At 39.9% G+C, this 139,333-nt stretch overlaps 8 protein-coding genes across 10 annotated transcripts; 1 reads left to right on the top strand and 7 right to left on the bottom strand.

Annotated features, from left to right (window-relative positions):
- Nucleotides 1-21,663: 21,663 nt before the first annotated feature.
- On the bottom strand, nt 21,664-22,944 carry LOC148104375 (eotaxin-like). The gene is made up of 3 exons (XM_006802579.2): nt 22,815-22,944; nt 22,624-22,735; nt 21,664-21,982 (listed from the first exon to the last, which is right to left on the bottom strand). Exons 1-3 carry the CDS (start codon nt 22,882-22,884, stop codon nt 21,889-21,891), a joined length of 276 nt encoding a protein of 91 aa, XP_006802642.2. The 5' UTR covers nt 22,885-22,944; the 3' UTR covers nt 21,664-21,888.
- Nucleotides 22,945-30,028: 7,084 nt separating this feature from the next.
- Nucleotides 30,029-31,027, bottom strand: ccl36.1 (chemokine (C-C motif) ligand 36, duplicate 1). The gene is made up of 3 exons (XM_006802578.3): nt 30,833-31,027; nt 30,637-30,748; nt 30,029-30,328 (listed from the first exon to the last, which is right to left on the bottom strand). Exons 1-3 carry the CDS (start codon nt 30,900-30,902, stop codon nt 30,235-30,237), a joined length of 276 nt encoding a protein of 91 aa, XP_006802641.1. The 5' UTR covers nt 30,903-31,027; the 3' UTR covers nt 30,029-30,234.
- Nucleotides 31,028-32,644: 1,617 nt separating this feature from the next.
- Nucleotides 32,645-81,430, bottom strand: tbc1d14 (TBC1 domain family, member 14). Of its 2 annotated transcripts, none has more exons than XM_006802580.3 (14): nt 80,905-81,430; nt 74,696-75,458; nt 63,489-63,612; nt 50,107-50,231; nt 47,306-47,388; nt 47,021-47,138; nt 44,770-44,876; nt 43,286-43,366; nt 43,105-43,193; nt 42,797-42,868; nt 39,396-39,524; nt 38,829-38,938; nt 36,696-36,954; nt 32,645-36,590 (listed from the first exon to the last, which is right to left on the bottom strand). In XM_006802580.3, the coding sequence occupies exons 1-14, from the start codon at nt 80,951-80,953 to the stop codon at nt 36,522-36,524; spliced, it is 2,178 nt and encodes a 725-aa protein (XP_006802643.3). In that variant the 5' UTR covers nt 80,954-81,430; the 3' UTR covers nt 32,645-36,521. The 2 variants fall into 2 exon arrangements, with proteins under 2 accessions (XP_006802643.3, XP_087693877.1); XM_087837751.1 differs by having other exon boundaries at nt 81,385-81,411.
- Nucleotides 81,431-83,758: 2,328 nt separating this feature from the next.
- On the bottom strand, nt 83,759-97,965 carry kiaa0232 (KIAA0232 ortholog). The gene is given in 9 exon segments (XM_087837749.1): nt 83,759-86,869; nt 86,871-86,915; nt 87,351-87,440; nt 87,594-90,945; nt 91,074-91,158; nt 91,256-91,325; nt 94,764-94,904; nt 95,287-95,849; nt 97,658-97,965. Coding segments are annotated over 8 exon segments (4,092 nt in total). The 5' UTR covers nt 95,524-95,849; nt 97,658-97,965; the 3' UTR covers nt 83,759-86,797.
- Nucleotides 97,966-109,862: 11,897 nt separating this feature from the next.
- LOC148104374 (uncharacterized) lies at nt 109,863-112,994 on the top strand. Of its 2 annotated transcripts, XM_087839420.1 has the most exons (3): nt 109,863-110,141; nt 111,885-112,590; nt 112,750-112,994. In XM_087839420.1, exons 1-3 carry the CDS (start codon nt 109,863-109,865, stop codon nt 112,992-112,994), a joined length of 1,230 nt encoding a protein of 409 aa, XP_087695546.1. The 2 variants fall into 2 exon arrangements, with proteins under 2 accessions (XP_087695546.1, XP_087695545.1); XM_087839419.1 differs by having other exon boundaries at nt 111,885-112,994.
- Nucleotides 112,995-119,751: 6,757 nt separating this feature from the next.
- On the bottom strand, nt 119,752-120,580 carry LOC102776718 (protein S100-P-like). The gene is made up of 2 exons (XM_006802584.3): nt 120,343-120,580; nt 119,752-120,001 (listed from the first exon to the last, which is right to left on the bottom strand). The coding sequence occupies exons 1-2, from the start codon at nt 120,478-120,480 to the stop codon at nt 119,855-119,857; spliced, it is 285 nt and encodes a 94-aa protein (XP_006802647.2). The 5' UTR covers nt 120,481-120,580; the 3' UTR covers nt 119,752-119,854.
- A 476-nt stretch (nt 120,581-121,056) lies between these two features.
- On the bottom strand, nt 121,057-121,946 carry LOC102777015 (protein S100-P-like). The gene is made up of 2 exons (XM_035912905.2): nt 121,744-121,946; nt 121,057-121,243 (listed from the first exon to the last, which is right to left on the bottom strand). Exons 1-2 carry the CDS (start codon nt 121,879-121,881, stop codon nt 121,103-121,105), a joined length of 279 nt encoding a protein of 92 aa, XP_035768798.2. The 5' UTR covers nt 121,882-121,946; the 3' UTR covers nt 121,057-121,102.
- Nucleotides 121,947-131,877: 9,931 nt separating this feature from the next.
- LOC118455086 (uncharacterized) lies at nt 131,878-137,542 on the bottom strand. The gene is made up of 5 exons (XM_087839418.1): nt 137,467-137,542; nt 136,258-136,605; nt 135,882-135,980; nt 132,563-132,663; nt 131,878-132,255 (listed from the first exon to the last, which is right to left on the bottom strand). Exons 1-5 carry the CDS (start codon nt 137,540-137,542, stop codon nt 132,193-132,195), a joined length of 687 nt encoding a protein of 228 aa, XP_087695544.1. The 3' UTR covers nt 131,878-132,192.
- Between the last annotated feature and the right edge of the window lie 1,791 nt (nt 137,543-139,333).

Genomic DNA, 139,333 nt, shown 5'->3' with positions numbered 1-139,333 from the left:
GGAGATGTGCAAATTAATTATGCACAAAGATTCAGTTAGCTTTGGCTAGTGTTTTATTTCCTTTAATAAATTATTATTATTTTAACACTGCATTTTAAACAGCACTGTTTAACTGTATGGACTTACAAATGTCCCCAAGTAACAAGTAACACTTTAAGTTTCCTTTAAACTTCTTTCCAGGAACACAAAACCTCTCAAAACACTATAGGCCCTCCTACAATGTACAATGACTGATTAGTGCTGGTACAAAATGTTTGGCAAGTTGCTCATCCACATTTTAAAATACAAATAATAAAAGCAGCATCACACTAACTCACTGTTACCAGGAAGACATTCTGCTTGGTAAGGAGCATTTGGTTGTTGTGTCACCCTAACATCAGGAGCTGCTGTGAGAAACTATCTCTGACAGTATGGTGACTCCTGGAACCTTCAGCTCCACTGTAGGAGAAGTAGTTGCTGTTCCTTAAGGCAGAGGTTCCCAAAGTGTGGACGGGGGGCGCTGAGCCATTGAAGGTATGAAAAGAAAACAAAAAGAACACTTGGACACTGCTAGCATAATGGACAGGTTTTTGACAAGTCCACTGCATGTTTCTGTGTGCTGCACCTGCACATGCACCTGGCACTGTGAGCACAGCAGCAGATGGTGTGCGATAAAGACATACTGTAGGATACATCAGCAGCCCTCAGATATTTTAAAATAACTTCACTCTCTCTGCGGGTGTTTGTGGGTTTCTGATTGAGCAATTTCTCATTTAACCACAAAGAACCAACAGCACATGATCTTCAGAGTGTCTGGTCTCCAGAGCACAAAATGTACCATCAGTGCTATTCACCAGAGCTGCACTTGTATACAAATACACTCAATTCTTGAACATCACAGTGAGTTCACTGTTCTCAAGCTGCCTGAACACTCATTTGATCTGTTGATATTGTTTAATCCATGCTTCCCCCTTCATAATGCGATGCCTTTTATCACAGGTGATAATTTTTTTCACTTATTGTATCTTATATGAAAAAAGTGTGATCCTCTGCTCTCTCATTACATTTAAATAAAGTTCTTACAAAATCATGTAACGAGACGTGATGATCATTTAACTCACAAAATAATAGATGTATATGTACTGATGAGAATCGAATGAAACTGAAAACAATATGAAGCTCATTAATACCCTCGAAAGTTCCCCAGTATGACAAACTTTGGCCTTTGTTTTCGTTGGAGTTCCGGTAAATACGCTGCTAATGCTTCTAGAAAGCCTTCCTGGAAGATTTGAGTCTGGCCTCTGACTGCTATCGTCAGGCCAAACCACGGTCGCACTGCCATCTCTTGGTACGAAGATGTTACGACAGCTACAGTCCCGTTTAGAAACCAGATCTCCAGTTGAGATTAGTTATTTAGGACATTTTTAAATGAAAACATCTACATTAACAGTAAAACAATAAAGCTATAAATGAATTGTGATCACATATTAATATAGATGACAGTAAAAGTCGAAAAGGGGGGGTTGAAAAAAATCCTAATGTGAAAATTTTTTTTTGCACTAAACACTGATAGTTTGCAAGCAGATGGCATATGGCAGGACTTTTGAAGATTTATGATTATTATTTATTTAGTATTTTCTAAACGTATTAAAAAGCACTTAAAGTGGTTAAGAAACATTCATAGAGTTCCTCATCTATCACACGAACTTTGGTCAGTACTTTTGGTCAACAGCTGTTATTTTTACATGTGCTATAGAAATACATTTGACTTTGAATATTTGATGACCTGCTCTACTTTCAAGGAAATAAAGAATCCATAATGTATATAAAAAAGTAATAATATCCATTTTCTTAACAACATATTCAGCCATGGTGGGAGTGGACCATAACCCAGCAAGAACAAGGATAGCTGCAGTGGACAGTTGCCATCACAAAGCTTCAATAACAATTTGCAGAGTAAAATTTGTAGAGAGTAATTATGAAATTTCAAGTTTGGCCTGATGATGGCAGTGTTTTTTCACTTCCACACTGCCAAAAGCCAGTCACTGTTACACAGAAGTGTGTGTTAGTCTTATTGTCACATGAATAACACATTTAGCACAGAACAGCTCTTTAGCTGTTGTACAAGTGTAGTGTCAAGGTCAAGCTCACAGCACATGTGCTAATCATTAAAACCTTTGTATTACCCACAATTGTTTATGGATCAACTTCAGACTTCACAACAACAAAATAGTTTGCCTTGTGGGAAATGTGTAACTAGGATGACTAAGCACTGACCTTGACTGTCATTGTTAGAACGCAAGGTAAAAGTTGATTTTGGAAAAATATAAAAATATATCAAGAAACCATATTGTTGTGCTTTCTGAGTGCACTTGTTAATTTTAAAGTGGTCCTGAGCAGGACCAGTTCTCCAGGCTTTTTTTTTTTAAGTTTTCCTTTCACTTTTTTCATTTATTTCAGTCCAGTCATTGTACTTTCCATTTTCAGAAAAATGTTTTCATGTTTGTTAAGTTACCTGATGCCCACTGATTCCCAAGGAGCTTTTTGTCAAATCTTAGCATTTCTTTATATGGTGAATAGTGTGTTCCCCCCAAAAACAATAAAGAAACTGGACGGCAAGCATAGAAAATCAGTCTACAGAAGATAAACAGAATCTGAAAGTGTTGTACTTAAGAAATAGAAAAAAATCCAGTAAAAACTTGGCACAGAAGATCTGAGTGCTGCATCTGCACCTTCGATTCGTCTAGCTGTGAGTGGCTCACTCACATCCTGGGCCATCTGACCTCAGGAAATCCCATGATAGGGTGGGGCTAGGTATCATGATAAGCTCAACTGAAACCTTGGCTGATTGTAAGCTACACCCGTTTTCACACCTTGGCTCGTGTGATTAGGTAGAGGATCATTAGGGGGTTGATTTTCCCTCTCGAGGGGACACTCCCACAGGGCTTAAATCTGGGACTGTTCACCATTTGACCCTAGAACTGAAGAAGCTTCTTGGATGAGGGTGAAACATCTTCAAGGAAACTTACAGAAGTCCAGATGCTTTTCTTTCCAAGCTCCTTAGACTACGATGACCTGAGAACCTTTACAGACAGATATAGGTCAAAGGTCAGGCACTGGTATAAAAGCAGGCTGATGTCAGCATGTTGTAATAAAAAACATTTAAAAATATCAAAATGTCTGTGTAGCTCTTCCCTTCAAGGAGAGTTGTGCATTCTGAGTGCTCTTGTTATTTTTAAAGTGGTCTTGAGGTTCAGTTCTCCAGGCTTTCTCAAGAGATGAACCACTTTTGTGTACAAATAACAGACGACTTAGCAAAGAACATATTTTAAATTGTATCTTTGTTATTAGAAACCTGTCACAAAACAAACGTTTGTTCTTATTATTTTAATTACTTATTTTAATTACTTTAATTACTTAATTTTAGCTACAACAATGCAAATTGTGTTGCAAATGCAACACAATTTGACAGGGAAAAAAAATCTGCATTTTATGCCCACTGATTCCCGAGGAGCTAATAGTCAAAGCTTAGCATTTCTTGATATGGTGAGTAGTGTGTTCTGAAAAAAAATGAATGAAAATGGACAAGAACAAAACAAAAATCGAAAAGCATAAAAAAAAAAACTTGATACAGAAGATCTGAGTGCTGCATCTGCACCTTCGATTCATCTACTGCATCTTCAGAAATAATCTCAATGGAAGTGAAGCAATCAAGAAGCCATTCTTAAGAAAAGGAAAGTAGGAGAAAAGCTGAGGTATGACAAATTACACAAGAGCTAGAGTATCAGTATTAAAAGGCCTCATGGAGTTATGAATGCAAATCGGAAATGTTTTATTTAAATTAAGTCAGTATGTACAGAGGCAGGTCAGGAGAGAGGTACAATAATGTGCTTTTACAGACATCTGTGAAACATGGTGGGGGTTCTGTCAGCTGAATCAGCTGAGGGTAACTCCATCTATACAATACCATGTGGAAAATGTTTAATTGGCAAGTGGCTTCAATTTTCACAATGATCCTAGACACACTGCCAATGCAGTATAAGTGCACATGGATACAAAAACACACAATAAAACACCACGAGTCATGGATTGGCCTCCTCAGAGTTCAGACCCGGTAATATAGATCAAGCAAGTCAGTTTAGGCTCAGTGTAAATCAGGAAAAACTGTTTATATTTAGATACTGGATGCCACTGTCATGGTCCTCCAGTCCTCTCTGGTGCTGTGTTTTCGTTGTTCCTCCTTCCTCTTCACTCCTCGCCAGGGCGGCTCATGGTCCCCGCCTTGATCCTCCGCTCCTGGTCGCAATTACTCACCTGCCTTTCATCACTTGTGATTGGTCCTGGCACTTTAGGAGGAACACCCTTAAATTGGTGCAGGAGTATGAAAAGGAATCAAGCAAACTAGTGGATTAGAGTAACCATCTCTGTTTCAACCAAAGATGCAGACAAAGCAGACTTGTTCCCAAGAGTTTGCACTATGGAAAGCACAAAATCAACTTCTAAATGAAAGAATGAGACAGGTCAGTTTTACTATAGATGCACTCTGGAACAAGATTAGTCAGACTGCAGGTACTCAAAGCACTTTGCACACTCCTGCCACTAAGTAAGCCAACGGCGAGGTGATGTTTTTCACTGCATTGTTGCATTTACCTCAGTTAGTGTAGCCCTGGTGCTCTTTTTGAATCTGTTCATGTTTTTCTAACGGACCTTTCCTAACCTTTCTCTGTACAGATCTTCCTGGACCCCTTCTTGTTTCTGGTGGACCCTGTTGGATGAACGTGAGTGGATTTCAGTGTTGAGTGGGTTTGAGTGTTACCCTTACCCTGGATCCCCCACCTCCACAGGCCCCGATCCTTCATCACTGTATATATTACTGCTAAATATTCCATCAGAACATTTTATAAAATGTGTTATTTATTTAGAAAACCTTATTTTAAACTGTATCAAAGGAAAATTAGACTTGACAAGTCTTAAAGCTTCAAAGAAACAAAGAAGAGACAAAGTTTCAGACTCTTTGTCGTATTTGTGAGGTGTTTATTTTGGAGCATAATATATATAACACACAGCATCCACGAGACATTACACAATCAAAGGGCGTGACTGTTCAGTGGATTATTTCAGGCTTATAATCGCTTGAAGGATAAACTTTGGACCAACTGTCATTATAAAAATCAAGTTTGCATGCGTTTTATATGACATTATCTGATAAAACAGAACAATGTGTAAGGATGAGCAGGCAGCTGGTTCAGAAAGACCTCTGGTTCAGTCTTTTTATGATGCTTTGGGTCCAGGAGGCAGACGCATCCACACATACTGAACGAGACGTTTTGGTAATGAAGCTGAAACAAAGAGGTGAAAAATAATAATAATAATGTATACTTTATTTATCCCTGTAGGGAAATTACTCTCTGCATTTAACCCATTCACTCTAGTGAAGCAGTGGGCAGCCACACATCATTCGTCCGGGGAGCAGTGTGAAGAGACGTTACCTTGCTCAGGGGTACCTCAGGGTAGCCGTTCAGTGGTTTCGAATGCCCGGATATGTACTTACTTTTTTAAATTACCAGTAGACAAAATGTCATAATATAAACACTTAAATGTGTATTTCAAACAATCCACGTAAAATTGATCAAATTATGAAAACAAGTTTGTGCATTTTTTTTGAACATTTACAAGATAAAATTAAAAGACAATAGTAGGAGAACAAATACAAGTTCAAATAAAAAGTATCAAACTTATACTATGTCCTGAGCATCATGTGTAAAATGACAATTTTTAATTGTCCAGAAACTCTCCAGTTACAATGATCATACTGCATAATTTTCATTACAGTAATTTCAGTATTTGTGTTAAACATTATGAAAATAAAATAAACCCAGTTTTCTTCACTTACATGACGACAGGCTTTGGGCATCGGTGATCAGTCAGTCGATACGACTTGATGAGGTCTGCTTGAATTCTTCCCGGGTACAGCTTGAAACAGCAGTTGTCGGGACCATTTGCATCTGAGGAAAAAGACGTTTTGTTTTTTGAGTAAGTCTAATGAAACATCTCTTTTAATGATGACATTTAAGGTAATCTTACTGTTGCAGTTAACTGCAGACAACAAAGCAGCTCCAAGGATGCACAGCAAAAGGAACTGAGTGGTTTTCATTATGATTCCTCAGGAGTTGATGATGATGATGATGATAAAGACAACAGCTGCTCTTCAGACGCAAGCAAGGGCTTCTAAATATTAGGTGGTGTGCTGTTACATTTATCAAGATCAATATTTTATTTTTTTTAAAGGTACATATGGTGTCATTGGTGTGAAAGAGGGAAGATGGATGTGGTTTCAAAAATTGCTGAAAATGCCTCTGACAGGACTTTCCATTCGGTTACATTGAGAGGAAATGAAGCTGTGGTTTAGCTCAGAGATGCAGCTCAAAGCATGACACTGTTAACAAAACCACCGCCCAAAAGTTAAAATATATATATATATATATGTCACAAAATATAATGACCACAACTGAAATAGGAAAGAAATGATCACACTGTCAGAAAAGAAGGAAATTGCTATCATCTGGCCAAACCATGGTCACACTGCCACCTGCTGGGACAAAGATTTTATGACAGCTACAGGATTGTTTAGAAACTAGATAGGCCTATTTAGTTGAAATTAATTATTTTAAGGCATGTTCAAATGAAAGTATTTCATTATGTAGTAAAATGATGTATAAATAATTTTTTTAAAGTTTAAATTATTTCACACAAACTTGATCACATATTAATATAAATGAAAGTCAAATCTAAAAAAAAAAAAAACGGTGAACCCCAAATCAACTGTGTGTATTCATTTCATTCATTTCATTTCATTTTTTTAGCACTAACCCATGATATTTTACAAGGACATGGTTTCTTTATATATATTCTAATCTTAAGCACTTAAAGTGTTCTTGACACATTCATTCAATGCTTCAAACACTTCCTAGTGCTTAGGGGGCTAGGTGGCGTATACTGCCTTACCCATGGGCACTTTATCATGCAGAATGGAGGAACCTGGGACTGATCCACTGATTTTCTGAATATTGGATACGTGCCCCTCTTTCAGAGCCATAAACATTACAGGGTGTATAACCCACTTAATAAATAATTAAATAATAATAATATTAATTTTCTTAGCAACATATTCAGTCATGGTTGTAGGTGCACCCAGGAGAGCACGCCATGTCATCACAGAGCCTCGGTTTATGTGAACATAAATGTAGCAATTTCAAATTTGACCTGATGATGGCAGTGGTTTTTCACACCTACACTGCCAAAAGCCAGTCAGTTAAACAGAAGTGTGTGTGTGTTTGCCTTATTTTCACACTTACTGTCAAATTTGGTAGAGAATGACTCTGTTGACCTGCAGCCCTGATCATAGGCTCTGAAAATGGATTTGTACGAACTCTCAGTCATTCCAATATATTTCTCAGTTCCACCAAAACAAGATGTAAGTCTGCACTATCAGTGGCGGTCCTAGCCTGTTTGGCGCCCTGGGCGAACACTCTGGGCACCGTGGATCAGTAATGTAATATGAGCTGATTAAACCTGGTTTAATTCTTCCACGATAGAACCTGAGGCAACATTCTGGACAAAGAACATTAAGAAATGTATTAAACTGTTTTAAAATGTAAGACAGTAAGAAATCTTTATAAACCAAGAGTCACAGTAAGAATAATGAATGTTTTTGTATATTACATTTTTTTAAAAGTGTAATATTTAATTTTATATAAAAATATGTCCTAGTTTGCACACCTTTTCTTTCAGAAGAAACACTGTTTGAATAAACAGTATTTACAGTAAATACACATTGAATAAAACCAGCTTCAAAATGATATCTCAATAAATATATATTGCATAAATGACAAATAGGCTGTCATATATATAATACCTAAATGTGTATTTTAAACCCTTTCCTTGCAGTAGTGTTGTGTAGTAACATATTAGGGAAGCAAAGTAGTGAAACATGTCAAAATTCATCAAACCATGAAAACAAATGAGTTTGTTCATTTTGTTGATCACTTCCAGACCAGGTGTATTAGAGGTGGTGTCAACTGATTGTTCGTTTAATCTATGACTAATGCTAAAAGTAATTAAAATACTACTGATATGAGGATTCTGAGCAATGTAAAATGAATTAGTGCTGGTACGAAAGGATTCTCAAAATATTCATCCATGTTTTTTGATACAGAAAGGGAAAGCAGCAGCACACAAACTTACTGTTACTAGAAGGATATCGCATATGTTGATCTCCTTGGAAAGGAGCATTCGGTTGTTGTGTCACTCTAACATCAGGAGCTGCAGAGCTTCTGTGAGAGACCAACTCTGACAGTGTAGTGACTCCTGGGACCTTCAGCTTCAGTACAAGAGAAGTAGATGCTGTTGTCTCATCCAGGTCTCCTAAGGGTTGAAATACAAGACAAAACTATTTAGCTGTATACAAAGAAAATAATGCAGGAAAAAAATATGTACACAAAAATCTGAAACTTTTGATTTAATTAGATAATTAAATTAGAGTGTCCGTAAGTGCACATGGCACCAGGACACTCTCGGCCGCAGGTCGATGATCAATTTTGTAATCATACGACCAGACCTGCAGCCACATGTTCTAGACACTTGGGTAAAGAGAGGGGCTGAGCTATAAACTGATCACCACCTGGTAGTAAGTTGGATCAGGTGGCGGAGGAGGACGCTGGACATACAGGACGCTGTACCTATACATATAGTGAGGGTGCACTGGGAACGCCTGACAGAGCCCCCAGTCCGTGAGATCTTCAACGCACACCTCCAGCAGAGCTTCAACAGCATTTCAAGGTAGTTGGATGAGGTCTGCCCCGAGTTCCTGAATGCTCTGGATGTTGTAGGGCTGTCCTGGTTGACACACTTCTACAATGTTGCGTGGAGATCAGTGGTAGTACCTCTTGATTGGCAGATCGGCGTGGAGGTTCCCCTCTTTAAGAAAGAGGACCGGAGGGTGTATTCCAACTGCGGGGGGATCACACTCCTCAGCCTCCCTGGGAAAGTCTATGCCAGGGTGCTGGAAAGGAGAGTCCATCCATTAGTTGAACTTCAGATACAGGAGGAACAATGCGGTTTCTTCCTGGTTATGGAACACTTGACCAGCTCTTTATCCTCTCAATGATACTTGAGGGTGCATGGGAGTTTGCCCAACACGTGTTTTGGGGACTTGGAGAAGGCATTTGAAAATGTCCCTAGGAGTGTCCCATGGGGGTGCTCTGGGATTAATGGGGTGTTTGGCCCATTGTTACAGGCCATTCGATCCCTATACAACTGTTGCAAGAGCTTGGTCCACATAGCCAGCAATAAGTCGGACTCGTTCCCGCTGGGTGATGGACTCTGCCAAGGCTGACCTTAGTCACCAATTCTGTTCATAATTTTTATGGAAAGAATTTTTAGGCGTAGCCAAGTGGCCCTGGCGGATTGTGTGAATCTCTTCTTTTTGCAGATGATGTGGTTCTGAGGTGATAGCCTCCAGCTCACACTGGAACAGTTCGCAGCTGAGTGTGAAGCGGTGGGAATGAGAATCATCACACCTCCCACCACCACCTGAGGCCATGGTCCTCAGCCAGAAAAGGGTGGAGTGCCCACTCGGGGTCAGGGAGTTCATGCCCCAAGTGGAGGAGATCAAGTATCTCGGGGTCCTGATCACGAGTTACGGGAGAAGTGAGCCGGAGATCAGCAGATGGATTGGTGCTGTGGCTGCAGTGATGTGGACGCTGTACCGGTCCGTCGTGGTGAAGAGAGAGCTTAGTGTAATCTACCTTTCATCTCTAAAATACTTGAAAAAGTAGTTGCAGCTCAACTTCATTCACACCTGGTTGATAACAATATCTACGAGAGATTTCAATCTGGTTTTCGTTAATGTCACAGTACAGAAACTGCTTTACTTAAAGTCAATAATGATCTTCTAATCCAGAGCTTCCCAAAGTGTGGGGCCCACTTGGACACTGCTAGCATAATGGACAGGTTTTTAACAGAGCGCCCACACAAACGCAAAGCAGGAGATGAAGCATCGCTGAATGTTTCCAAACCAACTTCATTCTAAGACGAAGACTAGAAAATATGGTGAAGCATATCTTCCCTTTGGTTTCACCTGCCCAGGTAGGTCTCCCATGCAGAATTAGTTTCCCCTGAGTCGGGAGCAGCGCTGGGCTCTCCAAATCACGGACAAACAGTATCCCACATTCTTGATTTTTAGTTCACAAACACTTGTTGTAATAAATAACTACTCCTGACATTTTGGAGATCTTAGCTCTTCATACAGTAAAGTTACAGTGGAACACAAATAACATCAGGCTGATCCTGCTACAATTTGTTCCCCTGGTTCAAATGGTAAATGGCCTGCATTTACCATTTGTATAGCTTTTACTCAGTCCCTAAGGACCCCAAAGCGCTTTACACTACATTCAGTCATTCACCCATTCACACACTGGCAATGGCAAGCTACATTGCGGCCACAGCTGCCCCGGACACTGGCGCCACCAGGCCCTCTGACCACCACCAGTAGGCAAACATGGGGTTAATATCTTGCCCAAGGATATTTGGCATGCAGCCAGGAGGCAGCTGGGATTGAACCACCGACCTTCTGATTAGTGGCTGACCTGCTCTGCCACCTGAGCTACAGCCACCCGCTCGGACAAACAGTATCCCACAACTGTTTATGTTTTTAAACCTATTTTGCACAGAGAGGCATTTTTTGAGAAATGTATTGATAACAACGTTGAATATTATTACACAAGAAAAAAACAACTACACATAGAATTATCACACTGTGACACTTCTGCCTTTCTAAATGGAGGGACAGTAACTGCATGTGTATATGTAAGCGTGTAAAAGCTGAAGATAGTCAGATTAACACTAATAGTATTTTGTCTCTATCTGCCATTCTGCAATTCATCTCATGTAAACAATAACGTGGCGCACAGCATGACGTGAAAAAAGGCACATACCTTTGACGTTGCGTGACGAACTCTGTATTCCTTGTCCACACGTGAACGCAAAAAAGGAGTTTTAAAAAATCTCAGTTTTTGGTGATTCGAAACGCTGTTTACGTGTGGACAAAAGGTCCAAACGCATAGAAACAGAAACAAACATTTTCCTAGCAAAAAAAAGTTTGGGAACCACTGACTCTGGTCTTCTCAACATTCTCGTCCTTCTGGATCGAAGCTCAGCCTTTGACACCATCTCTCACTCATATCTCCTTGACCGCTTCCAGTTTATTCAACTGAAAACATTCCGCTATCATCTATTCCCAGTCACTTCTGGTGTACCCGAAGGCTCGGTCTTAGGCCCTCTTCTCTTCATAATATAAATCCTCCCTTTAGGTGCCATTTTCTGCAAATTTGATCTTCACTTTCACTCTTTTGCTGATGACACCCAGTTATATCTCTCCTGCAGACCTGATTCCTCCCTCCTACCTTCTTTCCGTACAGAATGTCTATTCGAATTAAAATCCTGTTTTAGCTCTAATTTTCTAAAGCTAAATGAGGACAAAACTGAAATCCTCCTTATTTGCACCAAATCCAACCAAATCATTTCTCACTCACTATCGATAACTCCACAGTTTTCCTTTATCCTCAGATTAGAAGCTCTGGTGTCATCCTAGACAGTTCACTTTCCTATAAATCTCACATCAATAAACTCACCCGTTCTGCCTATTTCCATCTACGTAACATTAACAGATTACGTTCTTCTCTTTCCACCCAGTCTACAACCATTCTTGTCCACAGTCTTGTTACCTCCCGTACTGACTACTGCAATTCTCTCTTGCATGGTCTCCTCCAATAATCACTCCATAAGCTTCAACTGGTTCAGAACTCTGCTGCTTGCATTATTACTAGAACCCCCTCCTACCAGCACATCACCCCTGTTCTTCAGGAATTTCACTGCTCCCTGTGAAATTCCAGATAATATACAAACTTCTTCTGCTCACCTTCAAGGCCATTCATAACTTCGCACCTTCTTACCTTTCTGACTTGTTAAGCACTACCTTTTCTGCCCGCTCACTTCGATCTTCTTCTTCTATCCAGCTTGTTGTGCCTACCTTCCGCCTCACCACCATGGGAAGCAGAGTTTTTAGCTGCTCATCTGTTCAAATCTGCATATTCACTGTGAACCCACTGTTTGTTAATTTTATCTTGTGCTTTTGTTTTAGTGTTCTTCATTTTGTCATTTTTCCATTATGTGATTTATTCTATTGTAAAGTGTCCTTGGGTGTCTTGAAAGGCGCTTTATAAATTAAATGTATTATTATTATTATTATTATTATTATTATTAATTTACCGGTCGATCTACGTCCCTACCCTCACCTATGGCCACAAGCTGTGGGTAGTGACCTAAAGAACGAGATTGCAGATACAAGCGGCAGAAATGAGCTTCCTCCGAAGGGTGGCTGGCCTCTCCCTTAGTGATAGGGGGAGAAGTTCATCCATCTGGGAGTCGCTCAGAGTAGAGCTTCTGCTCCTCCACATCGAAAGGAGCCAGTTGAAGTGGTTCGGGCATCTGACAAGGATGCCTCTTGGGTAAGGTGTTCTGGGCACGTCCCACCAGGAGGAGGCCCTGGGACAGACCCAGGACATGCTGGAGAGATTATGGCTACGTTCACACTGCAGGTCTTATTGCTCAATTCGGATTTTTTTGATCAAATACCATTTTTTTGTTTGCTTGTTCACACTACAAATAAATGTGAAAGCAAACGCGCTCTAGTGTGAACCCTCAAAGCGGCCCACATGCGCAAAAGAAGATGTCACACACAACGTGCTCTGATTAGACCCAGAGCAAACAGTATTGTTTGACTGATGGCCGTTAATACAAAGACTTGTTTCGGACTTTACGTTTCCCAATTTTGCTTTAAGTTATTTTGTTATTTACATATGGCCTAATAATTATCCTTATTGCTGTTTTAGGGAGGAGCGGTGCTTAAAAGGATAGTTGCGGATTTCTATCAGAATCTGCAGATTATAAAGAACAAATAAAATTTACAACTTTATCTAACCTCTAATCTCTTTGTGGGGATAGGTTAATTGAAAAATCTAAATTGACCATGAGTGCGAATGGTTGTCTGTCCCTGTGTGTTAGCCTTGCGACAGACTGGCGACCTTTTCAGGGTGTACCCCGCCTCTCGCCCTATGACAGCTGGGATAGGTTCCAGCACCCCCTGCGACCCTGAAAAGGGTAAGCGGAAGCGAATGGATGGATGGCAGTTTATCTAACATTGTCTTTCCAACAGTTTCACTGGATGGCCACGAAGCGCTTACGATGTCTTCTCCGGCGCTGCTAATTGGCGTCTGTCTTTTGTCAGTGACGTAAAAGACAGATTTAATGTGACATGACCATTCAAACAGCAGTCACTTTCAGATATGTATCGGATTCAGTACCACATATGAAAGTGACCCAGATCGGATTTGAAAATATTGGATTTGTGCTGTTCACACTGTCATACCATGATCGGATATGGGTCGCATAGGGTCCAAAAAGTCGGATTTGATGCATTTTTGCCTGCAATGTAAACATAGCCTAAATCTCTCAGCTGCCCGGGGCCTGGGCAGACCCAGGAGGAGGTGGTTGGGGAGAGAAAGGTCTCCTCTGCTTAGGCTGCTGCCCCGCAGCCCGGTCCCAGATAAGTGAAAAAGATTCCAATTCAATTCAATTTTATTGATGGATGGATGGATAATTACCTAACTACATAATTTAACAAGAGGGTATGCAAATTATTTATCATCAATTATGATGTTCATCCACATATTAGAATAAAAACAATGAAAACAGCAGCACACTAACTTACCATTACCAGAAGGATATTCTGCTTGGAAAGGTTCATTCACCCTAACACGTTGTTGTTTCACTCTAACACGAGGAGCTGCAGAGCTGCTGTAAGAAACTGTCTCTGAGGGTGTGGTGACGCCTGAGACCTTCAGCTCCACTACAGGAGAAGTAGTTGCTGTTGTCTCATCCAGGTCTCCTAAGGGTTGAAATACAGGACACCACTGTTTAACTCTATGGATTTGCAAACATCAAGTAGGAACAAGTTACTCTTTAAGCTTACTTTAAACTTCTTTCCAGGAACATTAAACCTCTCAAAACACTATAGGCCCTCTTACACCATTTTCTATAGAACTAAATAGTCAGTGGTTTGGTACATATTGATCTCCAGAGCATTCAAGACCCTAGCCTCTAGTGTCTTGAATGCTTCTTCTGTAGAGTCTTGATTCTGATTTGAGCAGGGATAAAAGCAGAAAGGAGGCTTACTTTTTAAGGTTGTGTTGGTGGAGTTGGTTTTATTATCAGGGATGTAGACTGGTGGTACACTTGATATCCAGTTTATGTCAGGTGGAGGCTGAATACAAAACTCTCTCAACAGGATTTCTTCATCAGAGATGCTCGTGCTTCTTCTCTGCACAAACACTGCAAATAAAACAAAACAACACCTCAAAATGATGAATCTACACTGAGTCATTATATTTGAAACATGAGATATTATTGGCGGTATAATTTTACATGTACATTTTCTATTTAAAACACCAAAAGCAAAGCTCTTACCTGGGACAAGATGTGGAGGTAAAAAGAAAGCAATCCACATGATGTTCAGTAGAGCTACGATAACATGAGTCCACTGCATGTTTCTGTGTGCTGCACCTGCACATGCACCTGGCACTGTGAGCACAGTAACAGATTGTGTGCAATAAAGACATGCTGAAGGATACATCAGCAGCCCTCAGATATTAATAACTTCATCTTTCTCTGCGGGTGTTTGTGGGTTTCTGATCGAGCAATTTCTCATTAAACCAGAAAACCAACAGCACATGATCTTCAGAGTGTCTGGTCTCCAGAGCACAAAATGTACCATCAGTGCAATTAACCAGAGCTACGTTTGGACACAAACACACTCAATTCTTGAACATCACAGTGAGTTCACTGTTCTCAAGCTGCCTGAATATTCATTTGATCTATTGATATTGTTTATATTCATGCTTCCCCCTCCACAATGCGGTGCCTTTCATCACAGGTGATAATTTATTTTCACTTATTGTATCTCAGATGAAAAAGTGTGATGATCCTCTGCTCTCTCATTACATTTAAATACAGTTCTTACAAAATTATGTAAGAACACATGATGATCATTTAATTCACAAAATAATAGATGTATATACCAAGGGCGTAGATTTGGCATGGATGGAAGGGACATGTCCCCACCAATATCTAGCGATTATTGAATTGTCCCCACCAATAATTTGATCTCTTCGAGTAAAGAAAAACAAACCCGATGGAAAGAAAAAAAACGATCTGTCAGCGTCTCATTCACCCAGCGGAGCAGAAAGAGTTAAATTACGTTCTCTACTGGAGTCCTACGTCATGTGACAAATATGGCCAATGTGATTGGCTGTGCCTCTCAGGGAGCTCTGTTTAGTTTTAGCAGCGGCAAGCCTGCTCTGCGAGGAGGACGGCAGCAAAGAGGAAGAACCTGGATATAAGAAAGTATTTTTCAAAGAAACCTGTAAGTCACTTAAACTCAAGTTCACTCATAAAATGTGTCCGTCAAAATAACGTTACAGGCTATGCTAGGCTTTGGCCCACATCAGTCTAAAATTGTATGTAACCATGAATAACGTGTTTTGGAAACTAACTGCACAACATGCAGCACTATTAGTTATCTCAGTCTCAGAGCAGCATTTCTAATTTTGATTGAAATTGTCAGAGAAAACGGCAGCCTCGAGCGAGCCAGGGTATTAGTTTACAGAGGCTGTTAAAATTATATGTCTAACGTTAAAATGTTGGTGACACAATAATTTCATCCTAATGGCACTGACATATTCATAGGGTTAATTTTTGAGACAAAATATCATGAGGTAGTCACGATTTTGCAAATATTCCACCTTGTAGTGCAGTTAGCACAACTTGTTTTAAAAATACACTCACCCTACAAACATTACTGACGAGTCAAGATCTGCACAAACTGACAGAAACACTGAAGCAGCTACACATTTTATTCTTATTGTCATGTATGTCCTATTTGTCAGCTGACAGAAGAACCAACACAAAGCTCAGAGAGCAATGGTGACACAAGATCACAGGTGAAATTGGATGATGACTTGTTGGTTCATGACTGTATTTGAAGCACATGTGTGACTGCAAGTATTTGGAATGTCTCACTGTTATTTATCAGGTGACAGAGGCAGCTCTGCCATGTTGTAGCTCGGACAGAGGTGAAGAGGCGAGGTCACAGGTGACTGACTGATGATTTGGTGCTATAGATTAACTAGTTTTTATTATCATGACAATTGTTAGGGTGCTGATGTAAATTGATTCATTCGTGTATATTTGACAAAGAATCTGAATTGACATGTCTCACTTTTTATATGGTACAAATCCATCTGTTATTTTATAAGGTAGGAATATGTCCTAGTGCAGTCAGAGGGGAAGAGCCAGGGCCAAAGGTGAGGCACATCAAGCACATAATAATCATTTTAATCTGAGGATAAAACGCAGGTACTGAGGCTGAAAGAGGCTTCAGTGCTCTCAGAAGACTAAAAAGATGGATAAGGTCAACAATGACTCAAATGAGATTAAACAATGCTGCTGTATGTCCACCAGGAGAAACTGGACAGTATAGATGTAAAACAAATATGCCAGCAGTTTATCTCAGTTAACGAGAGGAGCAGGCATGTGTTTGGCTGCTTCACATAGTAATGTTGTTAAGACCTTAAAGTCATATTCTTTTACTGTCATGACTGTATTTTTATTTTTGTATGATACCTGATTTATATGGAATATGGCTGAAGTAAACTAAAGCCTAAAATACTTAAGTAATTTAACATTATATAATTCACATATAAAACTATGAATTGTAATTTTAAATGGTTTAAAAGCATGTAGAATAACATATGTAGGCAAGTATATCTCTCCTTTTTTTTTTTTTTTTATCAAGAAGCAAAGACAAAAAAAAAAAAAGGGGGGGGGGGGGGAGAGAGAGAGAGAGAGAGAAACAGGGCAGGGTTTGGTGGTTGAATCATCCGTCCCCGCCAATGCCAAAACCAAATCTACGCCCTTGGTATATACATTGATGAGAATGGAATGAGATTGAAAACAATATTGCTCATTAATGTCCTGGAAAGTTCCCCAATCTGACAAACTTTGGCCTTTCTGTCAGGTAGTCTGTGGTCCACGAAACAAAGGAGGAATCTTCTTCCATCTCTGTGAGCTTGTCTTTGAGTATATTTGGCTGGATGTTATTAATATTGTTGTAAATAATGCACAATTAAGGATTTTTGGTTTCACTTATTAATAAGTTAAACACATAATTTAAACATGTTAAAATTCAACAAAATATGACAACAAAGAAAGTAATTACATCTCAAACCAACACAGACCTTCTGCTTGATTGGCTCCAATTTGCTTAAAAACTTTATGGTACATATTGAACATATGACATGATTGCAGTGGAATCCTTCCTCCCGTGTCAGTTCCCTTGTATTTAGTCTATTCAAGTCTATGTTGTCTTTTCATTTAGTTCTTTCACTTCCTGTTCCTTTTGTCATTTTCCTATTTTTTTGTCCTTTTGTGTTTTTGTTTTGGTTGGAGTTCCGGTAAATACGCTGCTAACGCTTCTAGAAAGCCTTCCTGGAAGAGTTGAGTTGGACTGCTATCGTCAGGCCAAACCATGGTCACACTGACACCTATTGGTACAAAGAAGTTATGACAGCTACAGTCCCGTTTAGAAACCAGATCTCCAGTTGAGATTATTTATATAGGACATTTTTAGGTGAAACCACTACAAATATAAATGAAATGTGATCACATATTAATATAGGTGACAGTAAAAGTCCAAAAAGTGGGTTGAAAAAAATCCAAATGGACTCTTTCTCTGTAGAACATTCATATGTTGATTTTTAAGCACTAACCTCTGTTAGTTTGCAAGCAGATGGCATATGGCAGAACTTTTGAAGATTTATTATTATTATTTATTTAGTCTTTTCTAAACTTATTAAAAGCACTGAAAGCGATTAAGAAACATTCATAGAGTCCTTTATCTCTCACACAAACAATGTATAGCACAAGAGTGTCTTATATTCTTTTAGATGTACAGCACTTTGGTCAACAGCTGTTGTTTTTAAATGTGCTGTAGAAATAAATTTGACTTTGACTTTGAATATTTGATTATTTTCTCCACTTTCAAGGGAATAAACATTCCATAATGCATATTAAAAAAAACCTAATAAAATCCATGTTCTTAACCCAGCAAGAAGAAGCGTATAGCTACAATGTACAGTTGCCTTCACAAAGCCTCAACGACAATTTGCAGAATAAAATTTGTAGAGGCTAATTGTGAAATTTCAAGTTTGGCCTGATGATGGCAGTGTTTTTTGCACAATCTGATATCGTCGTGTTGGTGTTGTTCCCAGATCATCGTACTAAATGTTGTTCCAGGATCAACATTGCAAGTGACCAATCACAATGTTGTGACGTCATACTTTTGCGACTTTGGGAAAAACCGCCTTAAAACAAAAAAACTGCACTTAAGCTTCGAGAAACCGCCTCTGTCCGCTGATCAACGGACCCTGACCCTTTAATAAACGGTAAGCAGAACTGATATTGTCCTTGCAACATTGGAATTTCATAAATGCACGAATGGCTCAGCGCACAAAAGAATAACGTCACAACAATGTGATTGGTCACTTGCAATGTTGAACCTGGAACAACATTTTCATGATGATCTGGGAACAACACCAACACGAGGATATCAGATCATCCATGTTTTTTCCCTTCTAAACTGCCGAAAGCCAGTCACTGTTACACAGAAGTGTTAGTCTTATTGTCACATGATGTTGCATCATGAATAACACATTTAGCACAGAACAACTCTTTAACGGTTGTACAAGTGTAGTGTCAAGGTCACACCACATGTGCTAATCATTAAAACCTTTGTACTACCCACAATTGTTTATGGATCGACTTCAGACTTCACAACAACATACAAGGCCTTGTGGGACATGTGTAACTAGGATGTCTAAGCATTTGACCCTGATCTTCATTGTTAGAGCCCAAGGTCAAAGTTAAATTTGAAAAAATGTTTCAAGAAACCATGTCGAGGAATATTTCATATGAAAGGGCATGAAGAGAGCTGTACAACACACTTTTTATTTTTTTAGTATGATGCCGTACAATGACACCATAATTTTTCACAAAATTACATATCTCAAGTTTTTACAGGTTATAGAATCAAACGATTTCAGCCAATTCTGCAACAATTATATAGGAAAAGAAAAGAAAATAGACTTTAGTATGTATGTACAGGGTGGGCCATTTATATTGATACACCGTAATAACATGGGAATGGTTGGTGATATTAAAGTCCTGTTTGTGCCACATTAGTATATGTGAGGGGGCAAACTTCTCAAGATGGGTGGTGACCATGGAGGCCATTTAGAAGTCGGCCATCTTGGATACAACTTTTGTTTTTTCAATAGGAAGAGGGCTATGTGACACATCAAACTTATTGGTAATGTCACAAGAAAAACAATGGTGTGAGCACTAGTTTGATTCCTTTCAAACTAGTGCTTGAAAGGAATCAAGCACTAGTTTGCTTGAGTCCTTTCATACTCCTGAACCAATTTAAGGGTGTTCCTCCTAAAGTGCCAGCACCAATCACAAATGATGAAAGGCAGGTGAGTAATTGCGACCAGGAGCGGAGGATCAAGGCGGGGACCATGGCTGTATCCCAATTCAGGGTCTGCAGCCTTAAAGTACGCAGCCTCAACAATCCTCAAGGGCCGCGTACTTAAAGACCGCTAGGCCGGAAGTGCGAGGCTTGTGAAATGGGACGGTGTAGCCTCCGTTGCGCTGCCCAGGTTGCCTAGCAACCATGATACTAACAGCTGGAAACGTTTCATACAGCTTTGTTTGACAGAAATGAAGGAGAAAATCTTTTGTTCATTTGTTTGTTTGTTTCTACATGAGCTTTGATCATTCTCTGATTAAGGTCAGCTATTGAACGGCGTATATTTTAAAGTAAAGGCTGTAAAACAAAGTTAGTACAAACGTCACTAATGTCACATAACTTTGCCGACATGTGGCCAACAGTAATGTTTTAATGTTCTTCGTTATTAAACATTTGCACATAAATAAGTGACATAATATTCAGTACTTTTAAAAGTTTACTCTTCGGGCGCCCCTCATCCGCCGTTTTTTTTTGGCAAAATTATCCACACCCACCGCCGCGCTATGCATTCTGGGATATGTTGGGCCACGAAGTCTACACCGCCATGTCCTTAAAATTCAGGGAAATTAAGGATGCGTTTGAGGGCCGCATTTCGAACAGCCTTCGAATTAGGACAGCCTTCGTCGCGTCGCGGTGACGTAATCGGCCTTAAAATGCGGCCTTTAAGGCTGCAGACCCTGAATTGGGATACAGCCCATGAGTTGCCCTGGCAAGAAGGAGTGAAGAAGAAGGAGAAACAACGAAAACACAGCACCAGAGAGGACTGGAGGACCATGACAGTGGCACCCAGTATCTAAATATAAACAGTTTTTCCTGGTTTACACTGAGCCTAAACTGACTTGCTTGATCTATATTACCGGGTCTGAACTCTGAGGAGGCCAATCCATGCCTCATGGTGTTTTATTGTGTAATTTTGTATCCATGTGCACTTATACTGCATTGGCAGTGTGTCTGGGATCATTGTGAAAATTGAAGCCACTTGCCAATTAAACACTTTCCATGGTAATGTATAGATGGAGTTACTCTCAGCTGCTCCTTTATTCATGAGTGGCCACCACAGCAGGTAGCTCTGCATATTTGGTTTGAGTTTTTACAACAGATCTCCTTCCTGACACAACCCTAAAGCAATTCATGTCTCCTTCTGGGATTGAACCAGACGTCGGTTTCTTGTGCCGTTCAGTGGTGCATTTGGGTAATCTCAGCACTGAGGTTGCATAGAGGACGGCACTGGCCGCAATATAAAGCGCCTCAAGGTGCTTTATATTGCAGCTTAGGTTGAAAGCATCTCAGTTTCAACCTAAGCTGCAGCCAAAAGCAGACTTGTTCCCAAGAGTTTGCACCTTGGATCTATAGTCAGGGGATACAGAGCAGAGCTGATTCTATAGAAAGTACAAAATCAACTTCTAAATGAAAGAATGAGACAGGTCAGTTTTACTATAGATGCACTCTGGAACAAGATTGTTCAGACTGCAGGAACTCAAAGCACTTTGCACGCTCCTGCCACCAAGTAAGCCAATGGCGAGGTGACGTTTTTCACTGCATTGTTGCATTTACCTCAGTTAGTGTAGCCCCGGTGCTCTTTTTGAATCTGTTCATGTTTTTCTAACGAACCTTTCCTAACCTTTCTCTGTACAGATCTTCCTGGACCCCTTCTTGTTTCTGGTGGACCCTGTTGGATGAACGGCAGTGGATTTCAGTGTTGAGTGGGTTTGAGTGTTACCCTTACCCTGGATCCCCCACCTCCACAGGCCCCGATCCTTCATCACTGTATATATTACTGCTAAATATTCCATCAGAACATTTTATAAAATGTGTTATTTATTTAGAAAACCTTATTTTAAACTGTATCAAAGGAAAATTAGACTTGACAAGTCTTAAAGCTTCAAAGAAACGAAGAACAGAAAAAAGTTTCAGACTCTCTGTCGTATTTGTGAGGTGTTTATTTTGGAGCATAATATATAAAACACAAAGCATCCACGAGACATTACACAATCAAAGGGCGTGACTGTTCAGTGGATTATTTCAGGCTTATAATCGCTTGAAAGATAAAATTTGGACCAACTGTCATTATAAAAATCAAGTTTGCATGCGTTTTATATGATATTATCTGATAAAGCAGAACAATGTGTAAGGATGAGCAGGCAGCTGGTTCAGAAAGAGCTCTGGTCCAGTCTTTTCATGATGCTTTGGGTCCAGGAGGCAGACGCATCCACACATACTGAACGAGACTTTTTGGTAATGAAGCTGAAACAAAGAGGTGGAAATTCAGAAATCTGAATTTTAAATAAGCTTCAAAATTCTCTCCGTAAATATGTTGTAAAAATAACAATAATAATAATAATGATGTATACTTTATTTATCCCAGTAGGGAAATTACTCTCTGCATTTAACCCATTCACTCTAGTGAAGCAGTGGGCAGCCACCAATCAGGCGTCCGGGGAGCAGTGTGAAGAGACGTTACCTTGCTCAGGGGTACCTCAGGGTAGCCGTTCAGTGGTTTCGAATGCCCGAATATGTACTTACTTTTTTAAATGACCAGTAGACAAAATGTCATAATATAAACACTTAAATGTGTATTTCAAACAATTTACAAGCAAAGTAGCCAAACATCCACGTAAAATTGATCAAATTATGAAAACAAGTTTGTGCATTTTTCTTGAACATTTACAGGATAAAATTAAAAGACAATAGTAGGAGAACAAATACAAGTTCAAATAAAAAGTATCAAACTTTTATGTCCTGAGCATCATGTGTAAAATGACAATTTTTAATTGTCCAGAAACTCTCCAGTTACAATGATCATACTGCATAATTTTCATTACAGTAATTTCAGTATTTGTGTTAAACATTATGAAAATAAAATAAACCCAGTTTTCTTCACTTACATGACAGCAGACTTTGGGCATCGGTGATCAGTCAGTCGATACGACTTGATGAGGTTTGGTTGAATTCTTCCCGGGTACAGCTTGAAACAGCAGTTGTCGGGACCATTTGCATCTGAGGAAAAAGACGTTTCATTAGACTTACTCAAAAAACAAAACCTCTCTTTTAATGATGACATTTAAGGTAATCTTACTGTTGCAGTTAACTGCAGACAACAAAGCAGCTCCAAGGATGCACAGCAAAAGGAACTGAGTGGTTTTCATTATGATTCCTCAGGAGTTGATGATGATGATGATGATGATAAAGACAACAGCTGCTCTTCAGACGCAAGCAAGGGCTTCTAAATATTAGGTGGTGTGCTGTTACATTTATCAAGATCAATACTTCTTTTTTTAAGGTACATAGGGTGTCATTGGTGTGAAAGAGGGAGGGTGGATGTGGTTTCAAAAATTGCTGAAAATGCCTCTGACAGAACTTTCCACTCCGTTACATTGACAGGAAATGAAGCTGTGGTTTAGCCCAGCGATGCAGCTCAAAGCATGACACTGTTAACAAAACCAACTTCTACAACCCCCTCGCCCAAAAGTTAAAAAAAATATATGTCACAAAATATTATGACCACAAAAGAAACGCTAAAACAATCGTTGAGCAGTCCATATGACTCCATGAGTTTTGCTTTAATTCTTCTTGGTACAACTTTCAGCAGCAGTTGTTGGGACTATTTCCATCTGAGTAAAGAGGATTAAGATCAAACTGTTTAAAAAGTATAACAATAAAAAAATATTGATGACCACCAAAGCTAGTCCTCCTTGTAGATAATCAAATGGTATAAATTTCTAAATTCTTGTTCTCAAATTATCGCATTCCCAAGACTTACAATTCAATTCAATTTTGTTTATATAGCACCAAATCACAACAAAAGTCGCCTCAAGGTGCTTTATATTGTACAGTAGATACTGAGAAAAACCCAACAATCATATGACCCCCTATGAGCAAGCACTTTGGCAACAGTGGGAAGGAAAAACTCCCTTTTAACAGGAAGAAACCTCCGGCAGAACCAGGCTCAGGGAGGGGCGGCCATCTGCTGCGACCGGTTGGGGTGAGAGAAGGAAGACAGGATAAAAGACATGCTGTGGAAGAGAGACAGAGATTAATAACAGATATGATTCAACACAGAGAGGTCTGTTAATACATAGTGAGCGAGAAAGGTGACTGGAAAGGAAAAACTACTACTACTAAAAGTAGAGATAGTGTCTGTCTCCCGAATCCAAACTGGAAGCTGGTTCCACAGAAGAGGGGCCTGAAAACTGAAGGCTCTCCCTCTCATTCTACTTTTAAATACTCTAGGAACAACAAGTAGGCCTGCAGTGTGAGAGCAAAGTGCTCTAATAGGGTGATATGGTACTACAAGGTCATTAAGATAAGATGGGGCCTGATTATTTAAGACCTTGTATGTGAGGAGCAGGATTTTGAATTCAATTCTGGATTTAACAGGAAGCCAATGAAGGGAAGCCAAAACAGGAGAAATATGCGCTCTCTTTCTAGTCCCTGTCAGGACTCTTGCTGCAGCATTTTGGATTAGCTGAAGGCTTTTCAGCGAGTTTTTTGGACATCCTGATAATAATGAATTGCAGTAGTCCAGCCTGGAAGTAATAAATGCATGAACTAGTTTTTCAGCGTCACTCTGAGACAGGATATTTCTAACTTTAGAGATGTTGCGCAAATGGAAGAAAGCAGTCTTACATCAGTCAACAGTATCGAATGCTGCACTAAGGTCAAGAAGGACAAGCACAGAGATGAGTCCACTGTCAGAGGCCATAAGAAGATCATTTGTAACCTTCACTAAAGCTGTTTCTGTGCTGTGATGAACTCTGAAACCTGACTGAAACTCTTCAAATAAACCATTCCTCTGCAGATGATCTGTTAGCTGTTTGACAACTACTCTTTCAAGGATTTTTGATGTGAAAGGAAGGTTGGAGATTGGCCTATAATTAGCTAAGACTGCTGGGTCTAGAGATGGCTTTTTGAGTAAAGGTTTAACTGCAGCCACCTTGAAGGCCTGTGGTACATAGCTGATTATTAGAGATAGGTTGATCATATTTAAGATCAAAGAATTAATCAATGGCAGGATTTCTTTGAGCAGTTTTGTAGGAATGGGGTCTAAAAGACACGTTGATGGTTTGGAGGAAGTAATTATTGAAGTTAACTCAGAAAGATCAATTGGAGAAAAAGAGTCTAACTTGACATCAATGGTAGTAAGAGTAGCTGTAGATAATATTACATCTGTGGGATGATTATTGGTAATTTTTTCTCTAATGATAAAGTTGTTATTTGTGAAGAAGTTCATGAAGTCATTACTAGTTAACGTTAAAGGGATGGTTGGCTCAACAGAGCTCTGGCTTTTTGTCAGCCTGGCTACAGTGCTGAAGAGAAACCTGGGGTTGTTCTTTTTTTACAGAAAACCTGACCTCTGACCTTGAGATCACCTTGACTTGAGAAGGTCACAGGACTCCAGTTTTTCCCAGAATCCTACACAAGTTATCTGATTCACAAACTTGGGTGTTGATGCTGCCCGCCCATCTGGCAGCGTAGCCCCAAAATGATGAGGAAGATAAGGAACATTTCTTTGAATTAAAATTTTTCTAAAGTGTTATATTTTATAGGGAAATTGGTGAATTTAACATGGAAAAAGGTCTTTATTTGCATAATTTTCCGTTTAGAAAGCTGAACTTTGAGGCACCAGACAAAGAGCGATTCAGAACCCTGCCCGGGATAGGGTCACTGGGGCCCTGCCCTGGAGCCAGGCTTGGGGAGGGTGCCCGCAGGAAAGCATCTGCCTTGCCAGGCCTTAGTCCACTGGGCCCGTCCGGTCACAGCCCGAAAAAGTGACATGGGCCCATCATCCTGTAGACCAACCAACCCCACGGCTTGGGCTCTGGAACCAGTCCCCTGGAGAGGGCTTGGAATCTGTCTCAGTCGAGTTGTCCCTGGGGAGAGGCGGGCTGGAGTGGGTATCCTAGTATCCCCTCAGCTTGCTGCCTGTACGTGGTGAAGAGAGAGCTGAGTGTAAAAGCAAAGCTTTCAATTTACCGGTCGATTTACGTCCCTACCCTCACCTATGGGTATGAGATGTGGGTAGGGACTAAATCCTTGGCTCCTAGGTGAGGTGTACCGGGCACATCCCACCAGAGGAGGCCCCGGGAGAGACCAAGACCACTGGAGGGATTACTCTTGGCTGGCCTGGGAACGCCTTGGTGTTCCCCTGATCAAGCTGGAGGAGATGGCAGTAAATGGACTGGTTCTTAACAGTGCTTTTCTACTCTTCTGAGCACTCAAAGCGCTTTACACAACTTGTGCATTCACCCATTCACACCCATTCACACAAACACATTTCCTTAGTGCTTTCTAACTAACATTCACACAATTCAATTCAATTTTATTTATATAGTGCCAAATCACAACAAAAGTCACCTCAAGGTGCTTTATATTGTACAGTATATCCTATAATAATAGATACAGAGAAAAACCCAATAATCATATGACCCCCTATGAGCAAGCACTTTGGAGTATGAATGTGTGTGTGGAGTTTTTCCTTACCACTGTTGCCAATGGATGCATCGGAGAGCAGTTTGTATGTTGCCCAAGGACATTTGGCATGCAGACTAGGGGAAGCCAGGAATCAAACCACCAACCTTCCAATCAGTAGATGACCTGCTCTACCGCCTGAGCAACAGCCATCCCAGTTCTGGGCTTCTCTGCTTAGGCTACTGCCCCGCAACCCAGCCATGGATAAGCAAAAGAAGATGGATGGATGTTCACTTATTGAAAATTTTCAGATCAGACAGCGGTGTAGACGTGATGCACTTGACCTTTTTTTTTTTAAATTTAGAACTAGCACTAAAGTAATGCAAATACTAATCGTGTGAGGATTCTGAGCACTGTAAAATGACTAATTAGTGGTGGTACAAAAGAATTCACAAAATATTCATCTATGTTTTTAGATACAAATAGTGAAACCAGCATTACCAGAAGGATATCTCATATGTTGATCTCGTCAGTAAGGAGTGTTTGGTTGTTGTGTTACTGTAACATCACGAGCTGCAGAGCTGCTGCGAGAAACTGAATGACTTGAATGACCTTATGTCCATAAGTTTACAACCCAACTATATCTTCTGTGGGTATTTAAATATTTCAGGAGAAAATAAGAATTAATTTCTTTCGGGTTCCAATGTAAAATAAGTAATCTATATATCAGGCATTACCCCTTTTTGCTTCTGTTTTGGTTTAAAAAAAACTGAAATAGGAAAGAAATGATCAGACTATCAGAAAAGAAGAAGCATGTGCCTCTGTCTGCTATCATCTGGCCAAACCATGGTCACACTGCCACCTGCTGGGACAAAGATGTTATGACAGCTACAGGATTGTTTAGAAAATAGATAGGCCTATTTAGTTGAAATTAATTATTTTAGGGCATTTTCAAATGAAAGTATTTCAATATGTAGTAAAATGATGTATAAATTATTTTTTAAATTATAAATTATTTTACACAAACTTGATCACATATAAATGAAAGTCAAATCTCCAAAAACCGGGGAACCCCAAATCAACTGTGTAGTATATTCATTTCATAATTTTTCAGCACTAACCCATGATATTTTACAAGGACATGGTTTCTTTATATATATTCTAATCTTAAGCACTTAAAGTGTTCATGACACATTCATTCAATGCTTCAAACATGGGGGCTAGGTGGCGTGTACTGTCTTACCCACGGGCACTTTATCATGCAGAATGGAGGAACCTGGGACTGATCCACTGATTTTCTGAATATTGGATATGTGCCCCTCTTTCAGAGCCATAAACATTACAGGGTGTATAACCCACTTAATAAATAATTAAATAATAATAATATTAATTTTCTTAGCAACATATTCAGTCATGGTTGTAGGTGCACCCAGGACAGCACGCCATGTCATCACAGAGCCTCAGTTTATTTTAACATAAATGTAGCAATTTCAAGTTTGACCTGATGATGGCAGTGGTTTTTCACACCTACACAGTTAGTTAGACAGAAGTGTGTGTGCGCGCGCGTGTGTGTGTGTGTTTGCCTTGTTTTCACACTTACTGTCAAATTTGGTAGAGAACGACTCTGTTTACCTGCAGCCCTGATCATAGGCCCTGAAAATGGATTTGTATGAACTCTCAGTCATTCCAATATTTTTCTCAGCTCCACTAAAACAAGATGAAAGTCTGCACTATAATCACATCTTGGCAAACATCTTGACAAAAAGGAACGAGGACGAAAAGATAATGTTCTCGCAATGGTCAACACACAGTACTGTGTAAAAGCCTTAAGCCAGCCTAAAAGGCTTTATTCCCTTATTTCCTAGGACTCAAAGTTTTAGTCTAGCCTTTGACCTTTGTGAGGAGTTGTGCTTTCTGAGTGCTCTTCTTATTTTTAAAGTGTTATTGACCTCCAGGGTTAGGGTTAGGGTTAGATCTCAGATCTCCAGGCTTTCTGAAGGTCTTTCAGAATTTACCTTTGGCTGCTTTTTCACTTACTTCAGTCCAGTCCTTGTGCCTGAGCATTTTCTTGTTTGTTAAATCACCTAACACTGACCTCTGTATCATTTAAGCATTAAAAATGTGCTTAACTCAAAGGATGAATCATCATTGTGGAGGACAAAAGAAAATTCCAGATTACATAAGAAGTGGGTCAGATCATTTCATGTATCAGTGTGGAGGATGTCAGGAGAGAGGTGCAGCGTCTACAGACATCCGTGAAACACAGTGGATCCTTGATTATGGTCTGAGGCTTAATTTAAGCCAGTGCTGTTGGAATCTTGTCAAAATTGATGGCATTATCAGTGCAGAATACCATTGGATTGTGATGCATCATGCAATAACATCCGGGGTTGTTCTATAGTGTAGTGGTTTATACATTTACCTAACAAGCAAAATATTGCTGGTTCAATCCCTTAAGGCAGGGGTGTCCAACTCCAGGCCTCAAGGGCCGGTGTCCTGCAGGTTTTAGATATCACCCTGGGTCAACACACCTGAATCAAATGATTAGTTCATTACCAGGCCTCTAGAGGACTTTAAGACATGTTGAGGAGGTCATTTAGCCATTTAAATGAGCTGTGTTGGATCAAGGACATATCTAAAATCTGCAGGACACCGGTCCTCGAGGCCTGGAGTTCGACACCTGTGCTTTAAGGAGTCATGAATCCCTTTATGGCAGGGGTGGGCAACTCCAGGCCTCGAGGGCCAGTGTCCTGCAGGTTTTAGATGTGTCGTTGATCCAACACAGCTGATTCAAACGGCAAAATGACCTCCTCAATATATCTTTATTATTGTGAATCCAATTAATGGCTGCAAGAGAAATTAGGAACAGGAAAAGGAAAGAGTTGTATGGATGTATTTTGATCACTGATGAATGTTCTAATCTTCGGCCATAACATAATTTAGCAATTTGCAACACCAAGCACAAGACTGTGCCTAATTACTCTGCTGGTTAATGTGTTTAAAAAAAAAAAAAAAACACCAAACCAAAAAACAACTTTTACTTTTAGATACTGGATGCTACATTGTTTTCTGTATGTCCATGGAAATATTTATACTGATATAAAAGAAATGACAGTTTCTAAACATCTGTAGCATCTTTTACCTTCCAAAAAAGATCTATTGTGCAAGAGTTATAGGTCTAACACAGAGTGCTGGGCTATTTCCTTTAATATAACTTCTCTAATATCTCTGACAAACTACATAAAGACTCAAAACAGAACTCACAGAAGGAAGTAGTTGTTCTTTGTTTGGGTTTTTTGTTGTTGTTTTTTACTTAAAGTGAGAGTTACTTGATATGTTGTCAGTAGCGAGTTCATCAACAGGCAAGCATTCAATAAAGCTCCACAAGTTCAAATGGCAGAGACCAGCAGACAGAGTAGCATTAAGTAAGGTGTCCTCTAGCCAGTAGCTCAGGTCTGTCCCAGCTGACAGTGGGCAACAGCAGAGGTGAAGTCTGGACAGGCAACCAGTTAATCACGAGCAATTTGTAAAAGCAGTGGTAGTTAAGAAGAAAAAGACAGAACTGGGCCAGAAAATTATTATTATTAAAGAGTCAATTATTTATTTTTAATTCCAAATGAAATTCCAATGATAGCTCAACCATAAGACTCTTTTAGTTGGTGCATCGAGGGAAAGCCAAACATTTATATACAGTTACAAATCAGTTGCATATATAACTCATAGATTGTGTTTAAATTAATTGTACTTTCAGAATCGACCATATTATGTTATTTATTTTAAAAGTGTTATTTCACACAGTATGTAAGGAAGACTTGGCAACTTGTAAAGCTTAGAAGAAATGAAGAAGAGACAAGAAAAAGTTTCACACTCTTGTATTTTTGTGGTGTTTATTTTGGAGGATAACACATAACACAAAGCAAAGAGACATTACACAATCAAAGGACTTTTCAGATGGTTGTTTCAGGCTAATAACGAGCTTTGGATCAGTTGAGACAGAGTTGCACTAATTACAAAAATCATAAAGGTACATTGGATATGATATTATCAGATAAAGCAGAACAAAATGAAATGATGAGCAGGCAGCTGGTTTAAAAGGAGCTCTCGTCCAGCGTTTTCATGATGCTATCGACCCAGGAGAGAGACGGATCCATACAGACTGAACGAGCCTTTTTGGTAATGAAGCTGAAACAAAGAGGTGGAAATGCTGCTGTCATTGTGTGTTGTTGTTTTTTTAAACAAAAAAGTAAAAATAACTAATAGCTACAAAACAAACACAGCTACTGGGTAATATTAGGAGACAAAACTAAAAGAACAAATATGAGTTCAAATAAAAAGTAAACGTAGAAGATGTCCTGTGTAAAATAGAAAAAATGAAAATGTCCAAAAACTGTCCAGTTACAATGGTCATACTGGATATTTTTCATTACAGTAATTTCAGTTATTGTGTTAAACATTATGAAAACAAAATAAACCCAGATTTCTTCACTTACATGGCGGCAGGCTTTGGGCATCGGGGATCAGTCATGTAATACGACTCCACGAGGTTTGGTCTAATCCTTCTTGGGTAAAACTTGAAGCAGCAGTTGTCGGGGCCATTTCCAGCTGAGGAAAAAAGCATTAGAACATGTTTCATTAGACTTACTCAAAAAACCTCTCCAATAATGATGACATTAAAGGTAATCTTACTGTTGCAGTTAACTGCAGACAACAAAGCAGCTCCAAGGATGCACAGCAAAAGGATGTGAGTGGTCTTCATTATGATTCCTCAGGAGTTGATGGTGATGAAGAAGAAGATTAAGACAACAGCTGTTCTTGAGATGCAAGCAAAGACTTCTAAATAATAGGTGGTGTGCTGTTACATTTATCAAGATCAATATTTTGAAGAAAAAAAAAAAAGGTGCATATGGTGTCATTGGTGTGAAAGAGGGAGGGTGGTTGTGGTTTCAAAAGGTACTGAAAATGCCTCAGACAGAACTTTCCACTCGGTTACATTGAGAGGAAATGAAGCAGTGGTCTAGCCCAGAGATGCAGCTCAAAGCATGACACTGTTAACAAAACCAACTTCTACAACACCCCCCCCAAAAGTTTTAAAAAATATATGTCACAAAATATAATGACCACAAAAACATTAGAAATAGCCAACAGTGATGTTCGGGGGGGTTGTTTTTCTAATGTAATGAGACATGTTCTGCTGGCCAGAGTAACATTTCAAAATCAACAAATCTATTTGAACAATGTGTGTTATCATTTTTTTTCCTGCTACATATAATCATGTGCTGTACCACAACAGTCCTTGCGATTGCTTTGGTTGCGGGTTGCTGCAGTCATCTGTTGTTTTCATGAAAGACACAACTTAACCAACTTAACTGTTAAACTAACTTAACTGTCTTAATAACTGAGCACTATTAAAACTTGAAAGTGTGACACAAACCAGAATGTTAACATTCACACTATATGTTGTGCTTCAGCAATGCAGCACATTGCATTTTTTACTTTGCAAAGCGATCGAGGATTTTGCTAACCAGTCGGAAATACACATTTATTCCTGAATATTCTCGGGCTTTAACAAGCACTTAAACAGTGATTGGCATCAGCCTCCACTAACCACCAGCCAACTGGTTGGGAAATATTCTTTTTTTTTTTGTGTTGCCAAAAGGTGATCAATCTCTAGACCTGTTCATACGATTGTCAAATCATTTAAACGTCACATGGTCAGTGTGTGGTCATATGACCCTATCGTGGTCATAGTGTTTATAGGAAAATGGCCGCGGATCTGATCTTAGCAAGAACCTTTTTGATTCATGCATTTTTGTTTTTGTTTTGTTTTATATATCAGCTGTAAAACAAATCAGTGATTGTTTGTAGCAGCTGTACTTCCTGAGGCACGAGCCATAATATGGAAATGATTAAATTACAAAACCATAGTCTTAGAAATAGTCACGAAATATTCACATAGAAACAAATATAACAAAAAAAATGCCATGGGGTTTAAATTATATACATATATATGTTGGAGAATTAAGCTGACTAATAGATGCAGATTTTAGATGAAGACACAAAACTTCACTCTCTGCTCATATGACGATCAGATCTGTGATTAAAGGCTTTTGTGGACTCCAGGAGATTTTCACATTTAAAACTGGGCCACTGTTGTCTGACGTAGGAGGTCTGCTTTGGAGAACCCCATTTGATATTTATGTAATATGTTCACTAATCAGTGGTTTATCACCACTCATCGAGAATCAAAGCAGAAGTGCGGATCACTCAATACTAACATATAGATTTTATCTCAGGTAAAAGTGTGGCAACCTTTTCACAAGAAAGTGTAAATACACCACAACGCTTTGCTGCAGCAATGACTGTTGCACTAACCACATAAGCCATCGTGTTCTCACTCCGGTTAGGCTCAAAGGCACTCTGGGAAATTCACTTCCACATGTTGATCTATACAAGGCAGGAGGAGAGTTGTAATCCAGTAAGAAACAAACTAGCTCCAGGTTGAATATGTACATCTTTTTATTATAATAAAACCATCATTTATATACATTTCAAGTGAGAAACAGTTGCGCGGTGACCTTCTGCTGTCTCCATGTATATCTATCAGTCCTCTACAGTACACAGGTCTCTTGGAAAAAAAGGAATACAAGTCAGACAATGCAAAACAACTGAGAACACCCAGCAAATCAACATGATTATCAAGCAATGGTACATCGTCTAAAATATCTTTCAACCCAATTTAGTTTGAATGTTCTTTTTGACCACAAAGGATCAAAAGGTAGTGTTGACAGGTAGAGCTGATACCCAGGCCAGCTTTAAATGTAACAATTAACTGGTAACTAACAGGTCTAATTGTGAAGATACCACTTAACCACACAAACAAGACGTACACATACAGACACACACTACAGTTTGCAAACAGCTACCTAAAAAGGTGGAGGAATAACACGAAAATCAACAACCCGTTTTAAACCACGAGACGATCAGAGGCACAACTCAAAGGCTTGCACGTATGGCTTGCAAAAAGCTTTAACTGCAGTCCTGCAGTGTTTCACCACAGTGGGGGAGGGGGTGCATTTAGAAGAATGATCAGACATAGTATTGCACGGTGCTGAGTCAAAAACACAGCAGGCGCCCTTTTAGCGGCCATGTGGCTGAGACGATGATGAATCACAAAATGAAAGGAGTCTTCCTGTTTTTAAAGCCCAGACTGAACGTTCTACTTCAGCTAATGTCCAGAGATTTAAGAAAGCACAGCCTCAGCTGAGGGTTAAGAGATTGAGAGTTCACTAATATTACAGGAAAGACAGACTGGAACTCCATCACACGCAAATTCAGCAGAACAACAGCACGTGAAGCAGTTTCACAAGGAACGACGAGACATTTCCTCATACATCTGCCTTTTATTCCTCTGATGAGGCTTGTGCACAATTGTCTTGTAAAGTCATCACTGTCACAAAACAGATCAGATTATCAAGAAATGCAGTGTGTTGACTTTGCACAGTGTATCCAATCAACGTAGCGCTGGCTCCGCCCACTACTGGTGAGGATGGAGTGACACAATAACCACACTGTGAATGCAGTGACAAGGCCTCAACACTCAGTGACAACCTCAACTTTAAGCAGCCACAATACCCTGACACACGCAGCAGTTAGCATATATAGGCCAGATCTCTCTCCACTATGCAACTGTGACACAAAAGACAACACAATCTGTGCCATCTCATGATCAAAAACTAAAAGTAGAGATTTGCAGGCTGTGTAACGCTCAATATCCAACAATCAGATTCCTTCTTCCAACTTTGTGTAGGGCTCTAACTGAATATTGCTTCTATTATCAAATAATCAGATCTGCTACCCTAATAAAAACTCTATAAAACAAGCAGTTTAAAGCCCCCACAAAACAAGAAAGCAGCAAATCTTTAAACCAAAGTAAGAAATCTCTGTTATACTGCACTTTGCTCCAGAACGGAGGATTTCAAACTGTGAGGGGCACCACAACATGACGGGTAAGATGGTTACAGTGATGCTGCAGGCTAGTAATCTGACCAACAGTCAATAACTACAGCTGCAACACAGCTAATGCAATTAATTAAAGGCTATCTATGCAGGATTTTAAACTTGAAATAATCTCTCTGATCATTAAATAGACTCTTTGTTATCTGCATGTGGAGGTCTGAGGGATCTTCCAGGAACGGTGAGGACATTTTCCAGAGAGCTGATTGTGTACATTTTTTTTTTTTGCACCGTATGTTGCGGTGTAGCTATTTAAACTTTATGCCCAAACCATTCATCCTTAATTTGTCATAAATTACCTGGAACCAAACCTGGGTTGTCCTGCTCTTTGACGAAAAGCCAAATTTGTACCTCGAGATGGTGCAGCGAGTCCAACAGGCACGTCACTACGAATGTACAACGACAGCCGGGGAAAAAGCCCAGCCACTTGATTAAAAAAAAGTGAAAGTTTTGGTTAAATTTCACAGATGGCAATTGAAAAAAATACTTTTAAGCCAAGGACGACAGACCCACGATGCAAACAGCAACAACAAAACTCCTGCATAGTGAGCCTCGAAAGTAAAAACCATCAACAGCTGACTGCACACTCCTCAGAGTCTCCACATCTTAATGCTTCAAAGTTAATTTCATTGGCCAGTGTGGTTAGTACTTTTGGATTGCTCCCTGGAAATCCTGCTTTGACCACACGCTGTGCACAGACCTCAAACCTGTGCATAGAGCAAAGATTAATTCAGCTTCAAACTGACCCAAATTTCTGTGGTTTGGATGGTTGGCTAAGCATGAGACTGTCAAAATGGAAGTTGCACTATATTCTGCTCTGATCTTGTACCGCTCAGAGCACACTGAATACACAGGTGTCTTCTGCCAAAACAAACACAATCATCAGTTATTTAGCTTTAAAGAGATCCTATCACAGATGTTTGTGGACAAGTAGAAACAGCCTTCTAGCTCTATAGTTTGTTTTTAATAAACTGGACTAGTACCTCACTAAGCCTGAGAACTCAGGGTCAAGACTCTGAAGCGCTCTGCTGCCAGGAATAACTAAAAAAAACATCAGGGAAACTGCCGGTGGGGACAGTGTACCAGGATGGATGCAAAGTCAAATAACTACAGTGGAAAGTTCTGAACCGTTCAGAGTATTTGAACTTTGTCGTTATCAGTGAAGTGATTGCTATATTCACGCAAATTATGCAGCCAAATGCGTGCAATGCCCCTCAAGTTACAGCCTGCTATCTAGAATGTGTTTAAAAAGAGATTAAAAGTGCTCCAAATGTGCAGAAGCTCAATGACAACCCTTCATTTGTCTGGACCAAATCCATCCTTTTCTTAAATATACTAAATAAATGAACAAAAGACTTCACACTCACACCAAGACGTCTGGAATCATAACAAAAACAAGCTAATTAATTAATTAATGCAAATTAATGTACCACAAATATATTAAATACAGGGGAAATCCACATCTAACACTTTACCTCCTTATTTATTCCAGTCTCGCTGACACAGGCAGCTTCTGACCTCTTTAATGAACGAAAACATTTCATTAACTGTAACGCGGTGCTCTCAAACGCACCACATGTTTTCTTATGTGCATTTGTGTCATACCTTCATGGATTGTAACCTACAAAACTCCCCCTGTTCAGACGAGTTGTCTTCATGGAACAGCTAAGGTGACAATTTGGCCCTGATTACAAGCTAATGAAAAGCAAACTCAGATCAAAAGGAAATAAAAACATGGAGGACACAAAGGAATGTGAGAAAAATTAAAGTGAGTGGAAAAAAGGTGCCGCTACGCAGAAGGAGACGCACAGAGACAGCTAGGAACCCCCTCACATATTTATGTCGTTTACAGATTTGACTACAGAGATGAACATTGCTGTAGACACATTTAAGCTTCATTTGCCAAATCAAACAAAGGATCTGAGAGCTGACAGCAGTGAAGGAGTTGATGTAGTATCTGATATCTCTGTGGTTTCCTTCAGTCTGTGGGGAGCTGAGTCAGTCGGGTAGGTTCATATATGTGGGAGTGTGTGTTACATTCTTCAGCCTTTCCCAGCTACAAGTTTCCAGTTTGCTGCTGGGCCTCTGAGCAGAGGAGGGGTGCTGGAAGTTAAATAAGGCCTCATATTCCTTTTTCACACCCCTGCTCAGTCACTGAGACCCCCTCCAGTGTTCTGGTTCCAGTCGGAGGAGTGGCATGCCTCTGGAGAAGAGCTTGATCACTGCAGCCTCAACTGGACGTGTCCCCAACCTGACAGAAGCTCTCTCTCAGGTCCATCAGCTTGGGCAAGAGTGTAGGCTTTTCCAAAGGCTGGAGGGGGTCTGATTGAGTACTTTAGCTTGAGCTGGTTATGTTCTGATCTCAGCTCAACGCTTCAGCACCGGGCAACCTCGCTCCCGATCTCTTCTGCTCTGTCAGCGCCTGCAAGACCTGAGGGGAGGAAGCAGGAGTGAAAAAAAAAAAGGTTTTCAAAACAAAGATGCAGTGATGGGCGTAAACAATGTTTTCAGGCACATATCTAGAAAAACATCCCACCTGTGCCCACTTCCTGTTGCGGCTGGTCATGTGAATAGCAGCAATGTGCTGGAAGAGCTGGTCAGCAGGGATGAGGTCAGGCAGGCGGGTGAGGAACTGAGCCATGTGGATGAAGTCCATGCTGGTCAGGACATCCTGGTAGAGGCGAAGCAATCCCAGAGCCGTGCGGAACAGGAACTCTTCACCATCTCTGCAGAACACATCCCACACTCGACACGCCAGGTCCAACGGCAGCGACTTGCTATACAGAGTGAAGATCCTGAAGGGACAAACCGATGGGAAGGAAAAGTTATTATCAGCAAGCACTATATAAAACAAAGTCACTAATAGCAACGGAAATTTGAAATGACCTTTGTTAACATATTAAAGAAACACATGTACTGAGAGTTACAGTTTCTTTGCTGAAATTTGACTTCATGTACCAACTTCTAAGATCTACCCTCATGTCCTGATAGATAAACAAAAGAAAGATACAGTATATAGTAACAACTACTCATCCGTCTTCCTTCAAACGCATATTCTTAAGTGACATCCCATTTTTATTCCATAAGATTTAATTTGATGTCTAAACCTTAGCAGATTTAACAGATTCAACTCTTCTTTTACATAAAGTTTAGGAAAGCATTTATTTTTGACCATTCTTCCAGAGGTGCACTGGGACATCCCCAAACTGTTCCCACAAAGCTGGAAGCATGAAATTATCCAAAATGTCTTGGTATCCTGAAACATCAATAGTTCCTTTCACTGGAACAAAGGGGGCCCAACTTCTGTAAAACAACCCCACACCAAACTTTACACTTGACGTATAGCGCAGTAACACAAGTACCGTTCTCCTGGGAACCACCAAACCCAGACTCATCGTTTGGATTGCCAGACAGAACGTGATTGGTCACTCCAGAGAACACACTGCTCTAGAGTCCAGTGGCAGTGTGCTTTACACCAGCGGTCCCCAACCTTTTTTGCGCCATGGACCGGTTTATGCCTGACCTTATTTTCACGGACCAGCCTTTAAGGTGTCGCGGATAAATACAACAAAATAAAACTAGTACCGGTACCGAAAAAAAGAAGATATATTAATAACACACGTGAAAAGACCCAGGAAAACAGAGTAAACGATAAAAACGCTAACAAAATAACGCTGAAAACCAATAAAAACCCTGAAAACCATAAATTTCACAACTGAGCCTCAACTCTCACAGTACTGGACCAGTACCGGTCTGAGGCCCGGGGGTTGGGGACCGCTGCTTTACACCACTGCATCCCACGCTTTGCACTGTGCCTGGTGATGTAAGGATTCAGCTGCTCAGCCATGGAAACCCAGTCCATGAAGCTGAAGTTGTTGACGTTTGCACAAAATGCACCTCAGCATCCACTGTGATTTTACAAGGCCTACCACTTCTGTCAGTTCCCAGTTGCTTTGTTATAATTCCACTAACAGCTGACTGGAATATGTAGTAGTGAGGAAATGTCTGGACTGGTAGCACAGGTGCATCCTAGCTTGAATTCACTGAGCTCCTGAGAGCGACCCATCCTTTCACAAATATTTGCAGAATTACTCCGCATGCAAATAAAATGCTAATAAAACAAAACAAAACAAAACACTTTTTAAAAGAAAAAAGGCTCCTTTCTACGTTGTTACAAGCTTCAAGAGATTTAGAAGCGAGCTGACTACCACCTGCTCTCTTAATAAAACTAAATGGCTGTTTTAGGTGTAATTACAAACAAACAAAAAAACAACACAATAATTCACAATATTAAAGTCAGAAGTCTGTGAATAAAAATAAATGATTGATATTATTGCCCTAGTTATGTGGCATATATGTGGTTAAAGTGAGGATACGAACACAAATTTCTACCTCAAATGGGCAGTGACCACTCATACAACCCCTTTCCTGTTTTCTCAGAAACACACCTGACACTGAAAGTATGACAAACTGAATGTGAGGCAAGTGTCATGTTTCGAGATGAAGGCATGTAGCGTGTTTTCAGCAAGACGGGGTACAAAGTGCACTGTGCATGTGGGTGGAGAACGAATCGGTAGAGCTTTGCTGCATCTGTGAAAGTTCACTGTTAAAACAAAACAGGAGATATAAAATAAAACGAGGCAACAGCACAACACAGGGAAGCACTCACCAGTCAATTAAATAAATATCAGGTGTCAAGTTGTTTTTCTTGAAATGTGCAAATAGCTTTGGTAGATTTTCTTCAAAGAACACTTCAAATGCTGCAAAGTACGTCAACATCTGCGGAGAGGAGAGGAGGTGGTCTTAGAGAGAATTAAACCCAAACCACAGTTTGCTGAGTGAGTCAGAAACAAATGACAGACACTTTGGTTTGAATGGAGACAAGTGTGTAAACACAGTAGAGATGATGATGGGACAGTAACATTACCAAGTTTATAAATGTGGTTAGAAATAACAGCACTAGCACTGCTAAATTCAGTAAAACAGGTGATGGAATTTACTGACGTATTAGGTATTACTGATAAATGTTTTAAATCAAACAGATTTTTTTTTAAACCGTTAAGTTCTCAACTTTACAGCTGAACAAAGAGCTTGGCGGAAAAAGGTGATTTGCAGTCAACACATATGTATACATATATGTTTATTTAAAAAAAAGCTCAGAGTCATGTGTATTTATAGGTATTGCGTGAGAAATAAGTGGGCGCGCACGTGTTTGCTATGCTCTTTGTTTACTTACAAGGCTGTGGTCAACCCTGAAAAAGGCCATCTGACAGGGCTTGTTGAGCAGGTTGGCAAAAGCTATGAAGGCATCGGCTGTGTCCAGGTTCAGGATGAGCACAGCGGCGATGAAGGACATTCCCTGCACCTTAAAAACACACAAACACACAGAGTCAGTACAAGCGAATACTTACAGCAACCCTAAAACAGGTGACAGTGTGAGCTTGTACATGCCAAATGTTTTAATATTTAGACAGAAACACTGGCAGGAAGTCATTAACGGCTAACGTTGCATTTGAGTCAGACACTATTAATCGGTGCAGGCGCTTTGACAGTGATGCGCAAGTATTACAAGTAGTGTGGACAATAAATCTGGGGAGAGAGATAAAATGCTGATGTAGAAATGGAAAGAATTAAACCTGCGTACAGCTTACACAGACTCTGAGAGTGTGTGTGTGTAGCTGTTCATGGGTTGGGGTCAAATGCAGGAAGTCACAGTCATTTCTACCTGTCTATAGACAAAAGCATGGGGCTGCGGGTAGGAGCAGCAAGGCAAACCACAGCATCTACAAGCACTGCTCATTAGTGCAAATGCAGCAATTTTGCTGTAAGAGCACACAGTGAAGATACTGAGACACAGTTGGTCTGGTCCATTACAACTGACAACATAAACAAAATGTAGCGGGTGACTTTTTAAAAATACTGCTTTGCGACCAGCGATCATTGCTTCTTTAGCCCAAATATTCACTGGGTTCACACTTGTACTGTATATGTGCAGATTGTTTGCTAATGCTCCTGCGCACGTCCTGTAAATTCAATGTTTGGAGGTTTGGATGATTTAATGAATAAAGTAATCAATCTGAATACATCCCCCTATAGGTTTTTGGTTTGTTTGTTTGATATTTTAACAGGCCAACAGTGAATGAACAAAAACATACATTTTATTAAATAATACTTAAAAAAAAATTCAGTTTGATTTCTAGGAATCAAGTAAACCATGGTGAGAAACTAGAGTCAGAAATCCAGGGTGTCACTGAGGCTCAATACAAAGTCTCCTTGAAAGGAAGAAAAGAGTGAATGGAAGGAAAATATTTGAGGTCTTCTAACTTTAAAATGGAACCTACATGCTGCAGAAACCCCCTGACCAATCTCCTGGGCACGGTATTTTAGGGTTAGTGAACGTCACACAGAAATGATCTTTTGACTGGTTGCTGGTGATGAGGCACAAAAAACCCCCCAAAAAACAAAACACCGCAAACAAATGTGAATCTGTTGCTTAGAGAATTCTAGAAATTACTCTGAGCACATCACCTGTTAAACACACTAATGCCAATCATAAATCTCTTTTCTACAGTTGGCTAGCCCCACATTCTGTAAATAGCATCCTACATTTTACTCATCATAGTTTGCAAAAAGGAACACAAGTGAGTCAAGCAGAAATATGAAACTTAAAAAGAAATGCATACATATGGATGTATCCCAACTAGGGCTGTGCGATATGACCAAAATCTCATATCTCATAATTCTATCGTCCGATAACGATATAAATCACAAAAATTTAACATTTTCTGTAAATTCTGTGAATCTCGGGCAGCTCGACCTGCGTGAAGTGTTTCCAGCTGTGCGTCCTTTACCTGGAGTCGAGCGTTTTAACCGATGCATGAAACTATACATTTTTAGACATGAATTGTAACAGCCGCCGTTTTCTTTGTATTTATTACACGGCGTGCTGTGGGGAAAAGCCTTAAATATAAGAGAAAAAGAGAACTTTAAGAAATTAATATAGCCACTACAGCGACCATCAAAACGATGAAAAAAATATTGCCGTAAACAGTTTATTTTGCGACACCACGAAACAAACGATAGCGTAAAATGAAACAGATGTTTTTATATCGTCATCCGATATATATCGTTATATTGAACAACCCTAACCCCAACTGAAACCCAAAAAAGATCGCAAACAGAAAACCAGATCAAAGGAGACTTAACTACATTTGTCCTTCATATGATTAATACCAAACACGCAGAGTTATCCTTTTAGATCAGCTCTCAGCATCAGTAACAAATGTATCTACTGGAAATCCGAAGCACCTTTATTTACACTAAAAACAAACCTATGGCATAATGTAATAAATTTGAAAATGCATCATTTTCCTCATACAGAGCTTTAGTTGGGTGGAAACGCTCACACAGATTGCTAACAGGACCAGCCTCTATATGAATCTGATGATTTCATTAAAATAAAAGCCTGTGTATGTGTCGTGTTTTATAATGTTAGACCACATCTATTAATATTCCATTGAGGGGAGTGACTATTCATGTGGTACTACTACCACACCAAAGCTTATATAACTGTAATTCATGTGCAATATATTCCTTACTTAAAATCAATTAGCAGTTTTTGGAAGGTTTTTGAGGAAAAAATACTGGAGAATATGATGGAGCTAAAGAAGGTTATGCACAACTGTTTTATAATTGATATGAAAAAGACAAAATGCATGAAATCAAGCCAATGAGTATGAAGTGTTTTAATATCAGGACACCTAGTGAAATATCAGTGCTTGAAAGAAATACTAAGTGCCAAGGGTAAGAAGATAAAGATGGCACAGCAGGTAAAGCATTTATTTACTTAATGAGAAGGAATCAGGCGTAAATATTCTATTATTTCTGGGAGGATTTTGTTTTTCAGACTGATGAAATATTTGAGAACTGTACTCACAGACAGTCATACCATCTGTCTGTCTTCTTATTCATTTGGTGACTTTGAGGTAAATTACCGTGCTTTCCCCTTTTTGCTGCACTTACATTGAGCCCAGGTATCGAACTGTATCACACACCGGCATAGAAAATGTTGCTGACTTCATATTCAGTACCCACTCAGCTCCTCGCATGTGGCAGCAACCTCCCACTTGGTGCAAATCGAATCGTCTCATTTTAATCTAATATTAGGCTACTGTAGGTGTTGTGTGGGAGATCAAAGTCTGTTTAACCTTCATAATACACAATGAGCTGCAAGGTGCAATATCACTTAAAATTTCCAAGAACAGTCACTTTAGTTTCAAGAAGACAAAGCCGTGGAGCGACTCCAAGGGAACAAGACTTAAATTTGTGGTGTAAAAATGACCCGTTTTATCTACTACCTGAACAAATGTATTAAACAGAAATTGTTTTATTTGTTCATTTGTTAAATAAGAGCATATAGATGAATAAACAAACTCTTTATGGTCTTTAATCTAAAAATCAATCTAAATTTCAGCACCAGTAGATGCAAGAATCTCATGACTAAACAATGTTTTCTATACTTGAGATATTCATGTGGTACTTTGTGTTTTTGTCCTAAACAAGAAGCTGTAACATGCACCTGTCACAGGTGTGAGTATCACAACATGATGTAATATTGGTTAAGCATGTGTGACTTACATAGCCAACATCAGGCCTGTAACAAGTGTATGCTCCCAGAATGCTGTGCAGCACATCGTGATAGGGTCCACCCTGATGACGTACAAAGAAAAACAAAACAATGGAACAATGAGTCCAAAAACGCACAATGTACACACACCTTTTTAAATTTACAAGCTTTCAAAACCTGTTTCAATCATACAAATATTGTTTTACAAAAATAAGCAAGACGTTCCTTTCACGTCTTGCTCAGTTTAGTCATGTTTTGCTTCGGTGCATCCTATTACCCACATCCCGCTGAAACTTTATTCTAATTCTCTCTCACTGACCTTCTGGAAGATGCACAGTTGTGGGAAAGTTCTTGAGATGTCCAGCTTGATGAGCTCGAGACTTGACTCTCTGTCTGAGGAACCAACAACTGCAAGACATTTCAGCACATTAAAAAACAAACTGGAAAAATATGAGTATGAACTTATTATAAAATTAAAGCAGTTTCTTTAGAAACTCCACCTTCACTTTCAGTCTCGGTGAAGAGTGCCGCTGTGCTCTTCCACTTCTCCTTGGCCCGGGACAGACAGATGTTATACAACTCTGCACAGACACACAAACAGCAGCACAGTGAAGTTAATGTGAGAGATTGGAGGGACGCACAAGTTTGAAGACGGTGAAATGTGAACGTGATAAATGGACAGAAAGCACTCAGCTTTAAGGTGCTCTGCATCAGCAAACAGTGAAGGTGACTGAAGAAAACATGTCCCCCAATTACAGAAGACTACGACTGCACTGCTGTGCAGCCTGTTACAGCCTTTCCTTTGAACTGCTGCTGCCCTCTGGTGCTCAGATGCTGGATTTAATATTGAGCGTTCAGACAGGAGACGTGGAGATTCACACTAGTGCTCGAGTCAAATCTGAACTACAACAAGCTGCTTGTAGGATGAAGAGGTTAAGCTGATGATCAGTTAGCCTGTGGTATGCAGATCGTTAAAGACAGATTGAAGCATTGATTGATGCTAGGACTTTAAGCAGCCTGTCGGGTGATTGGGCTAATAGAGATGGGAACCGATTAGTGAAGTTAACTCAGAGTTTTAAAACAGCTGATATTTATTTAAATTTGCTGTAAATAATGGCACGTTATGACAAGTGAACAATTTCTCTAATCATTAAAGACAGATTATTACTCTGCTATATTACTCATCTGCAAGCCAGTCAGACATATTAGTAGTAGCATTAGTATCAATAATAAAAATGCTTCTGTGAAAGTGAGGGAGTGCTGTTACTGAGCTGCCCATGAAATGACGCACTACTTTAAAGGGACTGAAAACTCCCCGAGTGTGTGTGTGTGACTGCAGTGTGTGTTTTGGTGTGTAGGATAGTGTAGCTCCAGTTAAAACGATGAATAGCACAAAGTGGAGCAGACCAGCTCAGCATTCAGAGAGAGTGCTTATCTGCAAGCAGCCTTGAGGGTGCTGAGGAGCACGCACGCACACATTTGAGCATGCATGCACACAAACACACAGTCTAAGGAATGGAAATTTCAGTTTGCACTCCATTCTCAAGAGGAAGATGAGTGTAGTGTGTGTGTGACGTCTGTGCAGGATGAGCGAAGTCATTGAAATGCTGCACATTCTCTCGTGTACTGGGGAAATTATTGGACCGTGCTCCTTAATGGACACGCTCTTCCTTCCTCTTCCACCCATCTCACTGCCACACATTCAACTACAAACACTGAGACAAATTGGTGCACCCATCTGCGTGTGTGTGTGTGTGCTTTTATTACTTATTTTGTGGGGATGTGTGTTTTTGCAATCACCCAATGAGAAGAACACCAACTTTTGAGGATCAAAACACTCGCATTAAAGAAACTGTTACATTCTAAGTTTCAGACATAATTCAGGGCTAGTTTAAGTTAACCCAGCTGGCAGTTTTTAGGTTAAGGTTTGGCCTGCTAACAGACCTTTTAACTTGAGAAAACACACACACTCATTCCCACGTACCGTGTGTTATGTTGAGATCGTTGCCCACAGCCAGGCTCCACACTTTCCCTCTGACACTGGGGGGGATGCCCTGCCACCAGAGGTCCCTCACTCGTCGAGATGTACACCTGTAGCAGTGGGGAATTAGAGGGGAAAAAATGTTAAGCACATCAGAGTCTATGATAAAAATGTTTTATAGAACGGGCCATGGGTTAACAATAACCTAATTGGAAAACCACTGATTCGAAAGCAAGAAAAACACTTTCCTTCAGTCTAACACGATCTATACTGTCTTCTGTTTGTATTGTTGTAGTAATAAAGATACAATAGACTAAAGGAACGATCTGGCAGCAGTACTGTAGCGATGTTTGGTAGTGTGAAGTGAATTAGTCACATATTAATCCAAGGAGTACACCTGCAGCAGGAGCCTGGTACTATTATGAAGATTACCTGAGATGACCACACTGGTTTGAACGCGTTTTGCCAGCTTAACCGCCACAACAAGTTATGTCTTGTTATATTCTTATGTCTGCATACTGCATTTCCGCCCTGCAGTGCTGGCCAACAGCAGCAGTGCACTAAATGCTCCCAAGAAGGATCAAATATTGAAGATTCAGTAAACCTTTAAGCAGGCAGAGAAGTAAAACTGTCTATGTGGTAATAAAGGTGAATAGTGAGTTGAATTTGTTGGTCATTATTTTCTCTGACTTGTACTTCTTTGTTTTTTATTAAAAATTCAAGTCCAAAGTCAACAACACTATTGCGTGTTCTTCCAACATGTACACTCCTATAGTCAGGCTTTTTTCAGGGTCAAATTCAAGCATTTAAGCACCTGTACAAACTCTGAATACTGTACATGTTGACCAAGAAATACTGCACATTGAGCATGTTGCACATTTTATGGCCAGGGCAAGTTCTGCATTAAACTGAGAATAAAACGGCAGTAAGGCTCCATGTAATCCCCCCAGTGTAACATGCAGTGAGGACCAACATCAGGCTTAACCTTCATAGCCAGCTAAACACAAATGCTAAACACTAGGGCTGCACGATTTTGCATAAAATGAGAATCACAATTTTTTTGACTTAGAATTGAGATCACGATTCTCTCACGATTTTCTTTTCCAATATAAATATTTATTGCACTTATTAACTGCACATCAACTTCGTAACAGTTGAGACTGAACATAAAAACAATAAATAAACATAAAAACAACAAATGTCTCACATTTTGTCGTTGCCGCAAAATGTTGTATTGCTTGAAATTCCGTCTCCACCGTCGCTCAACACTGCGTGTATAGAGCAGGTAGTGCAACAATAGAAAAATAGTTGCGGCACTGTGTAGCGTTTGTCTAGGGCAGGGGTGTCAAACTCAAATACACAGTGGGCCAAAATTCAAAACTGGAACAAAGTCGCGGGCTAACGTTAATATTTATTGAAATATATTTATTCCTCCAGATATAAGAATCAATCTTTTCTTATGGACACGTTTTGCTGAAAAACTGAATATGGAACAAGCAAAGCTTAATACTAAACAATATATATATTAGCTGTATAATACCAGTAGGCCAGCTCTAATAGTAATTTGGTATGGCTTCGCTCTGGCCCGCAGCCTAATTACATTTGGCCCGCGGGCCAGAGTTTGACACCTATGGTCTAGGGTGTTGATCATTTTCCTAAATCCCTAGTTTTGCACAGTGTTGATGGAGCCATATCTTTGGTCAGGTGATAAGTAATAGCCTCCGTAATATCTTTGTGCCTGCGGGAGTTCGACGTGTATAGGGAAGCGCTGTATAAGGTTCCCGTTATTGATGTTTGGGTGGTTGACCAGGACGGATTTTCTCCTGTCACTTCCTCGTCATCCCTGACGTGCTCTCCGTTGTTTTTTCCCTGCTAACTTTAGCAGCCAGCTTCTGTATCATGTGGTATAAGGCTCCGCCCTTGTCATTTGTTGAGCAGGAAGAGTGAGCGCTTGTTTTCATGCGGATTACGTCCCGGATCAAAATGCCGTACAATCGTCGTCGTCTTTTTCTTTCTTTTTTTTTTTAAAATTGTTGTCATTTGGAAATGAGATCGCACATAAGTATGAATCGAGATCTCGATTTTCTAACGATTAATCGTGCAGCCCTACTAAACACTGATACGGCATTTTTGTTGTTGTGACTCTAGCTGTTGGGATGGAAGCTAACTGCACAACTGAATATACCGAAGCAAAGCAATGAGCTTTGTTATTGTTAAATGTTATAATTCAAACCAGAGTATTTTTTGTACTCACACTGTACTCCAATTAGGCAGGATCTCTTGGTTCCAGGTCTGAGCTGCTGTGCCAATGCTCTCTTCAAGCTTGCATCGATCCTCCAGCTGCTTCTTCCTCCTCTGAGCTTCTTTTAACTCTGCAGAAATCATTAAACATAAAATTACACGGGAAAGAGAGGAGCGGACAACAGACTGGACAGAAATAGAGTCTGAACTATTGTGTAGTGTGCCAGGCTGGAGGAAAAAAAAAAGAAAGCAACATTGATGCTGAATCTGCAGCCTCAGTTCACTCCACTGAACTCACCCCTCTTCTTAACCTGGGCCACCATCTCTTCATACTGCTGCCTGTGTTTCTGTGCCTCCTCAGCTGGCTTGGCAGGCAGGTTACTGCACATGCAAACACACACACACGGTTAGCAACTATGTGCTCTTGCATTACTCATGCTGAGCAATCTTGGAGTGTATAAAAAGAACATCAGGACAGGAAGCTGCATGTGTTTATGGAGTGAACACAACTGCTTATATTCCAGTAAATTCAACTTACTGCCTCTTTAACATGCTACAAACATTAGATGACCCCTTTTTCTATTTTTCATCTTTTCCAGTCTTTCTAAATCACTTGGCTGATGTCCTAGTTGCTGGTTAAAATCAATAAGCATTTAAATTTTCTCAACACCTTTGACTTTATATATCAGCCCCTGGCAACAAATTCAAATTCAAATTCTATTTGTCACATACACAGTCATACACAGTACGATATGCAGTGAAATGCTTAGACAACTGCTCGTGACCTAAAGAAAAAAAGAAAATGCTATGAATAAGATAGGAAATAAATATGAAAATTAAAAAGGGTAAATTTAACTAGGAAGGAATAAGATAAAATATATAAATTATAGTTGAAAGTAAAATAACTGTACAACAAAATACACAATACACAGTATAGAAATATATAAGAATGTATGAAGAAATATAAATATATATACTTATACTTATATAAACTTTGTTACTCATAACAAAGTTTATTCTTGGGATAAGGACTCGGAATAGGCTCGGGGAAAGAACATAAAGGAGGAACATAAACAGCTATATTCCAAGACAACAGTCAAACTGATAAAGAAAACACTCCACAGCACGTACTACAACGGACCTTGAGAAAAGAAAAACCCAATGAACTAAAGGAACATTTACAATCATTACAGTGCAGATTGTTTTCCTTTCCACTATCTTGCTTTGAGTCTTCTGCATGGCAAAAAAAACATATCAAAACTTTGTGTATATGGTTAACAATGTGTAATACAACTTTCATTATTTGGACGGCTTTCACGAAGTTCAAGCAGATCAATTCACTGTTACTCATATAACACAAAATCACAACAACAGTCGCGTCAACGTGCTTTATAATGTATGATAGAGGCTACAATCATACAGAAAAGCCCCCAACTTGGCGATAGTGGGAAAGAAAAACTCCCTTTTAACAGGAAGAAACCTCCAGCAGAACCAGGCTCAGGGAGAGACGACCAGCACAGCTGAAAGTGACATGATCCTATACTCCGATTAAAAAGTGTTCCTTTAATTTTTTTTCAACAGCGTATAAAATGCTATATACATATGCGCCAAAGTCATCAGACTATATTTGTTATACTCTTATCAACTGTGACAATAAACACGGAGGGGCACGGATGCCCCTCCGGTGGTCCTCCTTGGGCTCTTGCACTCTGGGACCTCTGGATGTCTGGGGCCTGGATCTCCTCCATGCCTGCTTCATGCCCTGAGGGACGGGGCTATGGCTCTCTACATCCTCTTGCAGACCATTACATGGGGAAACCATTTGAATACAAGCGCGCCGACCCACACAGGTGTGCACACAGGTGTTCACTGTTTGTAGACTTAAATCACACCTTTCTTGGCTGCTACTTCAAAGCACATTGTGCGCTGTCTGTCCTGCGTGCTGCACAACAACATTCAATATTTAGTATTTACTGCTGTTTACACTTAGCTAGATTAATGCGATGGTGTTGTGTATAGTATGTTGCTTTGTTTTGTTTTTTTGTTTTTTTTGCTTGTTTTCTATTCTTTTTCTCTCAACAGGTGATCCCGGAGATATTTTTTTTCCCCCCTTTCTCACTGTCCCTCTCCCCTTCTGTTTTTCTTTTCCTTCCTCTTTCTTTCTCCCTTTCCTATCCCTCACTCATGTCTGTCCCGTCTGTAACAACTGAAAATAAAATAAAATAAATAATAAAAACAAAGGTCGATCAAATGGACCAATACGGCAATGCCATGATGATCCATTTGGCAAAATAAATCCATTGGGTATCCTTGTTGGTCTTCAGACAACAATTCTGATACTAAAGAACCAAATGGGACAGGCAAAAAAAAAAACAAAAACAAAAACAAAAAAAACAAAAAAAACAAACAAACTGTGACAATAAACATAAATACAAACGGCATTAAATTTAAACGTATTAAATTGCAATGTGAAAAACAACATTAGTAACAATGCTAAAATAAATAATCTTTGTTAACAGCAAAATAAATGTTAAAATATATATGCTATGGTTAGTCACATTTGTTATAAAACACATCATGTGCACTTTTCTTGCAGGTTCAGAGCTTGTGTGCAGACACATGAGAGGCTGCATGCCACAAAGGGAGCAGCAGCTGAATGCAGTTCTGCCATTCATGGTGTCAAAATAAACTTCCTGGTGTTCACAGAGGAAATGTGTCTGAATATGTTTTCATACAGTTAGCTCACGGCTAAGCAGCAGTACTCAAAGATGTCGCCCGGCATACGTCTGTCTGGCTGAATGCAAAAACATTAGAACATGCTAAAAAAAATTAAAGAAATTACAAAAGGGAGGGTAATGAAACCAAGCTCAGCGAGGGCCATTAAACTTTCAGCAGCACGTCTCTTTTACCATCTGCGATACAAGCGGGGAAACAGTGAGAGCTGAAACAATGCAGAACAGAGCCTAACGACCTGGCAGGGGAAGGAGAACTGATAAGAAATGAGAGGAAGAAGGAGATTGGCTTTTATGTCTGATAAGCAAACTCAGCTGACAGTGAGAGGGAAAGAAAAATGTGACTGCGCCGTTTGTGTTTACATACGCAGGTCTGTCTTCTAGTATCAGCGCAGTGGTGGAGAGAGGCTCAAAATCCAGGTTTTTCCTCACACTCTGCCTCGGAGATGTTGGGTTGCCAGATCCAGCTCTGCCACTCTTTGTTTCATATTCCTGACAACAACAAAAAAACAGAAAATTTAGACATAGAAACATGAAAGTAACAGTGTAACTGTGTCACAGGGAAACTTGCTTTTGAGGTCAGTTTCATTTGGTCTATATTTAGTTTCACACTCGTGCACATTAAGATCTGCAGCATCTAAACTGAAGTGAAGAACAGAACAAGGTAGAGCACTTACAAAGGTCACAGGAGGCCTCAGTTCATGCTGTAGCTTGATGCAGACCGATTAATAATGGAGGGAAAAAAGTTGATAAAAGAAGAGATGACTTCTATTCTGTATTTGTATGACGTTAACTTGACATGGCCTCTGAACATTTGTCAGCTGCTGTTTAACGAGTCTGTTGCTTCTGCTTCACTACTGGGAATGTGATACAGGACTTTTGGGAAGAGAGCACCATGTGACGGGCAGTCATTACAGCTAAGACCACACTACACACAAGACCAACCGTCAGCTGACTCACAGGGTGTGTGTGTGTGTTTTGGCATTCAGAGAAGGCCTGTCATAGATCTTATGTCGTGCTGCTAATCAATTAGGAAGCTATAAATGGGGTGAGTGCAATATGAGTGCAGAAACACCCCAAGTGTGACCAAAATGGCCTCCAGTGTGCAGTGTTGGTTAATAATGCAGGCTGAGATCTGCAAGCAATCAACAACACTATACCACCAATGGGACACACACACACACACACACACACACACACACACACAGAGTCGGAAAATCTATTCCCTCAACAGGACTGTGTGTGCACAAGTGCATTCATGACTTTTGTAATGCAGCCAGTGTCATTAATTTCTTTGTGTTTGTGTCTGTTGCACCTGCTCTCAATTGGTGTTGGGGGTGGGGTGAGTAAATAAAGGTAATTGGACCTAATTTTTCCTTGAGGTGGGGGGTGGGGCACCAATATACTTGTCATACTCTGCACCACAAGCCTAAAATGTCACATCCCTTGATGTAAGCGGGCTTTGGTGTCAGGCAGTCTCACACCTTTCTGTCTTTTGGGAGGTCCCCCCCTGCCCTCACACAGGTGATGCAGCAGCCAGCGCCATCACAGCCAGGTGGAAGACATACCATGTAGGATCACGCCAATTTTTAGCTACAATTTTAATGATATGGGAGATGCCGCAACAGACTGTAAAGCTGAGACTTTCTGAAGAAAACTTTGAAACAACAAAACTACTACTACTCCTACACCATCACTGAGTGAGCCGCTTTGTGTGAATGGTGACACCTGTTGTTCAGGAGGATAATGCAGCAGCAGCTACCAGCACCCCCAGTCCTATTGTGACAGAACTGTGGTAATGCAACCGTTTACAAGTGACAGTACAAATAAGGCAACCATAACAGAACCTAACGAGAAACCTGAGCAGTGTACAAAAAATTCACTATGTAATACTAAATGTGATGTTCACCGAATATTTACAAAAACCTTTAAGAAAAAAGGGTGAAATTAGTGTGCACTTCCTGTGTTAAATGTTTCTCAGTTTTGAGGCACATGATTGAAGTAACTACCTGTTAAGTGTAGGGTACCTAAATGGTAAATGGCTTGTATTTGTATGGCGCTTTACTAAGGACCCCAAAGTGCTTCACACTACATTCAGTCATTCACCCATTCACACACTGGTGATGGCAGCTACATTGTAGCCACAGCCGCCCTGGGGCGCACTGACAGAGGTGAGGCTGCCGGACACTGGCGCCACTGGGCCCTCTGACCACCACCAGTAGGCAACGGGTGAAGTGTCTTGCCTAAGGACACAACGACCGAGACTGTCCAAGCCGGGGCTCGAACTGGCAACCTTCTGATTACAAGACGAACTGCCAACTCTTGAGCCACAATCGCCCTAACATGACTTTTAAAAAAAAACAAACAAAAAACACTGCAAGACTGTTTAAATCCTCCAATATCCTATATCTAAAAAAAAGGTAGCTTAACATAAAGGTCAAGTGTAAACTAGTGAGTTATCAAGTGGAATAAAGCTGAAATAGATCAGATATGCTTGTCTTTTAAGATTCAGGTGAATGAATGACCCAATATTGGATCAGGAGCCAGTGCTGGATGGAGTGCAGACGAAAGTAGTAAAGTACACAACAAAGCAGTCACAGAAATTGTGTTTTTCCCAGTCACAAAGAAAGAAGTACTGTTAAGGTGGGGAAAAAAGTGGTAACAAACACATGAGGAAAGATACTTCTGTGAAAATAAATGGAAGAGAACTAACAAACCAATAAAACACAACACTAGTTTTAGAGTTTTAGGTATCATGTGAAGGTGACTGAAACAGAAACATGCACATGGAGGAAGATAAGATGATGAGCTAAGCTTGTATTGTGGAAGAGGAAAATTCTGCTACTGTAAGTGACTGAGGAAAGTTAGAGAGGAGAGTACTACACAGAAGGTTATCCAGCAGTGCCATTTGTGTGTGCTTCTGTCTGTTTTGCCTGTAGTTGCTGTCCATATCCTCTTTCATCTGCTTTGCAACTGTCTGTCTTTCACTTACTCTGTGCTTGACTGTTCTTTAACTGCACCATACTGAAGATCACTGATCTCCCAAACTGGCTAATTTAGCTTCAATCTTCTGGTTCATTGTTTTGGTTTCTTGACTCACAGATTTATATTCAGTCATATTAATCCACCCACCTTTGATTCCAACAGCTATTTAAAGTATTTAGCTGTCAGTCAGATATTTCTCCTCGTCAGATATGTCTTCCCAAACATGCTTCCAATGAAATCCTGAGGTTGTTCACTGAACTTAGAATAGTAAAATGTATCTTGTGACTTGTTAACCAGGTTTTTCTGGTCAACCATAGCAGTCATGTGCTGCTGCATGGCTTATTAAACATGATGTGTACTCAAGCAGCTGCAGGTCAAAGAAAAAGGTTAGAGATGTGCTGCCTGAAAATCAATGGATACTGCAGAGAGGGGGAGGAAGAGCAGATTTTGAAGAGGAGTAGGCATCTGTTCAACCTGGCATCTGTTCAGCAGCAGGGCAGGTACACGCACCAACATGAAACTAAAGAAGAAAGGATGTGTGAGTGGCAGTGCTGAGGTGCTGATGAGAAGGTGTAATAGTTGGTGCAGTATTAAAGTGTCCGAGGTAGAAAAATATCTAAACTTAATGAGGTTATTAAAAAAAAAGAAAAAGGATGAGACATGGCTCCAATCCTGGATTCTCTTCATAGGCTCCCTGTTAAATCCTGTTAAATCCAAGGGAGTTTTTATGTGCTGCTGTCACCAAGCGCTTTCTCAAAGGAAATGATGTGAATGTTGGGATTTTCTCCCTATTATTGTAAACTTATTGCAAAATTATTCTTTACCTCATAATAAAAAGTACCTTGGGGTGACTGTTGTGTGTTGGCGCTATATAAATAAAACTTTATTTGAACTTAAAAGCTGAAGTGAATTGAAGTGATCATCTGGGAGGTGAGGCCGAAGAGCTATTGTGCCATTGTGACAATGAAACAAATGCTCAATCATCCAGATAAGGAAATGCCAGAAAGTTTATTCTGTTCATATGGGAGAAATACTTCACTCATCCAAGCGATGTTGAGATAATTACCATCAACTTTTTGTGGCACACTACTCCACATTCCTCTGTTACCTCACAGGTAGTGCTACAAGTTAATCAACACTTAAGCTGACGAAGCATGAGCAGAAAGGATGAAACATTACTTTACCAACTCTTCCTCCTGTGGTTCTGTCACTATTATAAATGCAACACATTTGTTTTCTTGTTTTGCAACACAAAAAGCTTCTGCTTTACAAAAACTACACCCTGATGTTTATTGCCCTTGTTTTGGATAATGAAAGCTTGATGCATACAGCTTGATTTCAAACTGCTCATATGGAAAGGTGATCAAAGATCTCTTCCCCAGTTTCCCTCTACTTACCACTGATCAAATAACAGAGCTTTATCGGACTGTGCCACGCCTCCTGATGTTTCATACCGTTTTATGTGGAAACATAGTAAAATACAATTCATTTGTCATCCTGGTACAGGAACAAAGCCGTAAATAACACTTGTAAAACGTGCTATATTTCTTAGAGACTCAGCACTGGGAATAAAGGCAATCTGTCATCTGTTACACCCGTTAGCTGCAATAGCAATTGGATCCCATGATAACCTACAGCCAAGGCAACCTGCTTTGTCACTATGGCTTTCAGTAAAGTTCTCCAATTTCCTGGTAGTGATGTAAGAGCTCTCTGGGTGCCTGGCTGGCACCGTCTTTCCGATTTAAAGCTATAGACGTGAGGAAGCTGCTCTGTGATGATGACCTCAGGATATTTTCTTTAATGATTCGCATTTGGTCAGTCAGTAATATGTGTTCCAAGTCAAATGAAATTCTGCTTGAGAAGAGGTTAATTTCACTCCTGGTTGTAAAACTGTCGTCCACAGTGCCAAAGAGCATAGCCTCTGCATCAAATCCTCAGAAAAACACCACAGGGTTTTCTAATAATGCAAGCTGCGAGCTGAGAGGCGACAGCAGTCTGCTTATCCTTGTCGCCAAACTCAGCTTTTCACCAGATGCTGCTTAAGGCATCAACAAGCATACAACAGAGTAAAATACTAATTGATTCTCTATCATTTGTTATATAGGAAGGTAGGGGTGTGTGTCAATTTACAGATTATCTAATCAGGTCTCTTCCTGGTAAAATTCTTTCCAAATGTTGCCTTTTCACAGAGGATTTAACAGCTATTGGGGTTGTCTCTCCAATAGTGTATGTCTGTGAAGGTTCTCACTCATCCAGGTCATCATAATCTAAGGAGGTTGGAAATAAAGGAATCTGGACTTCTGCAAGTTTCCTGGAAGACGTTTCACCCCTCATCCGAGAAGCTTCTTCAGTTCTAAGAGCAACCGTGGGGCGACCATGGTTCAGGGGGTTGGGAAGCTCATCTGTAACTGGAAGGTTGCCGGTTCGATCCCCAGCTCTCTCTGTCCTGGTCGTTGTTTCCTTGGGCAAGACACTTTAACCTACCGCCTACTGGTGTTGGCCAGAGGGGCCGATGGCACGATATGGCAGCCTTGCTTCTGTAGGTCTGCCCCAGGGCAGCTGTGGCTACAACTGTGGTTCGCCTGCACCAGTGTGTGAGATTGAATGAATAGTGGAATTGTAAAGTGCTTTGGGTGCCTAGAAAAGCGCTATATAAATGCAATCCATTATTATTATTATTATTATTATTATTATTAACAACAACTGGCGGAGACTCCCAGATTTTAAGCCCTATGGGAGTGCCCCCCTACAGTGTCATGTGAAAAACGGTGTCGGTCACAATCCACCAATGTTTCATGTAACTCATTGTGAAACATAGCCCAACCCTATTATGTGATTTCAAATGGTCACATGGCCCAGGATATGAGTGAGTGTTAAGGCCTCGGGAAGGGATCTCAAAACTGGATTATAGACGGCAGACAGTTGGTGTCGTAAGCCCCCACCTCTGTTCAAAGATGGTTGTTCACAGTGGACATAGATGGCTTCTTTCACTCCATTTTAAACCATCTGTCTTCTGTGTCAAAAATGTGAACATTGGTATCCTCCAAAGAGTGAATGTCCTTTAGCTGCAGATGGACAGCTGAGTCTTGTCCCGTGGAGGTGGCTCTTCTATGTTGTGCCATGCACTTATGAAGTGGCTGTTTGGTCTTGGGGACACCCCCATAGGGCTTAAAATCTGGGACTCTCCACCAATTACTCTTAGAACTGATGAAGTTTCTCAGATGATAGGGGAACGTCTTCAAGGAAACTTAAAGAAAGTCCAGATGCTTTTCTTTCCAAGCTCCTTAGACTGTACGTTCTGTACTTAACACTTAAAAGGTACTTTTTGACAATGTTTGCTATGGACTCCTATTATTACTTTGGTCTGCTGGTGTGACCAACGTCTGGCATATGAGAACACCATGATGTAAATAGTAGACACACAAGCAACATGAAATTCTGCCTGTTAAGTTTGGTTGCGTAACAAAAACAAACTTGACCTAACAAAAAAAACAAACGTTTTGCTCCTTTTTCTTAATCCTTTTTCATCTTCTGTCAGTAGAAGTTTGTCAATAGGATGATTCTGCCTGAGTACCAGATCGAGTTTTTATTAACCAACAGATTAAAAGGTTTGTGGTGGTGAAAAAAAAAAATCAAGGTTAAATCAGGAACAATCAAGAACCACAATGTCACTTTGTTTTTAATGCCAACCATCATGTCATTATCCCATTTGCTTATTTATATCATCTATGACACTTGACCTTACTCGTGTTGGAGTAATTAAATGTTTCTGAATTGCTTTCAAACAAGGACTCCAACTGCATGTAGTGTCTTTGGCACAGGACGGCTGACACATTAACAGTTGAATAACAGTTCTCACAGGGGAGCTGAGGAGGAGTCTGTAATGATCTGGCAGAAAGTGAACAATATCTAGACAAAAACATAGAACTGAATACTGGCATCAAACACTCCAATGAGACGTCTCAGATGAGCTGTTTCTTTTTAACTGCATCAGTGGTGACAGCAGGAGGAAATCCCTTGGATGTCCCTACAATTAAAAAAAAAAAGACAATGCTACTTCCACACTGATACACATACTTTGGTAATACTTGGTAAAGGTCTACAGGTCAGGTTCCATGCAGTGGAGATGCTTTGTCCCCTAGCTGGCCAACCAACCATCAACACATCCAAAAACCAGACATTATCTTTTTAGAGACATTCCAGCAATCATCACCCTGCTCCCCAACACAAAGCACAAAGCTACGGCTATTATGGAAGAGCCTGAAAGAGGCTATTACTGGATACCCGAGACGTCCTTTTCCTGTGCTGCTTCTCTTTCAACCTCTGACTACCAGTGTCCTCTGATTCTGCCAGACAAGGCGAGAGACAGTGGGTCATCACGCTCACAGTGCAGCTGCTCACTCACCATGAACGCTGCGGTTCTGTACAGACAGCCAGTCCTCCGGTGGGGGTTCGTCTTGAAAACCCTAGCCTAGCATCATTGCTGCTCCACAGGGCTCACTCCTGGCAACAGGAAACCCAGGAGGTGAAAAAGAAGGGCTGCTGACAGAGCAACACACCCCGCATTACAAGATGATGCAGCACCATGATACCCTGTTTCCTCCCCCCCACTCTCTCAGTGTCCCTCACTTGGAGCGGTGACGCTACACTGATCCACTCTAGTCTGTCAGTGCCGCTGCTGCGTGTGTGTCAGCAAATCAGCACCACCGTGTCGCTGCGCTCGAAGGAGCTGTGCACTCTGCTGTGCTCTGGCAGGCGCTCTAATCAAACCCCGAGTAATAGATTAGTTCACAGCCACTCTGGCCTCCACTCTCTTAATCCAGTCAGGACAGAATGAGCAGCTGCGACTTAAGAACTGATAGATCTTTTAAAGGCAGCATAACAACACATGAAGAGATCTAAAATTGAATGAAAGCTGTGATTCCATTTCTAAACATTCAGTTGCCTTTCAAAGACGCAAGTATCCAGAAAGCTTTTGTTGTTAAGGCTGAAACACAAAGTTCAACTAATGAAGGCTTCAGGTGCTGTGGCAACATTGTATCTGTACTCTGGGCAGATGGAGGGGTGGAAGACTTGCCGGAGGGTGGGTGGGTGGGTGTGTGTGTGTGTGTGTGTGTGTGTGTGTGTGTGTGTGTGTCTGAAAATGTTATTCTATTCATTTTATTTCTATGTTGAAACTGGTTAGATCCATTAGCAGCATCTAACCAGTTGTTAGAGGAAGCTAACATATCATAGAGGAAAGCAAAGGCTAGGCAGTTAAGAGGATTTTAGGCTGATATGACCAATTTTAAAAAAAAAAATAAAGTCAAATTATTGCAACCATGCAAAATGTGAAAAAATTATTTATTACTACTAAGTTTAGACAACATATGTTTGTCTGTGAAGGTTCTCAGTCATCCAGGTCATCGTAGTCAAAGGAGCTTGCAAAGAAAAGCGTCTGGACTTCTTTAAGTTACTTGAAGACGTTTCACCTCTCATCCGAGAAGCTTCTTCAGTTCTAAGGTCAAATGGTGGGGAGTCCCAGATATAAACCTAGTGGGAGTGTCCCCCCACAGAGGGACAAAAGGACCCCCTGATGATCCTCTAATCGCCTGAGCCAAGGTGTGGAACTGGGGGTGGGTCCAAATCAGCCAGGGTTTCGGGTGAGCTCGTTGTGAAACCTGGCCCCACCTTTTCGCATGATAAGGTAGGGCCAGGTTTCACAAAACGTCTTGAAACGTCTTCAAGCAACTTAAAGAGGTCCAGACGCTTTTCTTTGCAAGCTCCTTTGACAACATATGTTTGGCTATCAGCTTCTATGTGAACATTTGTTGAGAATCTTTTATTTTTTTATTTATTTATGGTGACAAGAGGTAACTTGATTCCAATTATTATATTGTTCACACACGTGAGCAAGGTGCTGGACACACGCGGGGGACTGGCTATAAATAACTGGATTATACAGTAAAAACAAATCACATTGAGACTAGATTAAATAAATAAGTGAGTAATCTAATCCTCTTTCCTTCATTGAATTTATCTTTGTCTCTTTTTATGCATTATTAATGTGAAATCAGACTCGAAGTCACAACAAGGCCTTTAAACACAGTGGAGCACAGTGATGTTTTACTCTCAGCAATGCAGAATTGGTTTACATGACAGAATAATGATTCACAGCTTTGGGAAAAACTGTTAGTGGAAACAGCACAGTGAGTCTCATAATAGCTCAACAATAACAGAGTCAAATAGGAGTCCAGTAACCCCTCCTTGAAACAGCAGCAGCACTGGCTTAACAAAGCCTTGAAATCTGAGCCTTGTTAACTGATTCCTCAGGTCCAATATAGAGTTACAGCCACAGACAGACTTGTGTGTGTTCATGAGCACTTGTATATCAACATGCAATTTAAAACCAATACAAATACACAGTCAACAGTGCATTTACGATTTAAAGCCAACTTGTTAAAAGGTTACACATTAACAGAACCTTTAACTGGGCTTCCCATGCACAGATATCACTGAAAGAGTGCTTTTTCCTTTGTTTCAGAAACGGGGCAAATGGAAACACAATAACAGGTTTCTGATGGCTCTAATTACATGTTAGCATCTGGTTCTTTAGTTTGTTTTATCAGCACAGAGCGACCCTCTGCTTTTATTGAGCCTTGGGCACTTTTCTGTGGAAGTGGGAAAATAATAAGTATTCAGGCACCAGCTGGCTATCTGGCAGTGTTGTCAAAGACCTTGACATTTTGAATACTGCATAACAAACACGTTATGCTTGCTCTCCACTAAACCCAGTCACATAGAGAGAAACAGAAAAATAAGTATATATAATATTTTAGCCGGTTCTACTTATATACATGCAACTGTTTCTTCTATTTTGGCCATTTTATATCAAAAGACAAAAAATATTTTAGGCAGCCATAAAAAGAATTGATGATTCATTATAACCGAAAAGCTGGAGCTCAAAGCAAATGGGTGTCCATAAAGGAAGCAACTACCAGCAACCACAGAAAGTCAATGAGATTGAGCAACTTCAAGAAAAGATGGAAAAAATAACCACTGACCATATGAAGTTAAAATATACAGATCGTTTTCATCTTTGAGGTGAGCAACTGCAGCTTGGAACGTCTGATAGCGACCAAACATCGCTGCCTGTCAGGGATAATACATGTAGCATGCTTACATCCCCAAAGGAGCATATTATCAACTAGAGCTGGGCGATATAAGATTTTTTCATATCACGATATGTTTTTTTCATTTCAGGCGATAACGATATATATCACGATATAAGCCAAATAACTATATTTGTAAGATTTAAATGTGCCGTTGCTCACAAGCAAAATGTGAAATAATCAACAACTTGTTTTGATTTAAATATTTATTTCCCATAATAAGTTCAACAGGGTAGATGTACTTAAGGAACATGAGACTTTTTCAGATAAATAAAGGCAAATATTGCAAACTACACAAAAGGCAGCCGCTAAAGCATTTAAGTTTCAAAATAGAACAAACGAAACAGACTAAATTGTCAATTCCACTTAGAAACAAAATATTAATTCTAAAAATAAATCTTAGTTTGTTTTACAGAAGAACAGACAAAATTGACTAACTTTTGTCAATATCAAATAAACTGAGAACTAAAAGGAAATTCTCAATCTCTCCTTGTTGTATAGCTTAGCTTTTCAAACAGTTTTAACAGTTACTTTAGTCTGACAAAAGCCGAATGACGAATTAGCGCTTCCAGTCAGAGATTGAGCATGCACCGGTTTATTGTATTTCCAGACTTGCTTTCGACACAATTTACAGTGCGTGCTACTCTGTTTTTGTCAGACTTGAAATAGCCGAAATACCTTCACACTACGCGACTTCTTTGGCTCTTCCGTTCGACAATCTCTCCGGCATTGGAACCATCATCGGGTTTTTTTTTCACGCTCTCGGTTAATTTTTCTCTAGTCGGCACACTCATTTCCTCCATTACCCGGGCGGCACGGCGGCTGGCTGCTTCCCAAACAAATACACATGTGCGGTTTGGCACTTGTGCTGTACGTAACAAGTCATGTGACGTGACGCTGCAGCTGTGATTGGTTCGGCTCTGCGCTACTTAATTTGGATTGGCTGGTTTTTTTTTTTGGTTTTTTTTAAGAGGACAAGAGAGATGAGGTCTATCGCAATGGTTTAATTTTTCTATCGAAAAAAAGTTATTTCGCAATACATATCGTTATCGTTCTATCGCCCAGCTCTATTATCAACTACTTGAGCTATCTGTCTTCCTGAAGTCCACTGTATTGTAATAACATGCTCCTACTATAGTGACCATGCAAATAAAATTCCCCTTGTCATGTAAAACCCAAACCAGTTTGAATAAACGAATAAATAGCTCAAGTCAAGTCAAACATTTGCTGGGCCATGTACTATACTTCTAAGAGCTGCTGAAGCCAAACAGAGGGGCCTCTTCAATTTCTGCAAGTGGTATTTTTAAATATAGCAGCTGAACCTGCATGTCATTTTTCAGCTTAGTACTCCTATTGTTCGAGAATACAGCAGCTTGTATGCATGATCTTAGTGTTTTGAACTTGCTTATGATGAGAGCCATTATGAACCAACTACTGACGAAGGCTTCTTTATCAGTCTTAAGAAGTAGTTATGATGTTACTGTAATTGGCCTTTACCTCATGGTACAACATTAAGGCTCTGCTTAAAACTGAATCTAAGCTATCTGTCTGACCTTTGAACAACAGATGCACACTGTGCAGAAACACCAATTCAAAACTGCACTTTCTGAATTGAACTGATCACATTTTGGGTCAGAGCTGGACCCTGGATCATTGAGCCAATGCCTACTTGTATTAGCGTCAGTTAACTTATGAATATAATACCAATGGTTTGTGCATCAGACAGCTGGCTGTACAGTTTGACTGGGGCTGTGATGGCAGCACCTTCTGCAGTCACATAAACCGCTCCTGATGGTCTATGCCAAGGCCAGATCAACCCCATTCATAGCACACATGCGGAAGGCTGGTTTTCAAGGACAGTGACCAACTGGAGTAGGATGTTGATACCTTATCAGCTTTATCAAACTCCAGACTAAAAATGTAATTATTCATAAGTTAACTGACGCTAATACAAGTAGGCATTCGTGGCTCAAGAGTTGGGAGTTCGCCTTGTAATCGGAAGGTTGCCGGTTCGAGCCCCGGCTTGGACAGTCTCGGTCGTTGTGTCCTTGGGCAAGACACTTCACCCGTTGCCTACTGGTGGTGGTCAGAGGGCCCGGTGGTGCCAGTGTCCGGCAGCCTCGCCTCTGTCAGTGCGCCCCAGGGTGGCTGTGGCTACAATGTAGCTTGCCATCACCAGTGTGTGAATGTGTGTGTGAATGGGTGGATGACTGGATATGTAAAGCGCTTTGGGGTCCGTAGGGACTAGTAAAGCGCTATATAAATACAGGCCATTTACCATTTTACTTTTCATGGTTATTTTCCTGTTGGAGTCTTCATAATTTTATTTGATGGTTTTTCTGCATGGTCACCACAAACAGAAGATCAGCTGCTCTGGGAAGAAAAATCCTTTGTTCTACTGAAGTACGCAAGGCCATGTTCTCTGTGTCAACCAAGCAAAGCACACACAGAGCTGAACAAATGGGCTACAAACAGACAAAACTCTCCTTGGTTTATAAACAGGACAGAGAAACGTCATGTAAAGGAGAAACGGTTCCTTTTCTGATTAGTTTTCTCTCAAACGAGCAGTGACCTCCACCTCACACTGGGGCGGTTCCCAGCTGAGCAACAGGAATGAAATTTGGCACATCCCAAGTCTGAGAGAACAGTTCTCACCTGGAAAAGAGTTAAAGGCACATACCAGGGAAGGCAGAGGTTCATCTGCAGTGGTGCAGACACTGTACTGGTGTGCTTTGGAAATAAGAGCTGAGTGTACAGCAGAGCTGTAAATTCATTGGTCGGTCTATCTTCTTACCCTCGCCTATGGCCACAGGCTGTAGGCGGGGACTGAAACAATAGGATAGCAGATGGCTGAAAGCTAATATACCTGCTGCAACAGTCGGTCGCTTCGCTCAGCATGGCAACTGTGTTTCATAGACATTTGTTTTATACCTGCTGTTACAGGAGGCTGCTGCAGTATTCTCCTGAACTATAGATATGGCCACTTAGACAATACATCCACATAAGCGTTGAGATAGGAGGAAAAGAAGCCAAAACTGGAAGCCAAGATGTTGTCAAAGGTTTTTTGCAAAGTTTTTTTCCACAAATTGTCAAGTTTTCTGCATCTGTGCATCCCTGATCATGTGCTACAATATCATTAAAATGGCAGTAAAAAACAATACAGCTGTGTCTTCAACCCAGCTCTAGCGACCGCAGCGTGCCAAGTTACAAAAATCGAGAGGTGCATAAGCAGCCGACCGGCATCAAAATTGATGTGCAACACTACAAACACAAACTATGCATCATGCCACATGAGATTAAGCTCAGCCAGTACATTGAAAGAAGCCTGGTTCAGGAATCTTTTCTAGAATGGCGTCAGGATGCCTCCTTGTTTTGGAGTTTTAGGCATGTCCTACCAGGGAGGTGAAGAAATGATTTGGAGAATGGAAAGTATGGTGGGGAAATAGAGATCTGCACATCACTGATTGGACTGCTGTTCGTCTGACCCAGACGCAACTACTGCCCACGTCTCCATCCTTTCTGGCAATTCAATAGGTATGCTCGTGCCACAAGCCACACACAAAATAAAGCCCCTTAAGTTCTGTTGAACCCCTGGTCTGATTACAGATTCTACCTTTTGTATTTTCTTAGGGTCTTTGAGGGGGCTTTCCCGAAGTGGGACTTTCCCAAACAGCTTCCACCCAGGATCCTTCTGCTCCACAGGCTGATTTTCCTTCACTCTCCTGGCAAACAGGCTCCTGAGAGAGGAGAATGACACAGAATTAGAATGGACAATAATTAGCTCATTATAACAGCAACACAAAGATTGTCTATTTGACTTAAAGAACAAGGGGATATAGGTCGCAAGCCATTTAACCTCCTACCTTATGAGGGATATTCAATTAAAATTTAAGGTCTAGTTAGAGAAAATTTCCTCAAACCAAGGTCCAAAATATCAAAGTTCCAAATGCATTATAATTTAATGCAATATATAATAAAGTAGCCCAATTTTTGAATCAGTAGTAGTTTGAAGTTATATAAGAACATTAAATCTACATTTATGGTAATTTCATTTTAATGGAGAAAGAGACAATTCAACCAAAAATCCAGAAAGAAAATATTACATGAAAGTAATAAATAACAAATAGATTTGCATGTCAAAATAAATATTTGATTCCCCCACAGATTGACTATAATCATGGGACATAGCCAATCAATTCCAGATACTACTGATCTTAACTTGTTGTGTGTATAAAGTACACCTTTTCACAGAATCAATTTGCTTTTATTCCAACCTATCCACGACCACATGTAAGACCAAAGATCGATCAAAGAACGTGACAAGACTGCAGATCTGCACAACGCTGGGCTACACAAGGATGAGTTACAAGAACATCAGCAAGAAGCTTGGTGAGAATATGACAACTGTCCGTGCAATTATTCAGAAGAAACTGTCACCCTTGAAGGAATTCTTCCCTCACAGGGTGAGGATGATCACAAAAAAAGATGGTGGATCAGCCTAGAGCTACACTTGTTAATGACGTAAAGGCAAATAGGACCACAGTCACCAAGAACACCACTGTTAACACACTACACATTGAAACCTTGCAGCGTTCCAAGTTCCCCCCTTGGTTATGTGGCCGATCTTACAAACTCGGAAAGAGAACATTTCCCCCACTGTACATCGACTATTGTAGACAAAGGAAAAGGCTGACCATACTAAAATAAGTGTGTGAATGTGTGTGTGTGAATGGGTGGATGACTGGATGTGTAAAGTGCTTTGGGGTCCTTAGGGACTAGTAAAGTGCCATATAAATACAGGCCATTTACCATAAGAACAATAAGATAAATGTGAGAAATGTTGCACTAACGTAAAATAGAAATGGTGCATCAAAATCTAGTAATAGGTCTGGGTTCAGATCCAGATTGTAGTTTGCCTATTCATGACCTAGGCACAATATGGAAGAAAGCATTGGGAAATGGTTGCATTTAGGTGTTTTTTGTCCCACTTCCACAGGTGTATAAAACTCAAGCATTTGTAAAAGAATGGGTCATCTAAAGAGCTTACTGAATTTGAGTATGGTAGTAAAATAGATGCCACTGTTGCAACAAGTCACATTGTGAAATTTCGTAGCGGCAAGTGGTATTATTGCAAAACTAAAGTGTATAAAAACCACATCAACATCATGTAAAGTTACAGAGCAGGGTTGCCATGAGTTCCAAATTTCCCCTCATTATTGCCGCTTTGACTGAAGAATACTACCTTCCTCCAATGAATTTTGTGAATTCCCATTTGAAATGAATTGTATCCAGTCTCCTCTGCACTGCATTGAAAGTGCAGTGGTTCCAACCCATCTGGGGTTTAAATACTACATGCTAAACCGTTGAAAAGCTTTCCTTTGTTCTACAACATTCACTAAGCCATTTAGCCAGCTATTCGGTTTTATTTTTATTCATTTATCACTGCGTTGATGTCACTGAGCTGTTAGAGGTGGCTTTAATTAAAAGCCCGAATAGAGGCAAGCTGTGAAAAGACACATTTAAATTGGTCAAATAAAAAGCCTCTTCTGACGAAGCAGGGCAAGAACAGGCACAACTGAAGGCTGTAACATCAAAGAGCCCACACACTGCTGTTTGTCTAAGGCTGAATTTCATCAAGGGGTTTTCTATAATGATTTTCACACGTCAGCTAAATATTACATTTTCAAGCTTTGGCTCTCAGCAAGTTGTACAGACATGTGGAAAGAGCCAGGAAGGGTCAAATAGGACTAAATGCACAAGTTGTCTCAGTTGAATCAGTGACCCCTGACCTCTTAAGTGCTGCACAGCTTGACCTGTGCCCGTGGGTTGGTCTCGAGAGTAGTGATGACAGGAAACATGCTGCCAAACTCATTCAATGACTGTCACCACATGTGCTACGGGCTTCTGTTTTTGCTTCGGAAATTGCTTCATTCAAGATGTTCTACTGTGCTCAGTAAAAACATAAAGTTCCTGTCATCTGGACAACAAAATTACATTGGCTCTTATCTTGCTTAATAACAGTAGTTATAAAGTTATTATAAAGTGCAATTAATACTAATCAAGAAGCTGCATCATATCAAAAACAAGCAATGCTTTCCTGCTAGTAGTTACTTATGTTCAATTACTAAAATCTTGCAGCTGCTCTAAAATTAGTTTGTAATTTTCATTTTTTTATGATTTGGTAATATTTCAGTTTTCTAGTTACAGTAAAACAGCCCAAGTTGCAAATATGACCTATATTCCACAAGAAAACTAACATACACAGAGACCAAACTACTATAATAAAGCTCACCACCTCTGAGCAGCTAACTCAGCTGAACTTCCCTTGTTCTAACCAAGTCAGATCTCTTCAGGAGCTTCTAATTATCTAAAGAAGCCAATTAAAAAGCTCTATTTTAAATTCAGAAAAGAAATAAATCCGTGAGCTATGAGCCCTAAAATGCAGAGGCCTGAACAACTTATTCAGCAATATTAGCTGAGAATTAATAGGGAAGAAGTATTATTTATGTATAACCTGCAGGTTTTCCAGTATTCAGAAAGCAACGCGTTTTATGAGTTACAAAGCAGTCTGAGGAGCAAATATCAGGAAAAAATTATTTCTTGTAGACCATTAATACTGTTAGGAATCAGAAGGTGACGCAAGACAGAAAGATGACAATACCATCACACTGCAACTCTGGACGACATTTCAAACAGCCAAGCTTTACAGCCAACCAGCTGTAATTGCTTATGAAACACAACAAAGATATTAACAACAATTTTGCTAATGATTTACCATGGTGACATTTCAGTTTCCAGTGACAACCTGAAAACAAAATAACTTGATCTTAACAAGGAAATCCATTATGTTCACAGTCAGGCTGAAGCTGGGCGAGTCGCCACTCTATTTACCCTCTAATGCCAACGCCTCATTCCTGCCTCGTTGTAGCTGCACGTTTCAACCCTGCATATTTTCCGCTCTGCTTGCTGATAACTATAGTACACAAAGATAATCAAAGTAATGGAATGTAACTCCCAAGGTGAAAAAAAGAAAGCCATTAAAAGCCAACACTTAATATTTTACAAACTGTAAATGCACAGTGACATTTAAGCTGAACTTCTGCTATTTTCACAACTGCACAGACAAACCAGTGAACAAAAAACCCCCCCACCATTTTCCATACTATCGCTATTTTCTTACAATTTTGACAAAGAAGTACTTGAACGCATAAGACATCGGTAAATTGTACAGCACCATTTCACACTCAAATATAGAGGAAATGGTCAATTTAAGGATGTAATATCTACTGACATCAAAGCCATCTAACTCCACCCACAGCAAACAGAGGAAGGAAACGTTAGCCTTCAGATTACAAAGAAACAAAAGATGGGGAGGATAACTGAGGAGCGCATGGGGTGACGGAGGAAAGAGTCATTTAGCCACAAAAACCAGGGGAAAGACAAGGACTATTTAACAGATTTCTTTTGAAGCTTGGAAAACTCAAAACAATTCAAGGAAAACTGCTTCACAGACTTTGCACAGGCTGTACTGAATGCTACACTTAAGAATCCCATTATTATCATTGCTCATTCCCTGTCATATATTTACCTTTAGAAACATGAGTACTGGCAAACATGGCAAAGTTTCATATATTGAATCCAGCTTTACTACTTTTGGTTCTGAATGATGTTAATCTGAACATGTCGTTAGAATCTGATCTCTCTGGTTATGAGAACCTACCTCCTGTTTAATTCTTCTGGCTTAAAATGAATAAGGATTATTTATAAGTGTTAATCATACAAAACTACTAAGAGTTTAAATTTAACACTTCTCTTTGGTGAAGAGGACAGACGAGCTGACCCACGCAGCAGGGCTCTCCAACACCATTATAGGCAATCCATCCCTCCATCGCAATTCCAAAGACTTAGAAAAGTAATACCAAGAAGCAGGGTGTGGAACAATATCTTAAAACACTGTAGAGCCGTGAAAAACACAAATTCACAGCTTAAAAAACCCAATTACACCCTTATGGCTTCCAAAGAAATTAACAACAATAACAATCTTGGCAAAATTGGACGTTCTAGCAAATTCACCACAAAAATGAGAATGCTTAGAGAACCTGCTAAATGCAACAAACCCCAAGAACTGCATCTCAGACTCAACATTTAACATGCTGACATTTATAAACGTTCATGAGAGCACATTCAGAAAAAGACTTTTAAAGTATGGCTTGTTTGGAAGGGTTGTCAGCAGGAAGCCTATTCTCTGTAGAAAGAAAATGGCAGCATGACAAAGGTTTTTACATTTGCATCTGAATAAAAAAAAAACAACAACTTTGGATTTGTCTTTATTTCCAAAGGACATTGTTCCAAAGTAGAGATGTTTTACCATAATGCAGTGTTGTAGTTGAAAAACAAACAAACAACGTGAGCACAAGCAGTGGTTTTGTATCACAGACTCTGGGAATCTAGCAGTTGTTGAGTTGACCACGAACCCTTCTGTATACCAATTTATTCTAGTTAGATGTGAGGCCATCAGTGGATGAGCCCTGCGAAAGCTGATGAAGACCCAGAGGGAACATCACGAGTGTAGTATTAGATGATTCACAAAAACAGGGCTAAACTCAAACTTCTCAAACCACAATGTTTCAGTGACTTGTTTTTCAAGCAAATAAAGATGACAAGTAGAAAAGTAGAGGAATTTCATAGTTTGTGAAAGTTATTGAACTGATTCCTGGTCCACGGTTATCAGTTTGGTAATGTGGATAGCAAACTGATAGCTTGCTATCCATACTAGCTTTGGCTGGCCTAAAATTAAAACGGAAAGCATCTCTTGACCCTTTGCAATTTACTTGAATACCAAATCTGAGTGTGGATGATGCAATCATGCCGCAGAGACCATACTCCCATTTTAACAGTAACAGCTGCACATTAAAGAACCTTTAAGAAATCTTGGTAAACATGCCCACCATCACAGGGATTACTAGAATATATTATTGTCATCTCAACCTAAAAAATAAACCCACTAATAAATCTTAAAATGTGGTTCAAAGCTTGGGAAAACATTATTTGGTCAATAATCAACTTTTGGACTCAACCAACTAATTATTTATTATTTAAACACGAATCTGTACATCTGTAACACAAAAGCAATACTGAAAATATGTGATATGCCAGAAAAAGTAAACTGTCAGCAGGGAGTAGTGAACACGAGTAACCCCAGAAAGCCTCTATAAAAGAACGCAACACAGATCAAAGTGCAGAGGCCAACACGGTGCCACCTTTAAGAAGCAAACTTTGACTTCAACTCCTGGATTACTCAACACCTCGTGTGGATGCCACGTGTTTTGTTTTTGCTTGTTTTTGGCTTTCGTGTCTGCAGGAACATGATTTGCATTCAGTCAGGGCCAAAGTTGCTTCAACGTGACATCTGAATTGGTGAAGCTATGGTCGAGTACTCAAACGGAACAGCTAGAAAGAACCAAAGAACTGACTGTCAGAAATGCTTATTTATATATGGTCAGTGTGAGCTAAGACATAGCACTAGATTATTTTCTCCAAAGGATTTTAAGATTTTTAGCATTTCACAAATCTGGTTTTTAGCCTTGATGTCTGCAAATAAGGTGATAAAGTGTCTCAGCATGGTTACAGGCCTGAATTTACAATAAAGAGACTCAAAAATATAAACACAAGCCATCTCAAGTAGAAAAGCAGACTCAAGTCATAGAAAGCATAAAATAACCAGGACAAAGAACTGCTCAAAGCTGCCAAGCAGAAAAAAAAAATCCAACAGGAAACAGTAGCCATGACATGTCAATCAAGACACAAACTTATGCCACCAAGTACTGTTCATTGTCCTACCTGTCAGTGTACAGCATGAGCGATGGAGTTGCCATCCTGCTCTGTTAATGCAATTACAAAACAGAGAAACAAGAGCCTGGAGTCTAAGCTTCAAAAGACAATAAGAGGAACAGAAAAATAGCAAAAACCCTGTGGTTAAACTCAAAGGTCAGCAAGTCCCACTGCATTTACGCCTTTTACTACAGGGTGTAAAAAAAAAAGCCCTACACAGCCACTTTGTTCAGGCAGAGTGGAAAGGAGGGAGCTGCTCTCTCCTCTGTGTCCCCACCTCCTCAGTCACAAGGCTGACTTCTAAACAAATGGGATGTAAGGAACAGGAGGAGAAGCAGGAATCTGAAGGGCAATCAGTAAATGAGTAACTTTTACTTGTGACGAATGAATAAAAACAGGGATGACGAGTTGAGTTTGAGGGAGTGCCAATTTAACACCTGATGTTACCTCATTAACTGATTAATTCAGTCAGTAAACATTTTGAGTGTGTTTGGAACTTTGATTCAATTTGAGCAAAACCAGAGCAGGCAGTGGATCATTTCATTCCCGTCATCCTACCCATCTAATAACTACAACCAAAACAAAATGTAAACTCGTGGTTTTGACTCAAATGCATCTTTCCTGAAATGTATATCGGGAAAGATGCATTCAGCAGAGAGGAATAGTACATTTCTTGCAAGTCAAACAGAATACGGAAATTCCAGGTTTGGCTTCAGTTCCTAAAAGAAATAAAGCGTCTGAAAATTAAAATAGAGTCTCTGCTCCACTGATCAGAGCATCTCTTCTTACATTCAAGTAAAACCTCCAGGCACCGATGAAAAGAGGATTTAAACCAAGGTCATCTCAAATCATCACATTTTTGGCAGCTTTCATTACAGAAACAAAAAACGGGCTACTTTCAGCTGCTCTATTACAACAGCGGGCAGCTCCACATGTTTGATTTGGCAGAGTCTTGCACCAGATGCCAAATATGAAATGATTCACACACTAAATCGATGAAATGTTACATGTCGGTAGCAGAGTAGATCTGGGTTAGAGGAAGAAAGAATGAGACCATGCGATCTGACACACGTGGCAATGGCACCAGCAGCCTCAAGCTAAAAGCGGTCTCGGTTGAGATTACACTTTTTCAAAACTCAATGCACACAACAATCTCTGCAGCATCTGTAGTGCTAAATGCAAAGCTATCCATGACAACACAATTGATCTGAAATAAAAGCCTGGTCAAATACAAAAAGAAATCTTGGTAGACTAAAAGCCCAAAAGCGTTCCTCAGAACGTGTGCAAAAACCTGAAAGTCAAATGAAAGTAACTTTAGCATGTCTGTTGCCAGCTTATAAGAAGTTGAACCCGAGTATGATGATGAAACTTTTAGTGAGAGAATTAAAAACCTCATTAGCATTTTCTTCAGGTAATTAAGTCGTTGGATATGTTCTTGTTGGCTGGCGTTTTTTAACTTCGTTACTTACTACGAGGACTACGGTCACCATTCTGCTGCCTTTTCTGTGCACTTAACCCTCTAACTTCATCTTAAATAGTCTTAGTAAACTGCTGTTCCCCTAAGGTGCTTTATCTGTAACATGCACGAGGAGGAGGAAGAGGAAGGAACACCACACCTTTAGCTGCACACATTCAGAAATGGGAAGTAGCCCATTAGATGCAATGTCATGACAGTATCGTCTTCACAAACAGAGAAGCAGTGCACACTCTCTCAGGACAAGTTATGCTTTTAAGGACTTTCCCTGCCAGAAAACAGAAAATTCCTCAGGATCTGAGATACTGGGTTGGGATGCACATATCTGATAGTCGTATATAAGGGGAGAGAGTGCTTTGAATTAACACAAATATGCTGCGCTGCAGGCCTCTAAAAATTCCAACTGCACATTTGGGTCATGCTGTGCATTTGTTGAATATTGAAGCAAACCCCCCCTAAAAAAAGAAAACCCCAAAGATCCAAAAACACAGTATGAAGAGTACAAATAGGAGTCGCTAACATCAGCACAAACAACAGTGGTCAACAGACCAGTTGTATGTAACACATCTTTTTGACACTGGCCCCATCTGAAAGCAGCAACGTGCTACCACCACTGAAACTTCATAACTTCTACATGAAACAGCACAGAGGAAGCTGTGGGTCAGTCGTTTGAAGGCATTTCACAGTCTCTTTGCAGTAATTCATGTAATTAATAGCAAACTATAGTCAAGTGAGTTAACATGAGCCAGAAACTCCAAAAACAGCACTTTCCTTGTTGGCTGCTCTCTCCCCTTTTCTCTTTATGTTCGTTTTAGCACTTGTGAAGCTTTTACTGCACCTACAGTAGAATATGGAGTTTCTTGTTAGACATACTCTGCACGTGTGGCAGAGCAATGCTTGGTGCTGAGAAACTACTATGAACATAAATTAGAGCAGCAAATTCTCACTGAGCTTAAATTAAATCTGTTTTGTTCACCATGGTTTTGTTATTGTGTATTGTTTTACCAACAAATACAACTTCAGCACATACATGAATGAACTTTAGATTTATCTTATAAGGATGGGATCAGTAATAACTGGTCTAACTAACTGGTCCATTTGTACTACTGAAACACAATGTGCTGGGAGCTGGTGTCAAAAGGTGTGAATAACAAGCAAACCAGGCTTTACCAGGGTGTCTGTATCTTAAACACAAGAGACAACATGTAAGTGGTAGCTAGGTCGCTGCTGTGCTTTAAAGCTGCTATCCGACTCCTGCTTGGCCATGATTTGGATAAGCAGAGGTCAGGGTCATGACCTTTTATGTTCTGGGTGAGCTGCAATTTCCAAGAGTGGTGGAATGGGTCAGAGCGATATTTTGCTTAATGCACGTTTGTGAAGCAATCTTAAGCATACAAATTCTGCAAGTCAAAGAGGAAGTTGACAGTCTAGTATTATCTCAGTAAGGCTGGCTACAATGCTGCTTTTTGTTTTTCTTCTTCTATTTCTGCCCTATTATGGCCTCATAACATTTGTGATAGATCAATATTTCTGCCCACATATTTCATTATACTCCAGCATGGTGCAAAGATCTTGAAGAAAGTTTACAGCCCTTAATTTGTAGTTTACATCCAAAGAGACAGGCTCTTTAGATTTATTTTTTTTGAGTGTTCTTGGACATCAGTTCTTCAGGCTGTCTGGAGGTCTTTTAAAGTTTTTCTTTGGACAACTGCTGCTTTTTCATAAAACAAAAGGCAGCCAATATCCAAAAAGGAGCTCTACGAATGTCCCTCCTAAATCCTGCAACTACTCTAAAAGATTCTAAATTACAAGTAGTGGTGTGTGGATCACATCATATATGGATCGTGGCTCAAGAGTTGGCAGTTCGTCTTGTAACCGGAAGGTTGCCGGTTCGAGCCCCGGCTCGCACAGTCTCGGTTGTTGCGTCCTTGGGCAAGACACTTCACCTACTGCCTACTGGTGATGGCCAGAGGGGCCGATGGCGCAATATGGCAGCCTCGCTTCTGTCAGTCTGCCCCAGGGCAGCTGTGGCTACAGCTGTAGCTGCCTCCATCAGTGTGTGAATGTGAGAGTGAATGAATAGTGGAGGGCCCCGAAAAGCGCTATATAAATGCAATCCATTATTATTAATTATTATTATTATTATTATTATTATATACACACACCGATTCCTCCGATACCAGATATTTATGTTCTAGAATCGATTCTCACATTAAAATATTGATATTTTAGTAATAAATTTGTACTTTATCATTAACAAGAACACAGTGGAAAGTAACTGTTATTGGCATCGTCTAAATGATTGGTAGGAACAACTCCTTCCTGTCGTAGTAAGATGCAAAATGCTGCAATATAAATGTGTCACGGCTTACGTGTGCTCACTCACTCAGTTGACAATAATGGCTGATTGCAGGCAGAGTCATGTACCAGCTAAGATGAGGTTTGTGGCACATGTGGCAAGACCACAAACAAAAGTAAATCATAGCACAGAATATGATGACTTGATGATGAGGATGAGAGGGACAGGTGATGCTAGGGCGAGACAGACGTCGCTTGCGGAGTCCTTTGGTGCTACAGGCACCATCTTGGTACAGAGGGAGAAAATGTGGAGATGTGTACCACTGCTGCCGATTTTTGAAAAGTGACTTATGTCTTGGCTTAGTTTTTGTTTTGATGTTTAAACAAGTTGAATTCTCCGCACCCTTAAAACTATGGAATCACATTTGTTCAAATTTACATTAATAAATATGGTAATGAAATAAATACATGCTTGAATGAGTTATTTACTTCAGATGTTTACCCTGAGATTAGCTCACATGAATTCAATTGACCTAGATTTGGTCAAGGTTGTAGAGCAGCGGTCCCCAACCCCCGGGCCTCGGACCGGTACCGGGCCGCGAGAGTTGAGGCTCAGGTGTGAAATGTATAGTTTTCAGGGTTTTTAATCGGTTTTCAGCGTTATTTCGTTATCGTTTACTCGGTTTTCCTTGGTCTTTTCACGTGTGTTATGAATAAATCTTCTTTTTTTCGGTACCGGTACTAGTTTTATTTTGTTGTATTTATCCGCGACACCTTAAAGGCTGGTCCGTGAAAATATTGTCGGGCATAAACCGGTCCGTGGCGCAAAAAAGGTTGGGGACCGCTGTTGTAGAGTACATCATTGAAAGTGGATTATATAGGTTAGGTATCATCAAAATATATGATCTATATGCAAAAAACAGCTATTGTAGGCTTTGAAAAAATAAAAACGCATCCAATAAAAACACAGCTCAAAAATATTTCATATAGAAGACAAATAGATAATAACATTAGTCTAAAAAATTTTTCTCAGCTGTATTATTATTTTCAATCATTCGTTTCAAATGATTGTTAATTGAATATTCGAAAATGTAGGTACTGACTTTACAAGTTTTTTTTTATTTCTTATATGATAATCATTCATAATTAAACAACAAGAACAGATAGTCTGTGGGGGTGGGGGGTTACAAATACAAAGTACAGAACCATGGACTTACCTTGCAAATAAACTTGCTAGTGGTCCCAATTTTCTCTGCCTCCCATCCTCTTCTTTCTGCATGACTTCTGCCGCCCATAAGTCTCTGGAGGTTCCCGCTGAAGACGACAACACCACTTCTGAAAAGTGGTTGGTGCTGCTGTCGGCTGTCTCCAAAGTGACAATCGCACTGGAGTCGGACGTAACTGTGAAATCCAGGATGTCTTCGTTGGAGACCGACAGTTCTGTGCTCATGCTTGACACGCTGCACACAGAGATGTCATCACTACGGTTTAATGCTCCGCCCCCAACACCAGCTCCCATGGTGGAGGATAATCTGAGGGTGGGGCTAAAGAGGCGGATGTTGTCATAGCCACTGCGGGGAAAGGTGGAGGATTTTCGTACAGTGGTGCCATCAGAGGGATCATTGTCCAGAGGTAATGTGGCGGGGGTGTCGTGACTCGATTCCAGCATAAGGCCTCCGTCGCTTTGCCTTTGGTGACTGTGAAGGAAGGGCTCCGGAGGATTGATCTCCAGAGTGGGGATACCCGAGTCCTGGGAAGTCAGGCTGTGGTTGTCTGGCTCCAGGTCTGGGTAACTTTTCTGTGGGCTGCTATAACAGACAGTAGCGGGCGAGCAGGATGGCTTGTAGATGGGCAGGACGGCGTTGCTGTGTGTGGCCGCTCTGGCCTCATGGCAGTGATTGCTGATGTGATCATTTAGGTGAGAGGCCGTCGTGTCTTTCACCACAGAGCCATTCTCCACTATGGTTCCTCCAGGCATAACTGTAAGAAACAGAACTTTCAGTTTAATACAGTTTATACAACATAAATATATTCATTCACCTCCTGATAACTAGTTTGAGCCCATTTGCTGTAGTCTTTCATAAAAAGTTCGTTTAAAAAAAAAAAAAAAGTGACAATTCCATTGTTACATTGTTGAAATAAAGAAGCACAGAGAGAGCAAACTTCTGACAAGGCAGCTCATTCTCTGGTCTCTTTCTTTGTTTTTTAACAGACTAAGGTTAAAAATAATTAGTTCTGTTAAAATTAACGCGTTAACGCAAAGTAATCCGCCATCACGGTCAACACGATTAAATTTAACGCAATTAATGCATCTGGAGTGCAGATTGCGTTAAAGTTCCCGAAATGTTTCTGTCAACGCATTTTGGGCAGTTTGTCCAAGTAGAGTTACCTTCACACATGTGCAAATGTGCAGTTGATCTGGTAGTGACGGGCAGCTGAACCAAACAACTCAATATGGAAGATGATAAACGCACGTTTGAGTACGTTTGAATATTTTTAAAAAAAATAAGACAGAACAGTCAACCAACATAGTATTATGCACATTGTGCAAGAAGGAATTCTCTTTTCACCAAAGCACTTCCATCTTAAAATATCACATTGACGTGAAGCATACATTAGTCGGGGATGCTGCCAGGACTAACGCGTCACCAAGCTTGCAACAAACCACTCACAGAGCATTGGGGACTCTACCTCCCAAATACTGACTGGCACAATTGCCAAGTGGATTGCAACAAACTGCAGACCTATTAATATCTTTGGGAACATGCGCTTTACATAGCTTTGGTTCCTCGTTTCAAGGACTTGAAGCCTCCCCAAAAGTGACAGAGAGAGAGCGGATAAATGTTTACATAGTTTTTTGTTAACATGAATGTTCAAGGTCTTGATGGATGATTCTGTTCATCTGGACGTAGCGTTTTGTGGGAGAAAACGCTACGTCCTTCAGTGGGCTGGTTTCAGTCATTATGTAAATGTACTGTTTATAAGATTTGGGGAAACCTGCAGTCAGCTGAGACTGAAGAAGTCACTTGGATGAGTGACGAAACGTTTCTCCCACAAAACGCTACGTCCAGATGAACAGAATCAACTTTTGGAGATGAATGTTCAAGATAAATAAACATGCTAAGTACGCATATTTTCCCTTTTTTTCTTGAATCTGTTTGCTCGTGCAAAATTAAATGCGATTAATATAGAATAAAAATAAATGGTATTTAATTGTGATTAATCAAAATTAATCCAGAGTAACCCTGTGATGAATCTGATTAAACATTACCTATTAATTTTTAATTCAATTCAATTTTATTTATATAGCACCAAATAACCTCTAGGTACTTGCACAGTAGATCGTACAATAACAAATACAGAAAAAACAAAAACAAACAAACAATTATATGACCCCCTATCCGATCGTTCAGTCTGACGTCACTAGCCGTGTCTGGGCCTAAACTCCGCTGCAGGTCCATATATCAAACAATCACTATGGCATTACTGAGAGCTGAAAAACTGTCTAAAGTCTTTCATCTTTAATAAAATGATCAGCGTTCTGCTCTACCAGGTGTAACAATTGAGTTTAACATCCAGGCATCCATGAAAACGGAATTTATGACATTTAACGGAGTTAGAAGTTAGCAGGAAGTTAGCTCGCTAGCTTCTATCTAAATACAATATAGCATGTCCTGACTGCGGGGTTTTGGAAACAAATTAAAACGTACAGCTCTGTTATCACTTCCAACATAAATGAAGACAGAAAACTAAACAGCAGTGACGTTTGTAGGGTTACTGAAGTTTGGCTAGCTGGTATATAATTATGTGCTATGTGACTGCTAGCGACACAGCTATGTTAGCATAATATAAACAAGCTAATTTTTTTTCCACTCGATAAAAGTTAACGTGAGTGTTCTTGGTGGTCAGGAACAAATGTAATCGCATGGCAGGATGCTGTAAAAGGACCAAACTTCAGCCAGGAGAACAACTGAGATAATCCATCCACAATACGAGGTTAGTCATTCATATACTGCTGCATGGGCTGGGCTGTAGCTACATCCTAAGGTTTTAAAAACTGAGCTTAAATAAATGATTAGCGGTAATAAAAGCCGAGGGAGGTCAACAGTGATCACTGACTGTTTTAGGAGCTTTTTGAGATTAAATAGAAGAAAATACATAACATTAAACATGTTAACAACACAAAAGGCATATTAAACGCAGACTACTTTAGGCCCGGAAGTAGGATTCGTCACGTCATCACTTAATAATCGGATGAGCAAGCACTTTGGCGACAGTGGGAAGGAAAACTCGCTTTTAACAGGAAGAAACCTCCGGCAGATCCAGGCTCAAGGGGTGAGAGAAGGAAAACAGGATAAAGACATGCCTATTAGTATGTAGGTTTTTTTAAAAAGTTGTATTTCACTGGTGAGAACCTGTGTTAAAAAAATTGAAGAAAGCTATTCAAATTCTCTTTGAATTTAAGCATACATTCTTTGTGTTTATTCTCCATTTACTTCATTATATTGCATAAATGTCAGTTACAAGCTTAAATATAAAGTTGAAAAAATGTAATTACAACCAGGCTATTGATCAAGTAATTGCAATTAATCGTGAATAATTACAGAAAATTGTGCAATTAATTAGTTACTTTTTTTACTCTATTGACAGCACTAAAAATAATGTAATATGGAGTCAAATTGATAGAAAAGCAGTGCATTATAAAAGTGAGATCAGAGGTGAAATGTGACATGGCATTTGGATGCAAACTATAATGTGACATTTAGTATCCCCATATACCAGTTTCAAATGTTGCCAATATAAACAGAATGCAGTAAAATTTTAAACAGTTAAAGATAAGACAATTTATGAAAGTTTGACCTTATTTGACCTTGAAGAGGTCAGAGATCCAAATGTGATTGCAAAGGTGGGATGCGGCCTTTCTCCAAACAGCTTTTGTGGAACATGGCTTTAACTTTCTGCAGTTAAATCACCGCCCTGCAGCATCTACATACCTATTTGTGGAGGAATTTCTTAATTTCTCTTTCAGTTTGTTGAGGTTCTGGTTGCGCTCTGAATACAAGTTCATGCACATTTTTCCTTAATGTGAATTTCTCTATATGCAGACACCAACAGATTTTTGGTTTCCAAAGATTTATCACAGCTAATCACCATCTTATCAAACGCATTGCACACAAACACCAACTTAACCCCATTCAATGGCAAACTGATAGGAAAGTCATTGCTCATCATCATATTTTCATTTTATTGGCGCCATGATGCAATAAAATCCATTTAATAACAGCAACTGACTGCACTGTCTTCAAAGCAACTAGGAAAATAAATCTCAAGTTCACTGCACAGTTGGAATACCTTTGGTTATGTCGTGGTCCCACACCAAAGTTTTCCTTAGTATGACTGCACCATAACTGAAATGTTTTAATTTGCATTTTGTTTAAAGAGGCTATATAGGGGTCATTTGACAGCTCAGTGTTGTTATTCGTGGACTTTAGTCAAAAAAGCTCCCACTTCTCTCCTTCACAAACAGAAAGTTTGAACAGTATGTGAGTGAAGCTTCTGTGCTTACAGAACCTTCAGCTCAAATAACCACATCTATGATATCTCCTCTCAATGACATCATCAAGGCCCAAGAGTAAGAAGAAAAAGAACAACCTAGAAGTGTCTAGATCAGTCTGAGCTTTTGGCCCACAGGACTTACTTGTACACGCGTATACTTGTACTTTGTCTATGTTTAATACGGGCATCCAACCTTTGAATAAACACCTGCTCAATCAAATAACCACAGCTTTATTAGAATTAATGGGCAAGGCAGAAAAACTGCAGAAAAGTTATTTTTGACTGTACATCCCATTGATATTGGTAGCTTTAATACAATAGGATTAAAGGTTTCCTCTAATTGACATTGGATACACGGGCATGCGAGCCTAACTAGGTGAAAACTAATCCTAAAGTAACCCGACTGTAACTGGAGTCTGCAGTGTAATGTGAACATGTTTTCTGCTGGGCTACATCATGCTCCAACCCCAGCTTAGAAGCTAGTGTGTCTAAGCTCTAAGCTGCATTAGCAGTGACAGGAAAGAATTTCAGGAATCCTTTCATTAAACCAATTCTGATGCGGGGGGGGGGGGTTATCTCCTGCACTCTGGCAGGACAACTCTCATAAACTTCAGGGCACACATGGTGGGTTTAGTGTTCCTACTACATAACTCACAGAGCCCCGACTTCCTAAATTTAATCACACAGAAATAAACACCAGGCATGTTAAGACAGTTAACAGGTTACGATTAAACCAACTACGCCCTAATCAGTAAAAATAAATACCCTTTCAAAGTCAAAACCCTAAAAGAGTTGAGTGCTCTCCAAAGCACTGACACACAAAGCCAGATTTTTACCCAAGCTCTAAACCCTGACCTGCAGGTAGTCATGTGAGCCAGGCAGACTTTGTCCCAAAACACAGCAACAGGTTGTGCCACTGTGGAAATCAAACTACAAGTAGAGGAGAGGTCACCAACAAATGTCAAAATTAATAATGATGACTTTACAGTCATTATTATTAATACTGCTATGTATTCTGAAAATATTAAAAAGGTCTTAACAGCTAAGCACTGAAATGTAAAAGCTGTGAAGCATGCGGCCACACCAGAGAGTTTTTTTTTTTGTTCTTTTAAAAGTAATGAAGCAGAAACAACAAGATTGCCTTCATTGTCTGCCCAACTTAGCCGCCCATTTGAATACACACACACACACACAAATCTGGTTCTTCAAGTCATGATATGATGACTCTATGGACACCATAAGGAAATGCAATATTACGCCACTATATCCCTGACTAACAGCAGAAATTGTGAAAAGTGGGCCAACACTTTCGCAAGCAATGGAGCCAGTTTTCAGTTTACCTGTATTTGTTTAAAAGCACATCACGTGTTATGGCATAACCCAATTCCAAATATCTGTGTCAGGTGTATGGAGCATTCCAGTTTTCGGGAGTGGTTACAAATATTTATTCCATGCTAATATCACTTTCTACAAAATTGAATGAAAGTTCAAGTTTTATTTAATATTTATTCTGAAATGATGTGCAGAACTGAAGACTAGCCATAGCAATTTGCAAACTCATTCAGTGACGCTTGATATTTGAGATATGTGACGAAATAAAAAGTGCAAGTGCTGTTTAATGTATAATTAATCTATGCCGAATTCATGCCCGTCTCTATAAAACACGAATTATTCAACGGGTCATAGTTAAACATCTGTGTAAATTCGCGATATTACATAGTTTCGATTTTTAAAAGTTTTTCTAATGTAGTTTGGTGTGACATACGTCACCAGGGAGGGCAGCACACTGTGTCAGGGTCACGGTGAACATGTCATGTTGTCTAACCGCGATAAACACACAGAACTGAGACCGTGCTCGACAGTAACGTACCACAGTGGTTCTCCCTGAGGTCCTGTGTGTCGTGGGCTGTGTTGGCCATGCTGCCGGTTAAAGCTACAGGTGGGTGACAGGTAGGCGCTGGCCGGAGTGGTCCATGATGATGCTGTGACTAGTGCTGCACCACCATCAACTCCCAGCCTCCTCAGCGGAGCTTCGCCCAAACGAACAGCACTGAAGTCAGCTCATTTGTTGTCGAATAAATTCCCCGGAATTCAGTCGGAATGCGGCCAGTGAACACACAAACGCCGCGTTGAACCGCACTTGCTCGCCAAGTGCACTTGCCGCTGACGCCAACTCACTAATTTCACGAGCGCTTCCTCAAATGGAACCAACACTTTTTAAAATGAGAGAGACATGTTGGTTTAGCCTTCCCGGCATCACAGCAGGACAGGAAGTGCTTCTCCGCTCTTTTGTGAATCATAGAAGCAAGCGCATTTCTCAAGTTTCTCCAGAATCGTTAAGATTTCATACCTGTGTCGATGCTTCTGCCGCCATTTTAAAACAAACTTGTACGGAGAGTGCGGTCTAATCGAGTAAAGAGTGCTCCCTGTCGATGGTTCACCTGTCTGGACCTGAAGGCATTATTAATCGACTTCGCAACCTGAGGGCTTATTATTTATATCACTGACCGTATCTTCCTTCTACAATATAGACTATATAGAATATAGGAGTAGTTCTCCCAAAATAAACAATTACATAACGTTTTTAAAGTCGGGTTAGTGTTACAAACACATTTTATTAAATGTATGTTCATATTAAAATCATATCGAGCCAATATCAACAGAAGTATATTCAATAGCATCGTAAACTGAAATTTCACAAATTGCTATATTAACTGAGCACCTGCTTATCAAATTGTGAAACTGTCATTAGAAGTGCTATAGGCCTGAAACTTTTAAGAAGATATTTTCTGTATAAATAAAGTGGAATTCTACAGAAGCAGCTCTGGGAAAATGTATAATTGTTGTGACACAAAATAATGTACAGAGTTATCTCCTATACCATTTTGGGTGGCATTCCTTTACAGGCCATATAAATAAAAAGTTGATGGTGGTATTTTTAATTGTACAAATCCTCTAGTGACAACAAAACTTTGTTTTAAATAAATATTTTACTAGCAAAATAATATTTTCTTAATAAAATATGTTTTTCTGCTGATAGAAAACCCAGCTTTTGGTTACACCATGACATTTTCATATCCCAACTCTTCTGTAGCATCCGCACAACTTGACAAAAGACCTGTAAAAAAAACCATGGTTGTGAATTCTGGATTGTATTGTAACATATCATCAACTACTTAAGTGTATATTTTCTTATAAACATTCATTCTCAAGCTATTCCCAATTCCCGTTACATATTTATAGGTCTAAATAAGGGATAGCTAGAATTAATATGACGTAATGTGACACTGTTGAATATCTGGAAGTCCTACTCCTCTTTTTGTTTATAAGTTTACAACAGATTTTCTAATTACTAATAAAAGTTTTGTGCAAAGCAGCAATTATTCATCCAAACTCAAAAAATATCAAGGTTAAAATATTAAGTGTGTCCATACAGGTGGATTGCAGTTTTATTAAGTGCAATTTCTAAAATGAATCTAAAGTGTTAGGTGGCTGGCTTTTCACTTAGAGATAAGGTGAGGAGTTCAGCCATCCGGGAGGAGCTACCCATCCACTACATGAAGTGGTTCGGGCATCTAATATGCCCTGGTGTTGCCTTGGTGTTCCCACAGACAAGCTGGAGGAGGTGGCCGGGAGAGGGAGGTCTGGGCTTTTCTGGTTAGGCTGCTGCCCCCCGTGAACCGGCCCTGGATGTGCGGAAGAAGATGGATGGATGAAGTGTGCATTATATCAACTTAAAATAAATGAAATAAATACATACTTTTTACTATGTACAGCATGTTTTCTGTACATAGTAAATTGATAGCAAATGCATAATCATAATAAAGTAATATAGTGAACTTTAATTATTACTGCTACTATTATTAATGAAAGCCTTTATTTTGATTGTAGACATCAATATTATAAAAAGCTACACTTAAATGCTATGCTCAGAAATATCAACCTGTTTTCTGCATTGTTGTGGTGTAACCCCTCCCACCATGTCGCTAGCCTCCACCATTTTAACGAGAAGGCACAGATCAAGTCTGACAGAAGCAACAATCACACATGGGATCATCATTTATCTCGTTTGGTCATCTTATTAACACACATTGGGTTTGTTTGACAACCACAAACATCACATTCCTTTTATTCTGTTACATTAGAAATATAAAATCTAAATGTGTATGTGTGGATAATCTCATAACATAACGTTAAATATTCACAAAGTCACAATTCTTCAGTGCAATGGATAAATTATTTAAGGCTGTTGCTGTTATATTAGCCTTTCAAAAACCAGCCAATAATGTGTTGGAAAACCACCTTTGGTACACAAAAGTATACAGGATCTTAAAAACATTGTCCGCAAGAATAAAAGCTGCAGTCTGACATGTGCTATAAATACTTAAGCAGCTGGCAGTGCCTCAGCTGCTCTCTAGTGTCACCGTGAGGCTGACGAGCTAAAATGTAACGCTGCTCCTATTTCCTTTCAACACTCTAGATCAGGGGTGGGCAACTCCAGGCCGCGAGGGCCGGTGTCCCTGCAGGTTTTAGATGTGTCCTTGATCCAACACAGCTGATTTAAATGGCTAAATTAGCTCCTCAACATGTTCTGAAGTTCTCCAGAGGCCTGGTAACGAACGAATCGTTTGATTCAGGTGTGTTGACCCAAGGTGAGATTTAAAACCTGCAGGACACCGGCCCTCGAGGCCTGGAATTGCCCACCCCTGCTCTAGATAATGCAAAGACACAGGAACCTACAGACTGCATTTTGGTTTAATCCTTTATTATGTGTTAAGAAAATCCACAATGAAACAAAAATAATTTACTCAGGGTGAACATGAAATAAGAACACAGCTACGCAGGATACATAGGGTTCAGGAACATAGAGAAGAGGGAGGGCAAAGGAGCATCATCTACTTGGGAATGAACAGACGAGGAAAACTTGGGTTTTCTGTGCTGGATATGCTCTTCAGAACACAGCGCAGTTGAAAGTTTGCTTGTAAGAAGTCTCTCCGAACACATAAACCCTCTCTGAATGCGTTTACTCGTCACGTTTTGTTTCAAACACAGCCTATCAAAATGGAAGAGTTAAATACAGAACTCCCAAGTAAGTGTTTTTTGTGATTTCTTGCACACATTCACTGACAGTTTCACACACACAGTCATAGCATTCTTTCAATCACTTTAACCTCACTCGTAAGTTTATTTTTTTTACCCATAATAATCCAACTAAAAAAGATGGAGTGTGATGTTTGCATGCTGTATTTTTAGAGACATTCCATAAGTTTGTTTTTTCTGTCTCATGTGTTCATCACTCAAAAGCGATCCACATGCAAAAGTAACTAAAGGACATTTCTCCATATTCTCTTCAATGTTTCCATGCGCCAAGGTATTGCATAGGACTTGGGGCTCGTGGGACTCCCTTCCACATTGCTTATGCAATTTACAATGGCTTAGTTCTTTTTTTTCCCCTTCCTAAAACTACAGCTCTAAATTAATGACAGTCACCTCTGCTGTTCGGAAAGAACTCCTGTCAATAATTTGTTCAACATTTGAAGAAAATGTTTTACATTGATGCATCAATGCACTGCCACAGGTCTGAGTGTAGACTATGCAGTATGCTTATATTAAAAAATTCCTGAGTGTCTCAAAGAAAGGTGACAAGACCCTGAAGTTAAGTACCTTCCATTCAGCTACTTGGGGGGCCCTTTTTTAAAAATCAAGCGGCATTGGACTAAAACTTTGGACCTTCAAATCTTAATTTTCTACAGAGCCATGTCAAAGCCATGCCCAAAATAAAAACACCTTTACCTGCGACAGTGCATTACTGTGTACACTGCTGACATGTACCCATGACAGAGGGATGATTTTGGTAATCTGTGCTTCAGTTTGGGGTATGGTATGACAAAAAAAAAAATTAAATATGAAAATAAAAAGAATATATACACACACTGCTACTATCCTCAAATGAGAAGACAATAAAAGATCAGACAGAAAAACACCTTTTAGGAAACATGCTTATCTGCAAATATTTTGGGGTTTCAAAAGCAAAGGTCACACAGGGAGGCACGTGTGCCACGACAAATTGGTAGCCAATTGGGTCAGGGTTTTAGTTCAAGCTAGGCCAAATTAATGAAGGTGAAGCTCATACACATATTAAAAAAAAAAAAAAAAAAACCACTCACTCTGAACCAGTAGTTTCACAAGTTCTATGCCAACACACACACACACAGTGACATTACTTAATATTTCATTTCAACATGATATAGTGAACACCAAAAGATAAAAATAAAATAAAAACAAAACCCATATGGAGAACAAAAAGCATTTGTACCTTAGTGTAGTTACGCCTTTTTTTAGATTGAACATTTGCCCCACCACTTACACTGCTATCAATCTGTTTAGCTGCAGCAGGGAGAACCAGTTTTGGCCTTTCCAAGGATGGATAGAAAATGAAAACATGCTACCTGCAAGTATTTCTCCTCCTGCTGTTACAGAAGAGTAAGACAACAGGTAGGTTTCATCAAAATAAAAATCCAGCCAAATTAACCAGGAAGGGCAAGTTTTCTATTAATTTTCTCATAGGTTATCTGAGGGACAACAAATAAAATTTGTGTCATCTTTAAATCAAGAGTCATATAATAAAACTGCAACTTCCAAATATTTTGAACGTATTTATAGCACCAATAGTCTGTACCATTAAAATTACAAAAGAAACAAAGAGACCCCCCCCCCCCCCCCAAAAAAAAAAAAAGAAAGAAAAAAAAAAACACACACACACACACACACTCTCACACAACCTCCCACCCCAAATAACCAAAACAAAAAAAACCAACAACAACAGATATCTCATTCAATTGCAATGCAGGTCTCTGGAGAGAAAAACAAAACAAAACATTAAAAGAAAAAGACTGTAGTCATGTCTTATCATGATGGGTTATTACCCCAAATCAAACGTTGCCCCCCAGTGTCGTTTACAGCATTGCATTTTCAAGTAGATTATTAGTATTTTTTGCCAAACAAAAAACTCATTTGATTTCCTTATTTTTATTCATTTGTTTAATATTTTTGAGACTCACAAACCACACTATATCTACTGCTGGATTCTAAAAGGACTATCACCATTCCAAAAAAAAAAAAAAAAATTTTCTCACATGGGGAACAGAGATTCAGAATGAAGCTGCACACATTCTCTACTTCACATTCAGAAAGTCATCCAAACAAACTATTTAAACTTTTAAACTGAACTCTTAAAAGTCTTATGGTGTCATTCAAAGAAAAAAAAAATGTTGTATCGTCTTTCTGAACACAATCTTGTAAGTAGAGGATGCGATAGCAGTCGTTTTCACACAACTACAAAGGAGGAGTGAGGCTGGACAAACATACCGAACAACCATTCAAAGACCACCAACTATCAGAGACCTAGTTCAAAAAGCAAAAATGGTGGGAACAAAATGGACAACAATAGAACAAAAGATTGTCCCTCCTGGTAACTGTGAGACTTGAAAAGGGACCAGTGTACAAAAGAATCAACCCAAACAAATTCTAAAAAAAAAAAAAAAAAAAAATGCCTAAATGCTTAAAAATGCACATCCGCACATGGCATCACTCAAACACAGAACATATTTTTTTAATTTTCCTATTTTTGTTGATCCGATTGTTGATTACACAAGGTTTTTTTTTTCCTTTTTTTTCCTTTTTTAAAGTTAGAAAATGAAAACCAACAGGGTTTATGCATTGTGGGATTTGGAGGGGCGTCTCAGAAAAAACATGAGCCTAAATTAGGTTTTCCAGCTCTGAGATGACCCTGAATCATTGCTGGTAGAGGTCCAGTCACAAAAGGAGAGGAAGAAAGGTTTCCTCTCTGCAACAGGTAGAATATTCAAATGTTGCTGCTCCCTGGAGAAGGACAGAAAGAAAAATGGTCAGATTCTTAACTAGAACTAGACTAGAACAATGCTACAAGCAGAACGTCTCTAGATACCAGAGTAGCAAAATTGTAAAAGAAACAACTACAGCTTCGGTAAAGCAGACAATTCAATAAATTATATGCTGAGAGAAAAACTTAATTCCAATAATCGCCCAAAAATAAAATCCCCTTTACAAGATTTTCAAAAAACTTGTCTCAAAGTCAAGTTCATTGAGATTCAAACTTGTCCACGTGGCCTCATTCTCAATTATACACAAACTTAGCGGCCCACGCCACCCACCCAGCCAACGGGGTGATGACATACCCCATCAGACTTTTATAGCTGAGAGGTAAAAAGTTGTTTCATGTGTTCTACACAATAATGGCATGAATAAGATAAGGATCTAATGTTTTCCAAGTTTTACCTGTGCACTGAGATCCAGGGAAGAGGGGGGAACAAGTTGTGTTCTGCCACCAGCACTCATCTTGCTGGTTCCCAGTTCCTTCCTGTTCACCTGTATTTAACAGAGAGAACTAAATAAAACAAATGCACAGTTAGTTGTTTGTTTGTTTTTTAATCCGTATTCATCCAACAGATTGATTTCACAGCAAATGACAAAACACTGTGTAGAAATTGACAATCAGAAGTCATTTGAATAAAGACTTACCTCTGACACATCTCCAATAAAGTCGTAAGCAATCCCATACTTGGGAATGTGACCAGTTGGTGAACACGAGCAGAACCGCTTTTCTCCTGAAGATTCGTCTTTTTGAATCTTGGTGACTGAAGTGTCCGTCTGTCCACCTGCACTGGTAACAGCTGCTGCTGTTTTGCAGTCTAAGCAAATCTCTTGCTCAGCGATTGGCAGGAGGGTACTGGAGCCCTCCTGTGAATCCAGAGAGGTCTGAGCACTCTTCTCCATGCCAGACTTCTTTAATCTGGGTAAGAATTTACCAGATTCCAGTTCTGACTTCCCATAATAAGGGCCCTCGCACTCTGCGTCCTCCTCCAAAGGTTTCAGGTCTGCCTGAGGATCATCGAAGACGTCAACTGGTGCTAGGATGGGAAAACTCGTCTCCTCTTTGTCAGACTCAGCCTCAGAATCACTCGCTCCACCAGGGGACAACTCGGAGGCAGATATTGGTCGGAAATGGGTCCTGGGGGAAATACGAATGGCCCTGTACTGTGTCCGATTGATGCCATATATTCGAGGGTGAAAAGCTTCATTCTCAGAGTCTGAGCAAAGAATAGATTTTGGCTTGAACCCTGGACTGAATGACGCCATATCCTCAGGCTCAAAGGAACACTCAACATGAAGGACTTGAGAGAAGGGACTGTTCAGGTTGAAGGATGCAAATGGGTATTCTAAACCTTGATCCTCACTATGCAGGCCTCCATAAGATCCAAGCAAATCTTCATGGAAGATGAAAGAAAATCCCTTATTCAATCCATCGCCGCCTCCTCTAATGGCCTGGTCACTCTGCCCAAAGGACACCAGGGGCCTCCACAGGGGCCTGTGCCCAGGTGCAAAGCAGCTGCTTGTGTTCATGAACACATCAGTGCCAGTGATGGTGAGCATATCTGAGCCTGAAGCAGATGCAGCTACAGCAGCGCACTGCAGCAGGTTATCTTGGGCATTACTTGGTGGCACAACAGCCCAATTCTTATCACCGCTTAGTGTCTTCAACTCTCCATATACCCCTCCTAGGATGAACGACGTGCTTTCCTTGTCAGAGTTCAAGTCCCAGGGCTTGGACGGAGTCATGTAATCCCCAGCACCATCTAACTTGGAGAGTTTGTTTTTGGCCAAGTCCTGCTCTTCTTTCTTGCCTTCCCACAGGTGGTATTCTGACCGCTGCACTGCTTTTTTCTGAGGTCCCTGAATTGGAGCTCCTTTCGCATGCACCTCCAGACAGCTGCAGCAGTAACCACCTGACTCCTCTGAGAAGAGGCCCTCACTGGATTTTTCTGCTCTTTGACGTGACGTTACAGATTTGCCGTTTCCAATTGCAGTCCAAATGTCTTTTATTATCCCTGAGGTGTAGTTGTCACTCTGTTGGTTTGTGTTGTCCGAAAACATGCCAGTGCTATACTGTTTACTCTCGTCCTCTTCCAAAGCTATACCACAAATGGACTCCAATTTAGATTTTTTGGTGAAGGTCTGATTGGACGCTGTGCTAACACTGACCTCCTCACACTTACGGCCAGAGTCTTCTTGCAAAAAATCCAAGATTTCATCCTCGAGATATGTACTAGTCAGAGGAGGTATTATACAGTTAATCTCTTCACTGCCAATTTGAGCAACATCTTCTGCTGGAACGTTTCCTTGCTCATTGTCAGAACGAGTCTCCTCCGAATGAGACCACGGACTGCACGTTCGCGTTGATAGGTTGGAACAGTGTTCAGTTTCGTCAAAGGCACTATTTTTGGTCCATATTAGCAAACGAGACTGTTTATTAGAATGTAGGTCGAGACAGCTACTAGAATCGGTGTTGTTTTCGTGACCAACGGTGAGTGAGTCGCATGGAAAAGGAAAAGTAGGACTGTCGTACTGCAGCTCAAAAAGAGAGAAGCAGGATTGTTCACTGGTGGCTTCAGGAACGGGGCACTCCTCCAGATGTCCTGACAGTTTGCTAAGTGTGAATGAAACACTATCGAGGAGAGGAGAGAGACGGATGGGAGAGTCTCCTATGAAGCTTTCTCCATCTATATCCTCTGAAGTAGATGGTGAATAACATCCCCAAACTTGCGCCATGTTTTCAAGATCCTCCATTAAATATCCAACAGATCCTGAAGCTTCCTGCATTGCACTTTTCCCTTGCTGCTCAAGGCCATCTAACACTAAACAACATTCTGCCTCAACGTCTCTTTGCTCTTTGCTTTTCTGTCGAATCATGCTTAAGATCCGACTCTCTTGTATTGAATCTGAGGCACTAGTATCCAATATGGATTGATAAATATCTACTTCATAGAAGTGAGTGAATTCAGACAGATGCTTGTCATCTAAATCTCTACTATCCTCTGGCTGAGGGCAGCTTGAGGTCCCAGTGAGTTCAGCAGCTTCATCGTCTGCTTCGCCAGGCCCTTCTACAAAGTGCCCATCCACAAATGAGCCTGCTGCTAGGTATGCTCTCTGGTACTCATTGGCGATGTAGATTCCCTGGATTCTCTCCGGCAGCCTCTCCATGTTGGTTGACAAGGAAAAGCCACCGGGAGAATCTACCTTGCTTCGATATTTTGTTTCCAGCTTGCTTTCTCTGCTGCTGAAAGGTATGAAATACTCTGTTATGGGCTCAGTGTACCAAAGTGGCTCCTCCATGTATTCTTTTCTGTTCCTGGCCTCAATTCCGGACTCTTTTGCTTCCACCCAGCCTGGATCTTTACGAATCTCTTTCAGCGGTCTCTTCCCCTTTTTGTAAGGCTGTGGTTGCTTGGCAGTGCCACCGGTGGTGCCACTACTGCTCCCTCCAGTGTTTCTTCGCTCTTCTTTATCAAGAACCTTCACCTGCAGCTTCACTTGCCCACTGTTGCGTGTTCTCCTGTTCTTTGCAGCCTCCCTGGACTTGTGCCTTATTCTAACTGCCTTGCTTCTTGATGACTTTGAGTCACCCTGGTTCCCACTTGAGCTCGAGCCTGCCTCACTAGAGCCAGAAGACCAAGATCTTGGTCGGTATTTGCCCTCAGATCTGTGTCTCATCTGTCTCTTAGAGTGGACAGTAGGTTTCTCCTCTGCTGTTGCACCACTGTGATATCTGTTTTCTTTCTCCTTCTTGCCTCGTCGTTGCTGGCCTCTCTCGCTGGTTACAGTAGTGATGGTACCACACGCCTCTAGGTTTCGCTCCTTTGCAGCCTCGCCTTCACTGTTGCAATCTTTGGGGGAAGAGGTGTCTGTGCTAGTTTGTGGGGCTGCAGAGGATGAGGAGCTTGAATACGTACAGGCCTTAGCCTTGTTCCACACTGTCATAATCTCCTGGAGACAAACAGATTTCTCTGACAAAGGAGGAAAGGCTTCATAATACCTGCAGATATAAGAGATGGGGAAATGGGAGTTACATGCAATTTAATTAAAATACAACTGCAAAAGGTCACCTTTATTTTTTAGTAAAACACACACTTTGGATGAAAACGCCCACATTATATAGCTTACATTTCCACCTGGTCCTTTGAAGAGGGGGACTCAACACGTTCTGGAGACTGAGAGCCATCAGATTTCCTTCTAATCTGTTTTTCCTCTGCACAAAACATTAAACACCAAAACATCACATTAGAACAATCACTTAATGTTTTTATATGAAACGATTATAGATTTGATAACACAGGATATCAAACCTTTCTGTTTGTTTTGAATCTCCTTCAGTTTAGAGCAAAGCTCTTCAACAAGGCTTTCAATTCCGGAGTTCTGCACAGATGAAAAAGACAAAAAGATTAGAGATGCATATTTTTATGCTGTACTTAATAATTCCCACAACTACCCAATTTTGGACAGCAAATCTCAACAATGAAATTTATCAAGATATTGCAGTTTTCTTGCTTGTGTAGTTTAAAAATAATTTTATAAACTGTTTTATAAAAAAAATATTTGTCATACATGGTTCAAAACAAGCAAATTTTAATATTAAATAAAGTAACCAGAATTAATGCAAAAATTATTGCTTTTTAATTATTTCATTCAGATGGAAGAAAAATGCCATCCAACCCTGCCGGTCCTTCTTTTGAAATAGTAATTGCTCCCGTTTGTTAAACTATGAATCAACTGTGATTAACCACAATATTTTAAAAAGCCAAGTTCCGTAGTCAAATTAATCCTAATTAGTGCCGTTCCTGTTAAATTGAGAAATCACTTAAATAGAACCCATCTGACAAGGCAAAGTAGACCGAAACATCTCAACACACTCTACATCATGTCACAAGGCTTTGGGACTCCAGCAAACCACGGTGAGATACATTATCCACAAACAGAGAAAACTCAGCTGTCTGGATGCATGTTGTCCGGGATACTACAGCTATGAATGGAAAAAATTATATGTATATATATATATATATATATATATATATATATATATATATATATATATATATATATATATATATAATAAAAAATTGCTCCTGCTGAAGACGGAAACAAACTCATTTCACTGCGTGATCTAAAAACATGTACAACCAGGCTACGAAAGAGGATGCTAGCAGCTGGAAATGCATGACCCAAATATAAACAAATGATTCGACCAAGTGTGGTTGAAGCACCCGCTAGTTCAAATTTGTAGGACAGGAAGAGCAAATGCTGAATGGAAGTTACTAATGCAGCTACATGGTAGCAACATAGGGGTGGTTGAAACGTCTGACAAGGTTAATTTCCTTTAGTTATTGCTAAACAAAAATGTTAAGCAGTTATTTTAATACTTCTACTTAAAACTCACAGAAAAAAAATAAAAATACTGGCAACTGCCAGTGCTACCCCTCAGCCTGCTAGCACACACATCTAGGTTTGTTGTTATTGAGTTCACAAGATTTTCAGAAAACATGACCTCGACCTCAAAGTCAGAGGTCACTGAGATTCAAAATCCCAGATTTTTAGTAGATTGAAAATCCAACATCCCCAACTTTCTCAAGTTATCGCATTCACAAAGTTTTTAGAAAACTTGACTTAACCTTGAGGTCAATGTCACTGGGGTTTGAATTCATCCTAAAAAAAAATAATTTGACACCTACGGTATCAATTTCAAAATCCTAATGTGTCTCATTCAAGTTATCACATTCATTTGGTTTTCAGAAAACTTGACCGAGGTTGAGGTCACTGAAAATCTGAGATTTTTTGGGTGCCCACACCAATCTCCCATCTACCCACCAGGTTGGGTGACAAGGATATCCCATTAGCCTTTTAAGGCCAAGAGGTAAAAAGAAATGATAATAAGTTATTAGAAAAAAAGGATGGGAAATGCTCTTCATTTACTTATAAATCCTGCTGCCTGCAAGCATCAATAAAATGTTGATCAGTAATTTTTTTTCACGCATTTCAAAATATTCTTGGAATATTATGATGTAATTTTGAGGCTCTAGAGTCCTCTCTTACATGGAACAGGTCATAACCTTCTCATAAGTGGCTAGCCTAGAAAAATTACACTAAGACCACATCAAAGACACAAAAAGGTGTCACAAAAGAACCCAGGACAACATGTAAAGAACTGCAGGCCTTACTTGCCTGAGTCAAGGTCAGCATTCATGACAATAAAAAATAGACCGTGGGAAAAAATGGCACCCATTGGAAAGTTCCTTGGTGAAAACCATTGCCATCTAATTTGCCTGAATTAAAGCAAAGAGTGGGCCAAAAGCTGTCCACAGCAATGACTGCAGTTCTTGCTGTCAAGGGTACCAGAGGCAACATTTTTAATGCAACATGTAAGTGTGACAAAAAAATGGAGAAAACAAACAAACAAAAAAGCACAATCCTGCCTTAGATAAGACTGCAGTGTTCCTAACACTGCTACTACACACTACCCTTACCCAAATGAAAGAATGAAAAACACAAGATGGACATAACTTGAGCCAACTGAAATACAAAAGTTCAGGCATGCTCAGAAACGATTGTTCTATATTTAGCTTTGGTACAGAAATGCTTTCAAAATGATAGAAATAAAAAATTAAAAAAAATTAAAAAAAAAAAAAAAAAAAACTCCACTAACGATAAATAATTGACTTATGCGTTTTTAACAATGTGCAGTTGCTACATATACTGTTACAATACACTGCTTCCTTCAACAGTTGAACAGAATGTGAAAAACAGTAACTGTAACAAACAACTTGTTTAAAATGCCAGCTTAAACCAAGGAGTCAGAGCAATGAGCGTGAAACAAATAAAAACAACCATTTCTCAACACCAGCCCTGTTGCAGTTTATCACACATTTGTTGTTCATTCTCCCAGACAACAAAATTTCTTACCATACCACCTCATTAAAAGGAAACCAAAGTTTTCTCCTCCCTGTGTTTCCTCTTGCATCATTGTGCTAATGCTGGTCAGCTGACAACCCACAGACTGCTGCAATTCCGTGCACTGTGTACTAGTTAAAAAATAGAGTGCAGAGTCCAGTCCCCAGGGAGGAGCTCCACACTCCTCCCTCTTGCCTTGCAGATCCTTCCCCCTTTCTCCTTCCAGCTATTTACACTGTGTCATTCTCAGCTGAAGCACACACCCCTTACTACAGCTGACCATACATGAAAATGCCAGCAATTTTTTTTTCTGCTGTTTTTCCGCTTCATAAAAATAGAAATGCAATCTATTTTATACTTGTGTAATACCCTAACCCTTACACAAATTATGTTGATTTTGAAGGTCATTTAGAAGTCAGAATGGCACTATTTTATGTTCAATAAAAACTTAACTCCTGACAGTAATATACCCCTTCTAGTGCAGACTAATAGAAGGTGTGACCATCCAGCAAAAAAAGGTGACTATGTATTTTCAATACAGATCTCCATTTTACACTGCTTTGGCTTCACATACTGACATAGGTTTATTCACAGTCTATCCACTGCGATTCAATCAATCAGGAACTGCATGACTGCACCTAAACAAATGACAAGAATACTACAGTAACGGATTCCTTACATAATTAGCACCACCATGCCTCTTGCATTCAGACTGCTTTTCATTCACAAGTTTCCCAAAAATGGAGTCAGTGACAGTCACCGGCAGGTTTATCAGGTTCCAAAGCAAAGGTGATTTGAGTTTATTACTTCAAACCACAAAAAATAAAATCATTAAAAATAAAACCTAAGTTGTGTCATAATGAACAGCTGAACAACCGCAGAATTACAAGAGCCAAGTAGAAGAAAGCTTACTTCATCAGATGCAGAGCGGAGACATTGCACAGCGGCTTGCTTCTTCATTTCCTCAAGACTCAGATCGGTCCCTCCCTTCTTCTTGCTCTTGCCCCATTTCTTCCCAGTTCCCTTCTCCCATCCCAAGAAGATGTCATTTTCCTTTTGCACACAAACCAAGAAAAGTCAATCACAAAGCATGTAAAAAAAAGCCAAATGTATAATAAGTAACATTGCACAAGTCATGGATAACTGTTATATGGTATCCTAAATATGTGATAATATTTCTGTTCAGCATTATGTACCAAATCAAAATGCAGACAAAAATTACAGTGTATTTTAAAATGTAAAGGCAAAGAGCAAAACTCAAAAGATGCCTCTTTTGAATCGGTGATACAATTGCCAGTTGAAAGAAAATCCACACTGTGAACCTCTCCTGGCAAACTGACTTATTCCCCTGATGAGACATTTTTATTCCTACACCAGCAATGAAAATAATTGCTTTAGGGTAAAAGAAAATTTATTTAGATTTCTGAATTCTCACCTGGTCTTGTAGGTCATAATCATAACTGTCATGCAGGAGAAGACTGAGAACATAGCGGGTGTAAATCATGGCATCAATCCCGCACTTCTCAAGCTCCTGGCCTAGCCAGCTTTGCACTGGACCCAGCGAATGAAGCAGCGACATCTTTGAGGCAGGCAGGGGGCCCACAAGAGGGTAGGGGCAAGAGAGGTTCTCAGGAGGAGCAGGACCGTCTGAATCGGTGCTCACTGGACGCATGGGACCTCAGGTATTGGCCATTCTTGGGTAGAGCAACATTATGACAGGTATTTACTGTTGGGTGGTTGGTGGAGAAAGGTGCAGAGGCGATTAACCTATCTGAAAGAGGAGGCTGTCACTCCAGCAGTACAAACTACATGGGGAGACATGTAGAATGTTTTTTTTTTATTTATTTTTATTGCTTTGAGCAAAAAGGGGGGATGTTACTCATCAGGCATGGCTTAATGCTGCTGATAGATTTCAGCTTCTGAGCAAAACACAAGACGTGTTTGCATTTTAGTCAGAGGGGTCCATTTTGTGGCTACGTCTTACTTCACCGGCACAACCTGAAACAGAGCAAACAAGTTTCTCACATATATTTTCAATGTAGAATGCAAGAGAGCATAGCAAAGCAGCGTGAATCAGGACCTTTAAAAAAAAAAAAAAAAAAAAAAATACATGAAGACACAAGCTTGCTCCTTTCAGCTGAATATAAGTTGCATTTTATGGAGGAAACAAAGGAGCATTTAATGTTATAATAGGTTCAACTGTAGCATGTGTGTCAGATAATCAAATCTTTAAATTGTTTTTTTTCCCTATAAAATCTTAACAAGTATGCTCAATCTCTTTCAGCGGAATAAAAAGGTTTGTTTTAAGCAATGCTGCATTTCCTCAAAATATAGACGTCTGTGACCCTTCACATAATTCTCAAATGCTCATGCCATTCAGGTCTGCATGCCATTTAAGTGACAGACAAAGTGAAACATGTTTGTAGTGCAGGGCATGAAGAAATCCTTCCTGTTTGACTACTTTTGTGTACCACTTATCACAATCACAAAACATCCGCATAGTTTCATGACTAATATCGCCGATAAGTTCTGTATTAGCGACAAATCCAACAGCTGAGTGTAACTGCGGGCAGTGAGCAGGGGAAGGCTCGTATAGCAGCGGTGGATTAGGACACCGACGTGAAGAGCAAATGGAGGCTGCGGCGATTTGATTGGCTCCAGTGCTCGTCATTCAGCGGTGGTATATTATAAGTTACGACATAAAAAGGTCGAGATATGAAGCCTTAGAGCTTGCCATCACGTGATTCCAGCGGCCGACACCTTTATGTATAAGAATGTTTATAGAAGTGCAGATGGACAGCAGCTGAAAGGTTAGCTAGCTCGAAAACTACTAAATATGGCTGACCAGTATCTCCAACCCAGCTGTTTCTTATATGCACACCATCTCCGGCCGGCAGTTAGCTTTTCACTGCACGACACCACACCAACAGACCAACTTTATCCAGCAGTACTCAAATTACCCCACATGAGAAACAAATGCGTGCCGCTTTAGCGGGTTTATTGTGACTTCGCGCAAATATTAACTGACTTAACGTTACGCCGTTGAGCTACCGAGTGCGGCAAAGCAACTACAGGGAAATCTAGAACAATATTTAGTATTAGTCAGAAATGTCATCACCATGCCAATATACCATTTAGTCTGGCATTAGCCAACAGCTGTGGCGTCAGCTAACGTTGCGCAGACTTATGCTATAAGAGTCATTTTGCAGTCAAACAGCAAGGTTAGCTTGACCACCGACCTTTAGCTAATAAGCCGTTAGCCAAGTTAGCTGCCGACAGCTTCTCATTTTTGGTCATAAGACGGACTTTAATATTAATACGACTACTACCTAGCATACATAATTATAACGAGGTGTTTGTTTAATTTGGTTCGTTTCTCCTTTTTTTAATCTGAAGACTAACGCTACTAAAGTGGTTACCAGGTAAACGGAGCTTGTTTCTATACGGTGACAGAGATCTGACAGTTCTCTATTAAATATATCAACACGCTAACGTTTGAGCAACTTTCTGTAACACGGCACATGAAAATAGCAAGCACGGAGTCAAAACAAAACGGAGATGCGTTTTTATTAAAACCGAAACAACCATTACATAAGGTTAGCTACGCTTGTTGTTGTGACCGAGGGGGAGGAGGAGCCCCTGCCCGGTAGCCTACAGAGGACTTTCAGACGTTTCCCTTCAAAATTGTGCGTCATATCGTCGTATATAGGCAAAGCAGTAAGCTGCTTAAGCATGAAACACCAAGTAGGAACTATGATATTTCAATGCGAAAAGAAAACTTCCATGTGAGTCGCTGGTTTACGTACCTGCCGTTGGCTGAAGTTAAGAGAAGCAGCGAGAGGGGAGCGGCTATTTCTCTCCCGCTGCTGTTCCGAGCTCGAGCTCTGGAATCTGTTCCAGTCGCATAGCTATCATGGACGCCGACAGAAATGGCGCTGTTTTCACGTCTGGTGCGTCTTCAACAGCGTCAAGGAAACTGGCGTCATTCGGGCTCAAACATAAGAAAAGGTCATACTGTGTCGAGACAGAATGCGCAGAGCCAAAATGTCCGCTGAGTAATGGCAGTTTCATTTAGAAACGGACCCCAAATGCACCGCCCTTTGCGTTCGTATCCAAGCAACAACGCAAACCGCTGCTGATCCTGCTCGCACGGATTGATCCCTCCGCTGGGGTATTGCATCAGAAGGCCATCTAGTACTGTCAAAGGCGGGTCTGACGGGGTGTCCCCCACGCCCCCCGAAGGGTAGTTTTGGTTCCGGCGTCCCCCCACTAAAAATTGCTGTTTTAACAAAGGAAACGCCAACATTCACTGTGTGGGAATACAAACTTGAGTTGAAACAAGAAGAGAGAAAATCACCGTGTCCTACAGTAAAACGGATGATACTGATCAAGTTAAATGCAAATTTCATTCAATAATGACGCCTTCTTGTCTGTGTTCTAAGAAATTGTAGACATTATTCAACAAATTTCATGTACACATTTTGGTACAATTAAATAACATTGTTCACTGTGACATGCTGTCTCGTTGTCATTTGAATGCCAATATCTTTTCATTTCACATATTAGATATTTATAAATGAAACCACAATCAGACATAATTTAAATGCAAATAGAAAATGAAATAGTGTCCTCTTAATTTGACACTTTTTCATAATATATTTTTAATAAAGCAGGTTAAGTCTAAACTGATGCAGAACTGATGCAGGTGATGACCACACTCAGCATATTTATCTGTATGATTCACAAAAACAAGTACATATGTCAGACAGTTTTGACTTTTTGCTCTTATCAATACGAGACAGCTGGAGCTTTATCTCATACTGTCTACCATCACTGGTTTGAGTGCAGCTTTTGAGTGTCACTTTTACCACTATTACTATTTATAGCTCTGCCATTCAACAAGAAAAAGATTTAATATTTAGGATTTTGTAACAAGAACAACCAGCATCTCCAGATTACTGCAAATAGGGTAATTATGGTTCAGTGGCAGTAGTGTGTGTCCACTGGCAGTTATGGATCGCCCATCTACCTGCAGAGAGCATTTGTTGAGAAATGGCGGCGGTGTCAAAAATATGTGATGCAGCCAGTCCCACATATTTTTCTATGTGTTGTTATTAATCCATCAGCCAACTGTGGAGAAATTATAACATATGAAGTAATAAAGTAAAACTGAGTGTTAAAAACAGCTACTGTCTGTAGCTGTATTTTTTCATCTTTGATGGGTTTTTTGTGCCTCTCTCTTCTACTGTATGTGTCAATCAAGTATTCAACCAATGCGCAGTGTTGTCCACATTAAGCAATACAGTTGAGAGCATGCTCATGTTTGTACAAATCCCCTCTCTGTAGGCAAATACAATCACATAATCATTAATAAAGCATCCGACTGTGTGTTTTGAGAGGGGGTTGATGGTGCTTGTTCTATGGACTGCCTTCTAATAAGGATCTATAGTGTGGCACTCTTTATCTGACCCCAGGGGTTATGACCTTTGTGCTGAGAAGAGCCAAAGGCTATTGACCAGCTGTTTCTACCACCATGTGTGCAGATACACACACACAGACACAGCACAGTCTGCTTCAATCAGGTTAGCACTAATGGTGAGGGAGCACCCAAACTGCTAACTGTGAATACATCGTAATAATCACCACCACAATATTCCAAAATTAGCGCAATTCAACATCAGACTGTGAACTTGGCAGCTGGCAAGTTAATGTCCCATTTGAACGTGTTGGAGAACTGTGTTGTAATACATAACTTTACCAGGGAAGTCCTGTAAAAATTCAGGTATGCAAAGCTAATGCACAACAGCCACATATGAATTTCTGTTTTGTCTGCAAGAGCACTGGGGCTAAAAAGTCAAATTCATATTGACTTTTTGTAACCTGGAGACTAAAGCCATGACGAAGTATTATAAGTTTTCAGCATCAACATTTTGTGCACACTGCAAATTCAAGATGTTTTTTTTTCACTGTTTACTTTGTTCACTTTTTTTTTGCCTTTCCTGTTACATGATAACATCTCATGAAAGCCTCAGCCATGAGCACGGCAGCAGTTTAGCTCAAGGCTGTTTGACATCTTCACACATATCTCATCACCAAATTTGCTCAGCAGCAACTATACACTGCCCAAACGATTTGTGAGGATTAAAATACACAACGTTGGGCTCTGTGGAAAGTACAGTTTTGTAATACCACAAGTTTCCCTATACTCATCAAAAGCACAGAGTCAGGTTAAAAACTTCTAGCAGATCCTGATAGCTTAATCAATACAATCACTCAGGCAGTCTAAATTAGGTGTAAATCAGTGTGCAACCAAATGTAATCTACAGAAACAAGAATCAAATGTAATAAAATATATATATGTCAATTTTGGCCTAATTTTTGTCTTATTACAAGTTGGTTTCTTTAGTAAATTTAGTAAATCGTCCACTCTTCTCTCACCCCAAATGGTTGTGGCAGATGCCCACCCCTCCCTGAGCCTGCTTCCTCCTGTTAAAAGGGAGTTTTTTCTTCTCACTGTCGCGAAAGTGCTTGCTCATAGGGGATCATATGATTGTTGGGCTTTTCTCTGTATGTATTATTGTAGGGTCTAATTTACAATATAAAGCGCCTTGAGGCGACTGATGTTGTGATTTCACGTTGTATAAATAAAATTGAATTGAATTGGATATGAACTGGATGTGGTACAGGATCCTCCATTCACAGAGCAACAGCTCAATCTGCTCTGCTCTTTGCTCTGACAGCGTTCTCATTTGCCAGTGTTAATTGAAAGTCAATTTGGAACAGATGGCAGAGTTAAAAGATGCCCCATAATCCTCTCAGCAAAAGGGGTTAGGGAAGTGGGGGTAGGGAAGTATGCCTCTGGGTGATAGCACTACAATGTTATGACAGTAAGATGTTTCTCATAATGCTATAGCTTTGCTTTTCAACAGAGCACACAGTAGCATTTCAAAGTGAAATTGGTTCTCATTCACATGGTGGGTCAAACCTTTTATTTGTCACAAGCATGAGAGCAACCAAAGCTGATACTGATTTGAGTTTTAAAATATCATCTCATTACTTGAAGTTTCCTGCAAATTTCTCTATTTTCATGCTGTAAAAAATATAAACAAACTCACAACTGAAAACTTCAATGAACATTCAAAGAAACTATATACAATGGGATACATACATTTCACGTTCTTAGAAACAACTAGCTCCCTTCGGTGAAGTGATTTACTACACCTGACTGCCTCATTAAAGGTCACTACTCGCTGTGTATTTTCAATTTAATTTAGTTATATAGTGTCAAATCACAATAACAGTTAGGGGCGCTTTATAATGTAAGGTAAAGACCCTATAATAGTAAAGAGAAAACAGAGAAAACCACAAAAATCAGATGGGCCCCTTATGAGCAACCACTTTGGCTACAGTGGGAAGAAAAAAATTATTTTGAACAGGAAGAAACCTCTGGCAGAGCCAGGGTCTTGCTTGGAGAGGCGGCCATCTGCCATGACCGTCTGGGGCTGATGAGAGAGAGACAGGGCAAAGACTAGTCCCCATTATTATTGCTGTCACCTGTAGTAACCTTCGCACCTACAGCATAAAGTGGCAAGTATTTTAAGGAGAATATTCTAGAAGATTGACATATGTCATTGTGGTATTTTTCAGGGCCTAACATTTTATTAATTGTGCAAAACCTAGATATTCAAATAAAATAGTGTAGAGAGTATAGCAGTCTTTATAAAGACTTTTGTGGGTTTTCAAGAAATTACAGCTTTTCTGGGGTTCTGTTTACGCTTTTTAAAGATAAGTCAGTTGACCATCTTTCAGATAAAGTATATAGAATAATTGAAAAATTTGTGCTTACCTCGCAAACTTGCTAACAATGCTAATATTGAGTCATGACATTTTGTAATTTGAGGTAAGCTATGTCGTTAAATTGTATAAGAAAAGGTCCCCCGTTTATGTCATTATTAGGTAGCACTTTATCAGTTGTACAGTAAACCACTCTATACATTTTATAGTACCTAATAGCTCATATTAATAAGCTAAAGTAAGTTTTGTTGCTAGCAACACTAACAACACAACAGTAGTAGTAGTTTTCCTTTGTAAATAAGTACTAGTAACAGTTAATCCTCAAGTAACAACTAGTTTGGGTCGTGCAGCCTTTTTAGTTTAACGATTTATACTTAATGTCTTAATTTAACTGTGTGATTTAGCCACTTAGCTATTGCTGCTAAGAGTAGCATGTGAAAAAAAATAAACAAAATTAATTTCAGTCAAATCTGTAAACACAATGAGCATAGGGACTTGACTTCATTAGGTTTGAGAAATTCACACCATGTTCTGAAAAAATGAAACCTAATGCTGAAACTAAACTAAAATATATTATTAAAAAACATGGAAAATACAAAACTAATAGTCTAATGATCATTTTCCATATACTGTAAACAACAATAAGCAAAGAATATAAGAAATAATTTTAACTAGCTCAGTCAGCTCAGCATCAAATGCATCTGGTAGTTAGTGAAAACTAATTTTTATATAAAAACTAGTTCCTGTGCTGCAACCAGATTATCTGTGCTTTATGAGCACTTGTATAACACATGGTAAGAGATGGTATAACTGGGTCAAGTAAGTATTAGCTTGGTTACAAATAGCTAGTTCTACTAGCTCCTGATCCACCAATACAACTACAAACAGTAATGGAAAATGAAGAAAAAAGAAACACCAGTCATTATATTTTATTACCAGTATGCATTTATGCAGAGTAAAATACTTTATATTTTCATTTTGAGTACTAATGTCACTAATAACTGTATTATTAAAGGACTGTTATCAATTGCACAATGCAGTTAGTCAGTTATTGTTCAGTAAGTATCAGTAAGAGCATATTGATACTGTCTGTATCGAGACAGAGAATTTATTTATGTGTTATCCATATAATCGGATTGAATTTATGAAACATATTCCTCATTATTATAAAAATCTAATCACATGTTAGGATTCAGTGCTGACTGTAGAAACTATAGCTCACATGTGCCACAAACGGCAAGTTAATTCTCACCTCCTGTGAGGGTGACACACTTCTTACAAAGCTAATCCATTTACAGAATGTAAATGCTCACGGAGAGACCAATCACAGCTTGATGCTTTATTCAAAGAGACCAATCAGCAGAATTAGAAGACCTATGTGACTTAAATTCTTTTTTCTCATCTCCAGACATGTTTTCCACTGTCTGTGCTCTTTCTGACCACTAATTGCATAAATGCATTTGTATGTGCTATGACAACAACTCCTCTAACTGTGACTAGTGTGGTTGAGTGATGTTTTGTTTCCTGTGCTCAAACTTGCACAATGCTCCTGCTAGCACTCAGCCCGCACACCGTATCTCTCCTCAGGCCATTCACAGAGATATTAATAAAAACAAATTCATCATCTTCTCTCGATTTGTCAGTGTTTTACCTGCAGTGCTGACTGCAGTCTTTTGAGCTTTCCTATTCTGGTTTTTATTGCATCCTACTGTAATCATGCCTCAGCTTGCAAATATGTATCAACAGCTCTAGCATTAAAATGCTGATTTTAAATTCATGTAAAATAGATGGGCTTTGTTTTGCCAAATATATGTTTGCCATGGGGACCTTTGTTGCATATGTCTTGTTTGATAAAGAGCTGTGAGATTGAAAAGAAAATGTGATAATACTGATGCAGATGAAACTCCTGTAGTTCACCTAAACTAGCTGAGTGGAGGCTTAACAACTTTCCTGACTGGTGCAATGCATTAATCCTTATATGTCTACTTATCTCACAAATACCCTTGCAGCTCCCTCACTTAAACCACACAGAGTATTTTCAGCAGTGAGAATGCTTTTGATGCAGACTTCCTCTATTTGGTGCTACATGTGAGACAGGGCAACTGTAGACCACGTCATAACTTTACTCTCCAAATATCATCGTGGGTTAATTTGTAAATATGGATTTCTGTCAGTGAGTCAAGCAGCAGCAGCAAATAGCACTTCAGTAGGTCTCTGACTGTTTGCTGTCTGAGGATACTTTTGTAATGACGACATTCGTGTTAAAGGTCAGCCTGGTTTCTGCTGTAGGAAAACTCATCAGTACATAATCTAAAGAGCTGTTTACAATGTTGACAGTGATGACTCAGTGAGTCATTCAATGCAGATCAATGTGTCTGACAGCTCTGGGCCTCTTCCTGTGATCACATGGAGCCCCTTAACTTAAGGTGCTTAAAGCAGTGGTAAAATGTAATTGATTATTACATTTTGATCATCAACAGTAGACTAGTTTGTGTTGTAAAACAGCACAATTTGGCGCACAAGCAAATGCTAATTGATAAGCTGATGATTGAATGGTTTCACTCTTGATTGTGGACTTTGTAGATAATGATCTTCGATGATATCTAGGAATTTAAGCTGCAGATGTTAAACACAGCACATGTTTTGCAGGGAGAGTAACTGTGAAAGCAAAGGCACTATTAAAGGCCTTCTATGTGTGCTAATGGTTTTGGATGCTTTGAGATATGTGCTGGCTGAGAGTGATGTGACGCTAAGATAACAATGTGTAAATGTGTCTTGTGCTGAAGGGTTTTTCTTGGGCCGCTGATGATAAAGGCGAACAAAGTCTTTCTGTCATGTGGTTGGCTGCATGTCAGTGAATGAACGAGTAAGACAGAGAATGACCCTGTTCACGTAAGGAAAGCACACATGCATTGCTGGTTTTAATTACGTCAGAGGCAAATGGGTGTGAAAGCAATGAAAATGTGGATTACAGCACGGGGTCACAGTCTTTCCACAGAGAGCCTGTTATCAGCACAGCACAGGCATGAATGTGCTCTCAATGCAAATGCCCTAGCACACACAGACCTCAGTCAACCTGTCTGCTGTTTGCAAATGATGAAACTGATAGTCAGTTCAACAGGTTTACAGTTTCAGCCATACACAACTCTTTCACTTTTTTTTTCATGCTCTGTTTGATCAGATCGAGTTTAACAACAAATGATTGAAAATGCAAATTTACAGTAAATTTACCCATAATTTCATACAAAGTAAAAGATTTGGTACAAACCATCTTGTTTTTAGATTATTTTATGTTATTATTGTGTTACTGTACTAACTTTCGCAAACGTGCAACAGTTACTAACAAAACAATTATTGTGTGTTTCTTTTGTTACTCATGCTACGAAAGTTATCAGAAAGATGACAAGATGTGCCTTTTCCTGCAAACTCACACTACAGTCACCTAACTCTAGTTCATGTGAAGGAAGGAGGTAAATGATAGAACTCTACAACCTTTACTATGAGAGGCTCTTTAATGTTTATTGCATGAAAAAACAAGAACGTGATAGACAGGCCCAGGTCACAAATAATTACCCACTGGTGCTAACACTTAGCACCTGCATGATAGCATGCAGCATGTTAACACAAAGCTAGTAGCAAGGAACACTCCATGCAGACACCAACCAAGCCAAGCTTAATGAGGAATGATGAGCACTCATTATCAACTTTCATGTCAGCTTTGTGATAATACTTCAAAGGTGAAGGTAGGACAAATAACCTAGCATGTCTTTGGTAAAACAGAAGCACCCAGGAGAAACCCATGTGGGCACAGGGAGAACACACATCGCCATACAGAAAGGCCCCAGCTGACTTGAGCATTCAAGCCCAGAACCTTCATGCTGTTTGCATTTTTGCAATACGTCATAATGTTTAACCATTTTATACTTAAGGTCCCTGAAGTATTTACAGCACATATTTGTAGCACGGTGACTCAGTCAGACAGTCATAGCTTTTCAATCTCTTCTCTTCAGGACTGAGTCTACTCTCCCAAAATGGTTTATATAGTTAATGATTTTGTGGTATCTTTTCATGGTTAATTATGTGGGTCTCTCACGAACACGATGGAGTAGCCAAAAAGTCAACAAACTGTGGAAGGTTTAGTCCTGAAATAAATCTGAAACCCAAGCTGTAAGTCACAGTGGCTATGTTTACAGTAATGTTTCCTAACCACTTAGTTTTTAGTGTGCCTCCTTAACATCCCATATGGAAAAGAAATAGTAAAAACTTATAGGACTTAACTCATGAAAGTGGCCACTTTCATGAGTAAATCATATAAGGCTTACATGATTTACTCATGAAAGTGGCCACTTTCTCATTACTTTCATATATTGTTTTAGTAAGTATCCAAAACATACAAGTTTCATTGTATAATTTTTCAAGGGATCTTATATCTGTTTTTACTCTTGTATGCTTTTCATGCAAGTTTCACACAAGACAGATACAAACTTTATAAGATTTATATATATCTTTTCCATATGGGATACCTGTAGTACAGATGCAAATATGACATCTGTATGTTAAATGTGGGCCCAAAGCTTGCTGAATCACATCCAACCTGCTAAAGTTCACTGTTAACAGGTAAAAATAAATCGCCATGGGTCTGAACACATGGGCACATTTAAGCAGCTTACTTGGCCAAAATAAAAGACAGAGAGGCAGCACAATATCTGACAGAATTACATCAGCGTTTTATACTCTGACCCTCAGGCCTTGAGTCAGGGAGACACAAAAGAGGACACAAGAGTAAGTCAGCTCTGCCACTGTGTTGCTGTGTTGACTCATCAGACATAGTACTAAAAATATAATTCAAATAGCAATGGAATTTTTGACTAGTGTCTGATTTTGGAATTTTCCTTCATGACTGTAAACATATTTTTAACATAAACTGACGCAGGAACGGTCCTCTTTGAGTGCTTCACTTGATGTTTAAGCAAAACCTACTGCCATTTACAGTCAGAAGTAACCATTTACTTTCTGTTTCCTCTAAATCGAACTGCTGTTAAAAATAGCCCTGACCAGTTGCAGTTTTTCCTCCTGTTGAAATTATATTTCCTGAAAACAGCAGTGCTCAGGTGTTTCATGACGTCATGGATCTCTGAGCCATTGTTGAAAATAAAATCGTATGACACCTGTAAAAATCAAATGACAAAAAACAGATCAAATAAAGGCTTCCTGCATGTCAGTAAATATCCTCACATTCGTTTATTGAACTCACTGTTTGACATTTCAAGAAATGTTGGGGACATTCGTTTATTATTTAGTTTAGTTCTTAAAAGAGAGTGATGAGAATATGATGCAGTTCAACTGAATTTAATTCACAGTAAGTGCTCCAGATCATAAACCTCATGGTCATGGTACTGATGCTGACTTTTGGTCTGACTGGACTTCTCTGTCTCTCAGTCTTCATAACTCAGCATCCAACAGGAAAAGCAAGAATTCAAAACAAAGACACTAAGTTCAAAGGAATGTGTGGCACGGGAGGAGTTTAGTGATACGTTATATAAGTAGAACAAACTGGTTCTGCTAGAGGGGTTTGAAGGCAAAGAGCATCGCCATGCCTATTTACATAGCCATTGTTTGACATGTGATCCTGTCCTGCTTTGCAATGCAAAAGGGTCATAAGTACCCTCCCATGTATAACTATAGAGACTCTCTCAGCAGCCATTTCCAGTATAAAGAAACGTCCCATGTTTTTCACTGCTCTGGTTTAAAAGCCCACTTCACACATCTCTCTGCATTCTATGCACTCCTTTCAGACTATTCATTTCATTTTCGGTCACTACAATTCGTATGAGTGAGGTGTGAGGGTAGGGTTGGAGGGTTGGAGGTGATGGGACAGGCGGGACGAGACTTCTGTTGATCTTATTAAAGTGAGATTGGCTTTTCTGGATAATTATTATGTCATAATATTTTGGCTATAATATACAAAATCAGAATCATGTGTCCCATGGGGATTTGGCTGAGAGAAGACTTCACAAGCTCTTGCTGTGGGGTTAAATGTTGTGGAGACCCGATGAATTTCTACAACTGCAAAGTCAAAGACGTTACGGAGTTGACGAAAAGACACAAAATTATAATATTACAGTTATACTGAGTGTATAAAGCAAAGTCAGTCAGTTTGCAGTGGTTAGAAATCAAAAGTCCTCGCAGCTGTGCGCACGTTGAAATACAAAACAGATTTCAACCCTTAACACTAGAATTACTGACCCCTTTTTTTCCTGGTGCAAGTCCCTACTACTAGATTTACTGACCCTGCGCAAATTTGCGTAAATTCCCCTGAACCTGACATCTCCTAGCACCCCGCTGAGAGGCCTTCAGCTCCATTGTTCTCCTGCTTTTGTTGTGCAAACATACCCTCCCCCAACCCCCAACCAGGAGAGATTCAGGAGACAGGAGAGAACCAGGAGAAGGTCTGTCCTTTCAATCGTTTTCAGACTCAACAACAAAGTACCTGCAGCCTACAATACACCGTATTAGTAGTAGCTTTTATGTGCACTATTATGCAATATTAGTTCTTGTCAATCCTTGTCACTACATTGCATGCCTGTCCATAAACATATATACACAGAGTTGTACATATATTTATATATCCACACCTTACATAATATACATAAAGTCTAGTTATATATATATATATATATATATATATATATATATATATATATATACACACACACATATATATACTAGGGGTGCAACGATACTCGTATCGATATTGAACCGTTCGATACAGTGCTTTCGGTTCGGTACGCATGTGTATCGAACAATACAAAATTTATTTTATCAACTTTCCTTCTGACGGTGCTGTCTGTGTTGAGCGCTCAGTGGATCTGCGCTCGACAGTGCAGCCTAAGCGGAGTAGTCGAACGCAGATTCACTGAGCGCAGGGCAAGCTAGCGAGACAGAAGTTGAGCTCTCCTTGCAACATGGCAAATTGAACCTCCCCCACCCTCGTTCAGATCTGGCATTTGGAACTATTTTGGTTTTCATGTGATGTATGACCCTGAAGGTAAGCGCGTCATGGACTAAAGTAAAACAGTATGTCGGATGTGCCACGCAATGCTCAGTTACATTGGTGGGAACTAGTGTGTTAGCGCAGTTAGCTCGTTAAGGTGTTGGCCGTTCAGCCCCACGCACGGGGCGATCCGCGGTAGCTTGTTAATGGAGATTTGCCGTGTTGTGGCGTTAACGTCATTTTAACGAGATTAACGCTGACAGCACTAGTGGGAACACAACGAGTATGACTGCACATTTATGCCGACATCATCCTAGTGCAAAGACAAGTGGAAGCAGACAAAAACAACAAGCACGCATGCTACAAACTTTACCCAAGTCATTTTGACAGCCGTTAGCACGTGATTCTCCTTATGGGGACCTGATAGGTTTAATATGCTGCTGAGAATATAGCCCAGAAGAATATATATATATATATATATATATATATACATATATATATATATATATATATATATATATATATATATATATATATATATATATATATATATATCTGGGACTGTGGGACTGGGACTATCTGGGACACTAGAATTACTGAGCCTTTTTTTTCCTGGTGCAAGTCCCTACTACTAGATCTATTAGCCCTGCGCAAATTTGCGTAAATCCCCTGAACCTTCCGGTAAGACCTCCTAGAATTACTGACTTTTTTATTTTCTGGTGGAAGTCCCGAGGTGTTAATCACCCCTGCTGAAATCTTCACAGGTCATCAGCTCGATTCTCCTCCTGTTTTTGTTGTGCAAACCACCCATTATCTTTGAGGCCTGGAACATTTACATTTGTTCACTCAGAGTAGCTCAGATCCAAGGCAAGAGAAAAATCTGTGTTACAACCCTACAATGGAGCTGAAGGCCTCTCAGCAGGGTACTAGGAGGTGTTAGGTTCAGGGAATTTACGCAAATTTGCGCAGGGTTAGTAAATGTAGTAGTAGGGACAGCAGGAAAAAAAGGCTCAGTAATTCTAGTGCTAGCACCCCGCTGAGATTTTCACAGGCCTTCAGCTCCATTGTTCTCCTGCTTTTGTTGTGCAAAACACCCTCCCCCAACCAGGAGAGATTTGTGTAGGAGTGGCATTGCTTGACTACAGCACAGTGCTGTGCATAAAAGCAGACCAACCAGGAGGGAGAATCATTTCTTCTTCACATTTCTGAGAACGCACATCAGGATGGCCTCCGTATCACTGCCACCCAGGAAGAACCTATCCGTGCAACAGGCTTGGGCCTTGCTTCAGGAAATGGACGAAGCAGATTCTGATGGAGGAGAGGTTTCATTTGTCCAGCAGGCCACTGATACCTCCTCAGAAGAATCTGAAAAGGAGACTGAAGAACCCAACATGCCTCCTCGGAAGAGGCCCCGTGGTACTGGGAAGCCCTGTCTGAGCCAGACGGCAAAAGAAGGCACTGCGTGCTTCACTGCGCAAGCCGGATCCACAGAGTCTGCTAAGGTTTGTCATTGCCATGTTACATATGATCAGTGTTGGGTAAGTTACTTTAAAATAGTAACTTAGTTACATTACTAGTTACTTCTATCAAAAGTAACTCAGTTACTTCAAGTTACTCGTTACTTTCAAAGTAACTAGTTACTAGGGAAAGTAACTTTGGTTTTACTCAGAATTCTCCTTTTACATCCAACACAAAAACTGCAGTCGTGGTGCTTTGATTGTACTCAGAACTCAGAAATTCTGCCTTCTGAATAGGAAGATGTAGGTAACACCAGACTGCAGATGAGCTGCATACAGGGCTGGACTGGGACAAAAAATCGGCCCGGGCATTTTGACTAGAGACTGGCCGCCATTATAGGAAAGATCATAAAGCCTTTGAATGAAAACAAACGCTGTTGTGACAGTGATGTACACTGTTTTGATGGTATATATGCATCAATCTATCAATCGTTTGTTGTAAGATTCAGATAATTATTTTTTAAAAGCTAGACATTTTAAATGAGAATAAGAAAGAAAAGTATTTCTTTGTGCCCCCCTCTCCCTGTTAATGCCCTACCTGGCCCCCCTGGCAAAACTTTGCTAGATCCGCACCTGCACAGTTACCAGCTGTCAGCTACCTAAAAAAGGATCCTGGTGTTATTTGTCTCTCAGAAACAGTTCATAACTTCCCTTCAACTCATTTATGTCACCTAAAAGGTAAACCTGTTTCTCCATCACCTGTTCAGCTCTGATGATTCAGTAAGGACATCTCCTGGTTTCATCTTCATGTTTCCCTCTCACCAGATAACCAAACCGACATCATGACCAGCAGCTTTTTTGCAGCTGTGGCTCCAGCAAACATCAGCTGATACTAGAAATTAATATTAAATAAATTCTAACAACAGCTGATCAAGCTTAAACGTGCTGCTGTTGTTTAACGCGACATCGGCTGGTTTCCTCTTTCTGGCGCAAAGTGGGCGATAAACAAACAAGAGAGAAAAGCCGATCAGCTGATCATTGATCAGTTTTCATGATTGAAGTAGAAACGGGAGAGGGAGGGGGGAGAATGAGAGAAGAAGAGGCAACTGTGCAGCAAAGACACAGAATAACTCCAGTTTTGTGCCTTTTCATTGTAGCTGAATTACGGGACAAACTCTTCCTTTTCACCTCAATAAGAAACGCGTAATATTTTCTCTGAATACCAGACGGGACCGTTGGCAACTCTAATAACTTATGAACAAAATAAAGTTCAACATTAACTTCATAGCACCCACCCAGCTGTATAGAAACTCCGTCATGCTAGCTAGTACGCAATACGGAAAAAGTCAGAATAACGAAAATAAACTCCACCTAAACTTGGTTTATATCTGACCCAGATAGACGGCAGGTCATAACTTCTTACCTGAAGTTCAGTTCACACTTGGACCGGCGGCCGCCTCGGGTCTCTTTTCCTTCTGCGTCCCCTTTCCTTCATCCACTGCTGGCTTCCACCACTTGCTAATGTTACAGAATCTGTGGAAGCTCCGCGATAGCCACCACACGAAGTAACGAGTAACGACCCTATCTAAATCCCAGTAACGACTAACGCGTTCCTGATTTTGGCATAATAACTAGTTACCGTGCTCGTTACCACAATAATAACGTAGTTACTGTAACGCGTTACTTAATAACGCGTTAGTCCCAACACTGCATATGATATTTATATAAATCCATTTAGAGTGAAGTTCATGTAAATTTACCATTCTCTATTTGTTTATCTTCCAACAGCATAAAATTACAAGTGTGCTCCAAAGCTTCCTTTGCCTGTTAGACGTGGGAATGCTGCACACCATCAGAGACTGTACGGTACATCAAGCCCGCAGAACAGAGCCGCACTGGAATTTGTCAGTTCATGAACTGATGGCATTCATTTCAATCCTGTTTGTAAGAGCAATCATGTGTCCCGTTGGTGCCATTGTGGATTGCTGGTCAGAAAGATTTCTGGTGCCAGTAATCAAAGAGACAATGCCCCGAGATAGATTCATTTCAATTATGCAACACCTTCGATTTGATGACAAGGACACGCGGGCAGAACGGGTGAAAACAGACAAATTTGCGGCGATCTCTGACATCTGGACACGCTTCAACGAGAACTGTTCTAAGAGTTTCACTCCAGGAGAACACATGACCATAGATGAACAGCTGTTCCCTACCAAGGTTCGTTGTCCATTCACACAGTATATCGCAACCAAACCAGACAAATTTGGGATCAAGTTCTGGATGGCCACAGACTTGGACACCAAATATGTCTGCAGTGCATCTCCTTACTTGGGAAAGGACCCCAGTCGTCAGAAGGGAGAGAGGCTGGCAGAGAACGTGGTCATGAAACTGATGGAGCCGTTTTTGGATGATGGAAGAAACGTCACAACGGACAATTTCTTTACTTCACTGTCACTGTCGCACAGACTGCTGCAGCGCAAAACCATGTTACTGGGCACGGTGAATAAAGTCCGGCGTGAACTTCCTCAACTTGCGCAGATGTATTCCGTAAGAGCAGCAACACGCAGGTGGCCAGTAGCAGTTTTCTACAATATGCTGGACCTGGCGGCGGGGAATGCCTACATTTTGTACAAGGCATGTACAGGGTGGACAGGCAAAAGAAGATTGTTTCTGAGTCTTCTAGCTCAGGAACTTCGTTGCCGATTCATGCAGCACAAGGAAATATTAGCACAGCCTGCTGAAGCTGCTGTGCCAGGGACTGGAAAGACAACGCAGTGCCAGGTGCAAGAGAGCTGCAACAGGAATCGCAGCAGGTTTACCTGTGCAACATGTAAGAAATTCACCTGTGCCAAATGCAGGGATGATGAACACTGGGTCTGCAAACGCTGTAAAGTTTGAAACACTTAAAACAAATAAAACAGACTTGTGTACCCATATATTGTGAATGTGTGTCTTTTGTATCAATATGGCAGGAATTTCTGAAGGTTGTAACACAGAGGTTTGGAGTGGCTTGGATCTGTGATCTGTGAGTGAGCAAATGCAAATGTGCCAGGCCTCAAGGATAATGGGTGGTTTGCACAACAAAAGCTGGAGGAGAAACGAGCTGACGACCTGTGAAAATCTCAGCAGGGGTGATTAACACCTCGGGACTTGCACCAGAAAATAAAAAAGCCAGTAATTCTAGTAGGTGTTGGGTTTAGGGAAGTTACGCAAATTAGCACAGGTTTAGTAAATCTAGTGTTAAAATGCAAATAATTTATCCATATACCCCAGCTGGTAAAAGGTTGAATTTAGTGAAATGGTTAATAGGAACTGTGTACATTTACCCCTGGAGGGTCATTAATGCATGCTGTTGTTTATTAGCCCAATTTTTGCTGATTCCTGGAGCACACTGACATTGGAGCAGCAGAAACAGAAACAGAAATGACCTAACAGATCACAACTAAGTAAAGTTGGTTAACTTTGTGTTCACACAGGTCTGGCACAGAGGACTCTAGCAGTTCAACAGTTCTGGGTCTAATTAGTCGTACATGCCCTAAATGTTTCAGCTGGTGAAAAGTCTGCACTGAAGGCCAGTTCAGCACCCAAAAGTGTCTACAATGGAGCTATACTGTTGTAGCAGCTGTAGTATGTAGATAACACTGTGTTGCTGAAATGTGGCCTTCCCAGGAAAATGCACATTCAGGATGGGAGCGTTACTCCAATACTTGTATACGCCTTTCAGCACTGATGGTACATTTTCAGATGTACACGCTTCTGGTTCCTTGGCGCAAGGTTTTGAGCTGAGCAGTGACAACAAGCCAGATTGTCCTTCTGGTCTCCTCTGGAGGTTGTAGCATCCATGTTTTTAAAAAAGACATTTCAATGTGTCTGACCACAGGACAGTTTTACATTTCGCCTCAGTCCATTATAAAGGAGCTTTGGTCCAAATTTCAACAACAGAATCATGTTTGTTTTTTAGTACTGCATGAGAGGCCCAACGATCGCCCTTCATCCCAGAGATTTTTCCAGATTCTTGGAATCTTCTAATAATGTTATGTATTGTAGATGATGACATAATGAAATCTTTACAATTTTATGATGAGGAATGTTATTCTGAAACTTTCCACAGTTTGCAGATGCACTTTTTTGTAGTACGGTGAACCACCGCCAATTTTTACTATTGAAAAACGCTGGTTCTCTAAGATGGTCTTTTTATATTTGTAGTACCATTTAATTTTTACAGCATTTACAGCCTAGTTTCAGTATAGTATCACTTTAGTTAACAACCAGATTCTGCACTCACAGTGGATTAATACGTGTGTGTGTTGAGTTCATTAGACCACTTGTGTTTCTTTGGCTTTATACATCATGCTATCTTATGCAGTTATTGTTTGCACATTGGTAATTGAGGTTACATTCCTTTATCAGTGCATTAAACACGTGGTTTTAACACTGCATATCAATGCATATCAGATGCTTTAAGCCACATCATGATAAAGCATCTTAAACGTTCAATTTGTTGTGCAGGTGGCCCAATGTGTAGGCTTATTAGTTATATAGAATTAATGGCCTCTTGCAGTATTTTTTTTTTTCAAAGTAAACAGATTTTCTGCTGTCCTTCTAATTTTGTAACCTCTGTTTTGTGGACACAGTGTGCATTTCTATGCATTTCCTATCACAGCTGTCTAGTCCTTGAGCTCTGGCAAAAACTATAAACAGTTAGCTCCATAAATATGTATAATCTTGGTTCTGTACATTAGCACAATATTAGCACAATATGTATTATAAATGAAACAACTCAAATGCAGTTGAAGTGCAGACTTTTGGCTTTAATTCAGTGGGCTTGAACAAACACATGAAAATGTGATGAACTAATGCTTTTTTAACCCAATCACTTCCTTTCAGATGTAACTGGACAAATAAATAACTAAAAATAAAATGTTAATTTCTAATACTTTGCTGGCAATCTGATGTCTTGAACTCATGGACATCACCAGCATCACCATTGTGAAAGGGTTTCTCTTTACCATGGAAATGATTCTGCGATCATCCACCACTGTTGTCGTCCATGTAAGTCCAGGTCATTTTGTGTTGCTGAGTACAACAATGCACTTTCTTTCTTTCTCAGGATGTACCAAACTGGAGATTTTGCCACTCCTAATATTGTAGCAGTTTCTCAGTTTCGCAGCTTAAGAATGGCTCACCTGGATGAAGAGCTCCTTTGACCATATGTTGTCTGTTCAAAGCAAAACCTTCCAAATGATAGCACCACACATCAAATCAACTCAATTTCTTTTATCTACTTAATTAATAATGACATAATGAAGGAATTGCCCACACCTGTCCATTGAATAGCCTTTTAGTTCCTTTAAAAAAAAAACAGTGGCCCCTTGTCACAGTCTGGCTGGGGCAGACTGTATGTGTTTGCAAAAGAAGACTCAAACGCAGACCAAAAACTGAACGTGGCGTGGAATTAACAAAAAACAAGCCGTTTATTGAGGCTAGCAAAAAGGGTACAAACAAAAGGGCATTGGTGAAACTAAACAATAACCTAAACTGGGTGAACCAAAACTAAACATGAAAAAAACCTTAAACATGGTGAACTGACATGGATACCTGAAGTTGTAACATGGATGCGCAGACGACCTGACAAAGAATGACTGAAAGCACACGGACTAAATACACACAGGAGGATAATGAGGGAAGTGGGAACACATGGAGAAACAGCTGACACACATGAACATAACGATGTCACAAGGAGAGAGTAACACTAAAAACATTGAACATAGGAACACAGGACCCCTTCAAAATAAAACAGGAAATATAATGAGACGCAGACATGACAACATAAGACACACAGACATGAAACACACGAAGGGCAAGGGAGACTTCACAGGGGTTGAAAACACAAGGGGGAACTAATAAGCAAATGAACATAGTAAACCTAATAAGCTTAAACATACACTATAAACATCAAAAGAACTAAAACTCAAAACACTGGGTCATAAGACCCAGGATCGTGACACCCCTGCTACGGAGCTGAAAGGCCTAAACGCTTCATCCAGTTTGAATGTGGATACCCTCAAATGAAAGCTTAGAGTCTACACATTATGTCGGTGGAATAAATGTATGTGTCAGTAAACAGGTTTAAAAAAAGCTTGTATCAGTGTCTAAATATATATGGAGATGCAGTGTTCAGATAAACAATTCACTTGCCTTAAGGTGACTGTTGTTGTGATCTAGTGGTTTATAAATAAAAATGAATTGAATAAATATTATGTGTCTGTGTTTGATTATTATTAATGCAGTAAAAGTATATGATTAGACAAATGCAAATCAAAACATAACATGATTTGTTTTTTCAAAAGAAGGCAAGAACCTCAGCAAACACAGTAAACTCCCCCATAATACACTTTCCCTCTCCTCCTATATGTCCTAAATCCAGAGCCACATCCTCCTCCACTCTGGACATCTAATCCCCATAAGCCTTCATAATGCCCTGGCCAGGGTGAGCGAGTAGAGGAAGTGAAGAAAGGCAAGTTCAAGTTTAATGACCTTGCAAGTGGATTACAGGTCGGCTAGGGTTCAAAAACGGCTCTGCGCGGCCTTGAGCGCAGCCTGAGGACCAAAATCAGCTGACACAGAAAAGGAAGGTTCACAAATCAGGACATATGTAAGTCAGGTTAAGGGCAGGGACATGTATGACCTCTGTACTGTGTACGTGAAGTTGCAGAGTGTTCCTCTGCCACTAGAGGGAAGCAGAGCCTTTCATTTTCTTCAGTCGTAGCTGGAGAAAGTGTGTTACTTGGCCTATGCTTCCTGGTGGGCTGATACAGCAATGACCTGACCTAAAGTATCACAGAGGTGGATTAAGAGGCCTCTGATCAGAGGATTAACTAAAAGGTGGTCTGAAGCGTTTCCATGCAGCATCTTTGCAGCTCCACGTCCTTCTGTTATTGTTGCAGCAATTGTTGTTGTGATGTCTGAGTGACTGGGTGTAAACACAATGCAGGTCAGCGATAGTGAGCAGTGTAACTGCTTCACAACCTTTTCAGTATTTGTGTAGATCGTGATTTGCTTTTTGCATTGTTTTAAACTCCCACTCAGGTTCAAAACAGGCCCACTCTGAAACCACTCACATGGTTGAAAATGTGTTTGTGAGCAGACAACAAGCTTGCCTACTTGTAAGTCTGTTGCACAAGAACCAAAACCGCAACTCTGACCACTCGCTTGAGATTTTGAACGTGTCCTCTTCCCCTGCTTGTGCCTGGCAGAGTGACTTTTTCCGAGCATCGGTGATACTCTAATAAAGCTACACTCAGCAACGTGATTGAAAGCCTTATACATGGAAAATGTCACCGATTGGTTCGGAGCTTCAGATGATTTAATCACATCAAAGCACTTCAAGCTCATAGACTTGCTGTCTATCAGGTGACACAGGAGAATCTTACATAATCACAATAGCACAAACCTACTCTAACATCTTGAGCCCAAACCTCAAGTGAGCAGCTGAAATTCAGAGAAGAGCTCTTGAACATCCTGCAAGAAGACTGAAAAACTATTTCTGAAGCCTGTTTAAAGAAACTGCAACCTTTCCTAGGACAGCTTAGGCTGTGACTATTTTTTTGTTTATTTTGATTTACGTTTCTGTTTCCTTTTCCCCATTTTCCTAGCGTCATATACAGAAATGAGGGATTGCCCAAAACGTGTGCACAGTACTGTAGTTAGACAAGGAGTCTGGCTGACAACACTAACGGCTTTCCCTCATACAGGCCTGCACACTCTTCATTTTCCCAGCATACAAATACATGAACTGACTTTGTTTCACATGTGCATTTCCTATTGCTTTAAACATCTTCTATTTTACACTAAATATTTTTCCATGTTTCTAAACTCACGGGCCTTTCATGAAATAAATATAGTGTAAAGTCAGGTATGCATAAAAAGAATGGGTATGTTTTTGCAGAGGCATGGTAAATGGATTGATTCTTATATGGTGCTTTAAGCGCTTTATACAACATGCCTCATTCACCTATTCACACCCACTCGCACTTCCTTCTATACTTAAGTGCAATCAAAACATTCACACACATTCACACTCCGATGGACGGATTGAAAAGCAACTTGGGGTTAGTATCTTGCCCAAGGATACTTGGCATGCAGACTGGGAAAGCCAAGGATCGAACCGCCAACCTTCCAGTCAGTAGCTGATCTGCTCTACCACCTGAGGCACAGCCACCCCAATAACCCCATCTGCCCTAATACAGATGCCATCATGTAAGAAGCGATCCTATACAAATGTCTGTGTGGAAAGTATGTTACGACTTGCTAAATTAAGTCGTAACAAGCACCTCTGTCTTAACTCTGTCATTTCCTGTCCATTCCAACAACTCTCCATCCACTGCAGATATATTTCTAAAGGTCATGTTTCTCTGCACACATACAGAAATGTGAATCTGCTGTTGCCGTTCTTGTTTTTGGTTTTGATTTTTCTTACCCTTTGTAAGAGCCTTGAGAAAATGCCCCAAGGTTTTCAGGAAATGCATTTTGGGAACTGAAATGTGCTTCAGTTAAAGCTCGATGATTATGTTATACTTGGCTATACTTGCACAATTCGTTTTGAGAATGTTTGGCAATCCCTAAATGTTTAGAATTCATGCAAAGAATGCATGTAAAGCCGAAACTGCACTGTAATTACATTTTGTTGTTTCCAATATTTGGGATTGTTAAACTGTTTCGTGACTTTTTGTTTGCTGTATAGACTCAGTTTTACAGTATAATGCTGTAAAATTTATAAAATATTACTGCTACCACTCTTACATCCGATTTTGGGGGGGGGGGGGGCTTACAGCATTGTAAGCTGTTATTGCCCATTTTTGTCCTTTGTAACTCAAATTCAGCACAACATATTTGTATTTATGTGCTCTACAAGTTATGTTGTGACTGTGTTAAGCTTTACTGCTAAAAAACATCTTAATAAAACATTTTGAAAAGCATGTACCTGGATTTAATCACACATCTTCTTTATCCATAATTCATGGTTTCTGTAGCTCTGACAATGCCACTGCATGATAGGTTAATCAAGCAAATAGTGAACATGGGAAGTGGACATAGCTGTGGTTAGAGTGAAGCACAGCTATGTCCCTTTTGTTTTCTTACTTTTGTAAAATTGGGCCCCAACAATAAGACAAGTTTCTACAGGTAAGGTAGGGCTCATGGAAGTATTTCATACAGCTGGTGTTTCAGACTGTGCCAACCTACAATTCCTACACGCACATCCCCTGTAAGGTCATATACTGCACTTGTGTGCATTTATCGGAGATATTTTCTGTAATTTGTTTAATTCTGTATGAAGTTTAAAAATTATTACATGTGGTAATAATTGTGCCAGCTGAGATATAAACCTTGCTGTGCCATCATTTTGGTTTAACTTCACTGTCAATCCATTTTCACTGGTTGATGTTTGTTGCCACAAGATAATCCTGAATCATGTTTTAACCTTCTGTCATTGCATTTACTCTGGTTTGCAGCTGTCTGTGCTTCTGTGTGGCTGGACCTGAGTTGTTATTATTATTACTACAGCTAATGTTTACTACTTCTGTTACACCATGTATTAGGTGTAAAAATCTTCTAAATGTATGCAATTCCATATAAACAACGCTTTACAACCATGTTCAGGAAGATAAATCAATTTATTCATCTGTTACAAAACAAGTGGAATTTCAGCAGAGTTATACAGCTGTTGGTGCTTTTGTCTCCACCCCAGGGTGCGGTCTCTACTTCTTGCTCGTAGTTGGCACACCACGGAAGGCGCAGGTCAGAGCAGCTACCACCACCATAAACTCCTCAAAGTCCATCACGCCATTTCCATCAAAATCAAGAGCTTTGAAAAGGTCATCCACTGCTTTTTGGTCCTTTGCTCCCTGTGAAGACCAACAGAACACCAGTGCTGTAAGCTACAGTCTGCAAGCTGGCAAATAGGGCCTCACTTTTTAGTCGAATAAAAACAGTTAAAACTAAACAAAATGTTGTTGTTCAAGTTAAATACAAATACCATTAGGCTGACACCTTTTGTTAAATTTTAAACATCACAACTTGTCGGAAACACTTTTAAAAACAACTAGAAGCATGCAGCTGCAGGATGATATGTCCTTACTGCTTTCAATTTGCAAGTTAACCACCAAAACCAATCACCAACACATGAATTTGTATATTTTGCAGCATATAGTAAAAACACAGGTATGCCCTTTGGGGTGTACATTACCGAGATCATTCCAGGCATTTCCTTTTCCAGCAACGTCTTGACTTCAGATTTGGACAGACTGTTCGGGTCGCCATCAGTTTTTGCATACTTTTCAAAGGTGTCGAGCATCATACACATGGACATCTGTAGCTGAGTCATGGTTCCTGGCTGATGGGTAGTTATTAAACAGGTAGAGAAAAAGAAATGGAAGGTCGACAGAGCAATACCTGTGCAGGCAGTGACGGAAAAGAGGAGATACGGTTCTTTTTATACCTTTAAAAATGGGCTTGGCCACATTGGGAAGACAAAACCTCTAAAGGTGTGGCAGTGTTTGCTAAAGTATGTTGCACATATCAGGTTTCATACTCTGAGAACACAACCTCATTCTCCCAACGCCCAGTATGCACATACTGAAACGCCATATGCAGCTTTAGTCATTTGCTAGTGGACTTTGTTGAAAATTAAATGAATATTTAATTGTTGATAAGCATTGTGCTTTGGATATGAGTTTAACTTTTCTACCACTGCATTTCCTGTGTTTGGCATTTGTCTGTGCTTCTGCATAGGGCTGGACTTAAGCCACTAAAACCCATACCATTTTTAACCCTGTGTTTAAAAAAAAAGTACACTGTGTAAATATCATTCTAGGTTATGCATTTTTATATTAAATCACAACTATGTGCAGGTAGATAAATCCCTTTATTCAGCTGTTACATAACAAGAGGCATTGCAGAGATAATAGGCAGTTGCTGCTGTTGTTCCCAGGGTGTGGTCACTACGCTCACTTCTTGCAAGGGCGGCCGTGGCAGACGCAGGTGATAGAAGCTACCAGCACCATGAACTCGTTGAAGTCGACCTCACCGTCTCCATTAAAGTCCAGCTCTTTGAACAACTTGTCCAGGTCTTCTTGATTCTGTGCTCCCTGTATAAATCAAAAGATTATGTCACCAGTGCTACATTTTCTAAACTGCCAAAAAGTGTTGTTGTCAGTATCATTTTTATTCAAATTAAACCTTTTTCAAGATCAAGTTGTTCCAGTTCGATGACAAACAACCCTGAGATGTATTTGATTGTCTTTACTTTTCAAAAAAATCGAAACACCGTATAAAAACATCAAAAAGCAAACAGCTGACTGTTTTACCAACCAAAACCAAGCACAGCCAGCTCTAGAGCTCACGATGCAAATTTTTTGTAATCATTCAGTGTCTTTATTGTACTTGAACTCCTACCATGAGTCAGGATGTTTTCTAGCTTCATGATAAACTCTTGCATACAGTATATTTAGTTGATAAACATACTTAAATACATAATGTTATGTAAATTTAAGCCTATGTGCCTGATCCTCGCTGAGCAGATATCAGCACTGTACCCAGCGGTGACATGTACATGGCCCAGCACATGCGTGCAAGGAATGAACAGTACCTTGAGCAGTCCAGGCAGCTCTTTTTCCAGCAGAGCCTTGACCTCGGCTTTTGTTAGGCTGTCCGGCTTTCCCTCCTTTCCTGCATATGTATCAAAGACCTTCATCATGCAAGCCACGGACGTCTCCAGCTGTGTCATGGTTGCTGTCTGACAGGTGGTTATTCAGGTAGAGAGGAAAAATTGGAGGTGGACAGAGCAGTAGCTGTACAGGGAATGAAGGATTAGAGAGGGGATTCTTTTTATACCTTTAAAAAAATAGGTTTGGCACCACTGATAAGCCTAGCTTCTATTGCTGAGGTAGTGCTTCCTCAAATGTTTGACTCCAACTTAGTAAACACAACCTTGGACCTACATCGCCCAATATTCACATCACCTGAAAGGCCATATGCAGCTTTGGTCATTTACTTGTTGACTTAAGGTGAGGCCTATCTATTAACAGAACAACAAAGGTAATAAATTCTATGATTTAAAGCAGTAACTAAGCGATTGATTTATTATTCAAGCTGAGCTGCAAAGTCTGTTGTCGTTATCATCCAAAGACGATAATGAAACAAGTTTAAACCTGCTGTCAGTGCAGCATTTACTGTGGTTGGTGGCTGTCTGCGTGTCTATGTAGGGTCGGATTTAAACCACAATAGGAAAGTTACGAAAACTGAGTACACGAGGGCGGCGATCTGTTCTCTCTCATAAATGATGTTGTGGAAATTGTGCTCTCTTACATTATATATATATATGCATGAAACATCAAAAGCATTTTTGTGGTCAGATAACATGTCACAACATGCCTCTTGCTTCATTATGTCAAACACAATGAGACATAAAGTTCCTCATGCAGATTGGATGGCAAAGGAGGAATCGAAGATGATGGCGTTCAGTGGACCGAGTACCCGAGTCATACTTTCGAATTTCACTTTTTATTTTTTTAAAAAAAAGCATGTGGATGTGGTGAAAGTGCAAGGGTGCAAGCTTGCAAGTAGAAGAAAGCTTCTGAGACTGTAAAAACCTGGCCATTCAGTAGCGGTTAACACGTTTTGGAGGGTACATCATGGCATGCAGGCCAGGTCTAGTATCACACTGTAAGTTTGGTTTGTCCCTCTGTCAGTCTGAACCTGGCTGACTCAACAGGTCAAATATTTGCATTACTTTCGTCCATGAGTCTAGTACATATTAATCACCGCTTTCTGATATTATCACAAACCCAAATGTGTTAATGCAAAGTAATGTGACACTAAAACTGATCTGTCTTGTAGCTGTTGGTATCGCTTTCCGAGGCAGAGTTGTTTTAAGAGTGTAAAAAACACTGCAATTTAAATTTTACCTGAAAATTAAACCATTTTCTAAATATTTTCCAGTACAGCACATTTTGCAGCTTTGCCAAATGGTGTAGACTTTTCATATCACAGATTGTATATTGTCAGTACTCAGTGCTTCGTGGTGAAAACTAAGCTTGGTCTCATGGCTTCTGTTTCTATTGTGTCACTGGGTTTTTCACTGTGGTGAAAGGTGATAAAACATCTTTACGTGGCTCTCCATTTATAGGTTCTTTCCTCTTGCTCTTTTCTCCTTTTATATGCGTCTGCCATCTAAAGCAGCCAAATCCCTCAGCTTTAACGTGATGACTAAATTATTTGTGCGCAGCTGTTTAAATTTGCGCCCTGAAAATGCTTTTTATTGTCCGCCATGTGTAACTCTGTGTGTGAAACAAAAACTTGACAAATATTTTAGGTATTAAACAACAAATCCTGCAAATACATTTGAGTATACTGTATGTATTTCACTATGACATGAAAGAGATGCTAAGAGATAATATCTTTCCTTTGCATAGCAGTTAGTTTTCCATATATGGTAACCAAACTGGTTTTAACTCTAAGTTGTAAAGCTATGCCCTATTCAGATGTGTTGTTGACAGGCAGTTTGACCTGGAGACATGCTAAACAATGCCAACTCTACAAATACGAGTGATTCTTGGAAATTCACTGTCAGGGGTTCCTATGAAAGGCGGTGCCTTGACTTTTGCTGTTTAAAAAGAAATTAGAGCGCCTTCCAAGACTCATGTCTCAGGTTATTGTAAAATCATATATGATATTATAACATTGTCATTATTTTTATAGAAGCTGAAGATGAGCGCAATATCTTGAAATAGGAGTAAAAAAGAACAGTGGTATATACAATATATAACATAAAATATGTACAATGTGTGATGTACATTGGCATTATAAAGTCAACAGTGTGCGTATACACACGATGCGGTGTATTGGGTGGAGTACTGGATAAACAGGTGCAGAGATCTAAAGAAGTTTTAAGGCTGCAAACCCAATGCATCAACACTTTATGCAACTTTTTTTTGATACACACAAACAAAACATAATCTTTCACTTCAGGGTGGCTGTAGGTCAGGAGGTAGAGCAGGAAGGTTGGTGGCTCCCCCTAGTCTCCATGCCAAATATCCTTGTGTAAGATATTAACCCTAAGTTTCTCTCCGGTGCGTCTATTGGAGTATCAATGTATGTAAATGTTAGTTAGTAAGAAGTTGTTACGGTCACTGGGGGGACTCAAACGCGGGACTCTTTGCTCAAAGGAAGAACGGAGGGTTTTTATTTACAAACACCAGGTGAAATGTGTGACAGTGACTCAGTGCTATATACAAGCATGCGGGGATCAGGGCTCAAGGAAATCCACGGGGAAAAACAGGGGAACACTCTCACTCTTCAGTCTCTCTTGGCGTCTCACCAGTCATTTACTCCTCTCTCACACCAGAAACTCAGTAGGGAACAAGGGCAGGTCCAGGGGTACAGGTCAAGCAACGATCCAGCAAAGAGCAGTCTCGCTTCTTCCCTTTAGTAAGTAAGTTAATGAGGCGCAGGTGTTGATCATCTCCCAGGTATGTATGCCAAAGGCGGGAGCCCACAATGAACTCCGCCCAGGCGACAGAGGGGGAGAGGGAGAAAGAGGGAGAGAGAGAGAACAAAGCAGAACTTCTCAGGCAGATCTGTCAGACCGTGACAGAAGTAAGTTAGTAAAAATCATAGAATTAAGTGCTTGGGAGAATCTGGCATGTTGTATTAAGTGCTTTGAGTACTCAAAAAGCGCTATTTAAGAATCAGTCCATTTACAATGCATTGCTTCTGTTTATAGCACATGGAGCTGTGTATTGTATTTATCTTATCTTTTACAGTCAATTGACTCAGACAAGATTATTGCCTGAGTCATATGAACAAAAGGCGGTTCTGGAATGCAGCACTCCCTAAAACGGGGAATGGTAACTGGAATATACCAACTACTGACACATTAGTGGGGGGAAACCAAATGTTTACTTCTAATATAATTACAGTTGTGTTCATAATCACTCATCGTGGACATAACTGCCATCGTTTCAGTTTTAATTATTGCTATGAACTGTTCTTTTTCAAGTTTTCATAAGTTTGAATTTATTTTGGATTTTCTTTAAGTCACACGGGGTCAAAAGTATAGATACACAAGTTCTACAGTGTGTTTTAACTTGATAAGACCAAGGCGTATTAACTTCTTGTCACTAAACATGATTGAGTACGACTGGTAGTTTGTCATGCCAGCATTTTTTTGATAGCGCTTATCGGTTTGACCAATACTCAGAACAATAGGAAAGTCCAGGGAACTCAGTGAAGATCTAGGAAGGAATTGTGGATTTATGTAAATTGGAAGGAGTCTTGGACTCATGTCTAAACAACTGCATAATCCAATATCATCAGTTTAAGGAGCTGAAACACTTCTTTGCACGCTTTGCACGCTTTGAGGTGAAGGGACCAGAGGCAGCAGCAGCAAAAACATCAGACAGCAGCAGCAATATGAGGAATATGAGGTGAGGCGCACACTGAGGGCAGAGAACCACATGAAGGCCGCCGGTCCAGATGGTGTGACGGGAAGGGTCCTAAAAGAATGCGCAGACCAGCTGGCTGGGATCTTCACTAAGATCTTCAACACTTCACTGTCCCAGTCCTGCATCCCGCCGTGCCTAAAGTCAGCCACAATTGTCCCACTGCCAAAACGTACTGACTTTAGCAGCCTCAACGACTACCGACCTGTTGCTCTAACACCTGTTATATTGAAGTGCTTTGAGAAACTGGTCCGGCGTCACATCATGTCCCGCCTGCCACCCACACTCGACCCGCTCCAATTCGCATACAGAGCTAACAGATCAACTGAAGATGCCCTTGGTACAATGCTCCACACTACCTTCTCTCACCTGGAACAACAGGGGCGTTACGCCGGGCTGCTCTTTGTTGCCTTAACACCAGCTCTCCACAAGGCTGTGTACTGAGTCCCCTACTGTACAATCTGTACACACATGACTGTGTTAGTACTCATTAAGTTTGCAGATGATACCTGCATCATCTCTGGGGGAGATGAGATGGCATACAGAGGTTCAGAAGCTGTTGGATTGGTGTGCAGACAGCAACCTGAACCTCAATGCCACCAAGACAAAAGAAGTGGTAGTCAACTTCAGGAAGTCTGAGCTGCAGCCTGTCAGCATCAACTGGGAGTGTGTGAAAAGGGTGTCCAGTTTCAAGTTCCTGGGTGTGCACATAAACACAGACCTCAAATGGAGCTCAAACACCTCTGCGGTTTTGAAGAAGGCCCAACAGTATCTCTACTTCCTGAGAATACTCAGAAAAATGAAATTGATTGTCTTCTACCGCTGCCCCATTGAAAGTGTGCTGACATACTGCATCTGTGTGTGGTTCTCCAGCTGCACCACGGCACACAAAAAGGCACTACAGAGGGTCATCAATACACCCAAAAAAATCACTGGACATCCTCTTCCCTCCCTGAAGGACCTGTACAGCACTCTCTCAAGAGGGCAGGCAGCGTCCTACGGGACTGTACATACCCAGGCGTTTAAGCTGCTGCCCTCTGGCAGGAGGTTCAGGCTGCTGAGGTCCCGGACAAATAAACTAAAGGACAACTTTTACAACAGGGCTATAGCCCTAATCAATGCAAACAGCTGACCTGATTGGCTACCTCCCTGGACTTTTTTTTTTTTTTGGGGGGGGGGGGGGGGGGGGGGGGGGGACGGCGACGTGGGACAGTTTTCCAATTTCATTGTACTATTGTATGTATGACTGTGCAATGACAATAAAGAGTTACCCTAAATGATTATATGTAAGGATGGGACAGTTTAGACCTGCTGTTGCACCAATTCTTTTTTAATTTCATTCAGGCCTTTCTAACCAATGTTAAAATGTTTCCGCCTTTCTTGTTTTTCTTTAATTGCTGGAATTTATAACAGTATAAATATATATAACAGAGTATGTTTTGGAAGATGACCAAGTAGCAAACCTCCAGATTAAGAAGGTAGATAACACTACAACATACTGGAGGTGTGAAATCGCAAAGGGTGAGATTGGGCCTGTGGCTCTCTAACCTGACACATCTGAAGCTACAGCCACAGGAAATAACACTTGTTTCACTGTGAATAAAGCTTTTTTTTTCTTTTTGAAAACTTTTTCAGAAAACTTATTACAACTTATATATTTATAGTAGTGTTGTAGCACACTCTCACATACAGAGCTCTTATGGCAATTGGCGTGTGTGTTTGAAGTATGGGCAGTATGTGCTGCCCATACTTCAAATATAGGCTAGTTCGTTATCACACCTACGATGGGCTACTTTTGCCTTTGTAAACTATAAAAACTGTTAAGAGAGTGTCAAGGTTCAAAGAAACTGGAAATGAATTAACGACTGCACCATAGGTGATACTTCTCTGGGTGCACATCTTCAGTAGGACAAGGTTGATTATAAGGTGCCTGTAAATCAGAATACAACGGCTAGTTTGTTAAATTGTAACAGTAAATGGATTTCTATTTTATAGCACTAGTGACACACCACTAACCCTGAGAGAAAGTAGTGCTGACCAGTGTTGGTCAAGTTACTTGAAAAAAGTAATCAGTAACTAATTACTGAGTACTTCCCCAAAAAAGTAATCCCGTTACTTTACTGTTTACTTATTTTCAAAAGTAATTAATTACTTAGTTACTTAGTTACTTTTTAAAAACACGATTTACAACCTGAATAGGTGATAAAGCGATAGATCTTTCTGCCCAATTCTACTTTTTCTGCATAATCCATCATACAAAATGTAATCAAATGGAAAAGTCTCTTTTTAAAACTTTAAACTTTAAATCTTTTAACTTTATGCATCAAGCAAAAACTTATTATTTATATATTATACTTATATTATACTTATTATATGCAGCATTCTCTGACTGGAAGAAATTTGTTTAACATTTAAACCTATTTTCTGCACATTCCAGCACATAAAATAAAATATTTTTTGTGTTTACACTCACTCTTTCAAATAGATGCAAGTAAAACACAGCAGAAAATAAATAAAGTCAAAGACTAGCGGTCCTGTTGCTCTATTTTCACCTATAAAGCAGGAGTGGGGTAGGCGGAGGTTTGCCCTGGTGCAGGTGTGCCGCAGCGGTCAGTGGAAGAATCCGCGAGTTTCTCTGTGAATTTCCCATTACGTCGTAGAGCACTCGGTGCTCACTTGGAAGTTTAGGGATTTTTTTCGCTGTAAAAAGAAGTTTTCTTCCCACGCACAACGGACGCTAATGTTTTTGTCACTTTTTATGGAATCAAACTCAAAATAAGGTCAGTACTTCCACGCTTTAAACGCTGCACGCTCATACTCTCTCCCACACTCGATATATTATCCATTGCTGATCTGCACACAGCTGTTGTCACGAACGTCGCACTCGCTTACGTCACTGTCATGAGACATTCTCGCAAAAAATCACGGTTTTAGTAACGCAGTAACGCAGTGCTTACATGAAAGTAACGGTAATCTAATTACCGTTTTTGCAATAGTAATCCCTTACATTACTCGTTACTTGAAAAAAGTTACAAGTTACGTGTTACTGCCCATCTCTGTCGCTGACACATATTTGTTTTTATTTTATGATGCAAAAAGGTTTACAGACCAAAACATTTGAAGGGACTCTCCTACCACTTAATGTATGTGTTTAAACTTTTAAAACTATTGATATTAGTGTTTAGTTTCATGTCCTTTATTAAACTATAATGTCAGACTACATAAATCAAATGCTTTTTGTACGCTCTGCGCAAAAAGCCACAGACAGGCAGAGACTCATTATACTAAGGACTGAGGAAACACCCTTTTATCATCGGCAGCGTCGTCGCTTGGTGTAGTTTTGTGTTTCTTCTAACTAAACACATGAGAAAACATTTACTCAAAGTAGTAACAAAGTTACCAGTAAATGTTGTACAGCAGATAAGTAATGTTCTTGGTGTGTACAGTATTTGTGCAGACATCTGCACAAACCATTCATTCTTGTTTTATTATAGACGGACTTTAAAAAGGAGGTTAATCCAATGCTAGCTTGCTTTTTTATTGTAACTATCCATAAAACATTTTATTCTGTTATCTCATACAGCTCAATTATACTGACAGGTCCTGTAGATCATTTGGTTAAATGATCACTCTGCACCATTTGTGTGTTATGAGCCATCTGTGTGGGCTAATCCAATCGGAACAGTCAATGGGGGGTTATGTATTGGTATCGGACGGTATAAAGTATAAAGTTTACAGGGGAATAATATCCGCAGTGGTCACTGACTCATACCAACTCACGAGACAGCTACAGGCCCTATTCAGTTACTGGCTGTAACTGGCTGCTGGATTTCCTGACAGGAAGAAAGCAGACAGTAAAGGTCTGCAGCAACACTTCTAGCACAATAACACTGAGTACAGGGGCTCTCCAAGGATGTGGGTTGAGGCCCCTCCTCTTCACTCTGACCCACGACTGCACACCATCACTCAACTCCAACCTTTTCATCAAGTTTGCAGAGTTTGTAGGTCACATCAGCCACAACGATAAAACCTACTACAGGAGAGAGGTTAACCCTCTGGCAGAGTAATGCAGCAACAACAACCTGTCCCTGAATGTGGAGAAAACTAAGGAGATCATCATAGACTTCAGGAGAATTCACAACCTGCACACCCCACTAACCATCAGTGGTGCTGCTGTGGAGAGGGTAAGCAGCGCCAAGTTTCTGGGTGTGCACATCTCTCAAGATCTCTCCTGATCAAAAAACACAGCATCACTGGTCAGTAAAGCCCAACAGCGACTCTACTTCCTCTGCAAACTGAGGAGAGCAAGAGCCTCAACCCCCAGCTGCATCACTGTGTGGTATGGCTCCTGCACTGGGTCCTCCCGGAAAAGTTACAACGGGTAGTGAGAGCAGCAGAGAGGATTGTGGGTACCTCTCTTCCCTCTCTCCAGGACATCTGCTGCAACTGCCTAATCCGGAAAGCCCTCTGTATTACAGGTGACTGCACTCATCCGTCCAACAGCATCTTCAGTTTGCTGCCATCATGAAGGAAACTGAAGAGCCTCCGGGCTAGAACCAGCAGATATAGAGACAGCTCCATCCGTCAGGCTGTCGGGATGCTGAATTCACTCCCTGCTGTCACACACATGAACCCCAGACCTGCATTCACCTCATTCCTCTGAAACCCCCAAACATACAAAACTCTGAACCACCACCATTGCCCTTTCACTGACTGCCCTACCCCCACTTGCACACCCACGCGAACTTGCCCACAATCACTATGATTGTGTAATTGTGTTGGACACTGCTGTTTATATAAGATTGTATTGTATTGTATGGTGTTTTACATAAGACTTTTATTTTTCATCTTTTAATCTTTATATTGTTTGAGTGCACACTGAGGGCAATGGGAGCAAATTCTTGTGTATGACTGTACATATGGTCTTTGACAATAGCTGACTTTGACTTCAGTTATTAGAACATTTAGCAAATAAGCAGACATTATATCTGAGGTTGATTCAGGGTTGAATTTGATGTAATTTAAAAATGATGCCCAAAGAGATAGGAATTAGTCCATCATTAGGCTGAAAAACCCAAAATTATCTGCAAAAACTTTAGAAGTGACTAAATCAGCAATCTGTTGGGTAGTTAAAAGAATCAACACGCTCAGCAGCTCAGCAACTCCAAAAGGCCTCAAAGATCCACAAACAAACAGAATTGGACGTAAACGTCTACCAGAGCAACTCAAGAGAAGAAACATATCATTTGGGGATGCCCAATGGTTAAAGACTTTGGGCAGACATTGGCTGTTCGTTCATCCAAGGATTAAAGCATAGGTGTAATTCTTAAATAGTTTGAATTAAACCTCGAAAGTCTGCACTTCAATTACACATCAAATGCTTCAGTGGCAATCGTCATGCTGTCGTTGTCCCAAAGACGGAGCACTGCATGTAAGCATCTCGTGTTTTCTGCAATAGTATATGTTGCAGTTTGAGGTCAGTCTTTGCTCACCACCAAATGTTACTAGGACAGATTTGGCTCAGATGCTTAGGTAGGTCATCTAAAAACAGGAAACCCGCTGGTTTGATTTCCTTGGGCAAATTTCAATTGTTGTCAAATTGTTCTGAATGCTTGAATAAATGTGTGACTGTAGCGTGTACTGTGGAAGCACTGAGCCAGCAAGAACCAGGATGAAAAAAATGTTTATAGTTATAAACATCACGTATGTAAATGGGCTGCTAAGTCACTTGGAGGTCAGTGTTCAGAGAAAAGGTATTTTAGGAGCTCGTCGCTAACTAGCAGTCTGATTCTGCCTTCAATCATGGTGAAAACACTGAAACGTTGACCTTATAACATAAATACAGAGAAGATGTACTGAATGATGAGGACACATTTATAATATCAGAGACATGCATTTAATGTCTCAGATTTATTTGAGATGTACAAGTTTTGTGTGGTTGATACGACAAACACGCACATAGCAAACCTTCGCCCGTCACAGGCGTACTTTCCACTTCCTGTCACTGACCTACTATACAGCGACCCCTGAACACCACACTTTCCATTCAGCATCCTAATCGTAAGCTGTAATCATTATGAAACCTGCGTGTTCAGTGTCGCATTTTTAACCCTCACTGTTGCTGGTCGTGTTTTAGCCCGATCAAATTCTGCCTGATACCATTATCAGTGTTTAACCCTGTGATGTTGGGTGTATCCTATTTGATGTCTGCATGATCAGAGTGATTTTCCCCCTGAAATACCGAAATAAATTGCACAAAACATTCTTAAGGAAGAAATTGCACAAAAATCCTGAATGTGAAAGATGCCACAAATTAAAACATTATGCAAATTCATCATTTATTTCATTTTTTTCTTTGTCAGAAGGTTAATTAAACACATAAACATTTTATTATTTTGTGATTCAGGCTTTATGGGACTAATGCCCCATCACTTTCTCCTTTACTGAAATTAATTTTAATTAAGATGTAGTTTATAGAAAAATACATACATATTTACAACCATATATGGGTTTTTTTGCAATCATGCAAAAAATTTAAAATGAAAATATGCTATATACAGGACAAAAAGTACACGAGAAAACTCCGAATTGGAAGCTCATTTACTTTCTTTGGGATCCACATGCTCGAAGTAGAAGGATTCATACAGAGGCACTTGACGCTGAAAGAGAAGGACATAAAGAAGAAGCTCATAAGTCAGACATCACAGACTGAGGCGCTCCACGGGTCAGTGTTTCCTAAAATGCACAACCTAAAACTCAACAGGCAATCTGAGTTTAACACATAGTTAGGTAGAAACATTATGTCAGTTATATTTTTATGATGTCTCAATGTTGAAGTCACCGTGAATAACTCAGTGAAACTGGATCAACATGTATTCGGACTGTTTAAAAATGATTATCAGTACTTTTCGCTAGCGTCCTCCTAAACTAACTAAAACATCACCCTGAAATTAACCCTGTTCTCACCCACTGAGACGAGCCTCTGGACGAGCTTGTGCTGTCTTTGTCCGCATCTGCCATCTCGGAGTCTATGTGGGGAACCTCGTAGATGACTCGGGCTGCTAGTGCTGAAAACACACACGTCCACATAGAAATGATTACAAGGATTTAAATTGCATTTTCTTTTTTAAATTATGACCCAATTGGGAGCCGCATTTAATCCTTTCGGTCTCTATTACTGTTACTGTAATGTTACAAACATGTTACAATACTTCATCCCTCCTTATATTTTTATTTTATTTTAACAAACTTATCTCTGTCAGTGTTTAAACTGTGGCATCCTGTTATTATGGGATGAAATGGACTTTACAATAATTCACACTTTATCTACTTCACATCTGCACCTGTGGAGACTCAAACCAAGAACCTTCCTGCTGTGAGGAGACGGCACCGACTACAGTGTTTTGTTTTTCCATATCTGCATCAATTACTCACCTCCAGCAGTATATGAACCAGCTGTTTCAGCTACCATCGTGTGCCAGTCTCAGCTCATTGACCATCCGCTCTTCAGTGACTGGCTTCCACTTTTTAATTAAATCAGACTTTAGATTTGCCCATATCTACATGTGCTTCTTCTTTAATCTGAAGCCAGCAGTCAGTTTAAAAACGAAACCATTTTGAACTATTGCATTCTTTTTTTAAAAAAAAAGAATGATTTGAGTATTCTTTGAAGAGTGCATTTCTCCAGGCATTCCAAAATGCAAATTGGATACTTAATGATAACATGTGACACATGTGACTATAACACAATTTTTGCAGCCTTTTTCACAACCCTAGTGTATTAAAACATTATCCTTGGCACACAACGCTATTCAATTTCAGCCCCAAATATTTCCAATTGAAACACTATTATGTTGTTGTTGCTGCTGTTGTGAATCGGTACTATATAAACAAAACTGAATTAAAATTTTCAATGTAGATTTGTTTCATGAGTAGATCATCTATCAAGAGGAAATTTGCTCTTTTGAGGTTGAACTCCAAATTGTTCCTAGTGAATCAAGTATTAATGAATGTATGAATGCAGCTTGTAGTGTAGAACAACTATGAGTTTTCAGTGTTATAAATATAATAAAATATGTAAATATGCATGTTATTATAAAGTGGTCTTTTATCTTTCAGTCAGTGGAAAGCTGCTATCAGGTGCACAGATTGTTCAAAATTACAGATTACTCCTACCCAATCCAATTTCCTTACAGTGGGTTGTATTATAGTTTAACATTGTGCTGCACAAAGTGTTAATGTTTCCTGTAAGAGCGCCACATGAGTTGTGATGTGTTTAGAATTGTTTGCTGCAAAAATTCAATCAAAATGGCTTTTAGGAATAATTTTAGGAGGATTTTTGTCACACACACACACACACACACACACACACACACACATATATATGCTATATTTTCTTTTAATTCTTATTCTCTATGAATTGCATGAAAGGCATTGGTATTTAAAGAGAGTCTATGGGAACTTCACCGTTGTGGTACATACTTTAAATATAAGGTTACAAGAACTGACAATTCAATTTGAACTGATAGTGTCAAAATATTTTTCTAAAATATAAAAAAAGTAGATGTTTACTTTCTTCATATTGACTGTTTAAGGTGATGAGATGAAGCTAGCACCTGGATAAATCTCATTGTGTTCCAACTGGTTTCTTACAACTACATTCAAATATACTTCACATTTGTTTTCCGCCACTAATATCTATGATAGATCTTGATAATTGTAAGACAGTCTATGTTGTTGTTTATACAGAGGATCCTGTAGGAGAACTTTCTGAAAATCGCCATTTTCATTTTGAACTACCTCCAAGCTCTTTGATTGTGTGCTTTTCTATTACATATTCATCTACACTGTTTATATCATTCTGTTTGCTATTTATTGCTGTCTTCTACACACCCGCACAGTTGGCGTGGAACGCCCATAATTTCGTTGTACATGGACAATGACATTAAAGTGCTATTCTATTCGGTTCTATTCTATTTTCCAGGTATCAAGATATTTCTTCAAATGAAACCCTTGAAAAACGTATCAGTCAGGAGCATTAAAATCCATTACATTTGTTATTTAGTATACTAGTTGACTTGATACCAAGTAAATAAATAAAAGGCATTTTTCTACTCTTTCTGATCCCTCAAAGAACGTTTACATTAAGTGTAGATTCTTAGATTCAGTTAGTTTCTTCCTTTTAGTTAGTTTATTTGAAAATATTTTGATGTTCTCATGTCAGGGTCAGCTTTGTTGTATTTAATATAATGAGTAGGATGTGTGTCAGGAGTGACAGATATTACAAAACAAGCAGCACTTTTTGCAGGTCTTTGAGTCACAGCCATGAAGATGCCAACAGGTAAATGGTAAATGGACTGGTTCTTATGCAGCGCTTTTCTACTCTATCTGAGAACTCAAAGCGCTTTATCTTAAACAAGTCCCAGTAAACACAGGTGGTCGAAGAGTCAAGCTAAAAACATTTCATATGTATTTTTTATTTAATTTATTTTTTACTTACTAGTTCGTGAGTGTACACTATAGTTTCAGTTAGTACTTTTTTAAAGGCTAGTTTTATTTTGTTTCAGTTAACAGACGTGTTTGTTCACACCTGGTTTTAGTTTAATCTTAAGTACAAAAACCTTGTGGCTCAGTTACTATTTTTCTTTCATCGGTTTTACCACAACACTTAAACTTTGCTGCCATGCAAACTGACAGTTGTGCAAATGTATTAGTGAGGAAAGTGTCAGCCTCCACATTACGAGTCCTAATTTCAAGGCTTTTTGACGCAGGTTGTTTGGAACTTTTCTTTTTCAGGAATAGTTTTGCATGATCCTGAAATTCAAACCTCCCACGTCTATGTAAAAAATGCAGACTGCAGAAGGTACTAAATGAATGCTGTTCATACAGCATGTACAGAAACTCACACAGTTTTTTTTAAAATCCTCGGGCATTTCCTGCTCCAACTTTTTATTACGTATATGGAAATATAAGCTCCTAACTTGTTTGAATTGGCTCCAATATAGTCCAGTAATAATGTCAAGGTACAGTGGTTGAGGTATATCACAGAGAACTATCTCATCATAAAACAACTACACATTTATAGTCAAGTGATTATTTTGTTTATTGTTTAAAATGAACCTGTGTTCCTGTGTGTGATACCTGTGTCATGTTCTTTGGTTAAAAGAGTTAAATACAACGTGTCTTTATGGATAGACAAAAACACAAGTAACAAAGAAATATTTTTGTTCAGTCCACCACTCATAACTGTGTCTCTGATGCTTTAGTATTAATTTAAAGTTGGTACCTTGTTTTCTTCGCAGAGTGCAGTAACAGACGAGCGTGATGAGGAGCAAAGGAACCACTACAGCCAGGGAAACGATCACGTTGGTTGGATTCCCAGGATCTAAAGAATTTGTTAAATTTGTAATAATATTATAATAATAATTACATCCATCTATCTATCTAATGTAAAAATGCAATGCCTTCTGGTACTATCATGATAAAATGTTGTGTAATATTTAAAAAAAAAAGAGGGATAAAAACTGTATTAATTGTCTATTAAGACTACCAAGCCACCTAAAATGACAGTGACAGTACAGTTGATTTCAGTCTACAGTTGATATGGATTAAATATCAACTACACTCGTAAAAAGGGATTTGAACATGTCACCATACTGAACCTTGTGCACTTTGCCAGTTGTTTCCAGTATCGTTGACTGTCTTGACTGTGATGACTGTCCCATTTCCTTTAACCTCAGCTAAAGATGGTATCTCCACAGTCACCTTGCAGATGTACGTCCCTGAATGCTCTGTTGTAACATTTGAGATATTCAAAGATGAACAATTCTTCTCTTCCTTTTTCAGAGACGCATTAGGCTGATCACTCGGAATTACTGTTTGATTTTTAAACCAGTTCACTCTAAATCTTTCAAACTTCCCTGTCCAGCAGCAGGTGATGTTTACTGTCTCTCCTTCCCTGACAAAAACATGATCGCTCTGCGTCACAACAAGTGTGCCTGATGAAACACCTGTAAGAGACAAAGTGGAACATAAGTCATTACAAGACCACACATATTGCATGATTTCTAAAGCTAAAAGCATCAGGGTTCGGTACAAATACAGTATGCAGATATGTTTTTAAGTAGCATGAAAAGAAAAGCAACTGAACTTTTTTAGGTTTCCTAAAGATGTTTCAGCTCACATCAGAGAAGCTTCTGATGTCTTCAAGAAACTTTAAGTAGTTCAGTCACTTTTCCTTCCATATCCTTAGATTACCACACATGTGTCAAACTCCAGGCCTCGAGGGCCGGTGTCCTGCAGGTTTTAGATGTGTCCTTGATCCAACACAGCTGATTTAAATGGCTAAATGACCTCCTCAACATGTCTTGAAGTTCTGCAGAGGCCTGGTAATGAGCTAATCATTTTATTCAGGTGTGTTGACCCAGGGTGAGATCTAAAACCTGCAGGACACTGGCCCTTGAGGCCTGGAGTCCGACACCCCTGGATTACCATGACCTGGATGGCTGAGAGCCTGCTCAGACACAGACATGCTTCTAAAACATTATAGTGATTTTTATAGAAAACAAATAACAATATTAGGTAGTAAATGCACATCAGGAATAAAGATGTCATGACAATAATTTTGTTGTCTTTTACATCTGCTATTTAAAAAGCCTTGAATCTTTATAAATCATTCTGAATCTAAGTTAGTCTCACTTCTTAGAACTAAGAACTTTAAACACTGACATATTGAGAAGAAATAATATCATTTATAAATTCATTTATCGCTTGAATATTTATCACAAACAAATTTAGGGAAACTTAACTTTTCCATTTAGAGAGGAATGGTATAAAAACTAAATAATTTGTTAAGTTGTGTTTCTACTTACTCCAGGATGACAGGGTACAGAGAGAGGCAAAAAGCAGACTACTTAGCAAGGTCTTCATCTTGCCACACTGATTCATTACTGAACAGTTACAATCGCTTCATCTGTCACATCTTCTCTTAGTCCCACCCACCACACACACATATACACACACACACACACACACACACTGTGCACCATGTTTTCTTCAAAGATCTTCTGTTTTCTAGAGAAGTGTGAAAACCCACAGATGCTGCTGCTTCCTCCTTCAGACAGACGACAGCTACAGACAAACTATAGAAGCTGTGACTAAGACTCAGACCTTTCTCTTCTGACTGAAAAGGACACTTTTTATATCCTTATGCAGAGATGCTGAAATGGGGTCACAATAACATACATATTAAGGACAGATAATGTAATAAACTGTATTTTTGTTCAAGAATTGTCATTAAAATAGTTTGAAAGTCAATCTTTGCAAGTTTACACACATGCATACATACAAAGTTTACATGTTAACATTAATTTATTTTAATATTTTACTTATTTTTTTAACTGCACTGTTTTGGAGGTTTTACGTTGCCAGATTATTGTAGTGGTATAGCTTTTGTTCTATTATTATTATTATTTTGTTGAAAACATCCGGGATGAAGTTGATGTAGGTCACCTGATAACGTGAAATGAGAGTTCATAAATGACGTGAATTGTCATTCTGTGAAGTCCTCAGAGTCTTAAGCTACTTTTTGCTGCTACTATGTTTCCCAGGGGGTTGAAGCAGTCGACACATACACGTTTTGATTTTACACCTGATGCTCTCCCTGACACAACCATTCTTTTTATCCAGGCTTGGGACTTGTACTAGCATGTGACCCCTCAAGGTTGGGTTTGTACCTGCTCTCAGATTCAAACCAGGATCCTTTCATGTGTAAAGCAAATATGTTAAACACTGCTGTGTGTCAGCCACTAGAAGTCCCCAGAGTTTAAAATGTCAGATGCAACACTGAGACACAGAACGAGAACAGGATGAAATGTCAGCACTGCTGCAGGCACACACATCAGAAGTGTTGGTCACTATTGTAACCCATGGTTACTGAAAGACGTTTAAGATAACCAAGAGTCATAAAATATAAATACTAGAGATTTCTATTACCCCATCACAGTCTCATTCTGAGGGTGTCACATGTTTTCAAACAGTGCGGCTTACATAAGCACAAGCTGTCTTTTAGCATCTATGCTTAAACCTAATTGGTTTGTTGTTTTGCCTGCAGGAGGAAAGGTGAAGCAGATTGTGGTGATGGGTGGAGCTGATTGGCACAGTTGCTGCATACGTGCCATTGCATGTTGGGAGCTGAGCCAGACCACAAAGCAGCCAGTCACATTAGCTTTCACAGCCTGGGGCCAAACCTGAGTTGTTATTTAGAGTGTGCTGTGAATTCCCCTGATTGGCTCTGTTAAAGTGACAACACACTACATGCTTTACATGCTGAGTAGTTTTCAGTGCCAAAACCTCATCAGTGAGCAACAGGATAGGCATGAATAAGAAAGCGAAAAATATAATAGTCACAAAAGACTTTATTGTAACACTGCAGTGACAACATAAAACAATGTAAATACATGTATTTTACTAAAGTTATAATGCTATTTAAAGTGTTATCAATTGTATCAGTTGTAGAATGTACAGTAACAATTGCAACGTTATTTTGTAACAGTGTAACAACCAGCTCATCTGTGACTTGTCAGTCACAAGTCAGTTATCACTAGGGAATAGTAAATGGACTGATTCTTATATAGAATGTTCTGGAGCCCTCAAAGCGCTAGTGAGTCAGTAATATTTTGAGGTTATTATGGTTCAAATGAATATTGCACTCATAAATATACATGGTCTACTGTGGAG

The sequence above is a fragment of the Neolamprologus brichardi genome, chromosome 3, assembly GCF_056152115.1.
Source record: "Neolamprologus brichardi isolate AB-2024 chromosome 3, ASM5615211v1, whole genome shotgun sequence".
Taxonomy (NCBI): domain Eukaryota; kingdom Metazoa; phylum Chordata; class Actinopteri; order Cichliformes; family Cichlidae; genus Neolamprologus; species Neolamprologus brichardi.
The sequence above is the reverse complement of the archived record's forward strand: the minus strand, read 5'-3'. Positions and strand labels throughout refer to the sequence as shown.

Coding starts and splice junctions, on each gene's coding strand:
- LOC148104375 (XM_006802579.2), bottom strand. CDS start 22,884: ATGAAAACCACTCAGTTCCTTTTGCTGTGCATCCTTGGAGCTGCTTTG. Junction 22,736..22,814: donor GTCTGCAGTTAACTGCAACA/GTAAGATTACCT, acceptor CTTTTTCCTCAG/ATGCAAATGGTCCCGACAAC. Junction 21,983..22,623: donor TGCCCAAAGTCTGCTGTCAT/GTAAGTGAAGAA, acceptor TCTTTGTTTCAG/CTTCATTACCAAAAAGTCTC.
- ccl36.1 (XM_006802578.3), bottom strand. CDS start 30,902: ATGAAGACCACTCACATCCTTTTGCTGTGCATCCTTGGAGCTGCTTTG. Junction 30,749..30,832: donor GTCTGCAGTTAACTGCAACA/GTAAGATTACCT, acceptor TTTTTTCCTCAG/CTGGAAATGGCCCCGACAAC. Junction 30,329..30,636: donor TGCCCAAAGCCTGCCGCCAT/GTAAGTGAAGAA, acceptor TCTTTGTTTCAG/CTTCATTACCAAAAAGGCTC.
- tbc1d14 (XM_006802580.3), bottom strand. CDS start 80,953: ATGGCCAACACAGCCCACGACACACAGGACCTCAGGGAGAACCACTGT. Junction 43,194..43,285: donor CACCGAGACTGAAAGTGAAG/GTGGAGTTTCTA, acceptor AATGTCTTGCAG/TTGTTGGTTCCTCAGACAGA. Junction 39,525..42,796: donor ACAGGCCTGATGTTGGCTAT/GTAAGTCACACA, acceptor TGTGTTTTTAAG/GTGCAGGGAATGTCCTTCAT.
- LOC148104374 (XM_087839419.1), top strand. CDS start 109,863: ATGGCCTCCGTATCACTGCCACCCAGGAAGAACCTATCCGTGCAACAG. Junction 110,142..111,884: donor GATCCACAGAGTCTGCTAAG/GTTTGTCATTGC, acceptor ATCTTCCAACAG/CATAAAATTACAAGTGTGCT.
- LOC102776718 (XM_006802584.3), bottom strand. CDS start 120,480: ATGACTCAGCTACAGATGTCCATGTGTATGATGCTCGACACCTTTGAA. Junction 120,002..120,342: donor AAATGCCTGGAATGATCTCG/GTAATGTACACC, acceptor TGGTCTTCACAG/GGAGCAAAGGACCAAAAAGC.
- LOC102777015 (XM_035912905.2), bottom strand. CDS start 121,881: ATGACACAGCTGGAGACGTCCGTGGCTTGCATGATGAAGGTCTTTGAT. Junction 121,244..121,743: donor AGCTGCCTGGACTGCTCAAG/GTACTGTTCATT, acceptor TGATTTATACAG/GGAGCACAGAATCAAGAAGA.
- LOC118455086 (XM_087839418.1), bottom strand. CDS start 137,542: ATGAATCAGTGTGGCAAGATGAAGACCTTGCTAAGTAGTCTGCTTTTT. Junction 135,981..136,257: donor CAACTGGCAAAGTGCACAAG/GTTCAGTATGGT, acceptor CAAATTCTTTAG/ATCCTGGGAATCCAACCAAC. Junction 132,256..132,562: donor CCAGAGGCTCGTCTCAGTGG/GTGAGAACAGGG, acceptor CTTCTCTTTCAG/CGTCAAGTGCCTCTGTATGA.